Source organism: Zalophus californianus, chromosome 8, assembly GCF_009762305.2.
Source record: "Zalophus californianus isolate mZalCal1 chromosome 8, mZalCal1.pri.v2, whole genome shotgun sequence".
Taxonomy (NCBI): Eukaryota; Metazoa; Chordata; class Mammalia; order Carnivora; family Otariidae; genus Zalophus; species Zalophus californianus.
Genome location: NC_045602.1, coordinates 60,844,089 through 60,945,406, shown reverse-complemented (window position 1 = coordinate 60,945,406; position 101,318 = coordinate 60,844,089). Strand labels below are relative to the sequence as shown.

The 101,318-nt window shown below is 37.2% G+C and overlaps 2 protein-coding genes and 1 pseudogene across 4 annotated transcripts; 2 read left to right on the top strand and 1 right to left on the bottom strand.

The window, feature by feature from the left end:
• Window positions 1–2,643: 2,643 nt before the first annotated feature.
• Window positions 2,644–74,585, bottom strand: PUS10 (pseudouridine synthase 10). Of its 3 annotated transcripts, none has more exons than XM_027622917.1 (18): window positions 74,148–74,202; window positions 70,839–70,979; window positions 67,675–67,938; window positions 66,629–66,715; window positions 32,080–32,114; window positions 28,628–28,739; window positions 26,507–26,568; window positions 26,150–26,195; window positions 24,121–24,185; window positions 22,670–22,755; window positions 21,488–21,613; window positions 16,254–16,310; window positions 15,315–15,391; window positions 15,166–15,221; window positions 14,003–14,120; window positions 9,797–9,939; window positions 6,691–6,790; window positions 2,644–4,607 (listed from the first exon to the last, which is right to left on the bottom strand). In XM_027622917.1, the coding sequence occupies exons 2-18, from the start codon at window positions 70,962–70,964 to the stop codon at window positions 4,569–4,571; spliced, it is 1,599 nt and encodes a 532-aa protein (XP_027478718.1). In that variant the 5' UTR covers window positions 70,965–70,979; window positions 74,148–74,202; the 3' UTR covers window positions 2,644–4,568. The 3 variants fall into 3 exon arrangements, 2 of the variants coding, with proteins under 2 accessions (XP_027478718.1, XP_027478717.1); XM_027622916.1 differs by lacking the exon at window positions 74,148–74,202 and adding an exon at window positions 74,228–74,585 and having other exon boundaries at window positions 2,645–4,607; XR_003524760.1 differs by lacking the exons at window positions 6,691–6,790; window positions 74,148–74,202 and adding an exon at window positions 74,228–74,585 and having other exon boundaries at window positions 2,645–4,607; window positions 9,700–9,939.
• Window positions 61,423–62,734, top strand: LOC113937426 (annotated as a pseudogene).
• A 109-nt stretch (window positions 74,586–74,694) lies between the features above and the next one.
• PEX13 (peroxisomal biogenesis factor 13) lies at window positions 74,695–100,881 on the top strand. The gene is made up of 4 exons (XM_027623521.2): window positions 74,695–74,857; window positions 94,970–95,664; window positions 96,200–96,325; window positions 98,237–100,881. Exons 1-4 carry the CDS (start codon window positions 74,766–74,768, stop codon window positions 98,533–98,535), a joined length of 1,212 nt encoding a protein of 403 aa, XP_027479322.1. The 5' UTR covers window positions 74,695–74,765; the 3' UTR covers window positions 98,536–100,881.
• Window positions 100,882–101,318: the final 437 nt, after the last annotated feature.

Here is a 101,318-nt window from a genome sequence, read left to right as displayed (position 1 = left end):
AAAAGTAAACATCTTACCTATTTTTCTTCTTTATTATCTAATCAAAACAGTATGGCTTTGCCTAAAATGTAGTCAGAAATAGGTAAGATGGAGGATTTGGGGATCTGTGTCTAGAAGTCTCTCAGGGCTTCACTGGGGTCATGGTTCAGACCTGACAAACCCTTCAGAGATGACTTCTGTTTTAAAAGAATGTACTGGAAAATACTGTTAACTGATGAATTCAGAACCCTGCAGAATGGCACTATCCTGTTTTTTACTATGCTAAGTATTTTTATATGCTTCTTAGTAACTATAATAAATTTAGAGGTACTGAAAAGTTTTTTTAAAGTTCTCAAATTATTTAATGTTAAATGTGTTAAAAGGATGCAATCATTTGTAAAGTGTGAAAATCCTTTTTGTTGTACAGAATATTTTATTACCTTTGTAATATCTTTGTATACAGTGATTTTTTTGTGGTAATATAATAAATGGAAAAACTCTAAAATTCTTAAAATTTTGTTGTGATTTGACTTTAGAAATATTGGTGAGATTTTGTGATTTATAGCATCCTCCTTGGGAAAGGTAGTTTGGTTGTTTAGAAACATGCATTTTTATGGAAAGCTATAGCTGAATATACCTGAATATGTAACTGTCCTTTGAAATTATAATTTTTGTAGAGTACTAAAGTACATTTTTAAAAGATTTTCATTTTCTGCCTTCCTGATTTATTTCCTGCCTCTCTCCCTTCCTGTATAATTCAGGACAAACATCATTTGCTTATTCTGAGCTTATTCTGAGGTAGGTACTGCCACAGGGGGCAAAGGTGGGGCCCAGTGTGGGATACAGGGTGAAGCCTGAGGAGAACATTTGAGGGTAGTAGTATGGAGGGGACTCTCAGGGATCTGGAATAAGGACGCAGCAAAAGGTTTTTATTAGAGGGACTGATCTACAAGCAAATATATTAAGGCTAATGGAAGCCAGATTTTGTCAGAGAAAGGTATTACAAATAAAAAAGGGAGAAAACTAGAATAAGGTTGGAATTGGAAGTACTGGTATACAACTCCCAATTTTCAATATATGTAAAGAAACTGTGTGTGTGCGTGTGCGTGCGTGTGTGCGTGCGTGCACGTGTGTATGCGTTTGCATTTGTTAGTAACAAATTATAACCTATTGAACAAAATAGGAACCCACAAATCCACAAGAAGGGAAAGTTCTACCTTTCAGTGGAATGCTAACCAACAACTTGTAAAAGGAATGGTGGAATTAGATCAATTTTTGACAAATCTTCAGTAAATGCTAAAACTAGTGGATGAATGTTTGATGGTCTCCTTACAAGATACTTATTAATTAAAGGGAAAAAAGAGTAACTATAAAAGTAGAGGAGCTTGGCAGACACAACCTTCATTAGCTAATTAAAATCTGGTCATCAGTAACTGCACAAATCAAAATTGTATGACACCTGATAAGATGAAAGAAGTTAGTATCTCTTATGTGGTATTCTTGCTAGAAAGGTACAGCCTGAATCTAATAATAAGGAAACACCAGGCAAACCCAAATTGAAGAGCAATCTACAAAATAACTGACCTGAAACCTTCAAAAATGTTAAAATAATGAAAGCCAAGGAAATATGAACTGTTTCAGATTGGGGGAGACTAAAGAGACATAACAGCTATGTGCAAAGGGTGATCCCTTGCCTGTGGAAGTCCCTGTTGGGACAGTTGGTGAGACTTGAGTGGGCTCTGTGGATTACATGGTTGTAATATCCATATTAACTTCCTGAATTGATAGTTCTATTGTGGTGAAGTAGAAGAATGTCCTTGTTTGTAGAAATTATACGCTAAAGTATTCAGGGTGATGGAACATCACCAGCTCAATGGTTTGGAGTGGAGGTCCTTTGTACTTCTTGCAACTTTCCTGTCAGTTTGAAATTATTTCAAGGTGAAAAAAATTAAATGACTATCATAAAAGCAGTATTTATTTTCCATAATTAAAAAAAGTACCATTAAAAAAAAATGGGGCTTGAACTCTACCCTGAGATCAAGACCTGAGCTGAGATCAAAAGTCAGACACTTACCTGACTGAACCACCCAGGCACCAAAAGGGCACCAGTTTTAAAAATCAGAAAACCTTGCATCAAAGTTCATTCTCTTTGTATGGGCTTAAAAATCAAGAATAAAGCTTCAAAAGAAAAGATCAGCCTAAGTAAGATGTTTTTCTCTTTAGAAATGGAAATTTAACTTCTAAGTTTATTTCATATAACTTGTTAATGTAACCGGTTATCTTACTTGCTTACTTGGTAAATTCTTCCCTTCCTTCCTACTTCCTTCCTTCCTCTCCATCCTTTCCTTATTTCTAACTTTTCCAGGTATTCAGAGTTGAGTTGATGTTTTTCCTAAACTAAATCACAGACTCTATTTGGGACAAAGAAATACTAAGAAGTAAAAAAGGGCCCTTTCTCTAAGTGTTATAAAAGATTTAACTAGAATTTAAATAAAATTTTGGGGAAAAAAAGCTATGAATGGGTATTGAGGAGGGCAATTGTTATGATGAGCACTGGGTGTTTTTTGTTAAGTAATGAATCACTAAATTCTACTCCTGAAACCAATATTACACTATATGTTACTAGAATTTAAATAAAAATTTGAAAAGAAAAAAAATTAAAAAATAAAGCCATGAGAAGAGATCACAAAGCTAATTTTAAAATAATTTTATATAGGCAAAAGTGAACCTATAGTACTTTCATTAATGTTCCTAGTTCTTGCATAAAACAGACCTACACTGATTTTTAACAACCTGTGTCTCATAATATATGAACATATGGAATAAGTAAAGTATATACAGCTAATGTTTACTTTTTGCTTGAAATTTTGCATAATGTCAGGAATAGAAATTTAAATCAAAATCTATTAAGGAAGTTCTTAATTTTTCCATTTTGCAGATTCCACTAAATTCAAAGTTGAGCTAAAAAGAAACATGCAAAAGACTATCTCCCCAATTATTTAAATCTTTTTTGTAGCAAAACTTCCCCAGAAACGGAGAAACATTCACACAAAAGTTCTTACCTGTTTATCAGAAGTTTATTTCTATTATCCCTTTCTTATTTTCTGGCATGGAAAATAGTGAAACAATTATTTGCTAGTATTCACATATGAAACTTCTTCATGTCAATTAAATAGTTTTCCTGATTTCTAAAATGAATAATACATCTTGGTATCTATGAAGTATGTTTAATGAAGAGATGGGAAACAATCATCCAATACTATCCAAGTCACATGTGTTCTAAAATAAGCTCTCAGATAGTTCAATCAGGGTGAAAGAAATTACTACTTAAATCTGAAATTTTAATGAGACTGCTGAAACGTTTCTCTTAATGACCCATCCATTTTCTTTAGGTTTAGCTTATTTCATTTTTCCTTCTTCATAGTACCAACTGATGATTAATTTATTAACAAATGGTAATCATGTAAGATCATATGAAATATACTTGGTCTATTTTTTGGCAAGCTCCTTGATTTGGTTTCTAAATTCCAAAAGTCATTTCTGATGGTTAGTGCATTTGTTTATTTTAATTATTATTTTTTTGGTTAGTGCATTTAAATGACATTCTCAGGTGCCTCCTTCACACAGTGGGTGCTCAATAACAAGAGTTCTTAAGAAAGGACCCTAGAGACCAGGAAACTTCAGTTTTAGCCCCTGATATGGAAGTAACAATTTTAGATAAATCATTTAACTTTCATTCTTTGGTTTCATATTTATAAAATGGAAATGATAATATCCTATCCACTTGATGAAGATGTTTGAAATTGGATAATATATTGAAGCACTCTGGTATAATAGCAGATTGTTTAGCAATCTTAATTTTTCAAAATCTTATCCCTGGGTTTGAAGTTACTGAAGGCACTTGTGTCTTCTTATTTAAAAGATTTATGGAAGTCTCTTAACAGGGTATGCCTCAATTCCTAAGGTTTCACCTTCCCTCCCCAGGAAACATATTGATATTTTTAAGTCGTCAAAATAGTAACTTGAAGTCATTAAGATTTGTGACAGATTATACAAAAAGTACTTCTGTTGGTAATAGCTTGCTTAAAGCTTACTGGGAAAAATATTAATGATGTTAGATTTGCATTTGATATCTTAGAATATTATAGGATACTGTACTGTATAAATCTAGATATAACTTACCAAGATCATTTTTAAAATTTAGAACATGATTTTGAAGGTGGTATGTCTTGTGGAGGGAAATTTTGCTGAAAGAAATTATAGCTTCTCAGATTATCAGAGAATGTATCCTGTTTGTGTACTTCTCTAAATGAAAGAATTAAGAGAATGTTTTCATTATTCATAGTCTGGCATGTAGGGGTTGGAGAGGGAACAAGAAAAATCATAAGACATCCTTAGAACATTTAACACAAAATATACACATACATAGATCCTGAGATGTTACAACAAATTTTAAAACACATAGATCAACGTGATCCAAATGGTTTCCAAGACACTGTAATGGTGAGTAAACAGCCATTATACAGTGTATGCTGAATGGAGGTCCACATCATGCCACAAGAACCCTACTCTGTGTGTCCGGTTGAAAGCTAGTCATCCAGAGCAGGGGGCCAGTCAACATCTACAGACTAGAAGGAAGAAAACAAGACATGAAAACATATTACTGTTCTAGTAAGCATTTGCCGGTAATGCTGCATAAACTTAATAGTTTTTAATAAAAGGCAGCAGAAGAAGCTTCATTTGAAGAAAAGTCATTGAATACCATAGTTCAACACTCTAAAATCCATAACTAGGCCTTGAGATTCTTGGACCCAAGGTCTGTTTCTGAATTCACAGAGTATTTGGTTACTCAGCTGGTTAAATTAATTGTACCTTTTGGCCAATAAGAGACTAGAGTACATCTAAATTTTGTAAATGTTATTTATGGGTAAAGAAACAAACTCAGGGAGCAACACCAACTTCCCCTCAGAAGTCTCAGCAACTTTTATTCTTCAGATCATTTTCATTTTCCCATCTTACATTTAACAAGCACTAGTCTATTCACTTACGGTGTTACTTGTAACTTAGCAACCAAATGAGAAATAAATGAGTATGGAAGAACTAGAAAAGGATAAATGATCGTTGTGTATCATTTCAGAATTTTTGTTTCTTTTAAAATCAGTTTATTTCTACTCACTTGGTTTGGCTCTTCTAGAACAAAACCTTGATTTAAGTCATAATGAAATTACAGTAGCAGACTATTTTTTTTTTCTCCACATAAAACAATCATGTCCTAGGCTTTAGAAGTAGTTTAACTACCCTAGAGGGCCTATTTTGAGAAGTTTAAAAAAGTCCACTGTGCCCATGTCTTGTTACCGGTTTTTTTGAGACTTAAATTTTAAAACCCAAAATGCTTTACCACAAGTGATTTTTTAAATTAATCTATGAGTCACTGCCAGAATCAGAAAAATTTTATCAGAAAAGCCCAAATAACTATTGTGTGTGTACATGTGTATCTTTTAGAAATCCCAAGAAGATATTTTGGTTCTATTTCAGAACATGGCCACATACTGAACACCCATATATAACCTAATGGGTTGTTTCTCATGCCTGAAAACTAAACATTGCAGGTCACAAAGTCTTGTATATGTTGAAAGCAGGGGAGGTTTAAAAAGTCCTACAGGTGATTTCCAATGGACAAACAGGGATGAGGAACATTGGCCCGTGACTCTTGATATTCCTAAGTTGTTCTGAGAATTAAGATCAAAGAAGATGAATGCAGGTGAGATTTTCTTTAACAAAAGGTTGTCTTCCTCAAAATAACAGTCCCTCTGAGAAGGCTCCCTGCAACCTTGAAGGTGCTGTCAATGGCTGTATTGCAGGAGCTGTATAAAATCTAGCTGAAAGCACTCAAGAGAATCGCTGGTAAGATGATAATGCTCCTGTAATATGTGATTACCATAGCTGTCTGCACACGAGGCAACTGTACCCACTTCTTTTGATAATTGATATTAATCCCAAGTGCAAAACGCTAGTCTCCTAATTTTTTTTTTGGCTGGTGGGGAGGCACGGGAGAGGGACCCCATTCTTCATCAGGTATTCGTCAAGGAGCACAGTTGTGACTTAGTACCTTTTTGATGCTCAAATGAGAAAATATATTTTTATGGAGAACTGCCGGAAGGACCTATTCAATCCACTCTTCTAAATACTTAAGAATTTAACCTTGTTTCAATTCAGACTCTAAGAGCAGAGAATTTGTACCACATCATAGGGGTCCCTTATACAACTGCTTTTATTAATAACCATTGGCTCATCCCATTTTCTATACCTGTCCTGAATGTATGTTTCTGAGTAGTCTGCCTTAAATTTTTTATAAAACAAAATAGGTATGGGAATGAACTCTGTAGAGTCCAAAGGACATATGAAGGGCTCTTAAGTTTCATTTCCTTGCTCCATTTAAAGGTTTAAGACCTCACACCCCATGTAAATTAGCTATATATTTGCAAGGATCATAAATGAGATCTTGTATTTTTTAAGAAGATAAAAATTCCAAAGACAGTCCCTCCCTGCAATACAATGCTACTGTGAGATTTTGACCATTTTCAAATACCTGTTAAGGTGAGTAGAGATAGATACCTAGTTGGCTTAATGCCCACTCCCCTCCCCCAAAAGCATAACCTTGGCTGAATTCAATGTACAAATTGTGGGTACTTCCACAATAAAATGGTTTACCTCAACATCCAGCTCAAGAATGTCTGCAGTCACATTCATTAGAGAGCCAATGTTCGGCTTGGTTCTCCCAAAGTCTCCATGCACAAACTCTTTAATGTAGCTGGGGTTTGTTTAAGGAAACAATGGAGATAGCTATGCAGCACTAACTGGTGAGATTTGATAGGTGAAAGGGAAATGACAGACAAAAGCAGAAATGTTACAAGGGAGAGGTTATTTCTGAGCTGTGACCCATGATGTGTATCTTAGAAAATAAGCTTTGGCAAACTGGTTCCTACCAGCCTGGCAGCTAACAGCAGGACCTGGCACCTGTGTTTACATCAAACTTCCCAAAAGTCATGACTTTCTTTTTTCTCTGGCTCATCTCCAAGTGCCAAAGTTTGGATATGGATTATTTTTTAAATTTTTTTTCAAGATTTTTAACTAACTAGAATTTAAGTGAAAAATGGAAATAAAAAATACTTTTTTTAAATTTTTAAGTAATCTCTACATTCAACATGGGGCTCAAACCCACAACCCGAGATCAAAAGTCCCATGTTCCACTGCCTGAACCAACCAGGCGTCCCTGGATATGGATTTTTTTTTTTTTTTTTTTTTTAAAGATTTTATTTATTTATTTGAGAGCGAGAATGAGATAGAGAGAGAGAGAGAGAGCACGAGAGGGAAGAGGGTCAGAGGGAGAAGCAGACTCCCTGCTGAGCAGGGAGCCCGATGCGGGACTCGATCCTGAGACTCCAGGATCATGACCTGAGCCGAAGGCAGCCGCTTAACCAACTGAGCCACCCAGGCGCCCTGGATATGGATTTTTAAAATGAACTGTACTTCAATGCTAACCAAAACAAAAAACAACCTTCACTATTTTTTCTTTGCCACAAATTCCATTTTGTCATCTTTTTGGTCCCATTTTTCAATGATGGCAGCTAACATCTGCCAGATGATAGGTTTCCACAGGGTCACACAATGATGGCTTTCCTGGTAATGTGACTCAGTGACACAGTAGCAGTAGGATGGGAGGGACAATGAAATATTAATTTAGGGGTGCTGGGTGGCTCAGTTGTTAAGCGTCTGCCTTCGGCTCAGGTCATGATTCCAGGGTCCTGGGATCGAGCCCCACATCGGGCTCCCTGCTTGGCGGGGAGTCTCCTCCCTCCCCCACTCCCCCTGCTTGTGTTCCCTCTCTCGCTGCCTCTCTCTCTCTGTCAAATAAAATCTTAAAAAAAAAAAGAATATTAATTTAGTCGCTGATAAAGGCCCTTCAGAAGGACCCAAGTTTTAGCTGTTTGCAACTTTTACATGGTTAGCAAGAGAAGTCTTTTGAAAGGAGTGATTTCATGTTTCCTTCATAAGGTCTTCAAATTTTGATGTCAATGGCCAATCCTAGAATTACTCATTAAGATTACATTAATGTTCCTTACACAGGACTCTACTACAGCCTTGAAAATAGTTATCTGAGAGAGATAATTTTGCTAGCATTCAGTAAAAACTCATTCAGCATTATGTTGTGTTCTATAAACTGGCACTTAGTATAAAATTTTAATATAATTTGAATAGGAAAAATAAGTTTATTCTCAGATGATAAATAAAAATCTTACACCATGAATATGCTGATATTATGTCCTCCTCACTTTCTGAAAGTGTATTCACTCTACTTTCACCAAATGTTTTGACTCAAGCTTAAGACATGTATCTAGCAACTGCCTTCTTTGCTGAACTCATACTTACTCAACAATTGTCTTTTTCTCTTTCTTTCGAGAATGCTACTTCTGAGTAGCAATGATGAGGGGAGATGACCAAAAAGCCCCAGAACAACCAGTTAAAAGGCCCAGAATTCTTATTCATATCCAGAAGGATGAGGTGTACATCAAATGAACTAGTTCAGCATACTGACCAATATATGTGAAAAATTCGCATACTTCTCTGTATAACCACATGGTATCTAAAGCTTTAGCAGACTGTTTTTCTTGGCTAAGCCCATAAGTAACATATACATGCCTGGTCCTAAGAATGTTTTAATAAGATTGAAAAGACATTAGTTTCTTCAAAAGACCACTGCATTTCACCTTAGCACTCTAAAATAAAAGCTGGAATTAGGTAAAAAGATTTATTAAAAATCTGTGATTTCTTTGAAATTCCATCCACATTCCGCCTATAGTAGGCACATATATTCCAAACAACAAAGCTATAAAAGTCTGCCCACTGCAGTCTAAACAGATCATCCCTTGATCCAAACTAAAAATGTAAGAGATTTTAAGAGTAAATAACATCTACCTATTTCAGCTTAGCAAATCCTGGTCACTTCTGGGATAGGATGGGGTGGAGTGGCGTGGGGTTGGGGAGGAAGAAGAGAGAGGAGGTTGATGGAAAAAGAGAAACACTACAGCAACATAGTGAGAATGCTACTTGGGGATTAAAATGACATTTTTTGCCTTATACCCATAAATATGTCATTAGTTTTGTATTAGGTATCTTACCACTTCATGCTATTGGATCACTAAATAATATAAAACCAAGAAACAAATATTAGGAGCACTTTTAAAAAATAAACTAGAGCTAGGACTCTGGCAACTCCCTGATGTATTTTGACTAACAACTCAGAACGGATACAAAACCACACAAAACAGGGTACCATATGAACAAGTGATCATTTTTGGACTATTCTCTTGTTTTGGGCCAGTGGCCAAATAAAGTTAAGATCAGTATGTAAAGTAGGGCCACTCCCATCTACTATCAGTGTTTAGTGATTTGGGGCAAATGCTCAAAATGCTGAAAGGACCCAAGTGTGGTTATGAAAATGTGACTTGCAGAATGTATAAAGACACAAATCAATAAATGAATCAATCAGAACTGTTTCCTGAGTACTTACTATGCAGTCAGATTTGTGTGACACGCTATTTGAAAGTTCACGCTCTACCGGCTGCCGCCTCGTGGTTTAAAATGTCATTTTGAAAGGTACAAATTAGAGGGGAACCCTACCCCCCCCAAAAAAGGACTCTTCCCCAACCTAATCCTTACCCTAATTGTTCCTAGATCAAGTTGCACCTATTTTCTAGGGCAGCGTGAACTCTTCCGACAGGGTTAGAGGATTGCTATGCGGAAGGCGAAAGGATACGTTCCAGCTTGAGTCTTCAGATAGAGGTGAAAATGATGTTCATCCACATAGCATGTCTCCATGGAGTGAATGATGCGAGTTCTCACAGCCAGGGGCCTCCGGTGAAGGACCCGCAGAGGTGTTTTCTGGTCGATCTTTAAGTCCTAGAGGAGGATGCATTACACAACCATGGAGTCAGCTTTGCTGACCCGGGAAGCCTGTCTCAACACCTCCTCTGTCATCCATGCCCCACCACTGATGTTTTCTTTGGAGGACCTCATCTATCACTGTCAGGGTAGATACTAATACTATAATAAATTGTATTCCCTAAGGTTCAGGCTCTGTGGAACTTTTCATAACCTCATCCACAGTTACTTACTGGGCCCCAGTATGCCATTTTTAAAAAAGGCTTTGAAGTAAATGATCCCCAAGGTCTCTTTTGCTCTAATATTTAATCAATTAATTGAATTGAGCAGGACCCTGGAGTTCTAGTCTGTTCTTTACTTTAACAGAGCTCTTCTAGAAGACCTGTTCTTACCCACCCACCCCCACCCCCCAGCAACCCAACAGATGACCTAACAGAGCTGAGGTGAGAAATGGCTATTTGTAGAAGGTGAGACCTCAGCATCACTGGTGGGTACGAGCAGTATGCATGTTTTAAGGACAACCATACACCTACGTACAAGGTTATTTTGTTGTTGTTGTATGAGAAGATATATCTGGAAAATTAACAGTTGCATCACTGTTTAGGGTAGTGTTTCAATATAATAATTGCAAAGAAGTGTGTACAATAAACCAGGACCTCTCAGTATTTGTAAGCCCAGTTCAAATTACTTGAGAATAATAATACTGCATGCCTTTTTTACAATTCAGATTTTTTTTAGGGGCACGGGCTTGTTTTTCTTATAATTAGAGATTTCCTTTTGTCACAAGATATAAATCAAGAAAGAGAGATTAATATTGTAGAAGGTCAACTAATTCTAAGTTTTAAAAATAGATATTGGGCATAACGAGAAATGTAGGTTCATAAGAACTTTGAATCTTCTGCCATTTCTTGTTGGAACAACTCCTCTCTAATTTACATGATTTGGGAGTGCCTGAAGCCATGCTAAGAAGAGAAGGGTTTCTGTCTGGTCTCCCCTCTATCAAGTTCTCTACCAAGAAAGAAAGAGCAAGTTCTGACAAAGACTATACTGGAAATGGTGTGACTGTTTTGATCATAGCAGTGAGTCAACGGCCCCTCCTAATTCATGGGTTATATGATTCTCTAATGCTTTGATTTTAGAGGCACTTTGTTCTGCTGAGATAGGCTGTCTCCATAAGGTTTGACATTTCTCTGGCCACAAAGACAAAAAAAGGACAGGGCTGAACTGTTAAGGAATCTGTACAGATATGGCCTCCACTGTAGAATACAGAAATAGCTGGCTTCAAATGAATGACCAAGGAGTGCTCTTCTCCCTGTTTCCTTTCTTGCTACTCACTCCCAGGACTGCAAACCATGAACTCGTCAATGGAAGTACTAACTGAGCTGGTAGACCCACCACTGGACTTCCAACATAACGCTCGATCACCACACACTCCTGTGTGTGTTTTGTGTCTGCTTGCTTTCAGTAGACAAAAGGAAACCATTTACTCTAACAACGCACTCTGCTGGCCCCATTCTGCTGCATTTTCAGAAAAACATATACATATACCCAAAAGATTTTTTTTTCCTTAAAAGTAGGTTGCCCTTAAAAAAGAAGAGACACGTAGTAAATTTGAAGTGACTGTTTCTCAAAATGGGACAGTAACTCAGTTTTTGTATTTTTGATGACAATAGGAATATTTGAAAATAGTCTTAACCCCAACACAAAAAATTATTAGAAGTCAGCTAGTCCCATCAGTCTATTTGGGCTGTGAACCATTAAAAGAGATCCTTTCACTGCTTACTCTGTACCTCCAAAATCATCTTTCAGCATTATTCAGCATTATTTCTGATTTAGCTCTGAATATAGCTACCTCCAGATGATGAATCTATTTTTTTTTAAATAGGCTCCACACCTAATGTGGGGCTTGAACTCATGACTCCAAGATCAAGAGTCACATGCTCTACCAACTGAGCCATCCAGGTACCCCTGAATCTATTTTTAAAATGAGTTAATTTTCCCCCCAGCATTCTGAATGACTTGTACATGTGATGGAAAAGAGGTTTAGAAATTTGTTTTGCGGGGCGCCTGGGTGGCTCAGTCGTTAAGCGTCTGCCTTCTGCTCAGGTCATGATCTCAGGGTCCTGGGATTGAGCCCCGCATCAGGCTCCCTGCTCAGTGGGAAGTCTGCTTCTCCCTCTCCCACTCCCCCTGCTTGTGTTCCCTCTCTCGCTGTGTCTCTCTCTGTCAAATAAAATCTTTAAAAAAAAATTTGTTTTGTAATCTTAAAGATATCTGTCTAGAGTTAAACTATCATCCTAAAGGCCCTAGATAATGGGCCAAAAGCCAATAGCTTCTGATACAAAATCACAGAACCTGAGACCTGGAGGCCCTCTGGGGGTGATCTAGTCCACCCCCAAGGTTAGAGATGAACTTGTCTAAGCGGGTGAATGACTCCTATGCTTTCACCAGACACTTATACTATAAACATGATTCTGCACTTCACTTTCTTTCTCATAATGTCATGGGTATTTCTGTAAGTCATAGCTGTAGACCTACCTCTATCCTTTTTTCCAACAATTTTAGGTATATATACATAAAATAACAAATTAAATGGGATCACATGCTGTTTTAGTTTTTTTTTAAATAGCTTTATAATATGCCAGCTTGTTCTTCCCTTTCCTTTTTGAAGGAAATTCACTTTGTTCCTAGTTGTGCTGTTGATTTTGCCGCTTTGAATCAAGTAAACATCTTTGTGCACATATACTTATGCAATGGAGTTTTATTTCTTCCAGATAGATTGCCAGTAGTAAAAGTGTTGGGTAGAAGACCAGTATATTTTTAATTTTTACAGTCATCATTACGTTGTCTTCCAAAAAGGCTAAATACTTTATATTTCTACTGACAAAGTATGCAACTAGCTTTCTCCTCCATGCTACCCAGTAGGTGTTACTAGTCTCAGAGGACTAAAGTGAGGTCTTATTGTTACTTCAATCCAGAAGTGGAACATCTATTCAGATGATTCTTGGCCATTTGGAGTTGCTCGTTTTCAGCTGCTTATTCATATCCTTCGTCTATTTTTCATAAGCATAAATCCTATTTATGGTATCTTTTGCCATACAATTTGTTTTCTACATAGTCATATATACGTGTATACACAAACACACACGTGTGTGTGTGTTTAAATCACAATGTATCCACCTCTATATACTTTATAGCTTGTTTTCTTCCCCCTTAGCATCTATCAGGAACATTTTCCTTTGTTAATAAATAGTCATCTACCACATAATTTCTAACAACTGGCTAGCAATAGCTCATCATACAGATAAATGGTAAGATTAAGCCATTCTCCTCTTGTAGGTCATCTAAATTATTACAAAATATTGCCCATTTAAACAATGTTGTGATAACTGTAAACATCTCTGTGCCCATTTATGCTCATTCCTTACATTTGAGAGTAAATTATCATTACAGGAAGAGTCAAGGACAGGTGGGAAGAAATATGCAAATGAATAGGCAGACCCTCTACAGTGATATGCTCATGTGAAGGAAAATCCAGCATGTGCCCAAATATTTGTGCTGTACATATACTATCCTTCTTAAAAATTTATAATATGTTTTATTTATGTACTTAATCTTAGCATCAGTTCTATTAGGTCAATTCTATTTTGTATTTCCTTTCTACAGATGGCCAAATATAATAATAGCATTGCTGAGGTTTTCTATGTGCCAGATACTGTTCTAAGTGCTTGATATGACTAAACTCATTTCATTCTTCTAATTTTATAGATGAAAAAACTGAAGCATAAAGAGGATAAGCAACTTGTTCAAAGTCACACAACTATGAAAGGCAGATCCAGGATTTGCATCCAAGCAATCTGTGCCCAGAGGCAGTCTCTTAATCACTAGCAATGCTGTCTCTCAAACAGGCTTGATGAATTGCCCAGTCATTCAACCAGCAAATGGCAAAGCCAGGATTTGAAAGCAGGTCTCACATTCCCCAAAGCCCATGCTCTATGACTTGCTAGTAATAAACTAAAAGTGAAAGGACTCTTTTATAGGCAATCAAAAAATAAAATAAAGAGTTAGAGCACTTAGCTACCTTTATGCCATTTAGGAATTCAATGTCTTTCTTCTGTATGATTTTATTTGTCCATATTAAGGCACTATAGGACTTGGTCTTTTCTTCTTCACCTTCTTTCATATGTCCTATTGCCTCTCTACACAAAAACAGTAAAAGGAAGTTTATCTAAATACACAGAATACACACAAGCCTTTCCCCAAACTTCCCTTTCTTTAAAAATAGCTTTATTCAGATAAAATTTACATACAATTCCTATTTTAACTGTACGATTCAGTGATTTCTAGCATGTTTACAGAGTTGTGTGGCTATCACCATAATCTAATTTTAGAATACTTCATCACCCCAAAAAAGAAACTCCATACCTATTTGCAGTCACTTCCCATGCCCTGTTTCCCCCAGCCTTTGGCACCACTAATTGACTTTCTATCTCTACAGATTTCCCTACTCTGAATATTTCATATAAAATAGAATCATACAATATGTGGTGTGTGGTCTCTGGCTTCTTTCACTTCATAAAGTTTTCAAGGTTCATCCATGTTGGAGCATATATCAGTCAGTACTTTTTTCCTTTTTTTTTTACTGAATAATATTCCATTGTATGGAGATACCATATATTATCCATGGACATTTGGGTTGTTTCTATTTTTTTGGTATTATGAATAATGCTACTTTGAACATTCATGTAGAAGTCTCTGTGTGGATGTACACTTTCATTTCTCTTGGTATATATCTAGAAGTGGTATTGCTAGGTCATAATGGTAACTCTACATTTAACCTTCTGGGAAACTGCCAAACTGTCTTTCAAAGTGGCCATGCTTACAATCCCACAGCAATATATGAGGGTTCCGATTTCTCCACATCTTTGCCAACATTTGTTTTTCTTCTGTCTTTCTGATTATAGCCATCCTACTGAGGGTACAGTGAGCTATCCTGAGGTTTTGATTTGCCCTTCCCCAATGGCAAATAATACTGAGCATTTTTTTCATGTATTCATTCATTAATTGTATATCCTCTTTGGAGAAATGTCCACTTAATCATCTCCCTCATTTTTAATTGGGTTGTTTTCTTATTATTGAGTTGTAAGAGTTCTTTATATATTCTAGATACAATTTCCTTAACAGATAAATGACCTACAACCAAAACTTCCCTTTTGAGATCAGCTCCAGTGAGTCTACCCTTACCTTGTGACAAGCTGCAAGTCACGAACTTGGATTTTGTTAGACGAATTATTAATTTTCTGTAGTAGCAGAAAAGGAAAAACAATTAGCAATTCTAGTTCAGTTACAGAGTTGCAGAAACATGACAATTTCCATGTCATGAAGTGGTTTACCTGCTGAAGTTCCTTAATTTCTTGTGAAGTGAAATGTACTCTATGAGGATTCACCAGCTCAATTGCAAAGGGCCTTCCTGGCAGCACACACCCGTCATGAAACAGAAACGTGTTGATGGAGTTAACATTTGGGCTAATGCAAGAGGGTTAGGAGGTGTGAAAAAACGAGTTGAGCTCTAGAGGACTGAAAGTTTAGTGACATGACTACATCTGGGAGAGGGAAGGATGTGTGAAAGAATCAAGGGGCTTTTTGGGGGCTGCTAAACCCCACTACAGGCAATATGTGAAAATGACTGTTTTCCCAAAGGTCCATGAACAAGCCTGTGTTAATTACAAAATAAAATTCAAACAACTGCTAATTGACCTGATTACACTAAAGTAATGTTATCACACACAGCAATGCCCAGGTATACCAGGCTGAAATTCATTCTTCTAAGCCAAATCCACTAGTGAAACGGAAAAGCTATGATTCCATAAGGGGAAGGGACTATTAATCTCAAGCTCAGGATTAACTCTCATCATCTTTTTTGTAATGCAACAATGTAAAATGAGAGAAATGGAGGCTAAGAGAGCAGAATCGCTTTTTAAATGAAGATGTGCATTTTGAAAACTATACTGGTACTGCTGAAATGTTATCAAATGGAACAATTAATAAGCAAACTTTTGGAAAAACTCAGGCACCGCCTTGTTAATGCACATAAAGGTCCCTTAGAACCTATAGGTATGCAATAAGGACGGCCTCTTAAGAAATGAATCCTGTTAAGACACAATCATATAATTTATAAAGGTAGCTCCACAATCCACAAAGCTTCCTCACTGGGAGAAGCTCTGGGCTCTGCCCACTTTGGTTTTAACTAAGTGACTACAGTGAACCTGCTGTCTGAGAAGGGTGATAGTCTGAAAGTTAGCTCTAATCAAGTGACGCTATTGCAATCTTACCATTTCCTAATGTTCTCACATCTACATCTTCTCTTCCAGAGGAGGAAAAATTAAAACCTTTGCAAAGCAGATAAAGAAAAATAATCAGTAACATAATAACCCTAAGATTTTCATTCCCACCCTTTGGTAAAAACTTCATTTGTCTTAAACAATCTACAGGAGAATTCCAAGGGATAGTCATCCCACCTCTAATAAAAATAGCAATGATAGTAAGAAATACCATTTATTGAGCACCTGTTATACGCTGGGCATTGAGCTAAAATTCTGCATACATTATTTCCTTTAATCTTTATTATAACCTTATGATGTAGGTATTAAATAAAGGAACACCAAGCTTCTAAAAGGATAACTATTTTTCCCAAGACCACATGATTAAATGGCAGAGCTGTTCCTGATGTCAAAGCTAGACCTTAAGGGGAAAGCCAAAGGGAGAGAGCACTGTTTGGAGGAAGGTTCCACTACAAGCCTGGCCACAAGCTTATGGTGAAAAATCTATCATCTTTCCTTTTTTCCTTAAAACAAAACAAAGCAAAAACATTTATTTGAAAATTAAACTCTATGAAAAGAAGAAGAGGGGGAGAAAAGGGTTTTAAAGCAAATTATTTATGTTAAACAAACCTAAGTTGGGATCACAAAACTAGTGTTCATTCTAAGATAGATGGATCATCCTAGACTAAAAAGCTGCAAATATTAGAATGGAAAATGGTGTAAAAAAGGGGGGGGCAGGGGTTATATGACAACTTCCTTAGATACGAAACTGATGACTTCACCACCATCACCATAGGAAACATTACCACAGGCAGGCATTATTATAAATGTTTCATATATGTTAACACTATGAGGTAGGTACTATCATTATCCTCATTTTACTTACAAGGAAAATGAGACAGACAGGATAGGTAACTTGCCTAAGATCACATCACTGGTAGGTGATAAGGTCAGGATTTGAACCAGACAATCTGACTCCAGAGTCTCTTAACCACCACAAAACAGGCTGAAGAGTCCAGACTCATGCGCACAGGGAAAGCAAGACCAATCATCTCAGAGCAGGGATTAGAAAAGGCTGCTATGTTTGGAGAACTCTGGTCAGTCATTAGAATTTGGCAAAGTGTAAGATCTCTGAACACATATATTGGAGGCTAGAACTCAGACTCACACCCTGACTTATTCATTCAGGAACAAGTATCTACAGTGGGCATGTGCAAGTCACTGTGCTAGATCCTGGGGAGACAAACAAGATGGACACAGGGCTTACTGTTTGTGGAGGGATAAGGACTGTAATATAGTGGGTAGGGCTAGGACAGGAAGCATACAGGAACATTCCTGTACAAAGAACACAGTTACAAGCATGAGCTATGAGGTTTGTATTTATTCCTCAATGGCCCAGCCACTTTGGAGAGCACAAGATGAGGAAGAATGGGATAGCTGGGAAGAACAAATGGGAAAGGTGGAAGGAGGGTGAACACCATTTTGACAGCCACTTTTTTCCAAGAAAAGAGTCTGTATGTAAAGGTCCCATGTAGATTTTAGAAAAAGGAAGGCTAACAGCCTTGAAAAGTCCTATGAAAATGACACTGAAGATTAGCCCTCTTCCCTAGGATGTTTAGCTGTGAAGAAAGTAGGATTTCATTCTTCTTTCACCTCTAAGAAATCCCTTTTGCAAGCCAAAGTCAACACTTTGGGGAAATAGGCTCTGAGCTGTTGTCTGTCATGTACCGCCAGGGTCAAGTAGGCTCCTCTCTGCCCCCAGGGCTCAAAGCTATGGATCTCACCAAAAGTGGCAACGCAGGGCTGGCTAGGTAAGGGCTAGATATCCAATGTAGGCCTAGAATTTAAGCTGTTGCGTTAACACCTGAGACCCGGTCAGGTAAGCAGCTGCGAAAGCTACAGGGTCAGGCTCTTCTTGAGGCAGAGAATCTAAGCCAGGCAAGGAGTAGGATTCTGTGAACCATTAAGTCCCAAAGAACCCTCCCTTCCATGTTTATAGTCCATTTTTAAGCTATTAATAAAAACCAGAGTAACATCAGTAGCTTCTAGGCAGTCAACAGACTCAAGAGTAGCACTAAGTAGGGGTGGATAGCTAAATGGAGAGTCCAGGTGGTATTTGGGAAGCTGAAAGATACTGACTCCCTGGGGCTGTGATCTGTCTTACACCTGCCCACTTCCATCTCCAAACCAGGGCACCAGGGGATCCACAGTGACTGAGCCATAACCTGTGCCTGGTAGGGGTGAAGGGAATGAGCAGGACACAAAGAGATAAGTCTACCAGTGACAGCTAAATCAGACCAGAAATCTCCAGTTCATAAACTAGCCCATAAAACTTCCACAAATTCTAGCCCATTAATAAGAAAGAGTTGCAGAAAGCAAGGCTCTTGAGAAGTCCAGAGAAACATTAAATCTAGACAAAGGAAGAAGGGACATTTATTATATCTTTTAGAAAAGTATTTCAAATTTGGACACTTCATAAAGAATATTTTTGGGGGTAACCTTTAACCCTTTATTCCTGTGCAATTATGGATATTAGCTGACAAAAAAAGGAAAAGGAGTTACCATCTTAAGTATTAGGAAATACATGTTTAAAATTTGGTTGAGTTTTCTTTTTTTTTTTTTAAGGATTTTATTTTTAAGTAATCTCTATACCCAACGTGGGGCTCGAACTCACAACCCTGAGACTAAGAGTCACATACTCCACCGACCGAGCCAGCCAGGTGAGTTTTCTAAATTCACATTATGCCTTGTCTTATCCCCCTAATTCTGCAAGTTCTTTGAGCCTTTTGCTCAAAGGAACAGATATTTCAAAACCAAAACCAACCAAGGGTAAGAATGATCAGCAGTTCAGCAGTTTAGCTAGTCTGCAGTGGTCCATATACCCAGGGCAGACAGATGATGCAACTGACAAATGGGCAGAGGCCAGATAATAAAGGCCTCAGAAGATCAAGTTCAGTAGTTTGGACTTTTATCCTGTATGTAGTCATTGACAAGTTTTCAGCAGGGAAATAACATGACAGATATTTATTCAATAAGTGAAATAATAAATGGGTTAGGGGAAAATTTCTTAGACACATTGACTTTGAGAGTGTGTCAAAGTTTACTACTCATTAACTAGGGGACTAGTGAGGGGATAATATGATGTGCCTGTTTAAAGTAACTGAGCAACAAGTTTGTATCTCCCATTTAGGGAAAGGAATCTTTATTTTTTATTTTTATATATTCATTTATTTAATTTTTTAAAGATTTTATTTATTTATCTGAGAGAGAGTGTAGATGACAGGGAGAGGGAGAGAGAATCTGAAGCAGACTCAGGCACTGAGCACAGAGCACAATGAAACTAAGAGTCAGATGCTCAATCTACTGAGTCACCCAGGTGCCCCATGGGGAAGGAATCTTTATATAAGTAGCTAGATTACTTCATATAATACTGCTTATTTTCAGAGAGTTGTAAACCATAGAGGTACAACAGTCAGAACCATCTTCCCAGAGCTGTCAGACATGAACCACAGAAAGAACAATATATCTGAGATGCACAGGTTTAGCAAATTGATGCTACCAATCAGGCATTTCAAACAACAGGTTTTATCCCCAAGAAGGAGCCATTTAGCACAGAAGCCCAGAGGTCTGCTTTTTCTCAAGCAGCTCTCAATAAATTTCCTCAGGATACAATTACAGACACTAAACACACAGTTTACTTCATTTTCAGTTTGGGTATAATTTCTCCCCCCTCAAATGGAAAATGAAACCAAGCTAACTTCATGAAAGATTGCAAGGGGAAAACATACAGCTGTTTCAGAGCCTCCCAACAGCCCTATTGGTAATGGGAGCTTCCTTAGGACCCAAATAATCAAAACTGAAAGTTTCTTGAATCATCTTATAGAAAGAAAGTAAGGTGGCCCCAAAAAGAGTTTGGAAGAGACTTTTTGTGCTAAAGCTTGATTTTCACTTCTTCATAACTTGGATAATTCTTATGAGGTAACCAGTATGTAAATATTAAGTAGGTAAAAACTCACGCCAATATCCCAGAGTCTTGACTGCTAAGATTTTGGAAAATGTTAGGTTGCTAGATTAATTTCTTCTTTATTCAGTTAACAATTTTTTTTTAAGGATTTTATTTATTTATTTGACAGAGAGAAAGAAAAAGCACAAGCAGGGGGAGCTACAGGCAGAGGCAGAGGGAGAAGCAGGCTCCCCGCCGAGCAAGGAGCCCGATGAGGGGCTCGATCCCAGGACCCTGGGATCATGACCTGAGCTGAAGGCAGACAGTTAACTGACTGAGCCACCCAGGGGCCCCTCAGTAAACAATTCTTAAAGACCCTTAAAAAGAGGGTTCACCAACCCAATAGGCAACAAATTATAAGAAGGATATAGTTTAAAGTGCTCTTTCCTCTTGACAAGCCAGAGAGCTGGAAGGGACAGCCATATCTCTTCTCATCATCTGCCTGCCTCCCATTCCTAAAGCAGGTCTGTCTTAAGGTTTTTCAGAGAGAAGGTGGATATCTAGTTGGTTCCTCAAAAAAAGTGGTCTAATTATGCTAGGAGACCCACTTCAAAGTAAATCATTATTTACTGCCTACAGTTTTTCCTGATGTACAACATTATTTTCTGCAATTGAAATCTTAGCCCCTTTCCTCTAGTCTAATCCTAGGTGAAATCACAAGGCTCTATGCTGCCCGTGACCTGACAAACCTACTGAGACAAAGAAAACATAAACCTGACAGGATCTGACTCATCCCACAAACCTGGGCTCATTAATACCTGGAAAATGAAAACACAACATACTATCATTAGGTCGTTGTAAAATGGTAGCTGTTGATCTATTTTCTCTAGTCTTGAACTTCATCCCAGGATATTTTAGCAGTTAAGATGGGAGCTAGGCATTTGCCAGTGATTATTCTTGAACAAGCACTGGATGTGGAAGTTGTGTTTTAATTTCCTCATATTCCCCCAAAAGAGGCCAAGTCTGAGGTGTCCCAAGGTCAGAGCTTAAGTACATTCACTTAAAATAGTTTCAGTGGTTTTGCATTTGCCCAATCATCTTGAGAAAGGAAAGAAATACTTTAAAGAAATCCAGCCCAAGTCAGAGGTGCTCAGGACATGGTGACCCCTGTTCATGGGAAGCTGCCAGGCAAGGAGCCCAGATTTAGTGGTGATTTACAAAATTTAGAAATCCTTCTTGCCACCTCCAAGAAACCTATTCATGAATGACAATGTATTTAAAATATAAATATTATAACACTTACTCTCTGCTTTGAATACTGCCAAAAGATGATCTGAAATTAATTCTTCCACTGAAGATTCCAGCTTCCTTTCTCCATCAATTATCCAAGGAGTCTGTGGTAAATTCCTGGAATATTTATTATATCTCCCTGCCAAAGAAACATAAGGTAGCCTGGATGGAATGGTATCATTAACACATTAGGATAAAACAACTATTTATTGAGTGCCAATATCCTAGGTACCATGACATAAAACAATGTCTAGCCTTCAACTAACAATCTAATTTGGGAAGCCAGCACAGATATATAAATAATTAAAAGATTTAAGGTAACAGTAGAAGAGATGGATAAAGACATCATATGAATCATCAAATGAGCTCTAAAGGAATGCTCAGTATATTTATTAATCTGACTGACTGACTGAAGAAGTAATATTAAGGAACACACCAAGGGTCATTAGAAAAAAAAACAAAACAGCAACTACTGCTTTTACTGCGATTACTACAACTACTGAGATTAATAATACTTTTAATGAAATACTCATTGGTGATAATATATTCCAAAGAGTTCAAATACAGGAAATTTTGAAGTTTTTGTAATTTAAAAAAACCCCACAACCCTAACAGAACATGACTCACTGCTTTAAGAATAAAGTTGCACTAATGGCAGGTAGCTTTCATTACCAGGGGGAAGGGTATTATAGTTGAGACTAGAGAGCAATTTCATTTCAGGTATTACTGTGAAATAGATGTAGCTTTCAAAACAAAAACTATCTGCTAGATTACCTCTTGGGAAGGTCAATGCAACAATTTTTTTTTCAGAAGCTCAGTCTTCAGTCATTTTGCAGATGATAAAATTATTTTTTCAAGTTCACTTTCATGCTCTCTGTGGCTAAATTTCTCCTGATCGGTTTCAGGTCTCTGCATCTCCCCATATTTCTATGGGTACTGGCCATCTCTGATGGAAACTATTAAAACCTGAGAAGTATCATTCCCTTTGGCATGGCATTTTAAATAACAGAACTAAATGGACCTTAAAAATGCCTATAGAACCTAAAATAAGCTTGGCTATCAGTCCTAATTCTCAAAAGAGGTAACTAATCAGAACCTAATAATAAAAATAAGAAGGAAACAGAGGAGTCATTTGAGTTTTTCAGAAAGGAGAGTAAGTTGACAGTGTAAGTATATTCTAGACTAAATATTTTACCAGCCACAAAAACAGCACCATGAGCACACTCAATTTCAAGAACAGTGCATACAGCCTTTGGTGAGTTTGGAGGACAAGGAAACTGCCTGCAAAACAAAATAAATTTTACAGCTACTATTTTCCAGACATGATATCGAACCACATAACTAGGATGAATCAGCATTGTCTGAGACACACAGACCCCGAGTCTCATGGACTAAGCCACTCCCTAACTTTAAGTTTCGGAATCATAAGGGTCTTTTAGGCCTCAAGTACATTTTAATACACAAGAGTGGCACTAAGTAAATCAGGGCTCTGCTACTACCTTTCACTTAGGAGGCCTCATGTTCACAGATGATAATTTCTAACAGCCTTGAGATTTGAGAGAAAAACCGTATTTATGAAGTGGAAGCCTCTCCAGGTTCTTTAGCCATTTTGCTATCCATAAACACTTGGTGCCAGCTTACAAAACCCTTAATCATTTGGGTAAAGTTCGTGTGCAGTGACAGACTAGTCATAGGAATAAGTCCCACCTGTGGGGAGAGTCTCTGCCATTTTTCTCCCTTTCTCATTCCAACTATGACCTCAGGGCCAGAAAAAGTGGAATGTGGCAGACTCTGCCCTTTTAGCTAAGAAACTTCAATCTAACTGAAGACAGACAGGAAAGAGCAATATATGGCTCTATTTTCTGTCTACCATCTGGGAACTTCCAAAGCCATGGACTGGAGTCTACCTGTAAATGACTAGATATGGACTTACTCCAAATGCTTGGCTTGAAAATGCCACAGTTTCCCAAGATGTCTTAACAAAAAAATTACTTAGAAACTCAGGAACTATTGCTTGTAGAGAGTAGTTAATTTTACTTTCTAAAATTCAATAGAAATATTTCCATTTTCTGAGGCTTGCTTTTAGTCAGTAAAATAAATAAAACCTTCTTCACAGCTTCATTGTTTGAAATTTATTCAAGGATATTCTGGAAGGATAACTATGATAATATTTTATTAAATAAAATGAACACAATGAGAATTAAAAGCTTTATTGTATTGCAGCATATTTTAACAAGTAAAGAACTCATGAGCCTTTTTCTCCCTCTTCTGGAGATGGATAATACTCGAAATGCAGAATGAGGGATGTAATGGGACCAGCTTTGGGCTGGAGAGTCAGGAACCCTGGCTCTAAGTCCACTCTATTACCCAGTTGAAATCTTAGGCGTCAACTCCCTCAATATGCTCTTCTAAAGATAAAGAAGTTGGATTTGATTCATAAATTCAAATATCAGTTTGACAAACATTTATTGAACACTACTACACGCCAGGTACTATGCCGGGGAGTGGGGATATAACAATGACTAAGACACAATCGTCATCCCTGAAATACATCCAGTTTTGTTTTAGAGATAATCCAGATTATCTCTAACATTCCTTTTATTCGAAAATTCCATGATCCTTCCATGTTTCTATACTTCTACTTACTTGCGGAAATCCTCTTCTTTTATCTTATTCAACGCTTTCATAACTGCCATTCTAGTGAACACTGACTATATAAGGTAAAAATGAAAAGGAAAGACGTTTTATCACCCAGGCAAGAAAACGAGAAAACATCGGAGGTGAAACACAGAACATGGTTGGAGAAATGACATCATTTTAAACCATACTTACAGGACAGAAATACTTAAAAGCTTAAGAAAATAAAACATAAGCATTCATACTGTCAGTTCTCCCCGCAACCCTCCTTGTCAATTCAGTCTATGTCCACAATAACAGGTAGATCTAGCAGAACAATTTAGCAGCAGGTTGCCAGGCTAAGAGGTAAATAGAGCCAACCAGCCTGACCTGGCATCTAGCAACTCAACATCACTCATCAGCCACAGATAAATTAAACAAATTCACCATGCTGAAGAAAAGGGCATCTACAACAAATGTCCCACACTGGGTTTTTTTTAAGACAAGAAAAGCCAAACCACATCGTAGATATACTAGAACAAATTAGTGCATATAAAATGGCTTATTATGATAAATCATAATTGTGTCTTCTGTTTGGAGAAATTACGCTTGACTCTAAAGAGGCACAATGTAGGCATCTCAACGGTTTATCATCAAATCAATAGTTTTCTAAACCATATTTTGGAGAACCCCTAGGTATAGGGTTAAAACTGAAAAATAAGTGCCTAATTGATAAGATCTGAAATCTTAAGCCTGAAAGAACCTCAAAAAGTCATGTAATTTGCTCCCAGCAAAAAGGCAGGAAAGTTACATACACCTATACTACTGGCCAAATGATGTGTTATCAATGATGCTTTGACAAAAATGTCCTTGTTCCATTATTTGGTCCTGGTACTTGTATATTTCCTCAAAGATAACAAAAACTGAAACAAGATCTTCAATATAAATACGGCTACAGGTTATTTGGACAGAGCTTTCCAACTGGTATGGCAAAGCAATAAGCTATAATTGTACCTAAGATGTTGAGCCCTCTAAGTCACAAGGGCAGAGGGGCAGGACCTGGACAGAGAGAACTCCCCAGCCCATTGCCTCCAACTTAGAGCAAATTCATTTGTTAACCTCAGGGTGTTGAACACATAGGTAATGTTCTAGGTGTACCATGATGTGAGAAAGGTGGGAAGCAGTGCTTTAGGCTTTGCCTGCATTTGTAAATTATTTCTGTACAGGGCATTCCACAAATGTTACAAACTCTCCCTGCACACCCACCCTGCACCCAGTTCCAAAAGGCTCGGCAATTAATCAAAGCCAAGAATAAAGACCAATAGATGTATCTTTGGTAATATGCTTATATTCTTCTTAACAACCATAACAGCAAAACAGATGTAGTAAAACTAAGAATGCCTGAGTCTCTGCATAAAACCAGCTAGGTATCTGTGGCATGAAATCTTGCCAATATCATTACCTTGCCATTCCCTTCTGGCATAGTAGAAACTAAAAATATATGCTAACTAATTTGCTCATTAATATGAAGACCAGCTCACATCAAATAAAGGGAAGTTTGAATAAAATGTCCTTTTGCAAATGTAGCCTGAAACAGGCCATATTAATTCAGATTGTCCTAAGTAAAATAATTTATTTTGGATTATATTTCTTAAATACTAATTCCTAGAAAATGGGTATTAGACAAAAGTTTGGAATGCTAATAATTAACATGGATTTTCCTCAATGAGGTAATTTGGGGATTAAAACCTAAAAGCTGAATTTCCCCCAAATGGGTAACAGTAACATCACTGAAACACTGGTTCTAAATTTAACAACACCAGGGAAACAACCCAGACAGTGACACAAATATGAGAATGTTTGTGTTATGACTTCCTAGCTAGAGGCAAAGGCATTCAGAGTAGAAAAAAATAAAAATAAATGTAGCAAATGGAAATATTGAAAGAATGATTCTTAGTATAATACACTGCCAGTATTTCTAATGCATATCATTTTGCTGTTAATCTGAATATTCAGCTCAGACAAAACTCAATAAAGAATAAAAAGGAGGAATCCTTACCTGTTTGTTTTTGGCTGGCTTGAAGCAATCTGGGCATATTGTACGTCTAAGTAAAATTTAAGTTAATAAAAAAAGTTAATGAGTTTATTTTGGGGTGAATATAATTCAAATATATTTTATATATTTTAATATATATGGCTGCTAAACTCAAGATATCAAGAGCAGACAAAATGAATCCCTATACCAGCTGTACTGGTATGCCTACACCCTTATATCAGATAGCACATTTTAAACCTACTAACAGACATGACAAGTTCTGATATGCTCATTACAAAGAGGGGGAACACTGTTTCATGAAAACCAAAAAAGCATTAACAATGTTACACAACTGACATTGTTGTTTGTGTAGCAACTTACAGGAAGTGGCAATCCTCAACTGTTTCTGGGTGAGCAAACACCACACTCACTTCAAACAAGCTCTAAAAATTATAAAGACAGTTTAAAAATGAGCAAAAGGAAACCAACATCTAACCACTTATGAATGGAAATAGAAATTAATTCTCAAAGATTGGCTCACAAACAGTGACAAGGAAAACTGGAAATACTACTGTTCTCAAATCAGCTTGTGCACGGGGCAGCTGGAAAGGAAATAGTTTTGTTTTTTGTTTTATTTCTAAAGCTCATTCACTAGTTATTCTACCAAAAAAATTTTTTAAACAAATTTTAAAATAAATTTGTATGATTTTTGTTCATGTATATAAATTCAATGTGAAGATGAAAGAGAATTCAGGGAATTGGAAAGAGATAATTGTTCCTATGATTACAATTATTAGCAAGGCAAAAGCATTTTATTCACATGCTTAAAAATCTCTGTGAGAGCCTTTATTTTTTATTATTTATTTTGTGGCACTTTAAGTACTCAAACTTCTTAGCGGATTTGAGTTTTAAAAGAGAAATCTTAATTTTTATTATAAAAATGATACATATAAATTATAAAATAATCAAACACAGAATGGATTTTTAATCCCACACCACTGAGGTAGAACATAGTAATAGGTGTGTTTCCTTCTAGCCATTTTTATGAATATAAACATAAATGTATATACTTCTTAGGATATTAAACATACTTTTGGAAAATTGCTTTATTTAATTAATATTATGTTGTGGACAACTTTTCATCTCTTCAACTCCAGGGACTGTTGGACGTTTAAGTTGTAAACTTTTCCATTATTAAAAAATGCTACAATGAACATCCTTGTATACAAAAAAAGCACAATTTCATACTCTATGTACATTAATCTTCACAGAGAACAAAATTCCACATTGAGAAAAATGATAAATGCCATACCATATAACAATTTTATCTTTTTTATTGAGTATTTCTGTATTTACTGATTGCATTGGATTGTCAACAAGCATATTAGCTTCTCTAGAATCACAACTCTGAATAGCTAAATTTTTTTTGCTCTCTAATTTACACAGTAAAATTAAAATTACAAGACATTGCTTTTACTCAAGAAAACTTCACTCATTCTGAATCTATTAGAACATTGTTGCATCTTTTGTTTTCTATTTTCTGTTCTCACTAATTGAACATGTAAAATTACTTATGCTTCAAAACTGAAGTTTGAGGTAAAAATATTTTGCATCAATGACTTCTCTAATTTCCAAAGTACTTTCATTACCTCATTTCCCCTCCGTATATGTGTGAAGTGGTTTTATTCTCTATTCTGTCAGTATTCAGTTTAAAGGAGAGAGTTTATTCTTACTAACAGAAGGAAACAGAGCTATATAATTCTAAATGGTAAAAAATTTTCTTAACTAATTAGCTTTGAAAGATGGTTTTGTGATTTTACTTGAATAGGGGTGTGTCTGATATTCAGGGAATTTCCTTCAAGCAAAATCATGAAGCAATGAAGTCATACTATAAAAATCTAATTTAAGATGAGCTGGGAATATATCCTGTTGAGCTCTTTCCTAAAATTCAGTCCATTCTGGAGACTGAGGCAAGGTCCATTATGGAACAGGGGAGATGGCTTAAGTGTCCTGGTTTCAAAGGCAGTCTTCACCTAAAATTAGAGGGACTTGAGATACAACAAGGTAGGATAGGCTGAACCCATGCTCACTATAGTTGATTGATTGTATTTGAAAACAAGATTAGCCACAGATAACTGAATTTAAATAGTCTGGAGTTGGCTCTACACTTATTCACAGTTACTTCTGTATTGCTTTATCAGTACATGTGTCTCTCCAATTAAACTATAGACATATTAAAGGCTTAGATTCATTTCTAATCTTTTAAAGTCAATTAGGGTATACTACATTTGTTACATTCATAAATGTCTTAGATCACAAAGAAGTCTTAAAAAATAAAATCTTTCTCAATTTAAGAGTTAGAAATTAATATTTTAAAAGCTTAAAAATTCTCCATTGGGTTAAAGAGAAGATTATTTTGGCTAATCAAAACTCTGCCACATAATGAAGTAAAACTGGTAAAACCAGAGAATGAAATTAACAATGCTGATGATGACCCAATACCTTTCCATCAATGGGAACACCCAGTTCCTCTGAAAACAGGGGGTGAGTTATCCATTTGTAGGCTTCTTTTAGTTGAACTATATCATTTCTTCCCAGCGACAGACTCTGTTTTCTGAATAACATAAAAATTAATTCACTGAAATGGAAAACTTTACTTTTTCTGCTAAAGGAAATAATTTATGCAATTATTTAAAAATATTTATTGAGTGCCTACTATGTCCCAGGCACTTTTTACACATTGGATAGTAAGCAGACAAAAATTCCTCAGCTCATGGACCTTGTAGTCTAGTAGAATCAAAAAACAGCTTTTTAAAATGGTATATAAGACAGTTTTTAAGCTTCAAAGACAAAGGTATACTAATAAGTTTTTCTGAACTACCATTGCCAGATTCTAGGATTATATGTCAGAAGACAGAAAGATGGAATAGAAGGGATTGTTTATTGCTCAGGAACAATAAAACTGTGTATTACAATAATCTCACCCAGACTAAAAATTTTTACATCTACTCTCTTCCTGATAACGGGGCTTACTTTTAGGAAATCAACGTAAAAGCTATACTTCAGTGCTAAAGAAGAAACATTAAGTCCTAAAGTATCAATGTGCTGAAATGCTTGTCACTTTAATATCAGAAAAATGTCTGAATAAAAATCTGACATTCCCCCCAAATCTACTCATGAGCCAATAAATAGGTTTCGGGAAGTCCCAGTTATGATCTCTAGCTTTTAGTTTGTAACCTAAAATTGTTATAGAAAGGAACTGAAGGGGGTGCCTAGTTGGCTCAGTTGGTAGAACATGCAACTCTTGATCTCAGGGTCATAGTTCAAGCTCCACGATGGGCATGGAGCCTACTAAGAAATTTTTAAAAAAGAAAGGAACAAGTAAAAAGAAAGAAAAACACATATGGTATGATATTATTAAAACTGCTTTGCTATGCTAAGAATACTATGATATCACTAAAGAATTAACAAGTCCACACTATTCAAATCAGTCTTATGAACTACAAATCAGTCTTATGGCTATATACAAGGCTGCTTTTAACAAGAGATGTTAGGACCAACTTGTGAGTCATTTCTTCTATGTCCAATTTTCACTGATAGAAATTACTACTTATATCAAAAATTCATTGTAATTTAATTCTTAAAGACAAAAAGACACTACTAACTGCAGCTAGAAAATAAAAAATAATTTAGCTAATGGCGAAATTTAATTGATCTAAAAAACATATAGGGACGACTTTCCTCTAAGAATACAAATTAAGAAATGGTTGATGTACACATTCTATATCCAGCTGAGGTATAACTGGTTACACAGAATGCTTTCATATGCTTTGGGATTGTGGTTTAACAATGAAAAACTCAGATAAACCCTACATCTGACAAAGAATCAAATTACTCTCTACATTCAAGAACTTATTGAAACACAGTTTGAACTTCTTAAACTGTTCCTAATTCTCTGAATATCAGAAACATTTTAAGTATTTTAAAAGACTATCTTGATATTGTACCAACAGTTTAATGATATTTGCATAAAATAACATCACAGTTGAAAAGTAATTAATGTTTGAGAACTCAAAGGACAAAAAGTTGAAATGGAAAACACAAGAATAGAAAACTATTTAAACATTGTTTAGATTCTAGAGAGTACCAAGAGTTGCAGCAAAAAGCAATCCAAAATATGGGTTAAGACATTACTGGTATTTTAAAACCTTCATAGTCTTTGAAATAGATTTAGACATCTTAGTCCAATTAAAAAAAAAAACCTACAGGAATTTTTTCTTTCCAGATTAAAGAACAGTAGAAAGGGGTTAATAGACATCTTGGAAATCTTAACCTTCTATACAAGGCAAAAATTTATCACTTAAAATGCCAGATTTTTAATCCTGCAAATTCAATGTGCCTTAATAACTTTTCTAATATAATTTAGGGTAAATGTTTTCACAGAGGTTCTTAGCATATGCCTGATGGTCCTTTGGAGGTATTAGTTGTCATTGAGGTAAATTCAGTCCTAACTGAGTACTTAGTAACTGCATTTCCCTTTCTCCTGTGTCAGATAACTACTGATGAGGATGTCAACTGCAATCACTTTTGCTATAGATACAATATGACAACCATTCCAGAGGAAAGATGAGCCAAAATTAATTTTTGGCTCGATTAATTTTTCTAAATTCCTTGAATCAATTCTTTAATGATTCCTCCACAATATTTTGAATTTAGAATGAACTACGGACACTGACAGAAAAGATTAGTATTCTGTATTTCTTCTGTGCCAATATCTCTATATTGAACAGGATCTTTTGGAAGAGCTAAGCTTAGTTTAAAATTCTTTGATAGAGAATAACAACAGCAACTCAAAACCAATGTGGATGGAAACTGGAAACATTTAGAAAATAGCATGCCTTGACTATGCTAAAAAATTTATCAAACATAGGATCAAATTTTATTATGTCAGAGTCACAAGCATTTGAGACTAATTTAACATAACCTAACTAAACCCTAAAACCTTTGCTAGATATACGGCTATTACCCTTTCAGAAAAGCAGATGTGAAAAAAAAAAAAGGCCAAATCAATTACTTTTTTTAATAAATCACTTAACCAAGTATAAGATTCTAATACAGAAATCTATACTTCTCTTTGTGCTTTTCTATCCAGAGTGCACAGGAAACTTAAGTAGTCATGTGGCCCTTTTTATATTGGTATAGAATTTTTAGTTTCAAAATCCAAAAAGGTCTGGAAAATTAAAGACTTTTTTTTTTCTTAAACCAGTTGGCAAACAAACACTGACTTGAATATGTGAGGCTGTTTAGAGACTTTGTGTATCAAACTTAATGTGAATATTTATGTTTCACTGAAGAAACATTAATGTGTTTGATTATAGAGTACCACCTCAGACCATGGAGGGGAGGGGTATGTTATATATGGTATTTATCACCATATTACATTTCTAAAATCTAAAAAAATTCTAAATTCCAAAACACCATTTGGTCCCCAAGGGTTTCAGATAAAGGACCGTGGACCTATGTTTTACATGTTTTACCTATGTATAAACTCACTGTTGTTCTGCTTTTAATAGGATTTTACTTTGTATCTTTTATAGTATAGTTTATAATTTAGTTTCTAAGACTAGTATAAAATTTATTCTTTTATAATAGCTTGCCAAGCTACATTATATGAGTGCCTAATGTAAAAATATAAAATACGTATTTACATTCAGTGTTAAATTTACAAAACAATGAATCCACTTTAATAGACTACTAATAATGTGCCATGCAAATAAACTAATTTAACAAGGTTGACACCTAAATTCATATAATAAAATTTTTTTCTTTCTTTCAATTTCTCTAGGAGCTAGTGAACTCACTCTAAAAAAAGAGATAGTAGTAGTAAAAGTACTTTAAGAATCAGGTAGCTTATATTTAAATGGTAGAAAAAATTCCCTACCTAAATTACTTACCCCATTTCCTGTTTTACCAGCAACCATGCAGCATGCTGTAGGCAATTTAGTCACACCCAGAAGAAGAGAAAAGGGGAAAAATGTTCATTGAAATGAAGTTACAATATCATTACTAAAGTGCTTAATTTGCTAATCAAACTCTCCTTTTTAGGGGAGGAGTTAGTGTTCAGAAATGTGGCAATGACTTCATTCTCATTTAAAATCAGAAATGAGGTAAGATGCCACTTTGCAGTGCTGGGTTGCTTGTGGCCTAGGAACAGATTTCTATCTCATTAATGAGGTATAAGTGTTTAACATGAGTAGCTCACTTTTTTTCTTAAAGTATCTTAGTATTTCACAGAGGAAAGCCAAAAGTGAACGAGGACCTACTATGTCCCCCAAACAGAACTGAAGGCCTCAGTTTTTTTGTTTTCATTTTTTTAATAGGGCTACCACATTTTTAACTCTATCTAATTAATGATGTCCACATGTAAGTGTTTAGAAGTAAAATGTACCAACATCCGTAACTCACTTTGGAATACAACAAAAACTAAGATGAGTGGATGGATAAACTGATGACAAAATATATAACAAAGGAAATACAGAAAAATAGTAACAATTATAGAATCTAGGTGGGTATACGGGTGTTCATTGTACAATTCTCAGAATAAAATGTTAGAGAAAATGTTCTGGGAAGAATTAATAAAAAACTTTAAAAGGTTGCTAAAATGGAGATAACATTCACAATTATGGTTGTTATAAGGATTAAATTAAATTCATATAAAATGCTTTACATAGTAAGTGTGATACTAAGATTTCTCAGTTTGCCAGTAGGCTCCCAAAGCTGTCACTTTACAGAAAGCTAATGACATGTCCTATCTCATTATATAGCATTTTGTGAACATGACAGAAGCATACATGTGTAAGTCGATAAAATAACATATGTAGTCTCTGCATCCACCTGCCACAAAAGTAGCCATTCATTATCGCTCACTTCTACCTCAAGACCTGCCCCCCACACACACACATTACGGTTCATATGTAGAATCCTGTCCTTTTAAACTTCCAATGACCAGTAAGGCACTAAATACCTTTAAAGACTTATTTGGAAATCTTAGGTGTATTACATTGTTCAGACATGAGTCAAGCAGAATAAATTAATTACTGGCCAAGTAAGAACTAGAATTGTTCCCAATGCCTAAACATCTCATCAGTACCTTCTGATTCAGTACTTTGTCTACTTTGCTAGTTCAACCTAATGCCATTGATAGCATGACAAGACCCCATCCTTCTTTCCTCCCATTTACTCAAGCCCTCTTTGAAAAGTACAGGGGCATGGTAAAATACACAAATTACTAGGAGTCAGGAGACCCAGTAAATTTCTAAATTTCTGGCACTCAGTTTCCTAATGGGTAAAATGAAAGAGTTAGACTAAGATGAATGTAACTTAAACCATTCTGGGTGGCTGAAGGTCATCATTAATGGGCATTAGTATACTATTTTGGAATAGAGGCTATTAAGACTTGTAGGACTGGGCGCCTGGGTGGCTCAGTCGGTTAAGCGACTGCCTTCGGCTCAGGTCATGATGCTGGAGTCCCGGGATCGAGTCCCGCATCGGGGTCCCTGCTCCGCGGGGAGTCTGCCCCTCCCTCTGCCCCTCCCCCTTCTCATGTGCTCTCTCTCTCTCTCTCTCATTCTCTCCCAAATAAATAAAATCTTTAAAAAAATAAAAAAATAAAAAGACTTGTAGGACTTTAAGATCATAGAAAAAAGTGAAAAATGATCTCCCAAAGCTGAAACCTTATAGTCCATATTGCCCTACCTTCCTCCAGCCTCCATACTTTAAGAGATCAATAAATACTTGTTTTCTCATCCAAAAAGGGATATTAATACTCCCCTTGAAGGGAGACTGTGAGGATTCAATGAAGTTGTATATGTAAAGAACCAAGTAAGATTCCTGGCATGTACTTAACAAATAGTAACTACTATTGTCATTTTTTAATTAAAACCTTAACTGCAATTCACAAATGATAAAATTATTATCCCTTTTTTTTCCTTAAAGATTATTTATTTCTTTGAGAGAGAGCAAAGCGAGCAAGAGAGAACATGAGTTGAGGGGGCAGGGGCAGAGGGAGAGAGAGAAGCCTCCTTGCTGAGCAGGGAGCCCAATGTGGGGCTCAATCCCAGGACCCTGGGATCATGACCTGAGCTGAATGCAGACACTTAACTGACTGAGCCACCCAAGCGCCCCAAATTATTATCCCTTAAAAGATTTACAGGACTTGATTCCCTTCCCTCACTTCCCAAACTGCTCTCCTATAGATAGTCCTGAACTTTTCTCATCAATGAAATCCTCATGGGTATCTAAGCTATAGAGAATTATCTGTCCTTTCTTTAAGGGGACTCAGGTTCTTCTGTTCTTTTTTAGTGACCTTTTTCTCTCCTCTTTTGAAGCAGATTCTGTTTTCTATAGTCACTTTCAGGTGATGCCATCAAATCTGCAATGTCCTGCCATCCTCTGATTATAAAGTAGGGCAGAACTGGAGGTTGCCAAGGGAAACCAGATTACCATGTGTAACATATAAAATTAAATCAAATGTCTTCAGTACCTGAGATTAGCTAAAGGGTTTTTCCTTCCTAATCCTCTGCAGGCTTCCTGCTCAAGCATGCCAGCAGGTTGGACAGAACTAATCACACAGCAGGGGCTGGAAGGCTGAATCCCAAAGAAGTCAGTGTTGCTCAATTATTCAATTTTTACTACGTGCTAATAATATCCTGGACCTGCTTCTGCTGAGGAAGAAAAGTACATTTCTCTCTTTCAGGTCACCAAGATAATTTTAATAAATGTTCTACTCCTCAGTGGGAAAAAAAATCATTCTCTAGAGTAAGCAATTTAATTCTTCCTCCCCAACAGAACCAAGTGGCATTAAAGTTATCAAGTTTAATCAAATTTGGCACCAAAGGCAATATGTCATCTCCTGAAAATTCAGGAATCACACAACTTAATCCTGGACTCTGCTTTAACTTTATTGGAGAATTCTAGGCAAGTGCTAAATAGAGCAGTTGAATAACCTGCTTGCTAAAGTGCTTGTGTACTCTGCTAACACACACACACACACACACACACACACACACACAGACACACACCATGGAAAGTCTATGCCTGGGAATGGCTTTAGAGTTTAGAGTTCTGAGATGGGGGTTCATCTAGCACCAAACAATGAGTGTGTGTAACAGTAGGGCCAGAAAATGAGGCTGACTTAAGCAGAGGTGGCAGGAAGGAAGGATGAGAACAAGAGCCATTAAAAATGGCATGATGAGGGGGGCGCCTGGGTGGCTCAGTCGTTAAGCGTCTGCCTTCGGCTCAGGTCATGATCCCAGGGTCCTGGGATCGAGCCCGCATCGGGCTCCCCGCTCCGCGGGAAGCCTGCTTCTCCCTCTCCCACTCCCCCTGCTTGTGTTCCCTCTCTCGCTGTGTCTCTCACTGTCAGATAAATAAAATCTTAAAAAAAAAAAAATGGCATGCTGGGGGGCACCTGGGTGGCTCAGTCGTTAAGCGTCTGCCTTTGGCTCAGGTCATGATCCCAGAGTCCTGGGATCGAGTCCCACATCAGGCTCCCTGCTCGGCAGGAAGCCTGCTTCTCCCTCTCCCCCTGCTGTGTTCCCTCTCTCGCTGTGTCTCTCTCTGTCAAATAAATAAATAAAATCTTTTTTAAAAAATGGCATGTTGGGGAGCTACAATTTAGTAAAGCTGGTGCTTAGGGTATATATAATGTGTGCATAAATTTGAGTAGGGGTTCAACAACTAGAGATGAAACTGGAAAGGTCAGCAGGTTTTAAGTGCCAAGCTATGGCACGACTCCAAAGAATGAAACTATAACAGAACAAGTGCCACATTTATGTACATGCAAAGTCCCATGGCAGCACAAAGAATGGACACCATTTGATTTTTTGACATTTGCTCTTCTATAATTCATCAAGTCACAATATAACCATCATCTGCACACTATTTTTCTTACATGGTAGCTTAAGAAGAAAATAAAATAGTTCTTATACCAAGTTACTTCATTATCATACATGGGAAAATAGTGTGGGGATGGAGAGGAGTACGGAGCTTTAAGAGATAACAGAGACAGACCACCAGGACTTGGTAACCAGCAGTGATACTATGGTTTCTAAATTACCACTAATGCCCCTTTTTTTTTAAGTTTTTATTTATTTATTTGACAGAGAGAGCACAAGCAGAGGGAGCGGCAGGCAGGGGGAGAAGCAGACCCCCTGCTGAGCAAGGACCCAGGACTCTGGGATCATGACTTGAGCTGAAGGCAGATGCCTAACCAACTGAGCCACCCAGGCATCCCACCACTAATGCCCTTTTTAAAACTCTAAAATCTTTTTAATCCTACACATCTCCTGTACTCATTTATAATAACAAAGATAATACAAATACAGACTTGTACCAACAGGAAAATGACAACATTTGTGTGGGCAGCTAGAGGTACTACCCCTTGCTCTCTCTTCTCCTAACACACACACACACACACACACACACACACACACACACACACAATTTATGTCTTCTACTTGCACACAAATAGGCAGCTGAGAAGTAGGCTCAACAATGAGGTAACAACAGTCACTCTTCTTTCCTCTTCCCACCCAGCATGCCAGCCCAACCTTTCCTTCTCCCCCTCCCCAGCCCCCAGCCTGCTACAACCATGAGTCTCTGCCTCACCAGGGCCCGCTCCTCACTTTGTATCAGGTTTGGTGTCAGGCGTGGTGGAAGAAAGACGGAGGTAGGAGAGGCGGGAGGAGAATGCATGCCTATAACCACTGCTGGACTCCACCACGTAGCTGAGGTAAAGGCTCCTCACCCACATCTCCTCAGCTCCACCACCTCCCTGCCTCAATCTCACTCTTCTTTTCCCAAGTCTCTAATGTCACACCCATGATGTAATGACTAACAGACGGAGTCTGGGTATTTCTCTCTCTTTTTTTTAAAGATTTTATTTATTTATTCATGAGAGACAGAGAGAGAGAAGCAGAGGGAGAAGCAGGCTCCTCGCTGAGCAGGGAGCCTGACGCGGGACTTGATCCCAAGACCCTGGGATCATGACCTGAGCCAAAGGCAGACGCTTAACCATCTGAGCCACCCAGGCGCCCTGGGTATCTCTTTTGATGAATAAAACATCAACTATGTTTGAAAACCCACCCATATCCTCTACATTATCTTTCCCTACAGGGTTGAGGGGGACATAAACCCTTCTCACTCCAGCTTTTACTACTACTGTTGGTAATACAAACTTTTGGATAGCATTAAAAAGATTGAACTATATTTGACATGGCAAGAGGGGAAAAGCAGGACAAATCAGCACAGACAGAATGAATCTGCGGGCCAAATTAGGTTGTACAGTTCGACTGCCCTAGTTCACAGGGGTATTCTATTTCTGAGTTGTGAATTTGTGAGTTGTGAGTCGTGAATTTTAAGAAGAGAATTTCTATTGTATTTTCTAATATTCTAGGTGCTGATGTTCACCTAGCTCTGAAGGATTTAATTGGAAATAATCACAAGAGGAAATTCTATGGGGATGGGAAGGTGGGGTAGGAATGGAGGTGGGAAGCGAGATCAGAAAAGACAAAACAGCTGCAATGAATGAAAGGCTCTGGGACAGACATGAAGAGAGATATCACTCACGTGTGGAATCTAAAATCTAAAAAAAAAAAACCCAAATGAATAAACAATCAAAAAGCAGAATCAGACCTATAAATACAGAGAACAAACTGATGGTTGCTGGAGGGGAGGCGGGTGAGGGATGGAAAAATAGGGGAAAGGGAGTGGGAGATACAGCCTTCCAGTTGAGGAATGAATAAGTCACAGGAATAAAGAGTACAGCATAAGGAATATAGTTTTATATCACAGTCATATATATCATTATACTGCAAGAGTGATGTATCAGAACAGAAGGTAGCTACACTTGTGATGAACATAGCATCATGTATAAACTCGTCAAATCACTACATTGTACACCTAAAACTAATGTAACATGTGTCAACTATACTCAAATTTAAAAATTGAATAATAATAAAAAAGATATGGTTCAGTCTTGTTCTTTAGTTTCATATGCTAGACAGAGAGGATAACTTGGCAACTGAATTTCAGGTAACTCTGGAGTTAATATCAGTGAAACAAAGATATCTCAACAAATACCTGTTAGCAACGGGGTATGGCGGAGGGGATAAAAATATATTTCCTCCTAGAATTTGGTTTTACAGAACTAGCATCCTCACTGAAATGCCAGTTAATATAAAGTGAACTTGCAGATTCAAGAGATTTCGATGTAGCAAAAGCTCAATTTCAAGTCATAAATACAATTTTACTTCAAAATTACTATCAAGAAAAACAACTTTTAACAGTAAATGTTAAATTTTAGAATACCAAAGAGACAAATTAATTGCTGAGAATCTATTAATTGTTGAAAAAGGTCTCTTCAGTAAGTAAGAATACTATGAAAATAACTATTTAAAAATTATTCCAAGTTATCATAAGAAAATTACAAGACTGAAATCATTCTGTGTGTTGAACTTGATTTGCACTAGATATATTCTTAGGGATAAAGACTGAATTTTATACGAAAAAATTTAGGTATTTTTAAATATGCAAAAGTAATCTGTAATTATAAAATAAAGACTTGTGACTTCAAGGCGGTGGAATGAGGCACTTTCTGTCCGCTTCTCCTTTGGAAAATCATCTCAAAATAAGATGGAGAATGACAAACAGAAAAAGAAACTCCATCTATAATGAAAAACAAAAAAATTACTCATCACCCCAACTCTCCAAACTGAAGACAAAAAGGGAATACAGGAGCGGAAAGTGGCAGAGCCCAGGAAGCTGATTCTTCAGTGTTGGCAGAGGGAAATACTTGCCCCCTGCCAACCCAGCCAAACTGAGGACTGGAGGTGCAAGACAACATGGGGTGAAACAGGCTAACAGAGGGGGAACCGAGAGACCCCAGGTCCTCTCTCTGACACCAAGCAAGAGGCAATTTCGACTCTGGAGACCAAACCAGAGGGATCTACACTCAGAAGCTCCTGGCAAGCCCTGCAGGGGTTCAGTCGGAGTTTGCAGTCTGCCCAGAGACCTGCAGCTCCTACCCTGTGCTGGGAACTGAGGCAGCCAAAGTTCGACCTCTGTGGACAGAAGATTCGAGGATTCATCTTTGGATAAACTGGATGGTTTCTGAGAGAAAACTTTCAGAAAATGACATAGGGTCTCTCCATGTAAAAAGGCGGGTTACTACCTATTCTCCTCCAATAAAACCCAGTCAACAAGCACTACTATCCTGATCTATATAGACATAACTTTCAATCACTTTTTAAATGCCCTATGCTTAACAATGAATGGACAAAGAACACTAGTCATTTAGAGAAAATCTTTAAGGTGAAAGGAAGAGAACAAAAAAATAAACACAAAAGTAGAAAAAATAATACATGAATTCCCATGCACCCTTTGAGCAGCTTCAAGTTATCAACATTTTCCCAATCTTGTTTTATTTATCTCTATTATCTTTTTTTTTTTTTGTAGAGAGAGATGGTCTCCAGTTTTTTTTTTCGTTTTGTTTTTTAAAGAAAATCCAATCCTGTGAATACCTTCCAATGGAAACATTTTTAAAAGTGATATTTTTTTTCATTTAATAGCACCTTTTATTTCTAAAAATGAAAGGACAGATTTAATACTGTAGTTAAACCATAACTGTAATTTGGAGGACATGTAGCAGTCAGTTTTCCCAGACCAAGTCTTTATTTGACACATACGGATCTAATTGTAAATTTTATTTGTTGATGTTCTTCATTTCTGCCTTTTTAGTGGGTGGCAAGGGACACCCTTGATAAAATTAAGCCTAATACAAGTCTGTCCAAAATGTAGGGAATAACCCTAAATCTTTTCATCATATGCAAGTAAACCAAAATTAAAAATGAGTAAAAATGAATTCAGGGCGCCTGGGTGGCTCAGTCGTTAAGCGTCTGCCTTCGGCTCAGGTCATGATCCCAGGGTCCTGGGATCAAGCCCCGCATCGGGCTCCCTGCTCAGTGGGGAGCCTGCTTCTCCCTCTCCCACTCCCCTGCTTGTGTTCCCTCTCTCGCTGTGTCTCTGCCTGTAAAATAAATAAATAAAATCTTTAAAAAAAATGAATTCAGCTGAACTTAATTTCATAATGTCCTATTACTTCTTTTTTATATATTTATTTTTATTATGTTAATCACCATACATCAGTTTTTGATGTAGTGTTCCATGATTCATTGTTTGCGTGTAACACCCAGTGCTCCATTCAGTACATGCCCTCTTTAAAACCCATCACCAGGCTAACCCATCCCAAAAGTGATATTCTTTATTACCAATTCAACTTAAAATTGAAATGTTTTAGATGTCAACTTAAAAATATGTGAGGGAGTACATAGTTTCCCAAAATTCTTTTAGGGCAGGAGAAGGGTATATAAGCAAAAAAATTTAAAAATCACTTACGGCACCTTAGTATAAGCAAACACCATTAGAAATGAAAAAGGGACTAGAACCACATATTTGGAGAAGGTTTGGGGTTTTCCCCCTCATTTTCTTTTATTCTTTTTAAATAACATGTTAGAAAGTACAAAACATACTGTCATTTATTTTGGAACATAATTTTCTCTGTCTCTTTCTCCACTGTATATTATCTCAACCTCAAAGGTTTTCTGTTTCTTCAGCAAAGAAAAGAAGTGGGAGGGCCCCTGGGGGGTAGAGGAGAAGGTAGGACCTCCTTCCTACTACTCACCATTTCTTCCTTTTACTCTAACCACTGGATAGATATAAAATGTCACTGTCACTGCTGGGGACTTGGGCAAGACACACTGAATATGGTTCTGAGTGACGACAGCCAATGACAAGCGATTGTGCACGCCCATGTGTGTTAGGAATATATAAGTAAACAAAACAGACATAAGTCCTTGCCCTTGTAAAACTTATAGCCAAGAATCAGAGAACAAGCAAAACAAATAAATAAGTCACATAACTATTTTAAGAAACAAATGCAACATGAAGTGATAAATGCAGTGGAGAAAAGTAAAAGAGGAATGGGGAATGGAAGAAGTGATTTGCAGTTTCAAATAGGGTAGTTGGGGAAAGCCTCACTGAGAAGGCAACGTTTGAAAAAAGATATGAAGACGATGAGGGAATAAGCCATAACTATATCTGAGGAAGAAACATTTTAGGCAGAAGGAACAGCAAGCAAAGGCCCTGAGGCAGATGTTTGCCTGGTGTGTTCGATGATTAAACAGCAAGGAGGCCAATGTGGCTGAACCTTGGAAGAAGAGAGAAACAAGGGATGAGTCAAAGAACTGAGGTGCGGCGCTAGGATAGGACCAGTATGAGCTCTTGGAGGCAATTAAAGGACTTTGATTTTACTCCAAGGGAGATGGGGAGCATAGGAGGGTAAGCAAAGGAAGGCCTTGAACTGACTTATTTTTCAAAGTACTAGGGGACAAGCCTGGAAACAGAGACAGCTGTTATGAGACTATTGTAAAAATCCAGGTATTTGCTCAACCTGTCTATGCACCCTCCACTTCAGGATAAAGGAAATGATTTTGAAAGGTACAGCAAGGAGGATTGGGGTCTTTTCTAGTCTAGGATCTCACTGCCTTCAAACTAACTTTTGTACAACAGTCCTTGGTCCATTTCCTGAAAGAATAACCAGAGGCTTTACCAGGCTGTAACTCTGTTCTTGGTCCTGGTCTTGGCCAGTAACTCTATGCCTCACACTGTGCTGGATACCCTTCCAAGAAGGAGCTTCTGGTGCACAGGTGGCAGGAAGGAGGTACTAGGCCTGGGGAATTGGGCCCTGCAGCAGTCTCCATGGGTACGGGCCTTTAGGGCCCAGAGGCTTTTGAACAGTCACTATAGACAAGAAGATCAAATAGTCTAGCTCAGTGGAATTGGAGAAGGGAGTGCATTGAAGACAGATGTCTTATGCATAGACTGCAGGCCCCCAAAACATACTGGGCATGGGAGGTATAGTGGCCAAAACTCTGTACCATCAAGCTTCAATCTAGGGGCACTTCTGAATTCTTATTTTGGGCACAATATGGGTTTCAAGAAATCCAGCATAACCATCAGAGGATGAGATTGGTCTATGAGAGAAGCTTCTCTGGGGTAGCCTCCCACCCTTCCTGCTGGGGCTAGGAAACTCTATGCCTTTCATCCAGGCCTCCTATCTGAAGTCTGCCAGCTCACAAGTCTAAATCACTTCTGTAAACTTGGCCTGTGGACAAAATCACCATAAAGAAGACCCAAAACACCAACAAGGCCAGTTCTTTCATCTAAGTTGGGGCTCTGCTCATTAGCACACAAGGAGACACAACAAATATGTAAAAACAAAAATGGATGCACATATGTATGTGTACATACAGATGCACATATATATGCCTGTACAGTAGAATATTCTTTTCAAAGATTTCAAGAATTATAGAAGAGCACATGCATCTTCAAAAAAATTAAATTGTTAAATCTAGATCAGTGGTTCTCAAACAATTTAGTTTCAGGACTCTTTACCTTCTTAAAATTTTTTGAGTACCAAACTAGCTTTGTTTATGCTGGTTATATCTATAATAATTATAATATTAGCAATTAAAACAATGAGCTTAAAAATATTTATTAATTCATTTAAAATTAATAATAAAAGTAATAAATCCATAACCTGTTAACATAAACATTAAAAACTACTATATTGGGGCACCTGGGTGGCTCAGATGGCCGATCGTCTGCCTTTGGCTCAGGTCGTGATCCTGGGGTCCTGGAATCAAGTCCCGCATCGGACTTCTGGCTCGGTGGGGAGCCTGCTTCTCCCTCTCCCTCTGCCTCTCCCCCTGCTCATGCTCCCTCTCTCTCTGTATCTCTGTGTCTCAGGTGAATAAATAAAAATCTTTAAAAAAAAAACTACTATATTTTTCAGACAAAACAATTTAGTGAGAATAGCTGCATTATGGTACATTTTTTGCAATTCTCTTTAGTATATGTCTTAATAAAAGATAGTTGTATTTTCCTATCTGCTTCTATATTCAATTTGCTGCAACAGTACATAGCATATAGCCTCTGGAAAACTCTACTGCATACTACTGAGAGAATGAGAATGAAAAGGTAAGTATATATTATTATGAAAATACCTTTGACCTCATGGATCCCTTGCAAGGACCCCTCAGGGTCCCTGGACCACACTTGGAGAACTACTTATTTGAACGTAATGGACAATTAAGGGAAATACAAATAATTAAAATTTGACTCAAGAAGGAGGAATAAAACCAAATCACTTTCAATAGAAGAAACTGAAAAAGTAATAAAGATCTACCCTTAGTACCCTCTCAAATGGTTTTAAAAGTGAAGTCTACCAAAACAAAAACAGATTATTCCTCTGTTATTAAAATTTTCCAAACACAAAAGATAGACTGACAATTTGGGGCACCTGGGTGCCTCAGTCAGTTGGGCGGCAACTCTTGCTTTCGGCTCAGGTCACCATCTCAGGGTCGTGAGATCGAGCCCCATGTCAGGCTCTGCAGTCACCAAGAAGTCTCCTTGAAAATTCTTTCCTTCTCCCCTGACCTCCCATTCCTGCCCTCTCTCTCTCTCTCAAATAAATAAATCTTAAAAGAAAAAAGACTGACAATTCCACAATGCTTACATAACCTAATACACAAACCATAATCTAATATATAATCTAATTGCATAATTAATATCCAAACCAAAGATAGCATAAAAATAGCCAATAATATTCAAACAATGAATGACACTGTACTTCACATGTAAAAGTTCCATTTTTAGAAACATTTAATGTATGTATCTGTACAAAGTGAAATAATATATAGTGTGATGAACACAACCTCCACTGAAATAATATTAAAAAGATGCAGGGCGCCTGGGTGGCCCAGTCAGTTAAGCATCTGCCTTCAGTCAAGGTCTTGATCTCAGGATCCTGGGATCAACCCCACATCAGGCTCCTTGTTCAGCAGGGAGTTTGTTTGTCCCTCTCCCTCTGCCCCTCCCCCCTGCTTGTGCGCTCTCTCTCTCTCTCTCTCTCAAATAAATAAATAAATCTTTTTTAAAAGATGCAACAAATTTTTATTTAAAAAGTAGACAACAGACTAGTTTTACTTATATATACACATATGTATGTATATATGTAAAATCTTAATGAGTTAAATTTTTATTAAAATAAAACTAAAAAATGTTTATTTCAGGAATACAAAATCTCAATACAAGAGAATATATTCAATTACTTGACTACAATAACAGGTAAAAAGGGAAAAATATAATGATCACAAATATCCACTTCTGATGAAAAAAACTTACCAAAGTTGAAATAGAAGCAAATTTCCTTAAATAAAGAGTATCTATCAGGAAAGAGTTAATAATATACTTAATATTAAAATTCTAGAAACCTGGGCACCTGGGCGGCTCAGTTGGTTAAGCATCTGCCTTTGGCTCAGGTCATGATTCCAGGGTCCTGGGATCGAGAACCACATCGGGCTCCCTGCTCCATGGGGAGCCTGCTTCTCCCTCTGCCTCTGCCCATCTCCTCCCCACCCCCCGTCTCTCATGAAAAAATAAAATCTTTAAAAGAAAATTCTAGAAACATTCCTGTTATTGAGGGTCAAGGCAATATATAATTTTCAAAAAAAATTACTAGACATGCAAAAAAACAAGAAAGGGATTCATTTTTAAGAAAATAGCAGTCAGAAGAAAGTGACTCTGAGAAATTTAACAGAAAGATCTTGCAGAACAACTATAAAGAAAACAGTAATGAAACTAGAGAAAACGACATGTTGCATAAAGAGGAACGACAGTACAATTAATGACAGGCTTCTCATCATAAAAAATAAAGAACAAAAGATATTGGAACAACATATTTGAAGTGCTGATAGGAAAAAAAATTGTCAACCAAATATTCTATATCCAGTAAAACTAATAAAATTAAAGAAGAAAAAAAGACATTTCAGATAAGCAAAAATTGAGAGAATTCAACACCAGTAGATCTATATTAAAAACAAAAACCAAAACCTTAAGCCCTTCAGGCTGAAGGGAAATGACACCAGACTAGTCTATTGTCTACTTTTTTAATAAAAATTATTGCATCTTTTTTAAGTAACAAAGAGTACTAGGAATGTTAAATTTGTGGGTAAACATAATAGATATGAATATTGTTTTCTTTCCTTTATTAAAAGATATATGACTGTTTAAGACAAATGTTAACACTGCATTGCTGGGTTAAAACGAGTATAGATGTAACAGATATACAACAACTGCACTAAGGATGGTAAACAGAAATACAGTGTTGTAACGTTACTATATTTTACCTGATCGAAATAAGATAAAGATGCTTATTGTAGCCCCTGGAGCAGGGGTTGGCCAAATTTTTCTATAAAGGTCCAGACATTACATATCTTAGGCTTTGCTGGCCATAATGTCCTAGCATACCTACTCAACTCTGCTCTTGCAGTACAAAAGAAGAAAAGCCTAAAATAAACTATGCTCCCACTTTAGGAAGATAGAAAAAGAAGAGCAAATTAAAGCCAAAATAAGTAGAAGGAAGGAAATAATAAAGAGCAGAAGTCAATGAAATACAAGATAAATATATATAGAAAGTAAATCAATGAAACCAAATGCTAGGTCTCTGAAAAGGTCAATAATACTGGTAAATCTCTAGCAGGACTGATCACAGGGAAAAAAAAGACACAAATTACCATTGTCAGGGAATAAGATATTAATCCATAATAAAGGAATGTTATGAAAAACTTTGTCAATAAGTCCGACAACTTAGATGAAACAATTTCCTTAAAAGATATGAATTACCAAAAATGACACAAGAAACAATAGGAAACCTGAATAGAGCAGTATCAACTGAAGAAACTGAGCTTGTAATTTAAAAAAAACATGTTCATGTTGTAAAATATCCTAAGAAATCTACACTAAAACTATCACAACTATTTAAAAAAAACGTTAGGCAAAATTGCAGGTCACAAGGTTATAAAAACCAACTGTAGGGGCACCTGGGTGGCTCAGTCAGTTAAGCGTCTGCCTTTGGCTCTGGTCATGATCCCAGGGGCCTGGGATCAAGCCCTGCATTGGGCTCCCTGCTCAGCAAGGAGCCCACTGCTCCCTCTCACCCTCTGCCATTTACCCCACTTGTGCTCTCTGGCTCTTTCTGTCTCTCTGTCAAATAAATAAATAAAATCTTTTAAAAAATGTATTTTTATAGACCAGCAATGAAAAATTGAAAGATGCAATAAAAATGCAATTCTACTTGTAATAGTACCCAAAACAATGAAATTCTTAGGGATAAATTTTCAAAACGTGTGAAATCTGTACACCGAAAACTATAAACCATTGCTAAAAGAAATTAAAGATCAAAATAAATGAAGAAATATACCACATTCACGCATTAGAAAGATGTCAAGATGTCAATTCTTACCAAGTTTATCTATAAATTCAATGCAATCCCAGTCAAAATTTAAGCAAATTAAAAAAAAGAAATTGACAAGCAGATTCTAAAATCTGTATGGAAATGCAAAGGACCTAGAATCACCAAAGCAAATTTTAAAGAGAATATAGTTCAAAGATTTATGCTATTTTCATAAAGACATACTATAATGCTGTAGTAATCAAGACAGTACAGTATTGATATATGGATGCACCAATATATCATTGGAATTGAACAGGGAGTAGAGAAATACATATATAAAGATATACATACGGTCAGTTTATTTTCTACAAAGGTAGCAAAGAAATCATGGGGAAAAAAAGGTTTTTTTCATCAGATGGTACAGAAAAGAAAAGAAAAACAAACATCAACTTTTACCTTACAGTATATAAAAAAAGTTAACTCAGGGGGTGACTGAGTGGCTTAGTTGCTTGGGTGTCTGCCTTTGGCTCAGGTCATGATTCCAGGGTCCTAGCATCAAGCCCCCGCATCATTGGGCTCCCTGCACAGTGGGGAATCTGCTTCTCCCTCTTCCTCTGCCTTCCCACCGCACCCCCCACCACTCATGTTCTCTCTCTCTTTCTCAAATAAATAAATATTTTTAAAAAATTAACTCAGAATGGGTGATAGATATAAACATAAAAGCTATAAGGAAGAAAACTTTTAGAATAAAACATTGGAGAAAATCTTTGCAAACCGGCAGCACACAAAGATCTGTTAGCTAGGACACAAGTAACATGAACCATAAGAATAAAAAGCTGGTGAACTGGACTTTATCGAAAGTATAAACTTCTCCTCTTTGACAGATATCATTAAGAAAATTCAAGAACAAGCCACAACATGGGAGATAATATTTGCAAAACATATATACATATTAAGGATTTGGATCTAGAATATATTAAGAACTGTTACAACTCAATGAAAAGACAACCCAATTTCTTTAAATGGGCAAAAGATTTGACAAAGTCAAATGTGAAGAGACTTCACAAAGAGATATGAATGGCAATTAACCACATGAAAAGACACTCAACATTATTAGTCATTAGGAAAATAAATACACAATCTCTACACACCTGCTAGAATGGCTCAAATGTAAGAAAGTTGGAATACTAAGGGTTGCCAAGGATGTGAAGCAACTACAATGCTGACATACCTACTGGTGGAATATAAACTGGTAAATCCACTTAGGAAAACTGTATGGCAGTTTCTCATCAGATTAAACATATACCTACCGTATGACTTAGATATTACACTCTAAGGTATCTATCCAAGAAAAATGAAAACATATATCCACACAAAGAATTATACATAAAAGTTTGCACAGACCAGCTTTATTCATAATAGCCAAACACTGTAATGCATGAATGTGTAGGAATGCTAGATATGGTTGATTAATGCTGTTAATATAGTTAATATCATTATGTCTAATTGGTTTGAGGTGGAAAAGCAACAATCTTTTTAATATCATTTTGAGTTAGAGCACAGATTGCTATAAATAATGTGATGATAGCTCCTAGGCAGAGTGTTAATGTTGGAATGGCTTTGTTGTTTTTCTATTAATGGGTGGAAACAGATCAGTTTCCACCTGCTGCAAATATTGTACTTGAATAAAGTAGGGCTGACATGGGTGTAGGGCCCTCAATAGCTGAGGGAAGTCATGGGTGAAGGCCAATTTGGGCAAATTTGCCAGTTGTAGCTAAAAAAAAAAAAGTCCAATTGTGATTAACCATGTGATTAACATGGTTAAAGTTGAGTTTAAAAATTTGTTGAAAATCTCATGACTTTAGGTTGAATCATGCTATTGATATAATGAACCCAACATCTCTGATGCAGTTATATAGAATAGTTTGGAGGATGGCAGTGTTTTAATCTGTTCAGCCGTGTTATTATCTGATTAGTAGAAATGACATAATTCCTACTCCTCATCTGATGAAATGTTGGAAGAGGTTGTTGGCAGTGACTAAGATCAGAATAGTAATAAGGAATATAAGTATTTGAAAAATTGGTTAATATTGGGATCTGAATGTATACATCATATAGAGAATTCTATAATTGACTATGTAACAAAATGTGCTACTAGTAGAAATATCATTGAGAAATAATCTAGTTTATTATTTTTTTAAGATTTTATTTATTTGAGAGAGAGAGAGAGAGAGAGAGCACATGCAAGAGTTCACAAGGGCAGGGGTAGGGGAGGGAGAAGGAAAAGCAGACTCCCCGCTGAGCTGGGAGCCCAATGTGGGGCTCAATGTGGGGCTCAATGTGGGGCTTGAGGTGAGGCTCCATCCCAGGACCCTGGGACCTTGGGACCCCAACCCCAGCTGAAGGCAGACACTTAACCGACTGAGCCACCAAGGCACCCCGAGAAATAACCTAGTTTAAAGCTAAGCAATCAATAGTTTTAGGGTTTGAATGTTTATTCAGTGTCAGTTTGAAGTAATTTTTTCTTGGCCTGAGTAAATGAATATTGTGGGATAAAAGCATAGGAGATGAGGTTTTTACACAGTATGGATTTGGATTGCTTTTGTAGATCTTTGAAGTGATATTTATGATTGGTAAAGTTAATATAAATAGTGAAATTAATACAAGAGGTGAACAGATTTATTACCTTTATTTGGAACTGCACCAATTTTTTGGTTCCTGAGACCAATGGATTATTACTTTTAACCATTAAAAGTTTGAAAACAGGGTGCCTGGGTGGTTCAGTCGGCTAAGTATCTGACTTCAGCTCAGGTCATGATCTCAGTGACCTGGGATGGAGTCTTCTGTGGGGCTCCCTGCTCAGCAGGGAGTCTGCTTCTCCCTTTCCCTCTGCCCCCCCCACTTGTGCACTCTCTCACAAATAAGTAAATCTTTTAAGAAATAAATAAGTTTGAAAACCCATATTATTATACACAGAGGCATGAATTAATTTTTGTATACTTTCTCAGTAAATAGGTTTTGAGCTTCTATTACTAGATTCACAATCCAATGTTTTTATTAAACTATATTTACAATAGAAGGATGTCAAAATAATTTGTGGGTTAAGTGATAAAAGTAGGAAGGGTAGTAAATGTAGGGCTATGAGACCATTTTCTCATACGAATGGTTAGAATTTTTGATGTGGTACATATATTTGCCTCATTGTGTTACAGTTAATATAGGCTAGTAATAACTATGTTAATTCCTTAGGATAATGGTAATGTTGGATCATGAAAATGATGATGTAACTACAAATAGTTCTTCAATTAGGCTAATTGTTGGGGGGTAAGGCCAAATTGGTAAGGCTCACTAGAAGTCATCATGCTGCTATTAGTAGAAGGAGAGTCTGTAATCCCTGAGCTAGAATTATAGTTCAGCTGGGAATTTGTTCATAGTCTGAATTTGCTAGGCAAAACAGTGTTGATGATGTAAGGCTGTGGGCAATTATTAGAGCTATAGCTCCTATGTAACTTCATGGTGTTTCGATAAGAATGGCTACAATTACTAATGCTATGTGGCTGACAGAGGAATATGCAATAAGTGATTTTAATTCTGTTTTCCATAGACAGATGGAGCTGGCTATAATTATTCCTCATAAGGATAATGTAAGAAAAGGATATGCATGTAATTTGTTAGGGGGTTTAGTACTGTAACTCAGAATATTCCATTAGCTGCTTAGTTTGAGTAGTATGGCTACAAGCACTTTGGACCCAGCAGTAGGGGGTTTCAAACATGCTCTTGGTAGGCCATAGAGAAGTATTTCTACTACAAATGCTATTATGTATACTAGTCATAAGAAAATATTACATCAAGAACTAGATACTGTTTCAGTTCAGTATTGAATTATTAGAAAGTTCAATGAACCTTAAGATTTTGGATAAAGATTAGGACAATGTGAAATGGGAGTGATCCTACTAGCATATAAAATAAAGTCCTGCATTTAATCGTTCTGTTTGGTTTCCTCAGCAGGTGATGATGATTATTAGGGTTGGAACTAATGTTGCTGCAAATAAAATATAAAATAAAAGATTAATTCTGTAGCAGTAAAAGTTGTAATTAAGAAATTTGTAGAATAACTAGTATTGTAATATATAGTTTTTAAGGAAGGTTAGTGATTCTTTCATCTAGTATTAGATGAAACTGACTGGTTATGGGTATTAGTGGAAGAAGTCATATCTTTAATGTTAATAAGGGCACTGACAGAGAGAAAGTATGAGTGAAAAGTTAAGACTGTTGTCATTAAGTTGGTTTAGGAGGAATGAGCTAATAAGCTGATTAATAGGCTATAAATTAGAGTGTTAATTCAGATTATATTTAAATGTATTCCTTATGACTCAGCAATTCTACTCACAGGCATATACCCTAGATAAACGCCTGCACATGTAGAATACAGCTACAAAAATGCTTATGGTTTTACTGTTGGAAGTAGCCAAAAACTAGAAATGAACTTAATATATATTTATAACAGTACGAATAAACTACAGTATATTCATGCAACTGAATACTGTATAGCAATGAAAATGAACAAATTATAGCTCCACATAGCAATACAAATGAATCTCTCAAAAATAACATCAAATAAAAGAAGCCAGACACAAAAGATTTATCATGTTATGATTCCATTTTATATAAAGTTCAAAATCAGGCCCATTTAAACTCTAGTTTTAGGGGCAGAGACAATAGTTACCTGTGAGGAGAAGATTGGAGTTAACCACTGATGAATATAAAAACAAAAATGTAATAAAAAGAAAATGAAAATATTTCTATTCTGGGATAGATTTCAATCTCAAGGACTCATCATGTAATCCATGTTTTCTATAAGGCCATTACTTAAACTATGAGAAATGAAAGATAAACAAACTGGAATAAGACTTTCCCTAAGATATCCAACACGTTAACCAATAGACATACTATACCACAAGCTCAGGACAAAAAAAAGTCTATGTTGTTTATCCGAACAAACACACACTCTGATTCATTACACTATACCTGTAGTGAGTGTGATTAAAAGCTCTTCAGAAGACATATGTGGTACATCTCAATCTTATTTGCAAAATAACTCAGGTTAGGTACATCATTAAAAATGCTATCCAACAGAAGTGTTCTGAATACATGTCTGCATTTAAAAATCTTTTGGAATACCAATTTAGCATTCATGCCTAGTTACTGACTTACTTAATAAGGCTTGAGTCCACATGCCCACTTCCTTGATAGGGTGAGGATTTCTGGGATGCTTTCAGAAATATGATCCAAGTCTCATTAAAATCACTATCTCATGGTTTCTAACATGAATTTACAGTGATAATACCAAATGAATATCATATAATCATTACACATCATAACATCCTAGTTTCAGAGAAAACTTAAATCCTAGATGTGAACTGAATTCTGAAAAGAAACCACATTATGATTCTTAATAGAAGCATAAAAGGGCTACCTGTGTTGACACCTTTGCATCTCTTTCATTATTTCCTTTTGCATGCTTCATGACTACATTTAAATAAAATCCATTTCATTTTTTCCCCACCCAAGTTAGTTCCCCTTACATTATCTCTGCCCAGATACTCACAGTAATATGTTAGCAATCACTTCAGAGACAGACAGATCCCATCAGAAAAAAACATCAAGAGTTTCAATCATAGCAATACTTGAACAGCCACTTACATGGATAGCTTTTAAATTACGATATAATGAAAACAATATACGACTCTTTAATGTGGCATATATTTGTTATGCATTTTTAAATAAGAAACTTGACCTCTTCCTTCTGCTAGTGCATGCTCTGAGCACTCTTGCCATGATTGTAGAGACTACCATACATCCAGCTGATCTCTGACCCACCAAACAATATAAGCAGTAAAAAGGAAGTACCACTGAGAAATGACAGCCCAATGTTCAACTAAAGTCTTTTACATGAGAGTTTTATAAATGATTAGAGTATCCAAATTGGTTGAAAATTATTTATAGCATTAACAAAATTGGATAACTAAGCATAGTAAACATAATGACAAAGATTTCATTCATATGTGAAATTTAAGAAACAAAACAAAAAAGCAAAGGAAAAAAAGAGAGACAAACCAAGAAACAGACTCTTAACTTTAGAGAACAAACTGATGGTTACCAGAGGGGAGGTGGGTAGAGGGATGGATGAAATAGGGGATGGGGATTAAGGAGGGACTCGTCGCGATGAGCACTGGGTGATGTACGGAATTGTTGAATCACTATATTGTACACCTGAAACTAATATAACACTGTATGTTAACCATATTGGAATTAAAAAAAATTTAAAGATTTTATTTATTTGAGAGACAGCACGAGCTGGGTAGAGGGGGGCAGAGGGAGAAGCCAACTCCCCACTGAGCAGGGAACCTGACCACTCGGGGCTCGATCCCAGGACCCTGGCATCATGACCTGAGCTGAAGGCAGATGCTTAACCAACTGAGGCACCCAGGTGCCCCCTGGAATTAAAATTAAAAAAAAAAATAATGGCAAGGAGAAAGACAGTTTTTCTCAGATAAATATTTCCACGTGGGCCTTGAATGGTATCTACTCTAGAAAATGGATTCCACTAGTATTGATCCTGTATTAATATCAGTGAAGAAAAACAGACCAGGTTTTATTTAAAAGGGAAGATTTGTGACGATAACTTCCAATATTTTAAGCAGTACAGCCTATTTTTTAAAAAAGAAGCAGGAACAGCTGCAGCACTACCATTAATCAACACCTTTTAACTGACCTAGTCTAAAACTATTTCGTTGATCTTTCCTTTTCCTTTTCTTTTTTTTCTTAGAGAGAGAGAGAGCACAAGCAGGAGCAGAGGGAGAAGGAGAAGCAGGTTCCTGGCTGAGCAGGGAGCCCGATGCGGGACGCGACCCCAGGACTCTGGGACCATGACCCGAGCCGAAGGCAGATGCCCTACTGACTGAGCCACCCAGGTGCTCCGATCTTTCCTTTTTCTAAAAGGGAAGAAAGTACTGGTACTATTTTTTTACGAAAGAGGTTTCAGACAAGTCAATAATGAAGTTGGATGAGTCCGACTTCAGAGTGGCACCTGCCACTAGTCCCTCTTCTTGGACATTTGAACACATCTGTGACTTGGCTGAAAACATCACTGTTACTCCCACCACCAATTATTAAGGGACTATAACATCATAATTCATGTTCACTCACACACATATATATCTATCTTCCCAAGATCAAAGGAAAATCCTCACAAAAATGACTGGAAATTCCTCTATTTTAAGATATCTGGTATAATAAAATATTTGATGCAAAACCTCTTCTGCACCTACTCTAGTCATCTGATAACAAAATTAGAACACAAGCATGGGGGCGGCGCTTGGGTGGCTCAGTTGTTGGGCATCTGCCTCTGGCTGAGGTCATGATCCCAAGTCCTGGGATCGAGCCCCACATCGGGCTCCCTGCTCGGCAGGAAGCCTGCTTTTCCCTCCCCCACTCCCCCTGCTTGTGTTCCCTCTCTCGCTGTATCTCTGTCAAATAAATAAATAAATAATCTTAAAAAAAAAAAAAAGAAGACAAGTGTGGTGGGAAAGTCTTTAAAAATGTGATTTTTATTTTATTTTTTTTAAAGATTTATTTATTTATTTATTTGAGAGAGAGAGAGAGAATGAGAGATAGCATGAGAGGGAAAGAGGGTCAGAGGGAGAAGCAGGCTTCCTGCCGAGCAAGAAGCCGGATGCGGGGCTCGATCCCAGGACCCTGGGATCATGACCCGAGCCGAAGGCAGTCGCTTAACCAACTGAGCCACCCAGGCGCCCTGTGATTTTTATTTTAAAGATTTTATTTATTTGAGAGAGAGAGAGAGCATGAGCAGGGGGAGGGCAGAGGGAGAGGGAGAAGCAGACTCCCTGTTGAACAGGGGGGCGGGGGGGGGCTTGATCCCAGGACCCTGAGATCATGAGCTGAGCTGAAGGCAGATGCTTAACTGACTGAGCCATGCAGGCACCCCTGTAATTTTACTTTTAAAGCCATATTTTTAGAGAATCACCAAATCAACTAGTGATTTATCCTCACTCTTGTTAAAATATGTTAAGTTCTGGTTCCATATTTTTTTCCCAAGGATCCTTTCTCTAAATTTGAAGATACTGCACACTCTGAAGAAACAAAATACCAGTGAAGGTCAAAATCTAGGCTAAGTCTCTCCTATAAACACAGCAACCCACTTTTGAAATCTTATCAATTCACAATGTAGGCAGTAGGGTATAGTAATAATCAATAGCATAAACCTTCGAGTTGGGCAGATGAGTGTTCAAATCCTAGGTCTGTTATTAGCAATGTGATCTTGAGTTGCAATTTCATCATCTATATAATAGGATAATAATACCACCTACTTTAAGGGATTATGATGATTAAATTATATATTACATATATCAAAAATATATATCAAATTATATAAAAAATAATCATAACTTAGTAGGTTAGAATTACTAAATCTAAAACATGGTGGTGATATCAGAAAAAAAGAACAGTTGACATGACTTCTCTATGTAACAAGAGAAACCCAAATTTGAAATAGGCAGAGCCTAAATTAGAAGTTCCCTTTTTCTGAAACTTAGTTTACTAGGCCACAAAGTCCTAAAATTAATGAGAAAAAAGTTTGATAAGGAACTTAATAGTTGGTAAGTAGCAATGGGATAATATATTACATCTGATGGGGAAACTGAGTTTTAAAAAAAAATGAATTGCTTTGTCTTCTATTCCTTATTATATTTCTTATTACTTGTATTCTTATTGTAAATTTTAAAGATGCAAAAGTGTGACAATTCACAAGAATGAGACCATACAAATTAAAACAATAAACTTAAAATTTTAAGGCTGCCTCATGTTCTTACTGTACCTTACTACCTCTCAGCTACCCACATGGGTTGATCAGCCCCAGCAACCTCTTCTTTCTTGCTACCTCCTCCACGTATACTTAGCTAGTTCAGGCCAAGAAAAAAACAAAAGTAGGAAGTAAACATATGCATATTCAAGTATTTAAACATATGTCCGAATACCTGCCAACTGTGTTCCTGAATTCAATCCTACATTATATTTCTTGGTGGGCTTTATAATTAGCCTTGTTTGTAGTCCTGCTTCACCATGGCACCTCATTCCCAGGAACAGGATTCACTCCTCTTTGCTGCGTGCTGCAATGACCCAGGATTAGGTTTCTGTTTTTTATGTTGGGCTCTCCTATGCCTGCACCCCTAATAATGGGTTATTAGGCCTCTTCAATACCTGCTGTGACTCCTTGACAGCTGGACATCTGATTCATCCATTCTAATCGGGACTGGGGTTCTGTATAGACTTTGACTATGTCACTTTTCCTTTGTCACTCTTCCTTTCTCCCTTGAACACATGTCCCAGCTATATATTGAGTAACAGAATCCAGAACCTACTACAACGTCTAGTCCCATGTTTCTCCTGATGCAGCATCTTGAGTATACAAGATGAAAAGGTGGTATGGTCTAGGGACACCTGGGTGGCTCAGTCAGGTAAGTTTCTGCCTTCGACTTGGGTTATGATCCTGGGGTCCTGGGATTGAGTACCGAGTCAGGCTTCCTGTTCAGTGGGGAGTCTGCTTCTCCCTCGCCTTCTGCCCCTCCTTCCTCCTTTTTTCTTTCTTTCCCTCTCAAATAAATAAATAAAATCTTAAAAAAAAGAAAGAAAGAAAAGAAAGATGGTATGGTCTAAAAACAAAAAAAGAGCACAAATCAGGGAGGCACACCCAAATTCCGACATGCCACATTATACAAGCTTGGTTTTCTCCTCTTCAAATGAGGATGAGTGAGATGATTAGTGAAGTAGTTCCAATCTGAGGCTGAAAAGAATCATCCAAGCATATCTTCTTTCTAAATCACAGATATAAGGGATTCATTGAACTGTCAGAGATTAAAAGGGGATCACCTTATACACAAAGTGGAGAACTCCTGGATTCTCCATCAGAGATTGTGAATGGATTTACACTGAGAGTGGGTCATACTCAGAGCTCTGACAAATCACAGCCATATACATTATCATCATTCTTCAGTGAGTACCATAAAAAGCTGGGGGCCTGTTCTAGATCACCAAGGGCTCCTACAGAATCTAGGATTCTCTTACAGATCTAATGATGCAGACCTTTATACACTGGTGGTGTGCTCACAGGGACATGCTTTGGGAGATACTTTTTATAAGGAAAATAGGTTTAAGTTGCTTCATGTCCTATGAAGGGTTTTTAAAGTTGTAGCCTGTATATCCAAAACATAGCAAGGTTACTATCCCCCCAACCCATCCATGAAGAGTCCATTGAAAGATACGGAGCAGAGACAGTGATCTCTATAATTTTGCATGTTTTTCAGTGCCTCATTCAGCAACCTTATGAAAACATGTTCTGAATGATTTAGTGGACCACACAGAGATTGAAGCAAGGTCTAACCAACTAACCTAATGAAAAACAGGACTACAAATTCCGAAAACTCCTTAGTAAGCTTAGAAAAAGTTTGTTGGTCAAAGTGAACCTTGAGTTGCTTTGAGAGAGAACAAAAAGTGATTTAGGCAAGGTGCTTGTCATACAAAATAAGAATTTGAAAAGTCACAGAAAATGAACAAAAAGCTAAAAATACACATGCTAAATCAGAGTCGGGTTAATGAATGAGCCTGCACATATAATACGAACTTAAAAGTGTAGTCTCTATACTTGAAGTCAAAGTGATTTCAGCAAATTCTGTTCTATGACTTCCACATAATTAGAAAAAACATTGCCCTTTAGAAAAGTGCATCAATCAATTATGGGTGAGGGATTATAGAAGGGGGTGGTGTTCATAATCCAGTTAAGAAAGATCTTAGATTAATGGCTGGGAGTTTAAGAGGCTCTTTAAGTACAAGCAAAATTTTGAACATAATGCATTTTTAGAAAAGGGATTCAGTTGCTTTCTTTAGATTCTTAACTAGATGATGATCCCAAATTGGTTAAGAACCCACAGATTTAAGGAAAAATCCAGTCTTCTGAATACCCATTTGTTAGAATTTAAGAAAAAAAATTTGTAAATATAAACTGGTACCACAAAAATGGTACTGCTTTTATTTTTGGTTAGATTTCTAGGGCTGTGTATAATTTATAGTACTTAGGGTAAAGCATGGAGATGCTACAAGTATAAAAATGAAAGAGAAAAGTTCTGATTTGACAAACAAAACTCCAACTGAATCAAGTTGCATATTAAGAAGTAGGTGTTTCAGGGCGCCTGGGTGGCTCAGTTGGTTAAGCGACTGCCTTCGGCTCAGGTCATGATCCTGGAGTCCTGGGATCGAGTCCCACATCGGGCTCCTTGCTCAGCAGGGAGTCTGCTTCTTCTCCCTCTGACCCTCTTCCCTCTCGTGCTCTCTATCTCTCATTCTCTCTCTCTCAAATAAATAAATAAAATCTTAAAAAAAAAATTAAGAAGGTGTTTCACACAACCAAAGTAACATTTAAGAGACACTATATCCATTTAAAGTCAATAAAGTGAGCAAACTGTTTCCATACACTACCGAAAAGTGAAACTGATAGTGCAATATTGCCCTCTACTGGACCATACTAGTAAAGATAAACCTAAAAAAAACCAAGTGTCTGCCTTCGGCTCAGGTCATGATCCCAGGGTCCTGGGATTGAGTTCCGCATCGGGCTCCCTGCTCCGAGGGAAGCCTGCTTCTCCCTCTCCTACTCCCCCTGCTTGTGTTCCCTCTCTGGCTGTGTCTCTCTCTGTCAAATAAATAAATAAATTCTTTAAAAAAAAAAAAAAACCTCAGGACTTTAAAGGGTTTACTTTTAATAGAACTTAACAATGCTTTTTTCCTATAAATGTAAGTTTAGCCTAATATAAGCATAAGTCTGGGTCATTCGTTCTATAATAATTTTAGTGTGGCACTAATTTAACATGGTATAGAAGGTTAGAAGACTCAATTACGAATATAAGGTAACAAAAAATAACAAATGTAATAAATATTTTTCTTAAAACTATATCGGATCTTAGAGTTGAAAAGGCTGAACAAAGTCTAGTCTAACCAACTATATGGTGCACACCTTCCTTCTATATATCTCTGTCAGGTAGTTACCCAGCTTTGGCTTAAATATTCTGGTGATAGAAAACACCATCCTTGAAAACAGTCTATTCTGTTCTGCATAATTCCTTATAGCTGGAAATTATTTCCCTCCTGATTCCATCTCTGCAGCAGAAAAACCCTCAAATATTTAGGAAGAGCAAATTCATGGGGCGCCTGGGTGGACCATTTGGTTAAGCGTCTGCCTTCGGCTCAGATCATGATCCTAGGGTCCTGGGATCTAGCGCTGCATCTGGCTCCCTGATCAAGAGGGAGTCTGCTTCTCCCTCTGCCCCCAACCCACTCATTCTCTTTCAGATAAATAAATAAAACTAAAACACACACACAAAATTTATTGTCTTATAGTACTTTGAAGTCCAACATGGGTCTCATTGGGCTAATATCAAGGTGTCAACAGGGGTGCATTCCTTTCTCATCCAGGCTAGGAGACTCCATTTCCTTGCCTTTTCTAGCTTCTAGAGGCCACCCATATTCCTAGTTCCCTTCCACTGTCTTCAAAGTGAGCAACATTGCATCTGACCATTCTTTCACAGTCACATCTTCCTCTGACCTTGACCTCTGAAGAAAGATGCTTTTAAGGACTCATATAATTGGACTGAGCTGACTTAAATAATTCAGGATACTTTCTCCATCTCAGGATCCTTAATCTTTTTTTTTTTTTTAAGATTTTATTTATTTATTTGACAGAGAGAGAGCACAGGTAGGCAGAGTGGCAGGCAGAGAGAGAGGGAGAAGCAGGCTCTCCGCTGAGCAGGGAGCCAGACATGGGGCTTGATCCCAGGACCCCAGGATCATGACCTGAGCCGAAGGCAGCCGCTTAACTGACTGAGCCACCCAGGTGCCCCAGGATCCTTAATCTTAATTACATCCACAAAATCCCTTTTTTTCACGTAAGGCACATATTCCCAGGTTTCAAGGATTAGGATGTGGACTACCACAAAACACCTTTCCATTTGTCCTTGTTCCTCCTAAAGTAGTATGCTCCAGCTGAATATGGCACTCCATGAATAGCCAACACTGGGCAAAAGAGGATGACCATCACCTTCATCTTTCCAGATACTGTACTTCTACAACCTGGACTAAAGTCCAAAGTGGTTATCCACATCACTCCCCTAATTCTTACTGGGCTATTAACTAAAACACCCAAACCTTGTCTATAAACACAGCTTTTAAGCCATTCTTCCTTCATCCTTTACTTGGCAGTTGTTTTTCTAAACCTAGGTATAAGAACTTATGTTTACTCCTGTTAAATTTCATCTTGTTAGATTTTCCTTATTCCTGAGATCTTTTGGATCTCAATTCTAATAATCTATCTGCTATATTCTCAACTCTGTGTCATGACACCTGTTGTGAGTGTTCCCATTATATCATCACTGATAGAAATCACGAACAAGACAAGGTATGAAGGGTCTTGCAGGACATCAGAAATCTCTGTGAAGTTCCATCATTCTTGAATTTCAATGTATACTTTAACTCTGTGCCCCATATCTAGAGATTCTGATTTAGGAGGTTTAAGACAAGGCTCAGCAATCTGCTTTCAACACTTTTCTCCAAGTGAGTTTCAGATCTGCAGAGTACACTTGGAGAAACACTGTCCAGTTTGAAATCAGTTATTAACCAGTTCTGTTTGGGTATGGCCAGCCAGGTACAACCCACACAATTGTCTTCACATTCTGCTCATGTTTCCTGCCACTTTCAGGAAGTTATCATAAGAAAGAAACCTGCTCAAATGACTAGCTGAATTCCAGTCACACTGGTGCTTTACCCTACTACCCAGCTCTACCAGTCCTGCTAGCCTATAAAAGGAAAAAATGATGCAGACATAATTTGTTCTTAATCAATCTGTTCAGTGTGTTGACCAAGTGTTCCTTATCCTCAGTGCCTACAATGTACTCTTTAGCTCCTGATCTAGAACCTTGCCAGGGTTTTAGGGTCAAGCTCACCAGTTGGTAGTTAACAAAACCACCTTTAGAAAACTGAAACTGCCTTCTCTGTCTCCAGTCATTTGGAAAATCTGCTATCCTTTAAAAGCTCTCAAAGATCATCGACAACTGCAAGTTCTTTCTGAATCCATCCTGGAATGTCATTCATTCAGTCCCGAATACCTGAACCCATTTAGAGAAGCTTCACCATGCGGAGCTTTCACTCTCCCTCACCAATCAATGATCAGTCTACCCATTTAGGTTGAGGATCATTTTCCTTGACAGAAAGGACAGAAGCAAAATAAGATTTTCATAAGTTCCACTCTCTCTGTATCATCCATCAACAATCAGTTCCAAATACATCCCCTTTTTCATCTCTTGCTATAATCATAACTTGAAGTATGCCCAAGTCTTCCTTAACAATTCTTACAAGCCTCTACTCATTTGAGATTTTATTTTCCAGTTGCTACTACAGAGCTAAGCCTCCTTCTTACATTTGCATTACTCTGACTTTTGTGTATCTTTTTTTGGAAACTGATTTCAGTTTGGCAAAAAAATTACAATTAGAGCTGGATGATACATACACAGGGGCTCATTCAGCTAGTCTTATTACTTTTTAAAATTTTTCAAAATAAAAAGTCAAATAAATACATATAAATATATAAATACAAATATTTATGCAAACACAGAGAGAAAGAGATGCCCAGATTTCTTCTTCATTGGGATGTATTTTGATCCTTAAACTTTCTTTTATCAGTTGGGGTAATTTGGTTTTAAATAAAGTCTGAATTGCACTTTCTCTGAACCTCCCAACCCTTTTAATTTATCTTCCAGCCTAGATTCCTCTGTCATTTTTCTCTGACTGCTTTTTCTTTGTACTGTTTGACATCAACCTATCAAAAATGAAGGATAAAGACTGCACAACTGGGGTGCTTGCAGCTCTTGGTGCCTGGCCCAGCTTCAAATTGTTTACTGTTCACGAAATTCTCTGCAAGCTCACCTTTGGAGGGTGATCACTCCACGCCCCCAAGTGCATACAGTTTGGTCAAAGCGTACACGAATTTTGATGTTGAGTATGATGCTCTGAACATTGAAATGGCCATCACTGAAATGACCAGAGGTGTGGATGAGGTCACCATTGTCAACATTTTGACCAACCACAGCAATGAACAGAGACAGGATATTGCCTTCACCTACCAAAGAAGGATTCAAAAAGAACTTGTATCAGCACTGAAGTCAGCCTTGTCCAGCCACCTAAAAACTGTGATTTGGGGCCTAATCACAGGCGACCTGCTCTGTATGATGCTTCTGAGCTGAAAGCCTCCGTGAAGGGGCTGAGGACTGATGAAGACTCCCTCACTGAGATCATCTGCTCAAGGAGCAACCAAGAGCATCAGGAAATTAACAGAGTCTACAAGGAAATGTACAAGATTGATCTGGAGAAGGACATCATTTCTGACACATCTGGTGACTTCCGCAAGCTGATGGTTGCCCTTGCAAATGGTAGAAGAGCAGAGGATGGCTCTGTCATTGATTATGAACTGATTGACTAAGATGCCTGCGATGTCTATGATGCTGGAGTGAAGAGGAAAGGAACTGATGTGCCCAAGTGGATCAGCATCATGACCAAGCAGAGTGTGTGTCACCTCCAGAAAGTATTTGAAAGGTACAAGAGCTATAGCCCTTATGACATACTGGAGAGCATCAAGAAGGAGGTCAAAGGAGACCTAGAAAATGCTTTCCTGAACTGGGTCCAGAGCAGTCAGAACAAGCCCCTGTATTTTGCTGACCAACTGTATGACTCCATGAAAGGCAAGGGGAATTGCAATAAAGTTCTGATTAGAATCATGATCTATCAGGGCACCTGGGTGGCTCAGTTGTTAAGCATCTGCCTTCGGCTCAGGTCATGATCCCAGGGTCCTGGGATTGAGCCCCACGTCAGGCTCCCTGCTCAGCAGGAAGCCTGCTTCTCCCTCTCCCACTGCCCCCTGCTTATGCTCCCTCTCTCACTGTGTCTCTGTCAAATAAATAAATAAAATCTTAAAAAAAAAAAGGATCATGATCTATCATGATCTCTTGCAGTGAAGAGGACATGTTGAAAATTAGGTCTGAATTCAAGAGAAAGTACAGCAAGTCCCTGTACTACTGCATCCAGCAAGACATGAGGGTGACTTCCAGAAAGCACTGCTGTACCTGTGTGGTGGGGATGACTGAGGCCCACGACAGCATGAGCATCCAGGAGTGGTGCTCCTTTGTTTCCAGCCAACAGTTCTAGAAAACAGCCCTGCAAGGATGAGATTGGCATCGCCCCTCCCCATCCTTATTTCAGTTGCCTAAGCATTGCCTGCCTCTCATGTCTAATCTCCTGTTAGCCAAAGAAACATACCAAAGAGTTGGAAGTGAAATCTATGATATGAAACACTTCGCCTCTTGTGTACTGTGTCATAAACAGATGAATAAACTGAATTTTTATTCTAAAAAAAAAAGTATAGGATACATTCAATTATGCCTGTTTCTCTCTTCCTATCAGGAATATAAATTTTTAAAAAGTTATCAGTTTATTATCAGACTAGATTATTTCTGCCATTATCCTTTAGGACAGCGGTTCTCAAAGTGTGCTCCTTTGTAGCAGTACCAACCTCACCCATGAGCTTGTTAGAAACACAAATTCATGGGTCCCACCAACCTACTATATCAGAATCTCCTAAGGAAGGGGCCTGGGAAACTCCCCAAATGAGTCCTATGCATATTAGAGTTTGAGAACCACTATTTTATTCAAGAGCTGTCAATGTACTTTTAACCAAAGGTGATTTCCATCAAGTACCCAAACAATGAGAGTCCCTCATACTACTGTAAACACTAACCTTTATGACTATCTTATATCTGTAATTCATCACCTTCTTCCCTTGGCCAAAGGTCATTCAACACACTTCCATTCTTGTATCTATCCTATTTCCCTCTTCTTTATTCTCCTCTGGATGGTGTGCAGCATCCCTCCACTTACAGTCTCAGATCTCAACGTAGGTGTATAATTTCTTGCCATATCACACTATTGTATCTCTCCTTTTAACAAATCCGACTCTCATAAAAAAGACATCCTTCCATTGTTACATTCAAGTGGTGAGCCCAAATCCAGAAAGTCATCATGACAGTCGTGATATACTTATTACTAACCCTTATAATCTCAACTTTATCATTCAAATTTTGTATACTGTTATAAAGACTTTGGAGGCTCTGAGTATTACACCTAGCTAGATTCCATATTGTGGTCTTTTGAGAGTCTCTGGATACTGCTCCCATTTATTCTGCTTACCATGTCTTACTTGATGTCTAACGGTTTTATCAGATAATCTGCTTGTTTTCCTCCTCTCTAGTAGTATTCAATCTAAAACTGCCCTAAGCAGATCAGACAGTTCCTAGGAAAACACACACAGACGTATTCCACCTCTCCCTCCATATTCTCCCAAACTCAGTGGAAGATGTTGATTATATAATCTGCAAGCTTTTCTTCCTAAGCTTTTAAATTAGTGCTTTTATAATGATGATAAATAAAAACTATAGCTTAGCCAGAAAGGAATTGACAGGGCTGAATATGAAGGAGTTAATATAAATTTAATAGTTTGATTTAAAAAAAAAAAAACCTTTACCTGAGGTCATCCTTTTCCTTGGTTCTTCTGTAAGCAGATACATAATACCACCATACTGATAAAAAATTATTTGCTTTTAAATCAATACACCTGTGATCATAATTTTCTAGAAATAGAAAACACTGAATCATTCAAATTCACTCAACTGTATATTCCACTCTGAGTTATGAGATAACTAGCATGAATCAACTCCAATGTATTAATTTATTCTACACACAAGTTCTAAGTTTTATAAGATGTAAGTTGAAAAACTACAATGTAAAAGAAACATGTCACTAGAGAAATCACAGAATTTTATTCAAAATGCAAGAGTACTCTGAAAATGTGTAATTTGTTTAAATTGGGATATGTAACAAATAAGTTAACTAGTTTGAAAAGCAATTCATATCCACTCTGGTCTACATAACATATCTCAACTCCAAGGAAAGACAGCAACAAACAAAGTAACAAAACAGGGGCGCCTGGGTGGCTCAGACGGTTAAGCATCTGCCTTCAGCTCAGGTCATAGACCCGGGGTCCTGGGATCAAGCCCCACACTCAGCAGGGAGCCTGCTTCTCCCTCTGCCTCTGCCTGCTGCTCTCCCTGCTTGTACTCTTTCTCTCTCTCTCTCCGTCAAATAAAAAATAAAAAATCTTAAAAAAAAAGTAATAAAACATAATAATGGAAAAAAATTGCAAAGTGAACCATAAACACAATTTGCTAAAGAAATCTGGGTTCTGAAAATTGTATACGGTGTGTAACACTGTGTACTTTTTGAATAATTATTATTCTTAAGAAATGAATGAGTAAAAATATATTACTCAATACAAAGGAAAACAATGAGTCACTTAACACACTATACTGTGGAAATGTATTAATTCCCCAATAACTGGAATAGTCACATATTTCTGTAAAATAGTTTAGGGGTTAAAATCAGTTACAAGAAGTAGAATTTATAATTCTATTTTTTTTAAATAGCATTTTCTATTTCTAATATGGAATATAAACACTTCATAACTATTCAATAGACATTAAATGGATATGTTAAAATCATCACTTAAGTGATAAAAATGGAAAATAAAAATTTTAATGTCAAAATATAAACTCTGAGAGGAAGAGTTTGGTGGTAAGATATACAACCACACTTAGAAAATATGCTTCTTATTTCTTCTAAACACTGCAACTTTTTGATCCACTTAGCTTTCAGAAGTCTGGTTTTTGCTACCAAAGTCGGATCCTGAAAATGATCTATCAATGAGAAATGCTTTGATGATTGACTAGAAAATGACTTTATGTGTTTATAAACCTCCATACATCATCATCCCCTTTCTTCTACCTGTTCTATCATCTTACCATTGACAGAGATATTAAAACTATTCTACTCTTTTTCACTTCCCAGCTCTTTTCTATCATTCATCCAGCTTCAAAAGGTCTTTAAATCAATCTTCAGCATTTTGGGGGCTAATAAACACATTATTTGCTCCAACATATTTTGCTCACCCAAAGGAGGTGATGGTATGAGATATAATGTTCTAGTGATGCTTTCAGATTCTTAGGAAAAAGACACCTTACACACATAAATGGATATGTTTAGAACTCATTGTTGTAATTTGAAATTACAAAGGTCATTTTCCCTATAGGATAGTTTTATGTATTCATGCCCGTTTTGACACACAAGAATGTTACAGTAATGACTACTATTATTTTTTTCACTTAACAAAGGAATAAAGTTAAAATAAACATGAGGTTATTTCTTTCCCTTTTCCTGTTGACTAAAAGGGGTGCCATCTTTTTGTATTTTACTCCAGAAAATAAGAAGGTTCATCATAACTGAAATGACCCTATACCCGGACCATTATAACATGCATACATCCACCCCAAAACATCTCTGAAGTTCTGGTCAAATCTCCTTCTCTGACCAACATGCCTCATACAGATCTAAAGCTTAATGAATATATGCTATAGAATGAGGACCTTAAAAAAAAAAGACAGTCTTTTCAATGGCATAAAGAGCACTATTTTCTTCACTAAGTCTTCAAAAAGTGACTTAAACTAGTCATTTTACATGTTGAAAATAAGAGAAATTCTCTGAAATCTCAACCTTTCAATTCCTTTAGAGGACTCCTGACCTTTGGGATTTTCATGCTCAAAGGCACTATGCTTTTATTACATAACTTCCCACAGAAGAATGAACCATGTGATATTCTCAATCCTGCTGACACAGTATTAAAAACTAAAACAAACAAACAACAAACAAAACCCAGTCCTATGATAAACTAACTTAATAATTCCTTTTCTCACCCATTCATTCAACATTATTAAGCAGCTATAATAGTGCCATGCTTTCAGTCATCTATCATTCAATAAGTACACAAAAAAATGGAAAATACAATATGGTAAGGAATATTTTTACGTCTCCATTTTTTGAGATATTTCTAGCATGCATTTCACATATAGTTTTATGCATTTAAATGACCTTACCTCTCTTACAGATAGCTGTGGTGGAAAGGAGACTGAAAATACCAAGTTGGTAAATTCAAACCCAGAGGCCTCAACTTTTTGGCACACCTAAAAAAGTATTACATAAAAGCATTTTTTAACATAAAACAGCATTTATATATATAAATTCTCAGGAATTGCTGAAAATTTTATTTATTTTTAATTTATTTATTTAATTTATTTATTTGACAGAGAGAGACACAGCAAGAAACGGAAAATAAGCAGGGGGAGTCAGAGAGGGAGAAGCAGGCTTCCCGCTGAGCAGGGAGCCCGATGCGGGCTCAATCCCAGGACCCTGGGATCATGACCTGAGCTGAAGGCAGACACTTAATCAACTGAGCCACCCAGGCACCCCTGAAAATTTTACACTAATCTTCATAACATGGATTTTGGTCCAGGAGATGGCACTACACTTCTAAACTTTCACCTCTGGGATTTCTCATAAGCATCCCCAAAGCAAGTATTTGCTAACTATGACCCTGAAGACTGATATCACGAGATGCCAACACAGCGAGGACTCACTTGCAGAACAATCTGTTGAATGTCAAAATAATTTTCTCTTAGATCACCTCATAACTTAAGATTTTTAAACAAAATAAAGCCAAATTTGGCACTCTTGACAGCTGGAAACAAAAGGCAATCCCACATTCAATCATGTATCTTCCATAAAACTGTAACACTTGTCTTTTCAAGACACTAAAAGGTATGACTAAGAGCTTTACTCTAACTCCTTAGTTAGCTATGTTAAACAGCAGAGGGAAAAACCACTATATCTTTCTTCATTTGAGTAGTATTCATGACTGAAATACATGGATACCTACTTCATTAATTTTCAGTTATCTTGTTAATAAAAAAGTAATTTGAGAATAGTAGGCTTGTTTATTTTTTAATTAAGAAATGTTTTAATGATCCATTGATGTAATACAGGTTGAAATGAATGGTATTGTTACTTTAGATACAAGAATTCTAGGCTTTAAGACCAAAAATTTATACATCATTGCACATATAATAAAAAACAGATTATTTACCTTTTTAATGAACTCTTTTTCACAGAATTCTTGAAGAATTCCTAGACATACATTGCACACATTTAAATTTGAGTTCTTGGAAGCAATGCTACCATCTTCAATAACGGAGACCCTTCCCTCTCCATTTTGACTCAGATTATCAATCCCATCAATCCCATCTTCTAGTTCTTGTAGTCGAATTTTCTTAGGAGGTGGGTTTGGAACTTCCAAAATTAATTCATCTTTTTCAGTTTCCAGAAATTTCTGTAGTTCATTGAGCAACTCCTGGAAAGTTAATTTGAAAAAAGTAATAACCCTTTTACAATGCCCTTAAGGTTAAGATGAAAACAGGAGTGAAATTATGATATATTGCAGACTTATACAATGTTGATTTATATCAATTTTGGAGCAATCGATTAATTTTATTAGCCAGCATTGGCTTTCTGGGGAATTTAAAAGAGAATTACCTAACTCCCACGATATATGTGTGAATATTTTTCTAAAAGAGTTTCATATATTACTGAAGCTAAAGTCCTAAATCTGAGGCAGAAGATTCCATTAACAAATTTATTACAGGCATAAGTCATTTTACTGTGCTTCAGTTTATTGTGCTTTGCAGATACTGCATCTTTATAAATTGAAGGTTTACGGCAACCTTATATCAAGCAAGTCTATCAGCACCATTTTCCAACAGCATTTGTTCACTTTGTGTGTGTGTGTCACATTTTAGTAATTCTCACAATATTTGAAACTTTTTCATTATTATACTTGTGATAGTGATCTGTGATTAGGGATCACGACTCACTGAAAGCTCAGATGATGGTTAGCACTTTTTAGCAATAAATTATTTTTTAATTAAGTATGTACATTTTTTAGACACAATGCTATTATACTATAGACTACAGCATATAAGTTTCATCTGCACTGGGAAACCAAAAAATTACTTTGACTCACTTCATCATGATATTCACTTTATTATGGTGGTCTGGAACCAAACCCACAATATCTATGAGGTATGCCTGTAATTTGGTTTGTAGTTACGTTGTGAGGGTCATTCACTTGTTAATTTTAGTAAAAATAAACTTCAATTCTAATCATCAATAAAGAGAAATACAAACTGAATTTCCATCCTCCTTGCTAGGTTATTTAATAATCTCACAATCAAAAACATCTGTATAATATTAATATGAAATCTGAAAAATTAGAGATTATACATCTATTAAGTAAAAATAATTTCAAGACAAGTTACTAAACAAAGGTAAACAGTTCCTGGCAATCCTGAAAATTGGCACAGTAATTACAAAAACCATTTATATGCATTAATTAAAAAGAAGCCCTCTATTACATTCTGGTTTGCCTCATTTCTGTCACCCTTTGTACTAAAATGTTAAAAGTTGCATTCTTTTGAAACCATTCTCATATTTCAGACATTCCACCCATCTAAATACTCAGAGGACTTTTTCTGTTTTGTCTAAATTAGATAGATTTTATTATTCAGTTGTTGAATAGATACCCTTTTAAAAAATTTACTCAGATTACAATTTACTGACTCTAAAGAAAAAAATCTTTCACTCGAACAAATTTAATTCATTTTATTAGGACAGCAGCTCTATTTCATCTTTAACAGAAATACTAATACACACATACACATATAGGTATGTCATGACCCACACAAATATGTTTATTACCTAAGTTCTATAATCTCAGTCTAACATAGTACATGTATATGTATGTGTACATACATAGTTAGACGACTACAAAGATCAAAATTTAGGTACATTTACAAAAAAACTTGTCTTCAAATATTTTCATATGTTTTTACATAAAATGATACAAATAAAACTTGGCAACACTAAGTCTCTTTATATAATATATATTTTAAATCTTAAAACATATTTTAAATATGAAAACAAATGCACAGAATAATAGAATCATATAATGTGTCTGAAAAATGTGTAAGGAGAATTACACAAAACCAGTATGATTACTTCATAGTCATAGTGTGTATAAATGAATTTACACACATATATATTAATCATCATAGCATATGTACCATTTTCAAAGTGTTTTCACATACTTTATTAGAAATTGTCCCTTAAAATCCTGTGAGGTAGATGTTATCATCATTCCCATTTAGAGAGGAGAAAACTGAAGCTGGAACTGGGATTCAAATCCATGTCTTCTAGCTCCAAATTCTAGGCTTTGGATTCAGACAGACAGTTCATATCCTAGCTTGCTCACTTAATAGCTGTGTAACTTTGGGCAGGTTGTTTAACCTCTCTGTGCCTCAGTTTCTTCATCTGAAAATAGAGACAATCATAGTATGTACTTACCTAATAGGTTATTATTAGGATTAGATGAGAGCTTGACATATAAAAATGTTATATGACTATTAGATATAATTATTTCCAAAATAATAGAAACAAATAATACACAGGAAAAATTATTGATACTAACTCCCGAGCAATTTTTAAAAATTGTAAGAAACTGAGTGTGCATGTGTGTATACATAGTGTTTATATAGGTATATATTTACATATATATAATTACTATCTGTCTCTAAAAAGAATGTCACTATTGGAATCAAGTATACCTCACAAAATATGTTACATATTTTTTGTAAAAGTATTCTGTTAGTCAAAGCTCTCTGTATATTACCATAAATGTCAAAGATCCCTGTATATTATTTTTGCTATTATTAACAGCGGTAAGTAATGATGATGATAAGCATTTACTTCTGGAGGGTTGCAAATACCTATTTGTAAGTACAAATGGTAATACAGAAAACAGAAAAAGAAAAAAGGCAGCCAAATCCCCAATGCTTCCACTTAACAGAAGATCTCAGGACTGTCATCCTCCCCTGTCACATCTTACTATACTATCTGGTTAGAAGTACTATTTGTGGTACCTGTGTTCTCTTCAGGAGAGGTATATACAAACATTAAATACACCAGGGATGTGCTCCACAAAGATCCCACTACATTAAATGCTAGATGTAATCACTTAAGAAGGAACTTACAGTTTAATGGTACTAAAAGGAAATTCCAAATTTACCATTATCAGTAATTATTTTATTATAGTTTTTTTTTAATTTAATGAAGAGTTATGGACAGATACTTGCCCTCAAATGTACAGGTATTCATTTTAGAATAGAGAAACTTTCTCTGGAAACAAAATGAAAGTACCTTGTAGGGAAGTTTGTAAGGTGCATGAAAATCCACACCACAGAATCTGTAAACACATCTTGGACAGGTACCAGTACTGAGCAACAACTGGGCCACATGCTTGTTTTCCTCAGTCAATGGAAACATATTGAATAATTATAACTAGAAAGAAAGAAAAAGTAAAAGTAATGAACATCTTTTGTGTTTTACTTTCACAGAGAAATATGTCATCACCTTTCGGGATAAAAACGAACTTTTATTTAAAAACATTATTTTGTACTCTCCAATAATATCCTTTTCATTATATGCATATTGAAACATAAACTTGAAGGACATTTATTAGATGGGCCAGGTAAAAGCTTCTAATTATCAAGGAATTTAGTGTAGCATTCTGGATTATAATAAAATATATCAATAAAAATAAATAAAAATAAAAATAATCAAGAATGGTTGTCTCTGAGGAGGGTAATAAAAACAAAGAATACAGAGTGATGTTTTGTTATTTTGTACCATTCAGTGTTGTTTGAGAACGCAAGTAGTCAATTCAATAAACTTTTCCTATTAGAAATTAAAAATGAGTTTGCCAGGAAAAAATAATCAGATCAGTCTATATATTTTACTCGCCTCAATGATAGTTAAGCAGTCAAGTATTTAAAATAAATTGATCAGATCTAAAAACATCGATTATACTTTGACAAAATAACTAAATGACAACTATTAGCAAAATGAGAAGAATCTGCTCCTTTCATGCACAAAACCTCCCCCCACCAAAAAACCCCCACAAATTAAATGCAAAATAATTTAAGAGTAATTATCATCTAAAACAAGTTGTTACTTTTCACAATTTGAATAAACGCCCTTAAAAACAAATTAGAGAATGGAGTAAAATCTGATATAACTCTCTTGTTGCCAGGAAGGAGGTGTATGAAAATTAAATTACCTAATTATTGTTTTGCAAAAACAGATCTTCTGATTAATATATCAGCTCACATTACTTTAAAATGAGGAACTAGCAATATTTTATAAAATAATGATTGCATGACAATGTTGTGGTATGGTGGTCATACAGATAAAAAACAGTGGTGCTTTTTAATTCATGCAGTTTCATAATTCAAATGAACTTGCTTAAAATTTGTGGGAGGGTGGAGCTCTTACCAGCTCCTTACTGTGAAGATGTGATTCTTAGAATTAGTTTGTGCTTTCCAACCCTTTAAAACCCAGTCCTTACTTGCAAATTACTAAATGTTTGTGGCCACTTATTGAGAGTATATCCTTGACACAAAATAATGAGGAAGTCAAATATATACTTCCACAAAACCCTTCACCATAGAAATCAGTTTAGCAGCTAGGACTACAAAAGGCAGATTGCCTCCTGCTGAGTTTCAATTCAAGTAAATACAGTATGGGAGCTGGCAGACTGGAAGGGAAAGAAGAAAATAAGACTTCACCTGGATACACCAGTGAAAACTTTGAGACACAGGATTAAAGCTCTGATTTAGGGTAGCCTAAGTAAATTTGGGCTCAAGGGCATTTTCACGAAAAGACACAGAATTATGTGGAGAACACCTTGTATATAGAGAAGCTCTGTGTGGTCATCATTATATACAGATGATCTGAATTCCTTCTGCCAGGCCATTTAATCTGCTAGTTTGATTCTGAGAAAGGGTTGGGATTCATTGAGGGGCTGATTCTCAACACTTAAGGTATATCCCTGACTGCAATCCCCTCCCAGAGAAAGTATTTCTGTCTTACTCTTTATCTTTTCTCCACCTTTCATTACTTAAGACCAAAGATTTCATTTAATTCAGAATTAACCTTTAACTCAGAAAGAGAAATAAACCCTCTGGGTAAATAAGTGCATGAGTAAGTTCTTGAAAGAACACTTTGTATCAAAGCTTTCCCTGGGGATGAAGTTAAATACTATTATTAACATATCCTTTCTAAGGATAAGATCCCTCCATTTGCGACAACATGGATGGACTGAACAGGTTATTATTCTAAATGAAGTAAGTCAGACTGAGAAAGACGAATACCATATGATTTCACCCATAAGTGGAATTTTAAAAAACGAAGAAACTGATGGTTGCCAGAGGGAAGAGGAGTGAGAAATACAGTTCCAATTATGGAATAAGTTACCAGAATAAAAGGCAATGATTCGTAATAGGTTATAGGGTGGTAACAGATGGTAGCTATATTTGTGGTGAGCACAGAATATCATATACAGAAGTTGAATCACCATGTTTTACACATGAAACTAATGTAACATTGTGTGTCAAGTACACTTAAATTTAAAAAAATCTTTTTCATTGAAGAAAATGGATGCTTTCTTTCCTTTGGTTCAAAGACTGAATGTTTCACGCAAAGTCAATAAATGACACACTACAATCTCTTGGCTCTGAGCAGTTCCCAAACCTGTTGAGAATTAGGAAACCTCCTGTCCTGAGTAATTTGAAGAGGTCTTAAAACAAAAAACCCTCTTCAGTGTGTATGTGTCAGTAACGGAATGGTCTTCCAAACCCTCAAGATCATTTTCATTTAGCAACAATCAAGCGACTTCTCAAACAAGTTAACATATTTAAAGGAGGAAATGCGTTCTGTCTCAAATTTGGTTGTTTCATCGACGTACAGCACTGAAAAGATCTCAGAAGTTATCAGAAATCAGTTGTTCCATATGAGGTTTATTATCCTTGAAAGCTAAACCCTGAGAAATGCATCCCATACTGTAAGGTTTTCATTGTCGGTTGCCTTCGTTAAGATTTTCGTTTAAGTGCTTCTTTTACATAAAGAATTAGAACTAGTCATTGCAACAGAATCTCTTCCCACGTGTCAGGATCTTTACGCGGTTTGAGTCCCTTCTCCACGAACCAATGATAACTGGAGGAGACGATGGACTTTCTTTTCACCTCTTGGACTTACAGAAACCATTCGTTGCAAATAGAGAAGTAGCGGGGCATGTGAAAAACACCAAAATGGCCAGACTAAGTCTCACATCCCGTGATCTTTCAACACTCATTTCTATACAGCCGTGTGTCATTGTCTCACGGGGGTGGGAAAGTGTGCGGATTTTTCAAAGGCGACCCTCACAACTTTATTGTGCTACCGTTATACTCAATTGTAGAATCTACTGTAGACTCTTGGAAATTCATCCAAGGCCTAACCTCCAGTCTTTGGCCAAGAAAGCCCTTCCCCTCCTTCAGTCAGGTCCAAGAAACTTCCCGCTCACCCCTCCTTGCTAACAAGGCCGCTCCGGCAGGAAGGAAACTATCCCCTCCATCCACACCTCTCTTGCGCCCAAGTCGTACCCCCACCCCTTAGACCTTCCTGCCTCACCTTCCACCGCGACGCCGGAGCCTGAGGTTTAACCCCTTCTAGCCCCGCAGAGGGAACAGGGAAGACTAAAGACAACGCACCTACTGCGTGTAGCAATTCTGTTCCCCGAGGAAACGAAAGCTTTAGAACGAAAGTACCAGGCCCTCTCGCAAGGGCTGAGTGAACGCTCTCCTCTTCTTGTTTGTGGAGAAACCAGAAAAACTGCCTGTCGCGCCGCCACAAGCCCTCATCCCACCGCCACCCACGCTGGGGTAGGAGTGCGTGGGACTGAACTCCCGGCCAGAGCCAGACTAGTCCCAGAGAGGCCTCCGTGGGACTCCGACGTCTAGGGCGTCGTAGCCGCTGCCAGAAATATCGATGAGCCCTTACCCTCAGGTTTAGAATGGAAATTCTTGCTAAGGCAAATAAAAAGAGAGTATTCCCCACCCGGGTGGATTAGCGTCATCCTCCTTTCCTCAGGTCCCAGCTGGCAAAGTACCACAACCGACAGCCTAACTGCAGGGGTGGGCGGGGTGGAGGACTCGGTGTTCTGCCCATTCTGCCTGGCGCGTGAGGCGCTAGTGTACCCGGGCCTGGGGAGTCCCAGCGCGGACCAAGAGCCGAGCGGAGGCGGAGGAGATGGCTTCCCAGCCGCCCCCTCCCCCGAAACCCTGGGAGACCCGCCGAATTCCTGGGGCCGGGCCAGGACCAGGACCTGGCCCCACTTTCCAGTGAGTGTGGGATTCTTCTGGCCGCGGGTTTGGTGGGCCGGAGTGGGGACTTGGCGGGAGACGGTTGAGGCCGTCGTTGCGCTGAGGTGTCCCCTCCCCCTCTGAACCAGCCCTCAACGTTGAGGGGTTCAAGGTAGGGAAAGGACGCCAGTGTGGGGAATTTCTATGTCAGACAGCTGTTTCTGACTCGACGGCTCTCGGTACGGATACTCTCCAGGGAGCCCCTGGGCGCCTCACTGGGTCCCGGTGCTTGGAAGAAAGGGGGCGGCTTCCTGCTCCTTTCTGTTAGCGGAACACCGTGACAGAACTGCTTGACCCTCTTAAAAGCGTTAGACTTTCGGTCTTTCGCAGATGAGAGTAGCTGGCATTTGCCCAGCCCCGGCTGGACAGGGAGCAAAGTCTCCCCAAAGCTTTTAACAACCTCTCGAGAAATTGGTGAAAGCACAAAAGGTCGCTTTTACACAACTGGAACCCAAGCCTATACGCTTTGCGTTGTTTTTCAGCATACCTCAGCAATGTTGTGGATAAGGATTTGGAGAAGCAACTTTCAAGCGGGAGTTCTAAATCCAAGGCCACTGGATGGCCTTTGTGTGCAAAATAGCGTGTCACTTTTCTAAGGCCTGTGTGTTTTTTTATTTGTTTTTAATGAGTGTTTAATGGGAAAAAAGGCTAAAATACAATGAAAGAAGAGTTTCACAGCCTTGTGTGTTTCATGTTGGGTGGATCTGGACATGTAAATTTAGATGATGAGATTCGAATGGCAGATCACCTACCATAGTAGGTTTACCTAACATATAAAAGTCCCCAATATACTGGAATGTATTTCTGCTATGTTCTTAAAATCTTGTAATCCTTATTTATAAATGTCAAGATGCTTGAACACATTAGCAACTTAATTTAATAATGATAGATACATAACAAGTAATAAGCTTTAATTATACTATTAAGCTGGGGGGCACTTCCTGCTACCTTTTTTACGAGTGATCTGACTTTCTAAAAAATTTTTTGACAGCTATTTGGAAGACAGGTTTTATACTCTGGCATCTTTTTAAAGTTCTGTTTATGTAAAAGTAACCATTTTCCCACTTTTCTTCATTGTGAATTTTAAACACGTAGAGACTGGTTGAGTGTAAGACAATGAATATTTGTGTATTCACACTTAACTTTAAGAAAATTTTTCCAGGGGCCCCTGAGTGGCTCAGTCAGTTAAGCGTCTGCCTTGGGCTCGAGTCATGATCCCAGAGTTCAGGGATCCAGTCGCATTGGGCTCCCTGCTCAGCGGGGAGTCTGCTTCTCCCTCTGCCCTTCACCCCACTGGTGCGCTCTCTCCCTCTACTCTCTCTCAGAGAGAGAGAAACAAAATCTTAAAAAAAAAAAGAAAGAAAAGAAAAATTTTCCAAATTTGCCTCAGTTTTTTTTTCAGATTTTTTTAAAAATAAAAATTACAGGGGCGCCTGGGTGGTTCAGTTGGTTGAGCGACTGCCTTCGGCTCAGGTCATGATCCTGGAGTCCCGGGATCGAGTCCCGCATCGGGCTCCCTGCTCAGCGGGGAGTCTGCTTCTCCCTCTGACCCTCTTCCCTCTCATGCTCTCTATCTCTCATTCTCTCTCAAATAAATAAATAAATAAATCTTTAAAAAAAAAATAAAAAAAAATAAAAATTACAGAAACAGTTAAGCTTCCCATTCTTTCCTGCTATAACTACTGTCCCTATTTGGTGTTTAGTGTACCCAATTATGTTTTTATACTTTATTTTATATCTTAGTACTTAGGTTTGTGTGTTATATATATGTCTGTATATATAGTGTTTAGTGTGTTTTTAGATTTTATATAAATATGTTCAAACTATGTATCATTTTGCAAAATGTTTTTCCATTACATATTATTGATTTTGAGGTTTATCTTGTTCATACATATAGCTGTAGTTCATTTTATTTGCTGTAGGATATTCTATTGCATAAAAAACTATTCTTTTGGGGCGCCTGGGTGGCTCAGATGGTTAAGCGTCTGCCTTTCGGCTCAGGTCATGATCCCAGGGTCCTGGGATAGAGCCCTGCACCGCATCGCACTCCCTGCTCAGCAGGGAGTCTTCTCCCACTCCCTCTGCTTCTCCTGCTCATGCTCTCTCTCTCTCTCTCTGTATCTCTGTGTCTCGAATGAATAAAAAAAAACTTTTTTTTAAACTTTTCTGTTGTAGGTATTAAAGTATTAATTATGAATTAAAAACTGCTGCAGTGACCATTCTCTTTTTTTTTTTTTTTTAAGATTATTTATTTGAGAGAGAGACAGAGACAGAACAGCGGCAGCAGGGGAGAGGAAGGTAGGAGAGGGAGAAGCAGACTCCCGGCAGAGCAGGGAGCCCAATTCTGGGCCTGATCCCAGGACCTCAGGATCATGACCTGAGCCACCCAGGCACCCCTGCAGTGACTGTTCTCGTGCCTTTCTCCTTATCCACATTTCCAGGGGGTTTTCTTTTCTTTCTTTTTTTAAGATTTTATTTATTTATTTGACAGAGAGAGACCCAGTGAGAGAGGGAACACAAGCAGGGGGAGTGGGAGAGGGAGAAGCAGGCTCTCCGCTGAGCGGGGAGCCCAACGTGGTGCTCTATCCCAGGACCCTGGGACCATGACCTGAGCCCAAGGCAGACGCTTAATGACTGAGCAACCTAGGCGCCCCTCCAGGGGATTTTCTAACAATGTGTTGTTGGAAGTGGAATTGCTTGGTGGTGGGTATGCTTAGCTTCAAGTACTATTACCAAGTTGCTCCCCAAAGTGGTTTTATACCAGTTTTTTACATTTTCACTGGCAAGGTGTTCTGTTTCTCTACATTCTTTCTAACACTTGATGATGTTATTTTTTAGTTCTGAATTTGCCAATCTGATGGATGTGAAATGATATTTAATTTAAATTTGCACTTCTCTGGTTAGTAATAAAATGGAGCATCTTTTTGAATGTTAAATTAGCCATTTGTTTTCTGTTGATATCTTTTGCTCACTTTTTTATTGGCTTTAGGTTTGCTTATTAACTTGTTAAAAGAGTCCTTTATTCATACTAATTCTATTTTTGTTTGTATGTTTTCAATTTCTTTCAGTCTGTGGCTTGTCTTCTTTATTTATATTCATGTTCATTTTTGTTGTACAGATACTTTTCATTTAAATATAGCCAAAATTTTCATATTTTATTGTTTTTTTTATGTCTTGGTTAAGAAACCCTTTCTGCCTCAGATCAAAAAATTTTTTCTCTCATTTTTTTAAATGTTCTGCATTTCACATTCATACATGTAATCCACCTGGAACTGACTCTCTTGGACAAAAGCAATGCAAAATAGAGAATATATATTTTCCCCCCATGGGAATAAGTATCCCAGTACCATTAATTTATCTATTCTGTACTAGTTTATAATGCTATCTACATCCTGTTACGTTTTCCTAAATGTGTGGTTCTGTTTGGAGGACTTTCCCATATGTTCTGTTGGTCTTTCTATTCTTATGCTAGCACCACTCTTGTCTTTTTTTTTTTTAAGATTTTATTTATTCATGAGAGGCAGAGAGAGAGAAAGGCGGAGGGAGAAGCAGGCTCCCAAGGAGCAGGGAGCCGGATGCGGGACTCGATCCCAGGACTCCAGGATCATGACCTGAGCCAAAGGCAGACGCTTAACCATCTGAGCCACCGAGGCGCCTTCTTGTCTTTTTTTTTTTTTAAGATTGTATTTATTTATTTTAAAGAAAACAAGTAGGAAGAGGGGCAGAAGGGGAAGGAGAAAATCTCAAGCAGAATCCCTGCTGAGGGACCCCTGCTTACAACCCTGAGATCATGACCTGAGCTGAAATCAAGAGTTGGACTTGACCGACTGAGCCACCTAGGCACCCCCACACTGTCTTTTTTTTTTTTTTTTTAAGATTTCATTTATTCATTTGACAGAGACACAGCAAAATAGGGAACACAAGCAGGGGGAGTGGGAGAGGGAGAAGCAGGCCTCCCGCCAAGCAGGGAGCCAGACGCGGGGCTCCATTCCAGGACCGAGATCATGACCTGAGCCGAAGGCAGACGCCCAACGACTGAGCCACCCAGGCACCCCCCCACACACTGTCTTTTTAATAAGTTTTGGTACCTGGTATGTCAACAGCCTCCACACATTGCTGTTCTTCAAAATTGCCTTTGTTATATTTACCCTTTATAAAAAAGACTGGGATTTTTATTGGAACTTTATGAGAATTTGGACCTTTTTTTGCCTTAAATAATGTTTTATAACTATCTCCATGAGGTACTTTTCCATCTTTTATATCTAGCCTAAGTTAGACTTAATTTGTTCTGGTGGTTTAGTTGAAATTTCTTTTGTGTTCCATGCTGACAGTCCTATCATTTACAAATAAGCCAGCATAGATAACCAACATCCTTGTATTGCTCCTGACTTTCATCGGAATGCTTCCCAAATCTCACTATGAAGTATGATGTTTGCTTTTCTGTTTTTAATAGCTTTCCTTTTGAACTTCTATCTCCTTACCTTGCTCAGATTTTTATTATGGAGTATAAATTTTATGAATGACTTTTATGCATTTATTGAGATAATTAATTTGAAAATGTGGTTTATTTCATCAGTTAACTTTCTCATGTTGAATCATGAGTAAATTTATGGGTGAACTGCTTAATTGTGATTATTTTGTAAAATATAATGTTGAATTCTGTTCTAATATTTTAAGACCTTTGCATATATATTTTAGGTGAAATTAGCCTGTAATTTTCTTTCTTTTACTATACTTTTTTGGCTTTATATCCAGGTTGTATAACTACAGAAATTTTTCTGTTGAGTCTGATTTTCATTCCTCTATAGGTAGAGTATTTTTTTCTTAGTAGCCTTTAAGATTTTACCTGATACCTTGGTCCCCTGCAACTTTATTATGCTCTATTCAGGTATGAATATACAGACACGTATATTTTTTCCTCCTGCTCAGTAGCTACAGTGTTCATGCTCAGTACCTATAATGTTCACTCTAAGGATTCAATCTTTCTTTAATTCAGGAAAATTTTCACTAATTATATCTCCTTTGTTTAAACACGATTCTTTCCCATCTCTTCTTCCGGGAGTCCTATTAAACATTGTATCAGGAATAGTTTCTGCTACAAGTAACAATGTATGACTTACTCCACCTTGGACTATAAAGACATTCCTTGTTAACAGGAAGTCTAGAGAGTCTAAGGATCTGCCAACTCAACATTGTCTTTAAGGGACCAACATTTTTCCTGGCTTCCTTTCCCCCCCCCCCCCCCCGGCTTTTTATTTTCTGTAAGCTTTCCAAGAGTTTGGGCCATTTCTGTTGTATTCTTGCTTCTTTGAAAGAAATCTCTTTTTTCCTCTGGTGGCTTTAAAGATTTTTCTCTTTGTTTTTGGTTTTCAGTGATTATACTTTGTTGGGCCTCAGTGCGAATGGCTTTGTGTTATTTGGGGTGGTATTCATAGAGATACTTGCATCTGACTTAATGTCATTCATTAATTAACACACACTACATCAGAAAAGTCTCAGCCATTATCTCTTCAAATACTGCTTATGCCCATCATCTTTTCAGCCCTTTGACTCCAACTGCATATATGCTGTTTATTTCACTGTACAGCCCATACCCTAAACTCCTTTCTGCATGTATTCTTTTGTTATTCATGTTTCATCCTGGGTATTTTCTTCTGAATTCTCTTCTGGTTCACTGATGTTTTTCTTTCAGAGTGTCTAATCTGGTATTGAACCAGTCATTAAATTCATAGTTTTGATAATTTTAATTTTTTAGTTTTAGAATATCCATTTGGTCCTGCTTTATAGTTTCTATTCTCTGCTGAAAAATCTCAGTCTTGTCTTTTTTCATTGAATATTTTAGTCATAGTTGTTTAAAGTCTCTTCCTAATAACTCCATTATCTGGACCCCTATGGATCTCTTTGTATTATCTGATGTTGTTCTATTTTTTTTTTTGACATAATAGTTTAGTGTTCATATAGGACAAATTATTTTTTAATGAGAGCTGGACATTGTATATAGATAATTTAAGGCAATTTGAGGCCAAGGATGCTATCTTTCTCTTGAGAGTTTTACGTTTGACAGGCACCTTATGCCACTAGCAGTGTAGGATCATTTTAATCCAGTCAAGAATTGAGCCAGTTTGAAGCTGTGGTTTTAGTTCCTGCCAGGGCTAGCCTATTTCTTGTATACCATTTCACCCTTATTCCTAGTATATGGCCCTTTAAGGTCCCAGTCTGAAGTGTGGGGTTTTACGTTGGCCCTCCTCTTTAGGGGTTCTGAACTCTAGTTTTTGTCTCCTTAGTACAGTGAGTCTATTGAAAGCTCTGCACAGCTTCATGTCCTTCAGCCATCTCTTCCAGATTGACCCTTGTCCCTTGAGAAACTTCTCAAAATGGACTCTGAGTTTTTTCTTTCTCCTGGATATTAACTTCTTAATTCCTCAATGCCTTGTTCTCTCATGTTTTAAACAGGTAATGTTATATTTTTTTAGCCTTCCTAGTTTTTGTTTTTTTTTTAAGATTTTGTTTATTTACTTAGAGACAGAGAGCATGAGCAGTGGGTAGGCGCAGAGGGAGAGGGAGAAGCAGACTCCTCGCCGAGCGGGGAGCCTGATGTGGGACTCAATCCCAGGACCCTGGGGTCATGACCTGAGCCTAAGGCAGACGCTTAACGACTGAGACACCCAGGCACCCTAGGTTTTTTTTTTTTTAGTGGGAGGATTAGTCTGATTACCTAGAATGCCATTATTTGAAGTGGAATTCCCCAACTTCTGTGTTTTCCACTGTGTTCCTTAGTGTACAACAACTAATTTTCTTCTTCCCTGATAGTTGCAAGACAATCCCCGTGGCTGGGAGAATCATGTCTAAGATTTGTAATGGATTTTTTTATTTACATGTTTTTATTTCATTTCAGTTTTTATTTCATAGATGATATTGCTTCATTGAGCTCTTCAACTATTTTAATGTTTAGCTGTTATATAAAATTTGTCTTTCCTTGAATGAATTTTCATTATTTTTTTAAATTGATACTCATTTAATTAACATATAGTTAATATGGGTAGGCTTCAGTGATTCATCAGTCTTATATAACACCCAGTGCCAATTACATCCCATGCCCTCCTTAATGCCCATCACCCAGTTACCCCATACCCCATCCCCTCCCCTCCAGCAATCCTTAGTTTATTTCCTGTGGTTAAGAGTCTCTTAGGGTTTGTCTCCCTCTCTGATTTCGTCTTATTTTTCCCTCCCTTCCTCTATGCTCCTCTGCTTCATTTCTTAAATTCCACATATGAGTGAAATCATATGATAATTGGCTTTCTCTGATTGACTTATTTCACTTAGAATAATATCCTCTAGTCCCATCCGTGTCATTGCAAATGGCAAGATTTCATTTTTTGATGGCTGCGTAATATTCCATTGTGTGTGTATGTGGCACACACACACACTACATCTTCGTTATCCATTCATCTGTTGATGGACATCTAGGATCTTTCCATAGTTCGGCTATTGTGGATATTGCTACTATTAATATTGGGGTGCAGGTGCCCCTTTGGATTACTACATTTGTATCTTTGGGGTGAATACCCAGTAGTGCAATTGCTGGGTCATAGGGTATCTCTATTTTCAACTTTTTTTTTCTTTTTTTTTTTTTTATGTTAGTCACCATACATTACATCTTTAGTTTTTGATGTAGTGTTCCATGATTCATTGTTTGCGTATAACGCCCAGTGCTCCATGCAATATGTGCCCTCCTTAATACCCATCACTGGGCTAACGCATCCCCCCATGCCCCGCCGAAAACCCTCAGTTTGTTTCTCAGAGTCCATAGTCTCTCATAGTTCGTCTCCCCCTCCGATTTCTCCCCCTTCATTTTTGCCTTCCTACTATCTTTTTTTTTTTTAAACATATGATGTATTACTTGTTTCAGAGGTACAGGTCTGGGATTCATCAGTCTTACACAATTCACAGCGCTCACCATAGTATTTTCAACTTTTTGAGGAACCTCCGTACTGTTTCCCAGAGTGGCCGTACCAGCTTGCATTCCCACCAACACTGAGAGCGTTCTCTTTTCTCCGCATCCTCACCAACATCTGTTGTTTCCTGACTTGTTTTAATTTTAGCCATTCTGACTGGTGTGGGATGGTATCTCATTGTGGTTTTGATTTGTATTTCCTTGATGCTGAGAGATGTTGAGCATTTTTTTCATGTGTCTGTTAGCCATTTGTATGACTTCTTTGGAGAAATATCTGTTCATGTCTAATGCCCATTTCTTGACTGGATTATTTGTTCTTTGGGTGTTGAGTTTGATAAGTTCTTTATACATTTTGGATACTAATCCTTTATCTGACAAAACATTTGCAAATATCTTCCCCCATTCTGTAGGATGTCTTTGGTTTTGTCAACAGTTTCCTTTGCTGTGCAAAAGCTTTTTATCTTGATGAAGTCCCAATAGTTCATTTTTGCCTTTGTTTCCCTTGCCTTTGGAGACGTGTCTAGCGAGAAGTTGCTGTGACCAAGGTCACAGAGCTTTCTGCCTGTGTTCTCTAGTATTTTGATGGATTCCTATCTCACATTTAGGTCTTTCATCTATTTTGAATTTATTTTTGTGTATGGTGTAAGAAAATGGTCCAGTTTCATTCTTCTGCATGTGGCCGTCCCAATTTTCCCAGCACCATTTGTGGAAGACTGTCTTTTTTTCATTGGATAGTCTTTCCTGCTTTGTTGAAGATTAGTTGACCCCACAGTTTAGAGTCCATATCTGGGTTCTCTATTCTATTCCATTGACCTATGTGTCTGTTTTTGTGCCAGTACCATACTGTCCTGATGATTACAGCTTTGTAATAGAGTTTGAAGTCTGAAATCTTGATGACTCCGGCTTTGGTTTTCTTTTACAACATTCCTTTGGTTATTCGGGGTCTTTTCTGATTTTATACAAATTTTAGGATTATTCCAGCTCTATGAAAAAAGTTGATGGTATTTTGATGGGGATTGCATTGAATATGTAGATTGCTTTGGGAAGCATAGACATTTTCACAATATTTGTTCTTCCAGTCCATGAGCATGGAATGTTTTTCCATTTTTTGTGTCTTCCTCAATTCCTTTCGTGAATATTCTATAGTTTTCAGAGTACAGATCCTTTACCTCTTTGGTTAAGTTTATTCTTCTGTATCTTCTGGGTTTTGGTGCAGTTATAAATGGGATCGATTCCTTAATTTCTTTCTTCTCTCTCATTGTTAGTGTATAGAAATGCAACTGATTTCTGTGCATTGATTTATATCCTGCCACTTTGCTGAATTCCTGTATGAATTCTAGCAATTTTGGGGTGGAGTCTTTTGGGTTCTCCACATAGAGTATCATGTCATCTGCTAAGAGTGAGAGTTTGACTTCTTTGCTTATTTGGACAACTTTTATTTCTTTTTGTTGTCTGATTGCTGAGGCTAGGACTTCTAGTACTATGTTGAACAACAGTGGCTAGAGTGGACCTCCCTGTCATGTTCCTGACCTTAGGGACAAAGCTCTCAGTTTTTCCTCATTGAAAACGATATTTGCTGTGGGCTTTTCATATATGGCTTTTATGATATTGGGGTATGTTCCCTCTATCCCTACACTGTGGAGAGTTTTAATCAAGAAACGATGCTGTACTTTGTCAAATGCTTTTTCTACATCTATTGAGAGGATTATATAGTTCTTGTCCTTTCTTTTATTAACGTAGTGTATCACCTTGATTGATTTGCAGATGTTGAACCACCCCTGCACCCAGGAATAAATCCCACTTGGTGGTGGTGAATAATCCTCTTAATGTACTGTTGGAGCCTATTGGCTAGTATCTTGTTGAGAATTTTTGCATCCATGTTCATCAGGGATATTCGTCTGTAATTCTCCTTTTTGGTGGGATCTTTGTCAGGTTTTGGGATCAAGGTAATGCTGGCCTCACAGAACCAGTTTGGAAGTTTTCCTTCCATTTCTATTTTTTGAAACAGCTTCAGAAATATAGGTATTAATTCTTCTTTAAAAGTTTGGTAGAAATCCCCTGGGAAGTCATCTAGCCCTGGATTCTTGTTTGTGGGAGATTTTTGATTACTGCTTCAGTTTCCTTGCTGGATATGGGTCTGTTCAGGTTTTCTATTTCTTCCTGTTTCAGTTTTGATAGTTTATATGTTTTTAGGAATGCATCAATTTCTTCCAGATTGCCTTATTTGTTGGCATATAGTTGCTTATAATATGTTCTTATAATTGTATTTCTTTGATGTTGGTTTTGATCTCTCCTCTTTCATTCATGATTTTATTTATTTGGGTCCTTTTTCTTTTCTTTTTGATAAGTTTGGCCAGGATTTATCAATCTTATTAATTCAAAGAACTGGTTCCTAGTTTCCTTGATCTGTTACCCTGTTTTTTTTTTTTTAATCTCTATATCATTGATTTCTGCTCTGATCTTTATTATTTTTCATCTCCTGTTGGATTTAGGCTTTATTTGCTGTTCTTCTCTAGCTCCTTTAGGTATAAGATTAGGTTATGTATTTGAGACTTTTCTTATTTCTTTTTTTTAAAGACTTTATTTATTTATTTGACAGAGAGAGACACAGCAAGAGAGGGAACACAAGCAGAGGGAGTGGGGGAGGGAGAAGCAGGCTTCCCGCCTAGCAGGGATCCCGATGCGGGTCTCAGTCCCAGGACCCTGGGATCATGACCTGAGCCAAAGGCAGACACTTAACGGCTGAGCCACCCAGGTGCCCTGAGAATTTTCTTGTTTCTTAAGAAAGGCTTGTATTGCTATATACTTCCCTCTTAGGACTGCCTTTGCTGCATCCCAAAGGTTTTGAACAGTTGTGTTTTCATTTGCATTTGTTTCCATGAATTTTTTAAATTCTTTAATTTCCTGGTTGACCAATCCAGTCTTTAGTAGGATGCTCTTTAACCTCCATGCATTTGTTTTCCTTCCAATTTTTCTCTTGTGACTCAGTTCAAGTTTTAAAGCATTGTGGCTTGAAAACATGCAGGGAATAATTCTAGTCTTTTGGTACCAGTTGAGACCTGATTTGTGACCTAGTATGTGATCTGTTCTGGAAAATGTTCCGTATGCACTTGAGAAGAATGTGTATTCTGTTGCTTTAGGATGGAATGCTCTGACTATATCTGTGAAGTCCATCTGGTCCAGTGTGTCATTCAAAGCCCTTGTTTCCTTGTTGATCTTCTGCTTAGATGGATCTGTCCATTGCAGTGAGTGGGGTGTTAAAGCCCCCTACTATTAGTGTATTATTATCAATGTGTTTCTTTAATTTTGTTATTAATTGGTTTATATAATAGGCTGCTCCTGTGTTGGGGGCATAAATATTTATAATTTTTAGATCTTCTTGTTGGATAGACCCTTTAATTATGATATAGTGTCCCTCTTCATCTCTTATTACAGTCTTTGGTTTAAAATCTATTTTGTCTGATATAAGGATGGCTACCCCAGCTTCCTTTTGGTGTCCATTGGCATGATAAATGGTTCTCCACCATTTTTTTTTTAAGATTTTATTTATTTGAGAGAGTATGTGAGCAAGAGAGCACCAGTGGGGAAGCAGCAGAGGGAGAGTGACCAGCAGACTCCCCATTGAGCAGGGAGCCTGACGTGGGGCTTGATCCCAGAACCCTGAGATCATGAACTGAGCCAAAGGCAGCGACTTAACCAACTGAGCTACCCAGGCACCCCCCCCCTCCACTTTCATTCTAAAGGTGTCTTTGGGTCTAAATTGAGTCTCTTGTAGAAAGCCATATCAAGGGTTCTTGCTTTTTTGTCCATTCTGATACCCTGCGTCTTTTGATTGGGGCATTTAGCCTATTTACATTCAGAGTAACTATTGTAAGATATGAACTTAGTGCCATTGTATTACCTGTAAAGTCACTGTTTCTGTATATTGTCTCTGTTCCTTTCTGGTCTGTGTTGCTTTGGGGCTCTCTCTTCACTTAAAGGATCCCCTTTAATAATTTTTGCAGGCTGGTTTAGTGATCACAAATTCTTTTAGTTTCTGTTTGTCCTGTAAGCTCTTTATCTCTCCTATTCTGAATGACAACTTTGCTGGTTAAAGTATTCTTGGCTGCATCTTTTTCTCATTTAGCACCCTGAATATATCATGCCAGTCCTTTCTGGTCTGCCAGGTCTCTGTGGATAGGTCTGCTGCCAGCCTTATGTTTCTACCTCTGTAGGTTGAGGACCTCTTGTCCCAATCTGCTTTCAGGATTTTCTCTTTGTCTCTGAAATTTGCAAGCTTCCCTGTTATATGTCAAGGTGTTGACCTATTTTTTATTTTGAGTGGGGTTCTCTGTGCCTCCTGGACTCAAATACCTGTTTCCTTCCCCAGATTGGGGAAATTTTCAGCTATAATCTGCTCAAATATACCTTCTGCCTCTCTCTCTCTCTCTCTCTCTCTCTGTCTTTCTCTCCCTCTCCCTCCCTCTCTCTCCCTCTCTCTCCCTCTCTCTCCCTCTCCCTCCCTCTCCCTCTCTCTCCCTCTCTCTCCCTCTCTCTCCTCTTCCTCTGGAACCCCAATTATTCTAATATTCTATATTAGAATAGACCTATACTGTGTATATAGCATATATAACATATATAGTAAATGTAAAAATGAAAATTAAAAAAGACTTAAAAAAAGAGTTGATAAAATAAGAAACTAGTTGAAAAGGGAAGAAAGAAAAAAGAAAAAAATTTAAACTGCCAGACTAAAGAATCATGAGAAAAAAAGTCCTCAATTCTATATGCTATTTTCCCCTAGCACTGGAGTTTTGCAGTTCCGTGTGATCAGTAGACTTGGTATTACTGAATGTTCCTGCTGGTCTTCTGGGGGAGGAGCCTGTTGCACTGATTCTCAGGTGTCTTTGCCCCAGCGGAATCACACACCCCCTTGCCAGGGGGCCAGGGCTCAGTGTAAGCAGCTTTGGATTGTTCTATGTGGCTTTTTTCCCCTGAAGTCTTTCCGTACCACTTTAGGGGATGAAAATGGCTGCACCCAGATCTCCAGCCCCGGATGTGAAAATTCATGCCCCCCATTCTTTAGTGATTCCTCACAGAAAAGCAGTCAGTCACTCTTGTCTCCCTGGCTTCTTTCTGCCCCATGTTCACCCAGCCTGTGACCAAGTGTTTTTATCTCAGGCATGCGACCCTGTTTGGAGTCTCTAAACTTTACAGACTCCTGTGGTGAGCACCCACACCTATCCTCCCAGGACATGGAGGGGGGGTCACGCTGGGGTTCTGCCTTTTTCTGGGCCCCTGCTTGGAGAGCCGTTGCCCGACAGTGCCATGGTTCAAAGTTTATGGCAACACCAAGCTGAAAGCCCTGTCCTGGGCTCGCTGTTTGCAGCTGGCTTCCCTGCTCTGACGCTTGGGAACTCTGCTGCACCCAGGCACCCCTGTTCTTTCTGTGACCCCGGGAATCCTGAGACCACACTGTCCCATCTAGGATTCCACCCACCTTAGCCACCTGAGCACCTTTTAAGGCAGGGACATCCCCCACCAGAGGAGATTTCTAAAAGTTCCAATTTTATGTTTTGCTGCTATATCACTTTCCCTTAGCTGGCTTATGGAGGCTCCCTTCCCCTGCAGTTTATCTTCTAATATATCACCTCAAATTCACTTCTCTGCATCTCCTACCTTGCAAAAAGTGTCACTTTTCTATTTGTAGAATTACAGCAATTCTTTTTTTTTTTTAAGATTTTATTTATTTATTTGAGAGAGAGAATGAGATAGCATGAGAGGGGGGAGGGTCAGAGGGAGAAGCAGACTCCCCGCTGAGCGGAGAGCCCAGTGTGGGACTCGATCCCGGGACTCCAGGATCATGACCTGAGCCAAAGGCAGTCGCTTAACCACCTGAGCCACCCAGGTGCCCCAGAATTACAGCAATTCTTTTCATAGATCTCTGGTTGAGTTTGCAGGTATTCAGAATGATTTGATAGCTATCTAGTTGAATTCCATGGACCAGATGAAACTAGGACCCTCTGTTCCTCCACCATCTTCCCAAGAAGCTGAATTTTCATTCTAATTGTTGATTTTTGTTAGTTGGGTTTCTTAGTGTTTTTATTTCTTCTTGTGTGTCTTCTTGATATGTTTGTTTTGAATAGGTTCTGTTTCCTTTTTGAGTTTTTGAGTTGTTTCCTTTCCCTTCTACATTTACTTCTGTCTAGTAGGTTTCTGTTGCCTCTCCCTGCTCCTTCAGCATCCACCCTACCATGTAAGAACCTGTATAAAAATGGTGGCTTAGATTAAGGATATCAAAGATTAAGTCACCAAGTCAGTGAGTCAGTTGTTAACTTGTTTCATTTCCTGCACTTGAGATGTTAATCAGTGTCCTACTCTTCTTAGTTCTGTAACTTTCTAAAAATCTTAAACTATTGTCAGTAAATTTTATAATCTGTTTTTAGAAGTCAGTGTATTGCATTCCAACCCACAGCTTCAACAATGAACTAGTTGCATTTGTTCGTTTTGTTTGTTTTAAGAGAACCAGTGAGTTGTTGTTCTTGTTGTTGTTTTAAGATTTTTATTTACTTATTTGAGAGAGAGAGAGCACAAGCAGGGGGAGCAGCAGGCAGAGGGAAAGGAGAAGCAGGCTCCCTGCTGAGCAAGGAGCCAGATATGGACTCGATCCCAGGACCCTGGGATCATGACCTGAGCCGAAGGCACACTTAACCAACTGAGCCACCCAGGCACCCAAAACTAGTTCTTTGAATGGAGCACTATTAGTTCTTATTATTTCCTAGAAATATAAATCCTGACTGTCACAGCCTGATTTCAGACCCAGAATTGAGTAGGCCCATAGCTTCACCCTTATAATAATTTTTTTCTTTCTGTTTAGTTTCTATTCCATAAGTCTAGATATGCCTGTTTGTTCTCTTTGTTTTATCTATTATTGCTCCTACTTTAGAGCAGAGCTACTTCATGAAAACCAGAAAATGCTACACTATTTGTTAGTCAGCTGACCCTTTTTAAAGTTTGGTTCCACTTTTTGTGATGTGATACAACATAAAGTAAACATAAGCCATGAATTGTTCTTCCCAAAAATGTTAACCTGATTCTAATTAAACCTTTAAATGCAATGCTTAATTTAACTGGAAATATAGAGGATAAAGATACATTTAAATAACATTTTGGGGTCTCCTGGGTGGCTCAGTTAGGCATCCAACTTTTTTTTTTTTTAAGATTTTATTTATTTATTTGACAGAGACAGCAAGAGCGGGAATACAAGCAGGGGGAGTAGGAGAGGGAGAAGCAGACTTCCCGCGGAGCAGGGAGCCCAGTGGTGGGGCTCGATTCCAGGACCCTGGGATCATGACGTGAGCCGAAGGCAGACGCTTAACGACTGAGCCACCCAGGTGCCCTGGCATCCAACTCTTGATTTCGGCTCAGGTCATAACCTCAGGGTTGTGAGATTGAGCTCCATGTTGGGCTCCGTGCTCAGCCAGGAGTCCGCTTGAGATTCTTTACCTCTTTCTCTCTCCACACCATGTGCTTTCTCTCTAAAAAAACCAAACAACATTTTGGGGAAACACTGATCCAGAATGTAAGACATTGTAAAACAAAACTGGCTCAGGCGCCTGGGTGGCTCAGTCGGTGAAGCATCTGCTCTCGGCTCAGGTCATGATCCCAGGGTCCTGGGATTGAGCCCTGCATTGGACTCCCTGCTCAGAGGGAAGCCTGCTTCTCCCTCTCCCTCTGCCTGCCGCTCCCCCTGCTTGTGCGTTCTCTCTCTCCCTGTCAAATAAATAAATAAATAATCTTTAAAAATAAATGAGTAAATAAGCAAATAAAACAAAACTGGCTTTACTCTTCAAAAAGTCAAGGACATTTAAAAGAAACAGATAATTCTAATTTAGAAGAGATGAGGAAACAACCAAATGCAATGTGTGAACCTTAACTGAATTTTTGTTCAATAAAACCACAACAGCCTAAAAGACATTTTTGAAAAAGATTTTATTTATTTATTTGATAGAGAATGGGAGAGAGAGTGAGAGAAAGCACAAGCGGGGGAGCAGCAGAGGGAGAGGGAGAAATGGGCACCCCACCAAGCAGGGAGCCCGATGTGGGACTCGATCCCAGGATCCCAGGATCATGACCCAAGCCGAAGGCAGACGCTTAACGACTGAGCCACCCCAGCATTCCAACACTCTGGCTTTTTGTTTCAGCTTCATGTTATAAACAGGTGTCCTTTTCACAGTTTAATGGATTTTCATTTTTCATATTTTTCTTGGTGATTTTGCTATTTTAAAATGGCCCCTACGCATTGTGCTGAAGTGCCTTGTTCCCTCAGGAGCAGTGATTCCATATTTGCTAATTCAATGTTCACAGCAACTTTATAGGATGACTATTGAAAATAACAAGAGTTGAGTATACATGAGGTATCCAGAATAGACAAACCCATAGAGATAGAAATTAGATTAGTTGTTGCCTAGGATTGGGAATAGAGCAGGAAATAGGTAGTGATTGCTAATGAATATGTGATTTCTTTCTGGGATGATGAAAATGTTCTGGAATTTACATAGGTTGATAGTTGTACACCTATGTGAATATACAAAAAAACCCATTGACTTTTATACTTAAAATAGCTCTTTATTCTTTAAATAGCTGAGTTCATGGTATATGAATTTTATCTTATTAAAGCTGTTTAAAGACATTTGATGGTAATTGTTATCTGTTGAATATCAATTGGATAATGATGGAATTGTTAATTTTTAGAGATGGGAAAATGATATGGTTTTGTATGAAATATTTTTGCTCTTAGGATACTGAGGTATTTAGTAGTAATTTATCAAGTCTAGGGATGCCTGGGTTGCATAGTCGGTTAAACATCTGCCTTCAGCTCAAGGTCCTGGGATCAAGTCCCATGTGGGCCTCCCTGCTCAGCGGGGAGCCTGCTGCTCCCTCTGCCTGCTCCTCCCCGTGCTTATGCTCTCTCTCTTTCTCTGACAAATAAATAAATAAAATCTTTTAAAAAAATGTATCAAGTCTACAGGTTACTTTCAATGGTTCAAGAATTTTTTTTTTAAGATTTTATTTATTTGAGAGAGAGAGACAGCATATGTGTGTGTAAGCATGATTGTGGGGAGGGGGAGAGGGAGAAGCATGCTCCCCACTGAGCAGGGAGCCCTACGATATGGGGTCTTATCCCAGGACCCTGGGTTCATGACCTAAGCTGAAGGCAGACACTTAAACGATTAAGCCACCCAGGAGCCCCGGTTCAAGAATTTTTAAAAGACTAGAAAGTGAGAGAAAGAAAGCAAATACAAACAGATAAGAAGGTAAAGATTTATGGAGCCCAGATCTAGAGAAAGATGGAAATCCACAAAAGTGAGAGTGGATTCCCATAGAAGCTGCTGCTGATTCTAAAAGAAGCAGTTTGCATGATGAGAAGCCAGTTGAAGAGCACTTTTGACAGACTCTTGGAGGATGGTTAGAGTCTAGTCTGGAGGTGCTGATAAATTACCTACAACTTGTGTTATGACCCTGAAAAGATACACCTAGATATGAGGGTATAAAAGAAGCAAACAGGCCCTTAACAGGAATATAAGCCCAGCTTCAAATCATCTCAGTTCCTGAAATTAGATTAAGGATATCATGGATTGATAATAGCCTTAGCAGCCTGCCTGAAGTAAACTAGAGGATAGTTAAGAAACCAGTATCCAGAATGAAATACATCTGGAGGAAGAGAGCATCATCCAGGGTCTCAGATTATTGCTACAGTTCTTCATGTATGTCTGATGCATAAGCAAAACCAAATAGCAGGACCCAGAAAGACATTAGAAAACATAAATGGAAACTAAGTAAAAAAACAGATGAGAAAACAGATTCATAGGGACTCCAGAAAATGGGGTTACCAAAGAGACTTTACGTTAGTATTGTTTAATACATTGAAGGCAATGGAAGAAAACAAAGGAATTTTGGCAGATATTTGGAAAGTATTAAAAGGAAAAGGAATATCTAGAACAAAAACTACAATAACCAAAATTAAGAACTCATTGGGTTTAACCACAGATTAGACATTGCTACAGAGAGAACTAGTGATTTAGGGCAGTGTTCTAAGTGTGTCCTGTAACTACCGAGAGTACAGACTGGCTGTGTTTCAAACTGTGTAATAACAGTCTACAAGATAAGGAAACTTCATCCGGGATGTAAAGCAATGTTGACACTGAGCACACTATTTAGTTTAATTAGCATTAAGAATTCATTGATTTACATTATGGCACAAGATACTTATTTTGTGATGGATTGGCCCTTGAATAGCAGTGACTTGAAGGATAGGAAGAAAATATCCAACATATTTTTGCACAAAGAGACAAAAGTACAGAAAATACAGAAAGGAATGGAAGAAATTTAGGTGATGAAGCAAGGTGTAATTTAAAAATAGAGAAGATGGGGCGCCTAGGTGGCTGAGTCGGTTAAGCATCTGCCTTCAGCTCAGGTCATGATCCTGGAGTCCCTGGATCAAGTCCCGTATCAGGCTCCCTAGTTAGCAGGGAGGCTGTTTCTCCCTCAGTTCCTCACCCCCCTCTCGTGATCGCTCTCACACTCTCTCTGAAATAAATAAAATCTTAAAAAAAAAAAAGAAATAGTCCTATAGTAGTCCTTCTCAAAATATTTGTGCTGATAGCCAATACTTTTATAAAATACAGTAAAAATATGGCAATGTCATGTTACTTAAGCAGTCTCATTTGTTGTACTTTAGATCAGTACATATGACTCATAATTAGCACTGGTCCACAGACCTTATTTTAAGTGGCATGATACTAAAGAAATTGAATTCATAATTAAAATCTTAATCTTGATGCTGAGAATAAAATTCAGTGTTCATTCATGCTAAAAACTCTTAGTAAATAGAAATGGAAAAGGAACTACTAAATTTACAGCAGCCCTGCAGCAAACGTAATAATCAATGGTGACTTGTTGAGAACTTTCCCTTTGAGTTCAGGAATGAGACAAGGATGCCTGTTATCACTTCTATTCAAGATTCTACAGCATATCTGAGGTATAATAGCTTAATAATCAGAGCTGTAAGGATTGAAAAAAGAAGAAATAAACCTACGATTATTCACATACAATATGACTGCAAATCCTTAAGATTTTTGAAAATCCAATAGAATCAAAAACAAGATTGCTGGATACAAGGACTATATTTTTTTAAAGATCTATCATTTCTAGGGGCGCCTGGGTGGCTCAGTCGTTAAGCGTCTGCCTTCGGCTCAGGCCATGATCCCAGGGTCCTAGGATCGAGCCCCGCATCGGGCTCCCTGCTCAGCGGGAAGCCTGCTTCTCCCTCTCCCACTCCCCCTGCTTGTGTTCCCTCTCTCGCTGTCTCTCTCTCTCTCTCTCTCTGTCAAATAAATAAATAAAATCTTAAAAAAAAAGGAAAGATCTATCATTTCTATGTAACAGTATCAAACTGAAATTCTAGAAGACACCATTTACAATAGCATCAAAAAATATCAAGTATATATGAATAAACTTAGAGAAAACCTGCCACATGGAAACTATAAAACATTATAGAGACTCAATAAAGTTATTTTTAAAAACCATTATTGAGAAAAATCTTTAAGAGACCTAATAAATGTGAGTTGAAACTCTATGATAAAGATGTGGTTTATCTCAACCTACAGATTCAGTGTAATCCCAAACAATCTCAATAGGATTTTTTGGGGAAGAGGGTGTGGAACTTCAAGCTCTGATACTAAAATGTATGTGGAAATTCAAAGTGTCAAATAGCCAAAACACTCCTGAAGTTGAACATTGTAGGAGGACTTGTTTTATTGGATACTAAGACCTATTATAAAACTATAGTGATTAAGATAGTGCCATTTAGGTGCAAGGATAGACAGATACATCGTTGTACCTATGAGAAAATAGATTGAAGATACTTCTAATAATGCCAGCATAAGTAAACAAGAAAATAGCAGAGTTTAGTCAGCTATTTTACTTGTTCATTTTAAGACTGAGATTCTAAGCATGTGGATATTAGAGACTATTCCTTATTCTTACCACATCGTCAATAGATCTGTTGTTAACACTAGATATGTAAGAGGTGTTTAATAGTTACTTTGAATTGAATTTATGTGCTTAAGTTACTTTTTTGAATCTTTATTTGGTTTTAGATCTGCTGATTTGGGTCCTACTTTATTGACAAGACCTGGACAACCAACACTTACCAGAGTGCCCCCACCTATTCTTCCAAGGCCATCACAGCAGACAGGAAGCAGCAGTGTGAATACTTTCAGACCTGCTTACAGTTCATTTTCTTCAGGATATGGTGCCTATGGAAATTCGTTTTATGGAAGCTATAGCCCTTATAGTTATGGATATAATGGGTTGGGCTATAACCGCCTCCGTGTAGATGATCTGCCACCTAGTAGATTTGTTCAGCAAGCTGAAGAAAGCAGCAGAGGTGCATTTCAGTCCATTGAAAGTATTGTGCATGCATTTGCCTCCGTCAGTATGATGATGGATGCTACCTTTTCAGCTGTCTATAACAGTTTCAGGGCTGTATTGGATGTAGCAAATCACTTTTCCCGGTTAAAAATACATTTCACAAAGGTTTTTTCAGCTTTTGCATTAGTTAGGACTATAAGGTATCTTTACAGACGATTGCAGTGGATGATAGGTTTAAGAAGAGGCTCTGAGAATGAGGACCTATGGGCAGAAAGTGAAGGAACTGTTTCTTGCCTTGGTGCTGAGGACAGAGCAGCTAACTCAGCAAAATCTTGGCCAATATTCTTGTTCTTTGCTGTTATCCTTGGTGGTCCTTACCTCATCTGGAAACTGCTGTCTACCCATAATGATGAAGTAACAGGTAAGAGTAAGAGAATGGGTTAAAAAACCATATAACAATCTCAAATTTCAAGAATAGATTTGTTAAATTAGCATTGTTCATATTCATTTGTATTTAATATTTTGATCCAGTTATATTTTCAGCTAAGAACTTAAAAACTGGAAAATGAATATGTAGCAAAATAGGCTTATTGATTTATTTATTCTTTGTTTAATATAACAGTACACACTGCCAGACTACTGTTTACAAGATACTAAACTTGATGCTGTAGAGGATACAGAGATACATAGGACATAATTCCCTTATTTTTCTAAAACTTGCAGGGAAGTGGGTAAGACAATACACGGGTAATTGTAATTTTGAGCTTGAAGAAAAAGAGAAAGTTCATAGTAGATATCCTAGTGAACATATTGTTAGATTTTATATTGTGTTAATTATAGAATTTAACTTTGGGGGGGTACTTTTCTCTTGGCTAATAAACTTATGTAGTTTATAAACCATAGCCAGTGAACTGTAAACCCTAACCCTTAATCTTAATTCTTAATTTGGTTTATAGACAATACAAACTGGGCAAGTGGTGACGATGACCATGTAGTTGCTAGAGCAGAATATGATTTTGCTGCTGTATCTGAAGAAGAAATTTCTTTCCGTGCTGGTGATATGCTAAACTTAGCTCTCAAAGGTAATAAAACATGAATAAATTGGAATTTTCTGTGAATTTTTTGAATTTGTAAATGGAATATTAAAAACTGCAACAAAGGATCTCGGGTCATTATTAGTTAACTCAGAAGTAGTTGCTAGGATTTCTCTTTCGTGTCAGTTTAGAACTTCCAAATCTGGGCCTGTGGGAGAGAAATGCCCAACAGGGTTGTTCTAATAATATTTCACTGAGATGAGGAAAGATTTTGTTTATATCTCTTCTAAACTCAAAGCTTGAATTCCAAACTCTGTTAATCCCCACATAAAAACATGAAGTAAGCACTATATGTAATAAATCTGACAATCCAAAGAAATTATCCAGTGTCATGTAAGTATCTCTCTTAGTCTTTGATTGCTCAGACTGGTATTGCTTTCTTTTTTATTTGAATAGTGTTTACTTCAGAAACTCCACCCTAACTATTTGAGGAATTACTGTCATGAGAACCTCATCAAAAAAATTTATACACATCTCAGGTTTATTTTTGGACCAAGTCACTAATAGTTTTTAATGGCCCCAGGCAAAATGGCCTTTTCCCTTTAGCTTTCCCCAGTAATGATCAGAATTTTTAATGGATTTGGGGGGGGAAAAGATTTTTGTGTGTTTGTGGGGATTCAGGTTTGCTAGGAAAAGTAACATTTCGTTGGTAAAGATACTAGTGACAATAACAGCTGTCCTTTATAGTACAAGGCACTATAGTTTGCATCTTGCATTTTAACCCTTATAATGTATGATGTGGGTACTTTTATTATACTGTCCCTATTTTACTTATGAGAAAACTAAGACTCAGAATGACTACATTGTCCAAGATCACAAAGCTAAGATATGATGGAGCTAGACTATAAACCTAGGTTTGTCCCACTTTAGAACCTATACTCGTAACCACTTTGGCTGTTTTCCATGTGATCTATTGATGGAAACTTGCTTTAGTTTTAGTCATTCTTTATATAGGGAAAAAATACCTCCAATGTTCACATTATTTGTTTATTGTATAAGTAACTGAAAAATTTGGATCAAATTTGCTATATCTCTGCCTCATCCCTCATACACAAAATCTAGGCTTCTAAGTATTATATTCATATTTTTCTTCTAGTGAAAATAGCACTTTCAGATAATTAGTTTTAATTTATCTAAATAAAGTATAAAAAAGATCAAGTGTGATTTCTTTCAATTACATTGTAATATTTCAGGAAAATTTTATATCTCAAATTATTCTTCCACTATTGATGCCTCTTAACACTTTAGCTTTGCTTGTTTGCTTTTCTCCATTGCTCACATAAAGTATGTTTGAGCATTTAGAACAAAAATCAGTCACAGACATAGTTGATTTTAAGTGTTTTATTTTTTTTCTCTATTGTTCTCAGAGTTCAAGCCCCACATTGGGCTCCATGTCAACATGGAGCCTACTTAAAAAAAAAAAACAAAAAAAAAAGGATTGTTCGTCACAATCACATAGAATGAATTTTATATTTTGGCCAAAAGTATATAAAGAAATTTGGCTTGTATAAAGGTATATATTTTCTATGCTTGCGCCTAACTTCTATTGAGAATGAGAAATTCATTTAACTTTCGATTTAAAATATGAAAAACACTGATGTTAGTTTAGCTTTTGGGAGAACCGACTCTCCTTACTCTATAAATAGAGCAACTGATATAAACTTCATGTTCTTCAAGGTTGAAAATATATTTAGTAAGTATAAAATAAAAAGTATAAATTATAAGAAAGGACCCTAAAACTGTTAAGCCTACTCATCATTTGATTTTGAATATATATACTATTTGTTTATGAATTTTATTATGTAAGTATAACACAGATTTTACTTAATATTTTATTATCAATATTTTGTTGGACTCCAAAGTGTGTTATATTTACAAGGCTGTCTTTTCTTCCATCAGAACAGCAACCCAAAGTGCGTGGTTGGCTTCTGGCTAGTCTTGATGGTCAAACAACAGGACTTATACCTGCTAATTATGTCAAAATTCTTGGTAAAAGAAGAGGTAGAAAAGCAGTGGAATCCAGCAAAATTTCCAAGCAGCAACAATCTTTTACCAACACAACACTAACTAAAGGAGCCACGGCTGCTGATTCTTTGGATGAACAGGAAGCTGCCTTTGAATCTGTTTTTGTTGAAACTAATAAGGTTCCAGTTGCACCTGATTCCACTGGGAAAGGTGGAGATAAACAAGATCTTTGATATCTTTTATGTTTGCCTGCAATTGAACTATACTTTTTAAAAATTACTTCTTACAAAGAAATTAATCTACAATCCAATGAACACATTTGTTAATGGCTATTCCAGGTGTTTTGCTGCTAGAAATTATTAAAGTTGTACACTAGTGTGTTGGTCTAGTGACCTGGTTACGTTTTACAAGTTATTGGACCATGAGGATGTTTGTTTCACCTAGATTTTAAGATTATGGAGACTGCTATCATTTTCATCTTATTTAAAATCCTATGTTTTATTGAAAGTAAGATTGATGAACTATAGAATACACTGTTTGCTACAGTAAGGGTCTTTAATGCTTTTTAAAGTTAGAGCTTAATTGATTTGGAATCCTCCCAGAAATTGAGTGATAACATATAAATATGAGAACAGGCAAAAGGCTACTTTTTTTTTTTTACAACTTTAAACAATAATAAAAATTTTCTGATCTGTGTTATATCCAGTCTTGGGTTTGCTTTAGACAGTAATATGTTTTTAACCTACCAACAACTGATACTGTTACCTTTTATTGTATTTTTAAAAATTTATCTTGGAAGGGTCACTAGAAGTATTCTGAAGGACATTATTCTAGAGTGATATTTAGCCCTTATAGTTTTTCCTGCTAGTAAAAAGGCTGAAATTTATCTTTCTTACCGATTATTTCCATTTCTTCTGAGGATCATAGAACTTTTTATCCCTTTACAATATAACTAGTTTTCAATCTGGATAAATCCGAATATATGAAAGATTTACATTTTTTTTCTCCAGCCAAGACTCAAATCCTTTGAGTTTGCACATAACAATATAATCAATTCTAGCAGTAATGATTTAAATCTTTTCATGGATTCTCTGCTTTTCCCTAGTATAATTACTTTTTAAATTCCATATTCAGGCTGTTCTTTAAACATTGAAAATGTGTCACGTTGGATACACATTTCTTTTAGGTTTAGTTTTTACTACTGAGACTATAAATAAAATGCTGAATTGCCATTTAGGATATGATAACATTGTATGATTTGTTTTGTGTTTAATAATGACTTTAAATGCAGTTAAATTTCAGTACACTGAATATTTCCCCACAGAATTGGAAAATCCATCTACTTGCTGTGATCATACTACAGAATAATATTAGGAATACAGGTATACAAGAATACATTTACAGATATTGTTCAAAACCTGGAATTATTTGATAAAAGATTTTTATTATTTTCTTCTTAAGGACTTTATGTTCATCAAATAAGTAATTCTAGAACAGTTCACACAAAAACATGTAAGAACCAAATATATACTCAGCATAGAATTTTACTAAAGGCTTTTTGGGAACCTCTCTTTTGAAATGACAGCATAAGTAACATATAATTTAAATACAAATATTGACCCTGTACAGAAAAAAAAATTATATGAGAGTAAAATTTATTTATCTTAGTCCTATTTTTTTAACACCCAGATATTATTTAGTGTTCAAGTTGAGATAAAGTTTCTTGTATTTTACATTTGTGTTCTACAATTAGAAGTTCTGCTTTTTTGTGTGTTAGAGCAATTTATGGAAATTTTGTCCTTGAAACAATTCTCGATAAACAGATTATTAAACTTGATGTTGAGACATCCAAATTGATTGATAGAAGTGAAGTGGGGGTGAAATGTTGAGTCAGCACTATTTGGTTAGAAAAGGTGAGTCTCCAGGATAGAATTTGTGACTACTATTAAAGGTGCATAAGGAGAAGAGTATAGCACAGGATGAATGACAAAAACAATTTAACTTTTCTTAGGATGTTTGTTTTTCGGCTAAGTATACTAAATTGCAATATACGTTATCTGACTAGTAACTATTTGTGTCTGAAAATTCCTTTTCTATTAGAATTCTGGAAAAGGAATTTAGAATAAGAAATTTTGTAGCCTTTTTTATCATGACAGTTTTAGTATAATTTTTTAGATGAGATTAAATATAATGTTCACAGCTCTAATATTGTTATTTTTAGGAACTCATTTAAGTACTACTTTACAGAAATTACTAACTGAAACCAAAACATTTTCAGTTAAATAGAACAATAAATCACAAGTTACAATAAGAAAACAGGTTTTATGTAAGTTTTTTTTCTGATTGTATTTTACCAGTTTAGAAAGGAAAAGGTAAGAGGACTATAAATTTTCGTGTTTTAACATTTATTTGGGTACTTGATTTAGTCTGTCATGTCATAACTACACATTTACTTGTTACAGCTGTCCTTTATCTTATGCTTTAATGGAAAAAAGAACAAATTATTCTTCAGTTAAAATTTCATTTTTAGTAGGTTGTGAAGTTACTTTTACTGGACAAATAAAAATATATTAAACTTGGTTGACATTTTTTTGAAGATAAACTGTTAACTCTTTTTGCAGGATTGGAATTAATATAAAAAGTGTCTTTCTCATTGCGTATATTAACTACTGCAAACCAATTTGTTCCATTTCCTTGTGATTTAAAGAAAAATATCAGATTTACATTTACATAAAAATTACCTAGAGGGTTATAAATAACAAGACCACAAATCTAGGTTTTGGGAAAACTAGATATTAGTCTGAATACCACTATGAACTTACTATAAGATTTAACTCACATTATTTTTTAGTTTCCTCATTGACAACATTGGGGATAGCTGCTACATCTGCCTCATGAGAGAGTGCTCTTAAAAAATGTAAAGCAAAATCAGAGGGGTGCCTGGGTGGCTCAGTCAGTTAAGCGTCTGCCTTCGGCTCAGGTCATGATCCCAGGGTCCTGGGATCGAGCCCCTTAT

Coding starts and splice junctions, on each gene's coding strand:
- PUS10 (XM_027622916.1), bottom strand. CDS start 70,964: ATGTTTCCATTGACTGAGGAAAACAAGCATGTGGCCCAGTTGTTGCTC. Junction 66,716..67,674: donor AAAAAGAGTTCATTAAAAAG/GTAAATAATCTG, acceptor ATACTTTTTTAG/GTGTGCCAAAAAGTTGAGGC. Junction 22,756..24,120: donor AAAGAAGAGGATTTCCGCAA/GTAAGTAGAAGT, acceptor TTTGTTTTGCAG/GCAGTTTCCTTGTCCTCCAA.
- PEX13 (XM_027623521.2), top strand. CDS start 74,766: ATGGCTTCCCAGCCGCCCCCTCCCCCGAAACCCTGGGAGACCCGCCGA. Junction 74,858..94,969: donor GGACCTGGCCCCACTTTCCA/GTGAGTGTGGGA, acceptor ATTTGGTTTTAG/ATCTGCTGATTTGGGTCCTA. Junction 95,665..96,199: donor CCATAATGATGAAGTAACAG/GTAAGAGTAAGA, acceptor TTTGGTTTATAG/ACAATACAAACTGGGCAAGT.